General features: G+C 48.9%; 2 protein-coding genes across 3 annotated transcripts; one reads left to right on the forward strand and one right to left on the reverse strand.

The window, feature by feature from the left end:
* Window positions 1-642: 642 nt before the first annotated feature.
* PTCD3 (pentatricopeptide repeat domain 3) lies at window positions 643-31,784 on the reverse strand. 2 transcript variants are annotated; one of them, XM_081100845.1, is made up of 24 exons: window positions 31,639-31,784; window positions 29,435-29,487; window positions 29,289-29,325; window positions 24,246-24,291; window positions 19,720-19,788; window positions 19,164-19,268; window positions 16,435-16,558; window positions 15,669-15,784; window positions 14,565-14,635; window positions 12,815-12,902; window positions 12,138-12,198; window positions 11,796-11,878; window positions 11,009-11,153; window positions 10,073-10,123; window positions 7,632-7,721; window positions 7,338-7,366; window positions 6,162-6,268; window positions 5,206-5,284; window positions 5,021-5,111; window positions 4,063-4,148; window positions 3,472-3,620; window positions 2,179-2,220; window positions 1,589-1,747; window positions 643-1,291 (listed from the first exon to the last, which is right to left on the reverse strand). In XM_081100845.1, exons 1-24 carry the CDS (start codon window positions 31,740-31,742, stop codon window positions 1,201-1,203), a joined length of 2,076 nt encoding a protein of 691 aa, XP_080956971.1. In that variant the 5' UTR covers window positions 31,743-31,784; the 3' UTR covers window positions 643-1,200. The 2 variants fall into 2 exon arrangements, 1 of the variants encoding a protein (XP_080956971.1); XR_013996499.1 differs by lacking the exon at window positions 2,179-2,220.
* A 319-nt stretch (window positions 31,785-32,103) lies between these two features.
* POLR1A (RNA polymerase I subunit A) lies at window positions 32,104-108,826 on the forward strand. The gene is made up of 34 exons (XM_081101027.1): window positions 32,104-32,273; window positions 37,871-38,075; window positions 39,197-39,346; window positions 44,441-44,548; window positions 45,762-45,847; window positions 45,975-46,078; window positions 51,777-51,863; window positions 53,217-53,322; window positions 53,591-53,753; window positions 56,598-56,768; window positions 56,903-57,025; window positions 59,866-60,096; window positions 66,051-66,305; window positions 74,094-74,285; window positions 80,530-80,679; window positions 81,734-81,917; window positions 83,304-83,386; window positions 83,499-83,657; window positions 85,757-85,855; window positions 86,832-86,984; window positions 88,221-88,303; window positions 90,423-90,588; window positions 91,399-91,620; window positions 92,430-92,644; window positions 94,637-94,804; window positions 95,647-95,782; window positions 96,465-96,622; window positions 101,087-101,213; window positions 102,462-102,572; window positions 103,158-103,457; window positions 104,308-104,508; window positions 106,146-106,263; window positions 107,033-107,197; window positions 107,512-108,826. Exons 1-34 carry the CDS (start codon window positions 32,197-32,199, stop codon window positions 107,610-107,612), a joined length of 5,157 nt encoding a protein of 1,718 aa, XP_080957153.1. The 5' UTR covers window positions 32,104-32,196; the 3' UTR covers window positions 107,613-108,826.
* The last annotated feature ends 33,460 nt before the right edge of the window (window positions 108,827-142,286 follow it).

Below are 142,286 nucleotides of genomic sequence, written 5' to 3' on the forward strand. Positions count from 1 at the left end.
GAACCAAGGCTTACATTTCTGAGGACAGGAATGGCTCCTGTCTAGTGAGGATGGTGGAAGGGATCAGACAGGAATACAGTGCAGTGCCCATGAATAGCAGTTCTGGGGGGTAAGCATGAGGTGCTCACCTTCCGGGAGCCAGGTGAGCAAAGCAGCCTGAAGGCGAGAATCCCTTGTGAAGGTAAGCACACTTCTTCAAGCCTCAAGTTCATGTCAGCTTCCACATTTCAAAGTTATGGTAAGACACAGGTGCTAGAAGTAGAGGCAAGCCTAACTTTATTACAGCAACACAATCATGCCAAGACATTTCAATCCGCTTGTCCGGACAAGCCCATTCACTCATTCATTCATCACTTTAGAGAGAAACATCAATGATGAAATGGACGGAGCCCACAACCCAGGCATATGCCCTTGACCAGAATTGAACGTGGGATCCTTCGGTCTGCAGGCCGACGCTCCATTCACCGAGCCAAACTGGCTAGGGCAGGACAAACGCGCTTAGACATTGTGATTACAGCACAGCTTTAGGTGCCCGCAGACAAAACGAGGACGGGAGAGAAGGGGAGATGGAACACTTGTGCCAGCCCCGTCCTGGGGGAGACTGGCAAAGGCTTATATAACAATGATGGAAACACATACACATGGACATTGGTTATTTATTTATTTATAGCCTTCATTTTCCCAGTTGTGCAGCCTAAACTCTTGCCATTGTCGTTTGATCTAAGATGTACAGTTCCCCTCATATAAATATCCCTGAAATTGGGATATTATTAACCTAGTAGCAAAAGTGATGTAACTGTAGGCAGACCTCCTTTAGACACCTCTAAGATAAGGAAATACCAGCATCACAGCATCAGCCGATAGAAGCTCAAGTTCAGAACAGGCAAATGAACCACACCAATGAAGCAGTGTGAGGTCGGCAGGCAGGCCCCACAGGGGTGCAGAGATGCTGCGATCAGGAGCTATGCACCTCACAATGTGGATCCAAAGAACTGAAAATGGTAGCGCTGCTGCTGCTTCTGTTTAAACCATAACCTTGAATGGACGCTTTGGTATCAAATAAGGACTATAACCTTCAAATAGGTTAATGTTGTAGCAACTGTATTTCAAAGTTCACCAAACCTATATTCTGGTTTATTTCATATCCTGGTTAAATGTTGACATCCCATGCTAGGCCACAGCTTCCTGACTGGCCCACTTTTATTTGCCTCCACTGATGTCACTGTCACTGTCGCTGTCACTGCTGCTGTCACTATCGCTGTCACAGGCAGGCAGGTGTCCCAGGGCTTCCCTGTAAGGAAATAAACGAGTTACACTGCAGCTCAGTCTTGGGGCCGGGAATTCTGCTGCTTCACTAAACGGTATTAGCAAAGGAAAAGGGTCCTACAGCCAAATCTACAGGTCCCCCTAATCCTAGTTACAACACTGAAACTATTGTTAAATCGCTTGCTGACACTTTGCAAAGAAAGGAAACCAAGAGGGTAGAGAGCCTTACACACTTGAATGGGCAGATTCAAATTTGACCATTTGAACGGTCGGCTCCATTCCGATAATTTTCCCTCATGGGAACAACACAGTAGCCACTTACTTTTGCTCCTGGCTGAGTGCAAAGTCAGCCATCACTCTCTGGGTGAGGCCCTCACAAACAGGCAAGCTGAAGGCACTTGCCAGCTGCACTATCTCAATGGCCTGGGCAGGGCTGTTGGATGCTTTCGCACTGTCCATAAACTCATTCAGCAGCTCGCTTCTGCAAAGCAAAGGCAGGATGTCAACATTCCTCAACTGAAGCCGAACCACCCCACTCACAGCTGTATGTGCAGAATCTAGCATCTTAGAAAGTACAATCATAAAATCCTCAGCTAGAGCTTTGGAGGCAGAGTTGCATGAAGTCTCATGCTAACAGGCCAAAGAGAAAACGAACAGGCTCGCTGTGCCCTTCCTAGGGGTCTGGTCAGTGTAGCCCCAGTGCTGTGACCACTGATCACCGGCAATAAACCCGCGCCTGCCTGGAGGGTGAGAGCGACCGTCCATTTGCTTGCTTATCAGCAGAGCGCCCAACTGCTGCGGCTGAGGTCCAGCTGAGGTCCAGTGAAGAAATGCCAATCATCCCACGGGAAGAGTTGAGCCCATTTAAGGACGTACCCAGGCAGGCAGGCAGGCCTGTTACCTTCAACTTACCGAGGGATCTTATTATGCTTCCTGAACAGCCCCAGCATTTTCCTGTTGGAGAGGAGAAGGGAAAGGCCATGAAGGCTGAGGGACTGAAGGCAGTCCTGTGATGAGCTGTCCTTCCACCTGCAGGGGAAGCTCTGCAGGCGCACATCTGTGAGCTCCATGGCTCCGGCCCTGTCTGTTCACCATTCAGGTGCTTCCGAGGCCTCCTTCCAAACCTCGTGTACCTGACAAATCTCACAGTCAGTCTGAATGTTGCTGGAGAGAACTGCTGGGGGGTGTCTCGGCAGCTAGAGGACAGGGTGCACTGGCGTGACCTCGTTCCTCTCTTGCCCTCCAGTTAAGAGTCCATGTATTATAAAGTGACGTATGAAGAGCAGGCTCAGATCGAGGCATGTCTCATGTACGTGCTCGCCACCGCACTGCCACACGCAGGACGGAGGAGAAACACGTACACTCAGCTTCCATAACTCAGCTGAGGTCCGTACCCCTGCGCCAATCATCACAGCCTGATTCATAGCAAGTGTCTCAACCTGCCTGAGGGCACAGATTTGCGTGTCAGTGTCTGGCCAACAGCATCGCAGGTCATGTGTGTGATCCGCGGTCCTAAGACCGTGGAGGCAGCAGGCCTTCCCCGGGTTTTCCTGGAGATGGTGAACAGCCATCTGAACTGACAACTGAGTGTTCACATTAAGTTCCTTCCATGTGCTGAAGCAGTGGACACAGTATGCCCCTCACTAACTCTCAGAACTAACATTCACATCCAACCAGGATGACCCCTACATAGGATTCTTCTGCTGACTCCTCCGCAGAAGGTCTCCAAGCACAAACACTGACATTAGTGCGGCACAGAGCGAAGGCGGGCTCTGGTCAAGGCATGTTTAATACATTCGGGTAAACACCACTGTCCTGAAATCCCAGTCCATTTTAAGCTGGGTGGTGGGCGAGCACCCACAAGTCAAATACTTGAATAAACCAAATGCCCAAAACACTTTCAAAAATACAATCCATTCGTCACTTTACTCTACGGAAGTGGACAGAGAAGTGACTTACTTGCCCAGACAGAAAGGTCATAATGGAAAGAAAATTAGCCCCTGTCCTCTCTTTATCACATAGAGTGAGAAGTCTTCTTCCAAAAGTTTGCTTTTCAGTTTTTCTGCAAGTTCCCATAGAAAACCCATTTGACTCCTGATAAATGATACATCATACAGCCACATCGGAGACTCTCCTGACCAGGGTCAATGTCCTCTGAGATGCAAGTGTAGTGCTGCTGGCTGACACGCGTGGGACTGGACTCACCAGGCGTCCTGGGTCCTCCCGGCCCGGAGGAAGAGGACAGCTGTGCAGTTGAGAGCGCTGGCTGGCCACTGCGGGGCCATCTGCCTGGCATCCTGACTTTCGAAAGTAGACTTGATGTCCGCGGCACAGTCAGCGAACGCCTCCTGGAGCTGGAAGGCGGCACAGTCAGAACTGCTAACTGGTTTGATGAGAACTAAGTTCAAGAGACTCCACAGGACCAAGAAGAGTGTCTGAGCAATGAGCAATGCACCCGGCCATTTGAACCCATCACATCCGTAGCACACAAGTAACATGGAAAAAATAAAGCGCTGGCCCTGGGGTAAGCCAGGGCCTTCGTTCTAGACAGACATTCATTTTCATGCCAGCTGCTAACTGCCCGGACAGGAAGAAGCCACTTTCACGTTGCTGGCTCTGGACGACAGGAACAAGAGTGGCTTATAGAAATGGTGTGTAATTCACACCTGGGTGCGGACGGCGGGATGCACCAGAATGTCAGATGGAGCCAGGGAAGGCACCCCTCCAGGCCCTCAGTGTCAGAGGACAGACTGCTAGCACACATCCAATGCTGACATGACACGGGCACACACCTACCTCTGCTGGCTGCGGATCCCTGGCCATCAGCATCAGAATCTCCTCTTTCAGGTCGCTGCGGAAAGCGTGACCATATTCTTTACTATCTTGAAACATAAAAGGAACGCAGTGGGAAGTGATCACCATCATGTACAGCCAGTCCCCTCCAGCGGACCTTTACCTACTGTCAGCTGTCACCCCTACTTTTAGTGGGTAAATTTAAGCTGCTGACATGATCTATTCCAGGTTTATTTCAGGAAAGAAATGCAGAAAACTCGCAGCTGACCTGTGTTAACAATGGATAAAGAGCAGCGAAAGCCAGCTGCTCCTGGCAGTGCTACCACAGCAGGCACACTGCGCCTGAGCTGCACCAGCTCCAAATGGAAGACCCCGTTTCACAGCATTTGAGAACTGCCAGTGACCGTTTATAATCATCAGTGCAGGCTTATGAAGTAGGAGGGCAGGGCTACAGCCTCAATGTCTCAGACATGGAAACCTGAGGCAGATAAAAAACTTACTTTATGATCAGCATCATCTTCAGCCAGTTCATACACAACCCGCTCCCTGCTCCCACAACCCCCTCTCCCCCCCACACAGAGTCAGGGCTGTTTCCTAGAAACTGGAGTATCACTGTGATGAAAAGACAGTAGCAAGGGACAGCCCTTGGGGTTTGAGACCTGCACTTACTTTTAGGGTGCGCTACATAATTAGCATGGATTCTAATCTTCCCTTTGTCGTATCACACAACAGGCACATAAAGCCTTGCCTTTTCCTGTTGCTAGGAACTAATTTAGGCCATTTAAAATATATTTTCACTCATGCAATTTGATATGCAACATAAGCAAGTGATCTTGAAATAAAACAATATGTTCAATTTAGTCCAAAATGGAAGTTTCCATCCCTAACGATGTTAACATGTTTGTTAATCAAAGTGCAGGACAAGGCCATGCGACAGGCCTGGACACACAGCTGAACGGACCTTTCCAAACCTGAGGAACCATGTCCAGCCTGTTGGCCACATCCAGTGCTTGGAGCAGATCCATCAGTGTCTGGGAATGGGGGAAGAAGACCTGGTGAGGAGAAATACACATACATTCAAAAAATATGAATCAGCAAAGATGACAAAAAAGACATAAAATGACGCATGAGAAGAAATCATCTTACAGAAGGTACCAGGTCCTTATACCATTGCAAGGTGACATCAATTTGTTCCATGAGACACAGCAAATTGAAGAACTTGGAACTGCAATGAAGGAGAAAGTATGTTTAGTCTAAAACCCCTAACAAGAGTGGAATGATTAAATTCCAGCATAGTTGTATGAGAATGTGTGACACAGAATTCACAAACAATTGACAAATTACAAAAAACTTCAAGTAACATGGGCCCACGCTAAACCAGGAGGTGCTGACGGTGCTGTCCGGCCTTCCCAATGAGTACCTCTTACCCCCACTGGCCCTTTACGACGGCCTCCTCTCATACTCTGAGGCCCATAGGGAGTAGACAGAATCATATTCACTTTAAAGATTCAGTGTGAAGAGTGGATTTGGGCATACAGAAGACAATCATCACACACCTAGCAACAAGCTAATTCCTTAAGTTCTTGTTTTTATCTGTCTAGAAGAAAATCCATTTAAGAACTCTCATTGTGCCCTGGGTGGATGGCTCAGTTAGTTGGAGCGTTATCCCATACACCAAAAGGCTGTGGGTTCGATTCCCAGTTGGGGCACTACGGCAGACAACTGATCGATGTTTCTTTCAGATCAATGTTTTTCTCCCTCTCTCAAATCAATAAAAATATCCTCGGGTGAGGTTGACGGAAAAAAAAGACTGATGAAATCTTTAGGGACCTTCACTGCTATAAGTTAAAAAATATAGACTAGGAGGGCATACGGGAAAAAGAATGTGTTTAATGTTACAAAGGAACTCAGTGCGGCAAACCAGCTTTACCACTGTTTAAACTTCCCAGTGCTCCACCAACATGTACTGTTGAGAAGGGCTGTGCTGCCTGAAATCAGAGATGTACAGGGAGGGCCACCACCAGCCTTCCACTCGCAGGTTCACCTAAAGGTTGCACGAAGGTGCGCCATCAATGCCAAAGGATGCAGATCAACACACTTACTAATAGAAGTTTCGCCGATGATCGGGTCCAATGAATTTCCGGTTGTCTCCAGTGTTTAAAAGGCCATGTACTTGGTAAGCAAGTTCTAGATCTTTGAGAAAGGAGCACTGAAAATTTGTAGGTAATAAGCATCACTCTTAGAGATTGTTAGCAGCCAAACATCCGATCATTATATATATAAAAAAAGTATAGTTACTTGTGGGAACATTTATGCTGATTCAACATATTACTGGTTGACACCAAATGAGATAAAAGAAATTGGGGGAAGGGGATCCCTAAACCAACCCCCAAGTTCTATAAAATTTAAAGCAAAATGATTTTGACCTAGTAATTATATCTTTAGAAATCAATGCTATGAAAACACTAGGTCCCATGAGTGACAGATGGGGTGCTCAGTCAGCAACAGTGTACAAGCAAAAACCCATGAAATGACTGTAAACCCAGCACAGGAGAGTTAAGTAAACTGGTCCTTCCCTCCTATGAACAAACACAGCACCATGGAAATGTGCCCGTGAGTGCTCTCTGCATACGGAGGAAAACCTGGAAGGACACACTAAACTGTGAAGCAATGCTCCTCAGGGAACAGGACATGCTACTGATTCTGAAGCTGCCTGAACTTTTTCCTGTATCAGCAGGATAAAATGAAAAAATGATTTAATAACAACCAGCATCAACGTAAGATGCTACCACAGGCAAATATGAAATACTCTAAAACCTTATCTGAATGAAGGTATGAAAAAACACAAAAAATAAGAATACAATAAACAAAGGGTAGAGATATAAAGTGATTTAGTACAGATTTTAGAAAAAGAAGAGCCAAAGACGACAACAGGCCTAGCAGGTGTGGCTTAACAGTAGAGCGTTGACCCATGAACCAGGAGGTCATGGTTCGATTCTAGTCAAGGGCACATGTCTGGGTTGTGGGCTCAATCCCCAGTAGGGGGCATACAGGAGGCAGCTGGTCAATGATTCTCGCTTATTATTGATGTTTCTATTCCTTTTTCCCTCCCCATTCCTCTCTGAAATGAATAAAAACATTTTTTTTTAAATAGACATCAAGTCAGGAAGCAAAAGAATCAGGTAGAGGCCTCCCCCACCCACGCCAATCACAGATGAATTTAGGGAATGGATTAAAAGAAAAAGTTAAACAACAGTTAAACAACAAATGGTACTTACAACTTTCATGGCTGACTGAAAAAACATATCTGAAAATCAAAATTCAGAAGAGCCTTGGTTACGCTAGATAAAATATATTTTCAAGTCATTCATAAAAATCGTGGCAACAATACCAGCAATGTATAAGATAAACCCGAAGGAATAAAAACACAAGTGGGGAGGGAGCACACAGCGAAGTGTATACACATTGTGGCTTTCTCTGAACAACCACCCAAACATGACTGAGCTCAATGAAACCCTGTCCCACCAAAAGGCCTCTGATCCCACAGCCAGCAAACAAGCTCTTGGACATACCATCATCCGGGTCCTGTGGCGAGAACTTCTTCCCCACGATTTTGTTCATGATGTCATAGATCACGAGGGAGGAGCCTTTCGGAGGGTTTTCTGCAGAACAAGAAAGCAAATGGGTTTTTATCATGAGTCCACTTCCTGCACCATCAGCCAAGCGCAGGACACTGAGCACCAGGTTGGCCGGGGCACCTGCTGCTACAGGAACAAAAGTGCCCACAGAGTGGAGCGCTCCATCAGGCCTGGGGCAGTCACAGGTCTTTGTCCACGTGCTCGGGACGGAGACATTTCCCTTCTGTCGGTCTCCACTTCAATGAACAGTCACAGCTTAATGTTCACTGAGGTGGGGACAGATGGACACACACACACACCCTCACCAAGAGAACATACTTAGAAAACAAACATGGCTTTTGCGAGTCATCGTTTTGTGTTCCTTTTAGATATAATCAGGCTGACAAGTCCAAGAAAAAGGAAACTACAATGAATGGATGTGGGCAGATCTTTAAAATCACACAACCTGAGTATTAATAGGTCAGAAAATACTACAGGTGCAATATTCCCAAATATATCACACTCTAACCACATTTCCTTCCTTACCTTATTCACATGCAAGTGATCACAGTTTTAATGACAGCACAGATGTATTTTTTAAATTCCCTCAAGCATGTTTCCATTTACTAGCAAGCTAAGTACTTTACACATTAGGTGATAATATATTTTATTATTTCTTCATTATTTTAAGCTTTCTCCTGTGGGTCAATTCCTAGAAACTGTTACTGCAGGCAGCCAATTTACATACATAAGACACACGGGGGGAAAAGAAGACAACCTGACACCCCGCCTTCAACCTACCCCAAGGTCATGGGTGTTGCTTAGGAAGCACCAGCACCACTGACCTTGGTGAGCAACTGGACCAGGGACTGTGTGATGGTACTGAGGAAGGGAGAGGCTCTAGGGTCAGTCCACTACCTGTCACCAAGGTTGAGTGAAATTTTAGAAGATACCTATTTCCAATATAAAGTCAGTTACCCGTTCCCTCCACCCTAAAATATATCAAACTTCTTTATAGGTGAGGATGCAGATTTTGTTAAATTACCCCTCTAGCCCTAGCTGGTTTGGCTCAGTGGATAGAGTGTCAGCCTGGGGACTGAAGGGTCCTAGATTCAATTCCAGTCAAGGGCACAGATCCGGGTTGTGGGCTTGATCCCCAGTAGGGGGTGTGCAGGAGGCAGCCACTCAAAGATTCTCATCATTGATGTTTCCATCTCTCTCTCCCTTCCTCTCTGAAATCTAGAATAAAAATATATTCTAAAAAAATTAGCCCTCCAAAATACAGACAATGAAGTTCTTCTGTTTTTATATATAAAATCCATTGCAGGAGACGACTAGAATGATGATTTCTGAACCCAGGTTCTTTCTCAAGTTGGGGCAAATGAATAAGAACCAACAGACATAGTGCTTCCTATGTGCCCCCAAGCCTGGGAATAGACAATGTGCACAATTCATTTAGTCATTACACCTGATGGTATCACAAAAGGAAGGTATCCAGGGCCTTTAGACAGAGCTGGTAAATGTTGGAGGTGAAATTTCAACTCAGGTATGCCTTGCTCCAAAGTCCATTCAACAGGCCACAGCTCCCAACAGGGACTGGCTGACCTAAAAGTAGGTGGCATGCCCTAACCGGTTTGGCTCAGTGGATAGAGCATCGGCCTGTGGACTGAAGGGTCTCAGGTTCAATTCCAGTCAAGGGTATGTACCTTGGTTACGGGCACACCCCCCCGCTGATCGATGTTTATCGCTATCCCTCTCCCTTCCTCTCTGTAAGAAATCAATAAAATATATTTTAAAAAAATAAAAAAAAGATTGACCTTTGTCAAGGAAGCTATCACCCACCATGACCCACTTTTAGACAGACTTTTAAATAAATAAATATAAAAGTAGGTGGCAAATGGAGCCTCAGGTGTCTCCCACAAAAGACTTCAAAATATGATCAAGGTTACTGTGGGCAGCACAGTCCCACAACTTCCTGCAAGGATGGAAATGATCTGCATCTGTATCACTGGACAAACTAGTCAGCAATCACACGTGGCTACTGAGCACTAATGCTCAGCAACAATGGAATGTTAAATCAGATTTAATTTTAATTAAATAGCCACATGCAGTAGTGGCTATTACACTGGAGAGCAAGAGATACTCCCAACTAAAGTACCTTCTGATCATTTCTAATTGTACACCAGCACTGTGAGCACATTTAATGGCCCCTCCTTTTACATTTCATCACAAAGGATACTACCTTCAAGAATTTTAGTTCAGACTGTAGATTAATGTGTGAATTTTCTGTTCTTAATTCACATGCATGAAGAAAGTCTTCAACAATTAACCACATAAACTTAAGTATGCTGGATCAATTTTCTACATAAATTAATGTAACATAATGTCATACATACCATGTTGATAAAACAGCTGAATAATATAGTGATATGTTGCAAGTGAGGGTTCTCCAATTTCAGGTGCATAGAAAAAAAATAAGAAATACGTCAACCAACCACAGCTATCCAAAATATAGCTTACTGAGGTATAATGAACTAAAAACACATTGATGTTGGTATTTAAATAAAAGATGATACATTTCTATTCCTTTGAACAAAGACATTTCCCAGCAAATCTGATTAAGGAAAAGGTGGAGAGGTATCATAAAGATTGACCACTTTTAAAGAGCCCAGACACCTATTACTAAATGTTATACCTAATGTGCTTGTGTATTATGATCCTTCACTTAAGAACACTAAAGCAGCCCGCTGGTGTGGCTCAGTGGTTGAGCATCGACCTATGAACCAGGAGGTCACAGTTCGATATCTGGTCAGGGCACATGCCCAGGTTGTGAGCTCAATCCCCAGTGGGCATGCAGGAGGCAGCCAATCAATGATTCTCTTCCACCATTGACGTTTCTACCTCTCACTCCCTCTCCCTTCCTCTCTGAAATCAATTAAAAATAAATAAGAAAAAAACAACACTAAAGCACCAATGTGAACGGATTCTCAAAACAACCTTCAATAAATTACAGAAAGTTATACAGCACATTAGCACACAGGTTCAAACACCTACTCGTGCTAGAAAATGTCCTGGGATTTAAAACTCGCTAACTGTAAGCGAACAATTCTCCCCTAAAAAAGTACCTGAAATACTAAAAGAATGCTGTAGTCTGTTATAAGGAACATGGAGACAATACGGGCACTCCCGACATATCAATGCATATTACCTGTGCCAGGTGGATAGGGAAATCCCTACATGTTATGTAAATGGAAAAAAGAAGTTTCCTTTTTGCTTGTGTGAACCTGAAGCTTCTTGTCAGCACTATCTTGGTCACTAGGACGCATCCTCACCTATTCCGATGGCTTTCATTTCACGTAAGGTCTGCAAGGCTGGCAATTTTCCAAATGCATAAAATCTTCGAAGACATTTCAGAATGGTATTAAAAGTCTGTAGATTTGGTTTCACCTTCTGTGCAACCATTTGTTTCAACAGCTCCTAGTTGAATTAAAAGCAAGTATTTTTTTTAAGCCTGGGTAGATAACTTGTCCAATAAAGAAATATTATATACTAAAAAAGAACTTGGCTCTCTGACTATATCGAAAGCAGGTTACTATATCCCTAATTTAAGAATTACCTATCAGTGAGTAGGAACAGTGTCAGTCACCCCACCTCCACCTGATCAAGGTGTCCAACTGTCTTTAGCCCTCTGCCCAGGAAATCTGAGACTCAAGCAAAAAAGTAGACTAAAAATTGGACTGTGCATTTTTCCTTTTGTAAGTGTGTTGTATGGTATAAAACATGTTTCTACTCAACCCAGCAATTTCACTTTTATTAAACTTGATAAAAATTTTTCAGATAATATACGTTATTACTATAATAAAAAACCTATTACGGGAAATAAATGACTAAAGGAACCTGGTCTTCCTGAATTCTAGCTGTATGCGCTGGACAAAGTAACTTCCCTCTCACTGTCAGACACAGGTGACAGGTAGCAGGGTTGCCAGAAGGCGTGAACAAGGAGCCACCCCCCGAGAGTCCAGTGACAACTGCCAAGAAGATGCTCAATGAATGCTGTCTCCATCCCACGTATTTCTAGATATTTCAGGCCTATGTACAGACACAAGGGTTCCTCCTTACCAATATATTATTCCACTTCTCATCAAATTTCTCATTCATCACTGCTGTTGCTTCAATCAATGAATTGAAGGTGTTTACATCGGCTGTAAAAGAAAAAAAAAATTGGGGGTGAAGATTAACCCTAAATCACTCAATTTAAGGCAAACTGATCATGCATGGGTGGCTCCTGGTTCATTATGACGTGTCCACAAAAGTAGAAAACTACTCTTTCCTGGCTCTCTACTCCTGTTTCAAGCATCAATATCACAGGAAAAGATTAAAAATGACATAATGGATCAAGACCCAAAGATTTTACAGATTCTTGAGAGAAGCAAAGGAGAGGAGAATTTGCCAAACACTGACCATGGAGTCTGTTGTTTAATAATTCGGCATACAAGTTTAGTGCCTGCACAGGAGCTCGGTGCTGGAAGAGGGAAAAAAAAATTAAGCTTCATCAAATGCATTCATTCAAGAAATATTTGCAAGTCGACGAGGCTCTAGATCTCATAAAGCTCATGCTAGTGCAGTGGCTCTTGGCAAGGGGCAATCTCTTTCCCAGGTCCCATCCCAGCACGGCCTGCAGATGTTCTGGGTTGTCACTAGTGAGGGCGAGGTGAGGATGTACCCTGGCGTGGAGGCCAGGGAGCAACAAAGCACCCTATGACAATGCACTGGACAGGTCCCACACCTGGTAGTCTGGCCCAGTTGTCTTAGTTCTGAGACTGAGGAACCGATTGAGTGGAAATTAAGATAAAAATATAAACACAGCCTTGGCTGGCATGCTCAGTAGTTAGAGCATCAGACTGCACACGGCAGGGTCATGGGTTCAAGGGCACGTACCCGGGTTGTGGGTTTGTTTCCAGGCCCTAATCTGGGAGGGAGCGTGTGGGAGGCAGCCGATCCATGTGTCTCTCTCACATCAATGTTTCTCTCTCTCTTCCCCTCCCTCCCTTCCTCCTTTCTACTCTATCTGAAAAGCAATGGAAGAAATATCCTCAGGTGATGATGAACAAAAAAAACCCAAATAAAACAAATATTACCTTCACCATTCCTCGAATCATTGTGCAGTAGGAATGTGCATTTTTCTCTGGCATTAAGGCGAAGATTCTCTCAGCATTGTTTTTTGCTCTAGGTATAAGAGAGTGAGTGTGAACCAAGGGAGAAAGGAAAAGCAAACATCTACCACAATCTATCGAGAGTTTACAATGTTCCAGACACTGTGCAAGCACTTTACGCATATAATTTCAAATAATTCTTGCCACCCAGAGAGAGAAATGGTTTTCATCATTTTGAAAATGAGAAAAACTGAGGCTCAAAGACCTTAAGTTGTCCAAGGTTTTGCAGTTAAATGGCAGAACCAGGACTGAAACGGAATGTTTATGAATAAGTAATATATAGTCATGTGTGCATGACATTTTGGTTAGCAACAGACCACATACATGACAGCCATCTTAAGATTATAACGGAGCTGAAAACATCCTAGCACCTAGAGACATCCTAGCATGTGCATTACTCCTGTGTTTGAGGTGGTGCTGGAGTGAACAAGCTACCATGCTCGCTGCTAGTGAGGGCAGCACATGCAATCACAGGAGGGGCTGCACCATTGAGGCTCGTGTGAGAACGTCACCCTATCGCCCACACAAGGATGAAATCATCTAATTGTGTTTCCCACTGTCAAGTGGCACATGACTGTATACTCAAGGTAAAAGGCAACCTGTAAGGGGGCCACAGTGAAGTTTCCCCGTCATCCTTCATTAGATACAATTTCCCCGAGGCAACCACAAACAAGCAGTTTTTCCTGAATCCTTTCAGTCATTTTATTGTACATGTACATGTCATGTTCTACCCACTGTATCGACTCTCTTTTCTTAAAAATATAAAAATAAAGAAGGTACCATATTATACAAACTAAGCTGTACCTCAATTCTCCCTCTTACAATATGTCTTAGAAATCACAAAGAACCAGAAGTTGAGCCAGGATGGCATTCCAAATTCTTTACTATATAAAATTATTAAAATCTACTGAAGAAATTTAATCAGTGATTCTACTTATCACTTCAAAGGAGATTTTAGACATTAATGGTAGCTTTCCTTCTCTAGACATTCACATAAAATACCGTTCTTTTATTTAAACACTTCTTTTTTTTAAAGAATTTTTTATTGATATTTAGAGAGAGGGGAGGGAGGGGAAGAGAGAAGCATCGATGTGAGAGAATCTTGATAGGCTGCCTCTGCAAACCCCCTACCGGGGTTCGAGCCTGCAATCTTGGTATGTGCCCTGCCCAGAAATTGAACCGGCAACCCTTTGATGCACAGGATGAGGTTCCAACCAATTGAGCCACACAGGCCACGGCTATTTAGACACTTCTATTCAGTTAATTTAAACTCTCAAATGTTAGTTAAATGTTATTCACCTTTTGTTTGGAAGTACTAAACTACATTCTGGTATAGGTGTGTTCTTATGCACACAAAAATACCTTCTCTTTCAGAACTGAGGTCTACGTTGTAAGGTACAACCAACAACTGATGAACTACCAAAGGAACCACACGCGGAGCAAGTTACATGAGTTAAGTGGGGGGAAACCGAGTGTGGACATGGTGCTTTTGGTTAGAGGTAAAGATCTTATGAAAATAGATTCACACACACGTGAATGCCACTTGGGACATTTATATTGCCCACTAAGAGGAAACTATATGCTAGAACATTAAAGGACTGTACCTTCTTCAGGGGTGATGGAAACATGCCTCAAAGAAAACTGTAAGATAAAATTCCACTGATGTGCAACATACCTCCAAGTAACTCCAGACTGATGGCCAGCCCTTTTCTTAGATTTCTCGGTATTTTCCTCTGTGGCCTCTTCCTGAAATGAACAATCATCGACAAAAATAAATCAAAAGATGACAACAAAAAGCATTCTCCTCGTTAGGCTACCCAAAATCAGGAAGTCAAAGGAAACCAGAAAACAAAGGAAATACCAATCCAGCAGAAGGTGAGGAAGAAACCCAATAAATGTTTATTAAGAAATGTGAATTTATTAAGCATAAATCAGCCCATTTACAGATGAAAAGTAAAGTTGGCCTTTAACACAAGGGACAGCACCCCATGATTTCCCCGCAGAGGGGGGCCCAGGCCATTGGCGGGCAGAGTAATCGGGGGGCCGGGGGAGGGGTGTTGCGTGATTGCTCCAAAGAGGGATGCCCAGGTCACCAACTGGTGGGCTACGACGGGTGGGCGGGACCTCGGGGCCTACCTCTTTGGGGCGATCCATTCACGGGGCTCCCGGACTGCGAGAGGGTGCAGGCTGGGCCGAGGGACCCCCCAACCCGGAGTGCACAAATTTCGTGCACCCAGCCTATAGTTCTGTACATAAATAATCCACATTTAGTGGATAAAAATCGGAAAAGACACCCCAAAACACTCAGGAGTCCCATCATCCCGAAACACTTAATTTGATTTTTTTCCTTATGCATATGAGAACTTTTTAATAAAAATGGAATATGCATTGTTATCTAGTCTACTTTCCCACTTATGCTCTGTACCCCCAGCAGAGCATGCCCACTCCTGTAGGATTTTTTGAGGGGGCTGTGATCAGGGGGTCTTTCCCTGTCTGCCACACATCACACCGTCACTGTAAGTGATAATATGAGGGTTTGCAAACATTTTTGGTCAAAGCTTTGCCTGCATGTGGTGGGCAAGGTCAAAATATTTTGAAAGCAAGGGTAAAAATAATGGTTTAAATCTCTCCCTTCCTCCACATCACTTTTTATTAAAGCTACTGTACCTCACCACAGTTCAGAACAAATCTCTACTATCCTAACACATAACACAAGAACCACCTTATACTGAGGAGTTACTACCAAAAGAAACTTAAAATTATTGCCAAAAGCCATTACCAACTCTTCTGATTTTTCCTTTTGTTGAAAATTATAATAAGCAGAGGGCTCTTGGTCACCATAGTAACACAGTAAATCCAAGAGACTATTAGTTGTTTCCAAAGATACAGTAGTTCCTGTGGGCAGAAGAGAAAAAGGTAAAGAAATCTTGAAACATCAAAGAACTAAAGCCCATTAGATTAAAAATTTGCACTTTTTCTACAAGCTGTGGCTTTCTTGGCCACATTTTAGTATCATCCTCCACGTTAACAATGGATACACTTCACATCAACTTGAACACCTGGGATTATTCAGACAAGGACATAATTCCTACTAATCATATGGTTTGACTAAAAGATCAAGATACAAGATGAAATTGGACCCTGTACTCACTTGTTTTATGTACTCACATCCCCAGAGAAACTATCTCATGGTTTTTAACTACCATTTTCCAAGGGAACACTCTAAATTGTTGCCACTTGGTTTGGAACCATTCATTTGGATCCAGGCCCTCACTGGATATTTGCCCAGAAATACTAGCATCAATTCTCTACCTATGCTACATCACAAGTGCACAAAACTAACAAAGCTGCAACTCTCGCTCACCTATCATTTTAAAGTGAAGCTAAAGCAGAACTTGAAATATTATTTACTAAACTATTAAAAATATAAACAGTGTCACCAAGCAGCAATGCCCTCAAGTAGCACAGTAACCCCTGCAGCTTTTACTCACAACTACTGGGATCGTACAGCTGTTGCCAGGGGGGCTTTAATTGCACTTAGTCACCTGCTTGCAAGAGCTGATCAAACATGTCCACCGAAGCTTTGACTTTTCTGAGCTTGATTCGCTCCTTTAGAGCAGCTTCACTTACATCTTCAAGCTGAGGCTCAAAGCACTCCGGCATCAAACACTAGGAAAACCAGATACTGAAATTACTACAAACAGGGCCGGCGAAAGGGCAATGGAGCAGGACAACATTTTCATTACCAGCACACCGAAGTAAAATGTCACTGTTCCAGTTCACATTTCATGCACCGAATAGCATTTATCACTTTAACATGAATATCTTTGCGGGAATACAACTTTAAAATCCTTTTCAGCTGTCCACTAGCTGGGGAAGAAATATTTAAAAGCACCTCAACATAAATATCTAATTCATATCCAAAGAATTCTACCTGAACTAAATTTTCCAATAAGCTGAACTTATTACTTTCCCTGCTAAGCCATCCTATCTCCTTTCTTCCCAACCCTTTTAAAAAATATAGGTGTTTCCATTGATTTCAGGAAGGAATTGAGAGGGAAAGAGAGAAAAAAAAACATCAATGATGAGAGAGATCATTGATTGGCTACCCCCTGCACGCCCCCACTACAGGGGATGGAGCCTGCAACCCAGCCACGTGCCCTGACGAAATCGAACCCAGATCTCTCCATGGGACGATGCTTAATCCACTGAGCCACCACAGCCAGGCCTTTCCTCCCAGTCTTGGTTAAGTGTCAAAGTACAGAAACCTTTCACTCTTGATGCTTTCTTTTAAGCTTTTAATATCACCAGGGCATGCTGATTTTTACCACACTCAGTAACTTATCCACCAGATATTGGGGATATAGAAATGAAAGTCATTCTCTACCCTCAAGGTGCTCACAAACTAATCGAGAAAGCAAACACTATGTAATAAAAGCCTAATATGCTAAGTATCCGGTCATCTGTTCAACCAATCAAAGCATATGCTGATGATATGCTAAGGCCGCTCAACTGCTCACTATGACGTGCACCGACCACCAGGGAGCAGTCAACCAGTCTCTATGACATACACTGATCACCAGGGGGCAGATGCTCTGACCAGTAGGTTAGCTTGCTGCTGGGGTCTAGCCAATCGGGACTGAGCGAGACAGGCCAGACATGCCCTGGAGCCCTTCTGCGGCCCCTCCCCAGCTGGCCAACCTCCCACATCCCTCCCTGGTCCCGATTGTGCACCAGTGGGATCCCTCAGCATAGCCTGCGCCCTCTCAAAATCCAGGACCCCTCAGGGGATGTTGGAGAGTTGGTTTTGGCCTGATGGTGGAATGACCAGTCGCTATGATGGGCACTGACCACTAGGGGGCAGATGCTCAATGTAAGAGCTGCCCCCTGGTGGTCAGTGCGCTCTCAGGGTGAGTGCTGCTCAGCCAGAATCCGGGCACGGGCTGGTGAGCACAGCGGCGGTGGCGGGAGCCTCTCCCGCTTCCGTGGCAGCACTAAGGATGTCTGACTGCTGGCTTAGGCCCACTCCCCAGGGCAAGTGGGCCTAAGCCAGCAGTCGAACACCCCCCAAGGGCTCCCGGACTGAGAGAGGGTGCAGGTCGGGCTGAGGGACCCTTCCCACAAGTGCACAAATTTCACGTACTGGGTCTCTAGTAAGGAAATAATTATGACACAGTGTGAATGGTAAACAACATAAGAGATCTCAGGGGTGTGAGAGTGCTGCCCGCCACAGAGGCAAGGGACCACGGAAGGCTTCAAGCAAAAGTGATCGAAGCACAGAAGGGTAACTGTTAGTCAAAAATATAAAGGGGAAAGGGTGAGCCAACAAATGATCAGTTCATAGCTGCCAGCATCTTAGTCCAGGATTTCAGCCTTTTCCCTACACAACCACATTGGCTTCCTAATCTGTCTCTAAGAGTGTGGCTTGAGAAGCAGGAGGGCTCTGTTTGGGTATGCGTGTTTTGAGAAGCAGGGAGACGTCGGAGGGAATGCTTCTGGACATGATGAATCTGAGGTTATAGTTCTACTAAAAAACATAGGAGGGCAGAGGCACATTTTTGCTCACCACTATACTGATAGCACTAAGCACAATGTCTAACATACGGCAGACAGGTACTGCACAAATACTCTTCATGACTATAGAACAAAGAGGTAGTTGGAAATACAACCTGGAGTTCAACGTAGAGGGATCTAGGCCCGATATACAAGAATGCCAAATAAAGTATAAGGCTTGAAGCAAGAAGAGTGTAGACAAAAACAGAATATGACTGAGCATGCAAACTGAAGAAAGATAGCAGTGCTTAAGGAGTGGATGGAAAAGCGACTGAAGGAAACTGAAAACGAACAACCACATAGGTAAAGATCAGAAGCCAAATTGGGAAAATAAAAAGAAGAGCAAATACATATAGGCTAAAAGAAAAGTTAGTATTGCCTGGCTGGTGTGGCTCAGTGGTTGAGCATTGACCCATGAACCAAGAGGGCACACACCCAGATTATAGGCTATTCCCAGTAGGAGGTGTGCAGGAGGCAGCCAATCAATGATTCTTTCTCATCATTGAAGTTTCTCTCTCTCCCTTTCCCTTCCTTTCTGAAATCAATAAAATAATATATATAAAAAGTTAGTATTGTGAGCACAAATAACTACACATTAAAAGACTTTCCCCCCCCCCATATACTGAGGGCATTCAAATGGTTGCTCAAATATTAGCCATAGAGCTTGGTTAAATTTATATTTATATAGTATTATCTAAAAATTGCAATTACCTCTCCTTACCGGTATGTGAGGTTCAGCTATGTCTTTCTGAAAATATTTGGGATGTGAATTAATAATAAACTTTGCTGCATTCTCCCCAGACTTCTTTGCCAATAAAAATGAACGCTATATAAAGAAAAAAACAATTCAGATATAAATTGGTATTTACATGCAATTTAGATTCAAGAGATCAAAGTATTATCCTTGGTAAGACTTATTATTCTCCCCCTTAAAAAGGAATGCATCAATACACAGAATCCCAATTAGAAGTTATATTACACAATACACATCCACCTCTGCTGAGTGTGACATGATTTCATGTCATGTCTTATATACATACTAAGGCACATAAAAACAATGCATTCAACTGAGAGGATTGCTCCAGAGTGAAAGGGCCTAAATATTACCCCGCCCCAACCAGTTAATCTCTAAAATGTTTTTAATGAAGTAGTAAAGGCTTCAAAAAGTTTACCAATTTAGGTTTTTACAACTAAGTTAAATTATACATGCACTCTTGTACCCAAACCAGCAAGATAGAACATGATACTCGAAAAACCACATGGAAGTAAGTACTCACCGATTCCACAGAGGAGGTTGGTATGAGGTAAGGATCATCTTGAAATGCATAAGGGACAGCTGTGGTATCCTGTGGAGAAGAGACAGAAGGCTCTTTAGCTATATTTTTATGAAGAGGACCTGACCTGGTGAGTTTCACTGATGTCCAAAAATAAAATAAATTCAATTGTACATGTAAAACAGTGCAGTAATATGTATGTGATTTGTATTTGTACGTGTGTGTGTGCCTGTATGTGTGTAGAGAAAGAGAGAGAAATGGACTAATGGTCTCTCAGCTCTATAAGACATGGTTCTAGTTACACACAATTAAAGCAAACAATTCTTCAACCCCCCACAACTGCTTCTTAAGATTTGAGTCTGCTTTCAAAAGGGAGTATTGTTGTTTTAAACTCTATGTAAAGATCCTCTAAACCAGTGGTTCTCAACCTTCTGGCCTTTAAATATAGTTCCTCATGTTGTGACCCAACCATAAAATTATTTTCGTTGCTACTTCATAACTGTAATGTTGCTGTTATGAATCATAATGTAAATATCTGCTATGCAGGATGTCTTAGGCAACCCCTGTGAAAGGGTCGTTCGACTGCCAGAGGGGTCGCGACCCACGGGTTGAGAACTGCTGCTTCTAAACTAACTAGTTGGGGCACCGGTTTCCCACATGAGTGTTTCCTTCAAAGCAAGGTCACTACCCAAAGTCCCGCCTCTAAATGGAGGGTCCTACTAGGCCCTCTCGGATGGTGGAACGAGCAGCAGCTCTCCGTGTCCTCTTGTCCAGGGTTCTATACTTCAACTCCAGCGCACCAGGGGCTCGCTTGGAACAGCTGCCAGATTACTTCCTCTCCCCCAAAGCATCCTTCCCCAGGCCTCATGGAATCTTTGTTCCAGAGAAAAACATTCACCCTAGATCCTGAATCTTCTGCTTGTCCCCTTGATGCCTTGTCTTCCTGACATGACTCCTCTGAGGGCTGGGGTGGACGAGCTGGTGAGCTTCCCTGCAGCTCTCAAAGGAAGGCTGCTCATACCAAGGGCCTGGAGGCTTCCTGCTGCCACCTTCAGAACCGTATTCCTTCCCACTCCTCATCTGAGGCCCATTTCCTCTGGCTATGCCACTCTATCACAATGAGGCAGGCACGGAAAGGCGAACCAGAGGGAGCAGTTCCAGGTTTGCTGCCTGGGCCACCCTGAGAGCATGCACACTGCTGCCTGGCATTGGCTCTGATCCTCTCCAGCACCCGTAGTATTAAAATACCTGTCCAGGGCCTCTGGTTTTGGTGACATGTCCAATGTCTTTTTAACTTATTAGACTTATTCTATTTGTCTCCCAATTTTCCTCCCCCAATGATTTCTAAGTTCTTCACGGTCTCTGAGAAACAATTCTAGTCTGGCCCTGTAGCTCAGACTCTTCAAACCAGATTTATCCCCAAATGAACTTCCCTGACACAGTTCCCGCCCTCACTGAATGGTACCTGGTACTGACCACTGCAGTCCAATCCTAAGATCTTCTCCCATTCCTTCCATTCAACTAACTCATCACCAGGCCCAACCAACTTCAGCTCCTAAATATCCACCTGCTCCCCAGTCCCTTATCCCAACCGCCACTGCCTTAGTTCCGGGACTTCCCTGTTCATTCCTTCTATTGTTACTGAGCACCTCCTATGTGCCAGGCATTATTCTACCAGGGGAATGATAAACTCTCACTCCCTTATAAAGCTTACAAGTGTGTGTGTGTGGGGTGCTGGAAACCTCCAGAAAGTAAACAAAATAATAAACTATATAGCACATCTAAAGGAGATAACTGCTATGCAGAAAAATGAAATACAGAAAGGGACAAGAAGTATCAGGAAATGATATATACTATTTTAAATGGGGTGGTCATGGGAGGCCTCACTGAAAAGGTGATATTTAAGCAAAAATTTCAAGAGATTAGGGAGCAGAGGAAGAGTAGATATTGAAGCCCTGATCAGATGCACAGCCACTGAGAAACCGACAAGTAGCCAGGAGGCCAGCATGGTTAGCGCAGTGAGTGAGGAAGACAGGACGGGCAGGCAGAGGTAATGTGTGTGGGAATTACACAGGGCCTGGGAGCCCTCGATGGACTTCAGCTTTTATCGTGGCTCTGGGTTCTTTGCAGACTGCTGTGATCTACCATTTCAGCAGGGTCACCCTGGCTGCTGAACCGAGGACAGTCTGTAGGGTGCTGAGGAAGTGAAGGGGAGGGACAGAGACTGTATTAACTAATCCAGGATATTAAGAGATAATGGTGGCTTAGCTGACCAAGGTGGTCATGGTGGTGGCAAGTGCTGAGAATCTGGGACTGCCATTCTTAGAAAGGCCTGCTTGCAGCTGCTCCTCGGCTGGCAGCTGGGAACCTGGATTTCAGAATGGTTCCCATCATTCCCAGGACTGGTAAGACTGGGTCACTGTGCCCGAACTGTTTGTACAATGTAGTTTGTGCTGAACCTCTGCTTCCCTCTGGGAGTCTGGAATTTGGTATGTGCCAGGCAGAGGTGCCTAAATGACCTGCCTCCCAAAAACTCTGGGCACTGAGTCCCTAAAGAGCTTTCCGGGCAGACATTGCACACGGGCCATCACAACTCTGCTGGAGGAATCAAGCAAACCCTGTGCCGACTCCACAGGGAAAATTGGGGGCTTGCACCCGGCTTCCTCTGGGCTTCACCCAGTGCCCTCCCCTTTGCTGATTTTGCTTTGTGTCCTCTCGCTGTAGTAAAACATGGCAGGAGTGGTCTTGGGGACTCCACTCACATACATTTTGAAGAAACAAAGGATTTACTAAGGTGCAGCCTGAGAGATAGAGGTCAAAAATGTCTCCTAGAACTTTGGTTTGAACAACTGTGAAGATGGAGCTGCCATTAACAGACAGCAAAGAAATGTGTGAGGTGGTTTGGAGGGAAAGGGGTTTGGCTTTGAGAATTTTAAGATCTTAATCATGCATTCAAAGGTCTCCCATCTCTACATTGCTATCTTTTCTAAAATTTGTCTGCCTCACCACTGCTTAAACACCTCAATGGACTTGGCTAAAAATCAGAAGTCACTAGAATAGCATTCATGGTTTTGTCTCTTCTCTCATTTCTGTACCTCACACATCCTTGATTCCCACCATACAAACTCATTCTATGCCTTTGGGCCTCTGCTCATGGTGCTGCCTCTATCAGGAATACCCTTTCCCAGGACTGTATCCTAGCTTCTCACCTTCCAAGCACCAATCCAACCCTCAGGTCTTCTGGAAATCCTTCCCAATCCTGGTCATGGACACTCTGCGGAGTGTTCCTTCAGCTATCCTCTCTGGGAACCAGGCAAAGGCTGTGTCTTAAGTCTACAACCACAGCACAGTGCCTGGTGAGCATAAGGCGTTATAGGAATAAATGACTCTCCCTTGGATTTTAAGGATCCCAAGTTAGACAACTGTACACTCAATTCTACAACTTCTGGGCCATTCTCACTGAAAAGCTAAGAGCACTCTCAGAGGCCCATTTCTGTAGCTTCCATTTCAGGTGCCTATTCATGGGTGAGTGAGTGTTTGAGCATCTCAATGTCTTGCTAGTGCAGAGATGCAGTCTTTAAAACCCTTCTTCAGAACTGGTAGGGAATATCAGTGCACATTTGGCCTAACACCCCGTGAAGTTAAACATCAGCAGCAGAAGAGCAATTCTGGAAATCTGTGATAACGGCCTTAAGGAGGATCAGTAGTCACACAGATATGGTGACAAAAGAAAGGACTTAATTACTTTAGACATTTCCCACAGTTGGAATGAAAAGTGTAGTTTCCAGCTCATGAAAAATACATTCAATCAGAAAGTTCCATTTGTGAGGCGTTTACCAAGGTTTCAGTTTCTCTACCAGACTGCCTGCTCTATTCTTGAATTGTCAACAGAATTCAACAGAGCAATTACTGAAAATCCACTGACATAGTTGTAGTAAGAATAAAATAGCTAGCATTTATGGAGCATTTCCTTTGTATTAGGCACTGCCCTAAACCCTTTCACATATACTAATTCATTTCCCACACCAAAAACTTGAGGTTTGGTGCTATAGTTAATCCTCATTTTATAGATAAGGGAACAGAAGCATCAAGAGATAAAGCAACTTTGTGATAAAGATCACAAGCTAGTTGCTCTGGCTTCAGGACCCACATTCATGATCACGTTTCCAGCATGGCAGGTACTGTTGTTCAGCTGGTACAGCTCACTTGCATTATAGCATCACACCCACCCATTCCCCAGGCACATGCATTTCAACAAGCTCTTCAGAGCATCAGGTTTAACAATCACCGGTACAGCATAAAAATTTGGAGACAAAAAACATGAAACTATTGTCAAGGCTTTAACATCCCAACCAGCCAAGTCAGAAAATTTAAAAGCTATTATATTCCTCTGTGTTACATGAAGAGATTAGATTAGTTTCTAAGAGACTTTCTAGATCTATAACGGTTTACTCGTGAATAACAAGAGGTGTGAACATTAAATATGATATTAGCAGAGTTAGACACAGAAACCTGAAAGTCCTACTTACCCTGTTTACTGTGGATGCAAGAGCCTGCAGAACGGCCACTTTATCCCTAAGAATGAGAACCACAAGTTAACCCTCACCAGGGTTTTCACACTCACAAAAAGAACAAGTGATTCTCCTCTCAGAATGAGCTGGTCAATAACCAAGTTCAGGTCTCACTAAAGCCTGTTCTTACATCTCAAGATCACTACAGTAACAAGAGAAAGCTGTCTAGTTCTTTTGCCTAAAGGTGGTTAGTACTATGCTTTGCCTACCTTCTGTACCTAGCTACCCTAAAACCATCACCCAGGGCTAGGGATTTCCACCCTCATCTCATAAAACTGTATCTATCCTGATCTTATCTCCTCCCCTCCGATGCACATTCACTGTAGCTTTCTGGACTGCTCTTGCCTTCATTATCTAAACTGGTGGCTCTTAAATCAGCTATATATGAGAACAAATCACATGCTGTACTCGAGACCTGAGTCAGAACCTCCAAGTTCCATGGAGAACTGTGAAATGCATTACTACTGAATTCCCAGGTGGTTTGGACGCACCCTTCTAATTTAGAATGAATGTCTCAACTATATAACCTTTATAAGAATGTCAAGCCACTGTCCACTGCACCTATGGGTACAGACCTCTACTCAACTACTGGAAAAGAAGATTTCATCAGAATAACTGACAAGATAATTTGGTTTGAAACATTTTACGACTTCTGTTAGATTTTGTTTCATTTCCAAAGGGAAAAAGAGTAAAATTTAATAAACCAAAAATATTTTTCTAAAAAAACTAAGCAATAATAGAAGTCATTTGAAAATGAAAGTACAGGAAATTTTATATTACATCAAGGCATGTAGATATATAATATCCATTGGGTTTTTTAATACATTTTTAAAAGTCACATTTATGTAATTTCAGCAACAAAAGATATTCTTTCACCTCTGAGCATTCCCTAACAAAACTTGCACATTTCAGTCTTACAACAGTCTCCACAACACACTAAATAAATAACATACTTCATGACATTCGGACTACTCACTAGTTCTCTCTCTTTTTAAAATGTTTTTATTGATTTCAGAGGAGAGGGAGATAGAAACGTCAACAATGAGAGAGAATCATTGATTGGCTGCATCCTGCACGCCCCCTACTAGGGATCAAGCCCAAGAAACCTGGGCATTGAGCCTGAAACCCAGGCATGTGCCCTGACTTGAAATCGAACCGTGACCTCCTGGTTCACAGGTCAACTCTCAATCACTGAGCAACACCTGCTGGGCTAGTTCTCTTTTTTAAAGGGTTATTTTAAACAATCTCAATGAATACATTACCCTTAAAAAATGAGTTAGAACATTACAGGTTATGCTAAAGTATATGGTATCATCTTGTAACCCTTTCCTACTCCACTCTTGAGTTTGTTGTATTTCTAGAACTTTTTACAGGACTTTTACATACACATATCACCATAAAAAACATATATTGTGATTTTGTATATATGCTTTCTAAGTTTGACTGTATTATACATTTTACTACATAGAAATCTAATTTCTTTAAATGTTACACTGTAGCCCAGCCTACGTGGCTCAGTGGTTGAGCATGGACCTATGAATCAGGAGGTCACAGGTTCGATTCTCTGTCAGGGCACAAGCCCGTGTTGCGGGCTCAACCCCAATAGGGGGCGTGTGGGAGGCAGTCAATCAATATCTCTCATCATTGATGTTTCTCTCCCTCCCTCCCTCTCCCAAAAATCAATAAAAACATTATAAATGTTAGATTGTGCAATAACTACTTTTATTATCTACCTAGTTACTGATGGGCACTTGGGTTGGCTCAACTTGGTATTATTCTCAAGTTATAAAGAACTTTCTCATTCATGTCTCTGAAAGTATATTCAAGTGTTCCTCTAGAACAGTGATGGCTCACCTCTGACATGCGAACTCATTTTTTTGGTTGATTTTTCTTTGTTAAATGGCATTTAAATATATAAAATAAGTATCAAAAATGTAAGTCTTTGTTTTACTATGGTTGCAAATATCAAAAAATTTCTATATGTGACACAGCACCAGAGTTAAGTTAGGGTTTTTCAAAATGCTGACATGCCGAGCTCAAAAGGTTCGCCATCACTGCTCTAGAATGTCTAACCTGTAAGGTATACACATTTTAAATTGTGATTGTGGCAATTTCCCTGCCAAGTATTGTCCCAACTATATGTGTTGACTGCCCTATCAACAAACTTGAGCACCCATTTCTCCACATCCTTTCATGAGCCTAGTTACCTATATATTGATCATAACTGGGCTCCCTGCTGGCCCTAAAATAACTATACAACTCAGATTAGCCTGTTCAGAACACTGCTTTTATAATGTCACATTCATTATGAAAACTCACAATGACTCTCTATAATCTGTCAGGGTTTTCTGTGGCACCTGAGTGCTCTGGGAAATCACAGCCTCCAATCACGTTTCACCTCTAAAATAGGGCAACAATAACTTGTAGTCCTTATGGCTTCTTCCAAGTCTAAAAGCACCAATCCCTGAGCCTGGAATTCAGAGGCTCTCTATCAGAGAATCTCTATCAATCACTTTTTTGCAAAGGGACAGACGTAAATATTTGAGGCTTATGAGCTACAAGGACTCTGTTACAACTATTCAGTTCTGCCAGTGTAGCATCCAAAGGGCCACAGAGCATATATTAGCAAATGAGTGAGGTTGTCTTCTAAAAAATTTTTAATTGGCACTGAAATCTGAATTTATGTAATTTTCACATGTAATAAATCTTCTTTGTCTGCTAATCCTCACCTGAGGATATTTTTTTCAATTGATTTTTAGAGTGAAGGGAGGGCGGGCTAAGGGAGGAAAAGAGAAACATGGATTGGTTGCCTCCAGCACGCAATTGGCCCAGAAAGACCCTGCAACCCAGGTATGTGCCCTTGACCGTGAATCGAACTCGAGACCCTTCGGTGCACAGGCTGATTCTCCCATTGAACCGTGTCAGCAGGGGCTAAAATAGTCTTTTTGACTTAACTATAAAAAAATGTAAAAACCATTCTTGGCTCATGAGCTGTAAAAAAATTGGCCTTAGTTTGCTGAACAATGCTCTGTATCAACTCTTATTCCCCTATTCTAACAGAGCATTTCACAGGCCTGCCGGCTTGGCCTCTGCCCACATGACATGATCTTGTTTTCTGTATCTGTGAGTCTCATACTTAAGGATTCATGAGAATTACTCCTAAGAATATGCTTTATAAATAAAATTCCTAGGTGACTCTGATGCTAATAAAAGAATCTTATCCGTTTTAAGACACAGGTAAATTTGTACACTTTTCAATCAAACTCACCTTGGTTATTGCACTACAACCACTCTTGATTTATATCATATCCTGTATTGCCTTTAATCATGTGTATAAGTTATGTACACATGTAATATGAGTATAAAGTATAACTATGCATAGGATTGGAATAGATCATGAGCCATCTGAGCAAACCCTCCAAAAACTTTTTGTATTCCCTGAAGTAGCTTCCTCAGGGATAGAGGCTGGTAAAATGCTTTGAACTTGAATGTTATTCAGGAAAATGACTCATTCATGGATATGTTTATTTCTACTCTTATCTTGGTTCTGATTCTTGTGCCAGGGAAGACAGAAATAAACCTCAATATATTAAAATACTATTAGTAATTAAGTTAAAAGCAGAGTATAGAACAGAACATTTACCAAATCAATTCTATTAAACTAAATACATACACATAATTTATATAAAAAATGTCATACACAGAAATTTAAAATAACAGCTATCATCTACAGAGCTCTGACAATGTGGCAGGCATTAATCGAATGCTTACTTAATTCTTTGAGGTAGGTACTGTCATTACCCACATTTTACTGTAGCACAGATTAAAATAATTTGCCTCTGAGTAGTGTGATTACTGAAAATCTTGTTTCCTTCTGCGTGTTCTATTTATCCCAGACACCTTTTGGCAATAACCATTAATACTTCTGAAATTTAAGAACGTTTTTTGGTTTTTTTTTTGTTAATCCTCACCTGAGGATATTTTTCCATTGATTTTTAGGGAGAGTGGAAGAGGGAGGGAAAGATAGAGAGAAAGAGATGTGAGAGAAACATCAATTGGTTGCCTCCTGCATAAGCCTTGATTAGGGCCAGGCAAGGGAGGAGCCTTTAACCAAGGTACGTGCCCTTGACCAGAATCAAACCCGGGACCCTTCAGTCCACAGGCCAATGCTCTATCCACTGAGCCAAACCAGCTAGGACTTTTAAAATTAACTTTAGTCTTCAGGTCATACTCAGGAAAGATCTGGCTTTTTTTAGGGAGCTTTTAAACACATTCAGTAGTATCATTACTATAAGAATTTTTGTGAAGAAGTTTTAGTTCTTATGTATTCAATAATTCTTGAATAAGCAAGGCAATTTGCTCAAGGATCTATGAGTTAAAAAAGCTAAATTTTGCAATCCACTTCATTCATTTTATTTTAACTTATTAAAGACCATAATGATAATTTTGTCTGCTCTCCCAACCATGAGAATTCTCTTAAAAAATTATTCTAGCCCTAACTGGTTTGGCTCTGTGGATAGAGCGTCGGCCTGCAAACTGAAGGGTCCCAGGTTCGATTCTGGTCAAGGGCATGTACCTTGGTTTCGGGCGCATCCCCAGTGAGCAGTGTGCAGGAGGCAGCCGATCGATGTTTCTCTCTCATTGATGTTTCTAACTCTCTATCCTTCTCCCTTCCTCTCTGTAAAAAAATCCATAAAATATATTTTTTTAAAAAAAGAAAAATTATTCTAAAGAAATTATTCTCATGATTACTGTTATGTAAACATTAACTGGAACTCAGTTCACAAAGTCTTTTAATTCTTAAGTAAATCTCATTCCCCATTCTCTCGCTACTTTCCACCTTCCTGTTTTATTTTCTTCTAAACTTCCAAGTTTTTCCTCCCTCAACTGTTCTCTTCCCAAGAATGCTCTCCATTGCTGTCACTGAATCCTTACTTACCAACGTTTTGCTCATAATAAGCACTCAACCCCTTGATGAATAAGTACTGACTAAACACTCACCAAGTTTTCCTTTTTGGAATGACCACTTCTTCAATCCCTTAATATGAAAAATAAAACAAAGTGAATCAATTTCCCCATACTAGTACTATGAAGAAGTACAAAGTGTTAATATACAAATGGAAATATTTCAATATATTTCTATATACCTGTTATATCAGTTCCCTCAACCTTTGGGAGGGCTGCACTTTCAGAATAAAACCTGCAAAAAAATAAATGTCCTCAAGTTAATAATCATTAATGGAGTTCCCACCTCACCTCCACCTATGTGCACTTTGCACACAAACTTCCCAGTTTTCATGGATCAAAGTGAGATAATTCATGCCAATGTACACTGAGGGGGCATGGCCTCAACACCACATTCAAAACCATTACAAAAAAGATATAAGATATGGGCACAATATGGTCACAATTTTATAGATGAGGTAATCACATTAAATAAAGTCAGGGAAAAAAGGAAAATTTTAATAGCACTTAAACAATTGAACAGCTGATTTGAAATGTAAGGGACTTTCAACTTTGGAAATCCAAAACATTAAAGTTAAGAAGGACAAGATAATGAGCTAATTTTATAGGACAATGTCCTAATAATAATTAAAGTCTATCCACCTAAAGCAATTATGAAGTTATTTTCATAATTTCAATCCACTTCAATCAGGAAAGTACCAAATCAAATATGTCCTAATTTAAACGTGGAACTTTTTTAAAATTCAAAATGTAGAATCATTGACCCATGACAGAGCTTTAAAATTTTATCACACTAAAAAGGTCAATATACCACCCAGATAATGCGCATTGTTTATCTTGTACACTGCCTTCCTAAATGGCATTGGTACCAATCAGAAAATTGTCACGATGTGATTGGAAAATTACTTCCTCTACTGGCATCTGGTCTCAGACATCGTTTTTTTCTTTCGGTTGTTAATCCTCACCAGAGGATTGCTTTCCTGTTTCGAGAGAGAAACGTCTGTGAAAGAGACACAAACTGCATGTGGTTGTGCATGGAATTGCTAGGGGTAGAAATATTAGAAATTAACTATAACTGTAAGAAATATTAACCATGCTCTGTTAACTGTGATTGTTCTTTTCTGATTAGAGAGAGCACATTCTAACCTCGCTGAGAGTCGCACGCCCGAGACATGGGAATGCAGTCCTGCTCCTGCCTATCTTTATGGAAAGATTTACAACCTCGTGGCACACAGTCCCGGAGGCACCTGCTCTCATCTCAGTGACTCCCCAGAGCCGGAGGACTTGTAACCTGTAATGATTACCCCAGGCCCACTTTCTCAGACCTGAAATTCCTACTTCCCCACGTAATCTTGTCCTACCCACATAAGCAGTTAGCTTATGGAGGGGTGCAGAATAGATTTTTGTGGATGACCTGCTGCTCTCCCATTCTGCTGGCATTACTGGAATAAATGCTCACATGATTCAACCCTGTCTCTGCTTCATTGGCTCAAGTGGTGACAGGCATCCCGCACCCCTGGTTGTCCCGTTACAGAACCTGCAACCCAGGTAGGAGCCCTTGACCCTAATCCAGCGGTTCTCAACCTGTGGGTCGCAACCCCTTTGGGGGTCAAATGACCCTTTCTCAGGGGTCGCCTAAGACCATCGAAAAACACATATGTAATTACATATTGTTTTTGTGATTAATCACTATGCTTTAATTATGCTCAATTTGTAACAATGAAATTGGGGGTCACCACAACATGAGGAACTGTACTAAAGGGTCGCGGCGTTAGGAAGGTTGAGAACCACTGCCCTAATCAAACCCCAGACCCTTCTGTGCGTGGGCCGAGGCATCTTTTTAAAACAATACTATTTTTGTTAAGGATCAACTCTTTCAAGTCATGCTTTTTTTTTTTACATTAGGACACACGGAGCACTGTTGTCTTTGACAAGGTGAACATTCTGAGATGTCCTAAAGTACAGCAGGCTGGAGAGTGAGAGAAACAGAAAAAGTAGAGCTCATAAACTACCTTCAATTTGGAAACATCTTAAAGCGTTCTCCCTGTTCCTACTGGTTGCGTGAAAAGGAGACCAAATCATTATTTTTTTAAAATTTGGGATGGGACTGCTAACAGCCATACTAACTAGAATGTTGGCTCCACGACACAAGGATTCTAGTCTGGTCTCCAGTTGTAATTCCTGGGTGGGCCAGCCAACCCGTAAGTGTCTTCCTAATGAACGCGTTGTGATCCTTTCTCCGCAGCACGCGGCTACGAGAGGGCGCACGCGCATTCCACTGCGTCGGGCCTCGTTACACAGCTCCGGGGTGGTGGGGGGGAGAAGGGGACTCACAGGATTAGCTGACACCTGGATCTTCCCGGTGAGTTCCTCAAGCCTCTCTTACCTGCAACTAGGGGCCGGTTCACATGCACCTGTCCACCGAGCCGTCAGCGGCAGGCAAAACCTGCAGCGGACCCTCAGCCAGCGAGCCGAGGCCGCCGCCGCCATCTTCGCTTTCTTCGCATTGCATGTCGGGAAAGCATGCGTTCCACCTTCGGAGAGGGGAGGTGGATCAGAATAGCCCGGCTATTGGCTGAGACGAAAGCAATCGTAAAATAGGGTACAAGTTCATGGTTTGAAACGCTTCGTTACGAAAGTTAAGTGCTCAATACGCCTCAATTGCATCTAAGAGATTTTTCTAAAACAATCATTTTAATTGTCTATATATTCGATTGTTTTCAAACTAAGAGGGCTAGTGAGAGTCATGAAAGTACCTTCCGTCCCCCCCCCACTCCCAGAGCGGAAATGGTCTCGTCCAGGTACATCTCTTCCCAGCGAGCATTTCTCGCGCGCAAGCGCAGTTTAAATCACATGGCGGCAGCGGGTTCGTAGCTGTGTTGGGATTTACTGGGGGTGATTCGAACTTCTCTCTGGGTGTCAGAACTGGAAACTCACCTGGAGGATGTTGGGCTCAAAGAACATGCCCTGGCGGCGGCTGCAGGGCATTTCCTTCGGGATGTATTCGGCCGAAGAGCTCAAGTAAGTAGTTGGTGGGAAGCGTGCGGAGTTTGCCTCTTGAGGTTGGCGCCTTTATAAACTACGATTCCCGAAATGTCTTGCGTCCAGTGTATCTCCTGAGCCCTGGGTTGTCGGGCGCGCGGCCTGCCGGGACCCGTAGTTCCGAGAACGTCCTGGGCTGGCGCGCACTGCTTAGAGTTGGTGGGACTGCGAATGCGTTTGCTCTGAGCCGCATGGTATCCCAAGGCGCAGCGTTACCCTCCGCCAGTCTTCTCGGTACTTAACCAGCGTTTGTGAAGTGACTGTACTGTCTCTGAAGCGGTTAGTTAAGCACATAATTAGTCTCTTGTCTATAAAATGATAATCCTTCATGACTCAGTTCAGGTTCTGTTTCTGGGACAAGTATTCTTCCTTACTTGATCAGTGTATTAATCCACTAATATTTATTGATTTTTCAGTTTTTGCCAGGCAGAGTGCTAGACGTTGGTGACACCTTGGTGAACAAGGCTTCTATGCGAATGTTTCAGGCTCGTAGATGATTCCTCTTTTCTTTAAATCTTGATGTTCCTCGCAGTTCTGTTCTTGTCCTACTGCCTTTCTTCTCCTAAATGTCATCACTTTGGTTTCATGCAAAATGGTCATTATTTTGTGACTGAGAAATAATTCTAGACCTGTCTTTTCCTGGCGTTTAATGCAAAATGGTCATTATTTTGTGACTGAGAAATAATTCTAGACCTGTCTTTTCCTGGCGTCTGGTTTACTTATTGGGCCCTTTCTGTGTGTCACCTACATAACTGTTCTACACCCTCCTTTCATCGCTACTACTACTACTTTAGGTCACACCCTCAATCTCTTGTTTGAAATGTCTTTTCTTTTTTACCTTACACCTGTCCAGTTCATCCTTCACATAGCTGTCAGTTATTCTTTCAAAGTGTAAATATGATCATGCTACTTCAAATGTGATTGAGGCAGGATAGGAAGAAGCTAGGAAAATTCCTTGACAAGCAAAATAAGGGAAATTGAGCAAAATAATTAAACAAAGCCAGACAATTTGAGCAATTTACAGCTAGCTAAGGAATCACCAGGTTTTATCTTCCTTGACCGAGTATACTTAGGAGCAAATGGTTTGCATATTCCAGACCTTCCTGGGGCAGACCCACTAGATCTGGGCCCCTCTTCCATGATGTTTTTTAGAAATGAAACTATCAACAACAAAACCTAACCAGAAAATAACCCTGGCCCCTCTATCGCACATTCTGATGAATCAGCATATTGAAGGACATGCCTGGAAAGCTGATGAGTATTCTATTGAGACTCCCTCCTGAGACCTCCCCTAGGATTTCCACTGGCTAAAGAAAGATCAAAAGCCTCAAGACAGAGGACCCAGCAGGCCCTCTGAGCACGCCTTTCTCCCTTAGGCTTGTATCTCTGCTCTCTCCTAAACTCTTTAGGGTCCCCAGAAAATTTGCAACCAGGGGAGCAGCAGGCAGCGGCTCGTCCCCGAGCTTCTCCCTTGAACCTGTCTCCGAGGCCCCCCCTTTTTCTCTGACTGTCCAGTGAGCTAACAGCAGCCCCACTCACTGATGTCACTGTGACTTTTACTTCTCAGCGAGTTCACACAGCCCATGTGGCTCACTTCTTTCCTAGAGTGTTTTTAAAAAGCCAAAGCAGCGCTGCCTACGCTCTCTCCTGTTGCTGCTTCTCTCCTAAGCCCTTCCTTGTTTCACTGTCATAGATGTACTTTCAAAATCACTTGGACTCAAACCTGCACCAGTCAAGAACCCACACACTGCTGGCTGCCCCAGGCAGACCTTGGTCATGTCACATGATCACGTCACCCTCAAAACCTCCCAGAGGCTGTGCGTTTCCCTCGGATTTGCAGAGGCTACTTTCTTTCTTTCTTTTTCTTTTTTTACAACAGTAATTTACTTTTTAATATATTTTTATTTCAGAGAGGAAAGGAGAGGGAGAGATAGAAACATCAATGATGAGAATCATTGATCGGCTGCCTCCTGCACGCCCCCTACTGGGAAATCAAGCCTGCAACCCGGGCATGTGCCCTTGGCCCGAATCGAACCCGGGACCCTCTGATCCACAGGCCGACGCTCTATCTGCTGAGCTAAACCAGCTAGGGCCAGAGGCTACTCTCTTAGCTTAGCCCACAAGTTTTGCCATGATCAGGTCAGTGCAGAGTTGCACATTCCAAAACCTGCCATCAGGTTTTAACATTTGGCCCTTTCGCCAGACTTATTTTCTCTGCATGCAATGTCCTCCTGTCTGTCTTCCCCCATCCCCGCAGACACCTGGACAGTATCTCTGTCACTCCTAAGGCTCAGCTCAACCTCATTTTCTAAGGTCTTTACCATGTGCTGCAGTTTGTGCTTTTTTATATTTCTGTCTCCCTCCACTAGCCTTGAGCTCCCTGTGTGTCTCATTTTTTTCATCAGCTCTGGTTGGATAAACTGGTGAGTGCCACCTCTGGTAACATTGGGAACAGTTGCTAGCCCAGAAATTCCCATTATATCATCACCAGTCATAGATACAATTTCATCCAAAAGCAAAAGTGTTTAAGTTGCTTGAATTAATAATAACAGTAATTGCAGAGTTTTCAAACAGGAAACTGCATGAGCAAATCGATATCCATTATGAACATTGTAGACTTATGTGTGTCTGGAGTTGAGAAATTTCAATAACTATGCTACCTTTTATTGTGCTGGTTTCTAATAGCTTCCCATCTCATTTGGAGTAGAAGCCAAGTCCTTAAAATGGCCTGGAAGGGCCATTCTGGTCCCTGAACTTGCCTCCATTCCAGCCATCCTGGCTTCCTTGCGGTTCCCATAGCACCATAGACACACATCCACCCCAGGACCTTCCTCCTCCTATAAAGCCCTCTGCCCAGGTGACTGCATGACTTACTCCCTCATCTCCTTCAGGCCTTTGCTCAAGTTTAGTGAAGTGTGGGCTTCCCTGATTACTGGCCCACCCTGTCATCCTCTTTTCTGCCTTACTTTTATCCGCTTTCTGCCATTTAACAGACTATATGCTTATTTATTTTGTTTTTTTGTCTGCCTATCTTTCTCCAATAGAATGTAAGGCCCCTGAGTACAGGGAATCTTGTCTGTTTTCCAGCAAAAGTGTGTCTGGCACTTAGTAAGCTCTAAATAGGTGTTTGTCGAGTACATGCATGTGTGTGTGAGGGAGCTGTCTATTCAGCACTTGGCACGTTCAGTTCTTACTGCCACCATTTGTGGTGGTGTCGCCAGTTACAGGAGAGGAAATTCAGGTTCAGAGAGCAAAGTGACTCTAGGCAGCAGCGAAGGTCATCCTCAAGCCCAAGTGTGTTTGTCTCAAGCTCTGTTCTCTTCAGTGGAATCCTTGCTGGTTGCCCCCCTTCCATCCCATTCTGCCATGGTTAGGTGGCTTTCTCCTTTGCCCCAGCAAGAGAGAGGAACTTTGTTCCAAGCCCTGTATTTTACACACGTTATCTTCTGATCATCGTAACGAAGCTGCCGCATTGAAGAATTTTTAGGTGGGGGAAAAAAAAAGCTAAGTATTTTGTCCAAGGTTGTCTAGTTCAAGGTTGGAGTGGGCTCCAGGTTTGTGGTGAGAGGCCACACACACAACATGGAGTTAGATTAAATTTCTCTTGTAACTAACTTATTTGCAGCAAAGTGATCATGCAGACAAGAGGCACACCAACAGGTCTCCGTGTGGCCTCCCTTGGCGCTCAGTGATACCAGTCATGCAAGCGGGGGTCTCCTGGGTCTGTTCTTAGTTCTTGACGCACCACCATCATTTTATACTCAGCTCAAAAGTCACCACTGAGGCTTCGTGAAAAGGAATGTTTATGTCAGTAGGGGGCCCTCTCTTCCCCATGGGGACCCATTCTCCAGTCGATTAGAGCATAGGACTTGATTCTTCTGCCAGTTAGCATAGGTCTGTGCTGGCCCCACCTGCCCACTCTTGTTCCATCATTGTAGGTTCTAGGCCAGGGAAGTGAAGTGGCATCTTACAGAACATCTTACGGGACCAAAACAGCTTCAAGAAATACTGTAATAAAAAGTAATTAACATGACAGTTGGGTAGCATTTTTTTTTCTCCCTCTTAAATTTGGAAAGATTTTTAAAAAATATATTTTTATTGATTTCAGAGAGGAAGGGAGAGGGAGAGAGAAATAGAAACATCAGTGATGAAAGAATCATTGAATGGCTGCCTCCTGCATGCCCCATGCTGGGGATGGAGCCCACAATCTGGGCATGTGCCATTGGCTGGAATCGAACCTGGGAACCTTCAGGCCAACGCTCTATCCACTGAGCCATGCCGGCTGGGCTTGGGAAGGTTTTTAAGTGCTAAAACTTGGTGCTGGCTAAGACACTACCGTTAGTCCACCTCTTCTGGAATGCAAGGTGCCGGATATATCAAGAGCTTCAAAATGGTTTGCACTCTCAGATTCATGGATCCATTCCACTGAGAAATGATTTTAATTTTTAGGAAATAGAAATTTGAATTATTCTATGTAAAAGTTTTTACATAGATAGGTGTCATAAGCTTACTTATAATATAGAGTTTGGTTAAATGAATTATATTAATTGCCATAGAATGAAAGATTTTGCAGCTCTTCAGAATTACGTTTCCAAAGAATTTTTAGTGATGTAAAAATACTCAATGCTAAATGAAAATAGGCACAACCAAGTGATCCCAGTTATCATCTTTAAAAAAATGTACCCAGAGGATAAAAGTCTGAATGTTCTCTAGGTCAGCGGTCGCCAACCTTTTGGACCTTGCGGACCACCAGTGGCGACCACTGCTCTAGGTTGTGAGATTTGGATGATTTCTTTGTCCATGACTTTGTTTTCTAAAAAAAAAAAAAAAAAAAAGTTAATGTAGTTTTGGTAAAAGTAGTTAGGCATCCTGTGGGAAACCCCTTTAAACCAGACATAACATACTGTGATGAAATCTTTAGTAAAGCAGGCTATATTTCTGCAGATTTGCGTTTAATGTACCTCAATTCACTATTTCTGCATACAGGGATTACTACGTGAGCTTTCGAATCAGTCTGGTCCATTGACTCCCTGTTCCCCATGTCCCCTCACCTCCTCCCTTTCTTGCTGTGTCACTTGGGTTAAATCACCCGACTGCCCAGAGCCTGCTTCCTCCTTAAAAACTGTGTATAGTGATGCCCATCTCCGAGGGTTAAAGTCAGTGCTGCCTGTAAAGCATTTGGCATGTAGCAGTTACTTAACTCTTTGAAACTGTACTCCAAGCATCTCAAACTCAAAGGCTAACACTAGCCAAATAAACGAGGCATGCGGCCCATGGGCCGGGAGTTTGACGTGCTTGGTGTACTCAGTGCAGGACTTGCACTAAGGCTGTTGTTTAGTGATTTTACTGCTCTTACGCATTCAGCATACACTAGTATTTCACTAGTATTTATGGAGTAAGTATTGTGTGCGGTCTCCTTGCTAAGTGCTGTGCTGCAGTCGGGAGCGCAGCCGGCACAGATCCTGTCCTCCGGCTGCCAGCGTGTCTGCGGAAACCCAGTTCTCACTTGATGGCAAAGAGGACACGTCTGAGAAGTTGGGTAACTTGTCTTCCCTTGGTCTTCTTTATTTCCTTAGGAAACTAAGTGTTAAATCCATTACAAACCCTCGGTACCTGGACAGTCTGGGGAACCCGTCGGTCAACGGCCTGTACGATTTAGCTCTGGGCCCTGCGGATTCCAAAGAGGTGTGCTCCACCTGCGTGCAGGACTTCAACAACTGCTCCGGCCACCTGGGCCACATCGAGCTCCCGCTCACCGTGTACAATCCTCTCCTCTTCGACGTACGTTCTGCCCAGGCCTCCCTGCATGTGTGGGTCCCAGGGCTGTTGGAGGGATTTGTGAGGCCACCCTTCTCCCCACAGGAGGGGTCTGAGGAGGTTAGCTCCGGACACTTTGAGCTAAAGTGCTCTTTACCGTGAAATTTTAAACCTTGAGGAGCCAAATCCAGGAATTCAACTTGGCCTCTAGCCCTACCTAAGTGTACCTGTTTGATTCCAGTTTAGAAGAACCACAGCTTGGGTCTGTTCACAGGAGGGGAAGAGAGCATTCATCCATCCCCTGCACTTTTTTTTTTTAATATATATTTTTATTGATTTCAGAGAGGAAGGGAGAGGGAGAGAGAGATAGAAACTTCAATGATGAGAATCATTGATTGGCTGCCTCCTGCACACCCCATGCTGGGGATCAGGCTTGCAACCCGGGCATGTGCCCTTGACTGGACTCGAACCTGGGACTCTTCAGTCTGCAGGCCGACACTCTATCCACTGAGCCAAACCGGCTAGGGCCATCCCCTGCACCTTTCGTTTCAGCGGCTTGACACCCATTAGAAACCTAGGCAGAGCCACCCTGGCACTTGGGGGTCCTTTGGGGTTCTCCAGGCCCTGAGCTCTTAGGTGAGCTTGTAGGCTCTGCTTGGTGGCAGGAGGAGCAAAGCCCCAGAAGACCCAAGTGCGCTAAGAATGGAGCTCATGTCTGGAGTCCTACTGGTGCGTTTCCGCGCTCCATACGGTTAACCTAGCTCCCAGGATTTGCTTTAAACTATACAGATGAGCGTACATGGACATGATTTTTGTCTGTTGATCGTATCAAGGAAAGAGAATTGTTTTAGTTAAATACCAAATATTTGACTAACTGTAGTATTCAGTACTTAGATAAATAAAGGTAGTTCCCTACCTCAGACCCAAAATAAATTTCAAATTTTAATGGTTTAAAATGAAATCATATAGAAAATATGGAGGAATGTTTATCTAGTTCTTAAAGTCACGAAGGCCTTTGTAGTTATACTGGGGAAGTGGAATTCTTACGTGAATAAACTGACTCCATAAAAACAAAAATTGGAAGGATATTGAAAATCACCCTGAACGACTACCAATATCCTGCTGCTTTTTATTCCTTCCTTCAGAAGCTCTACCTGCTGCTCAGGGGCTCCTGTCTGAACTGCCACATGCTGACCTGCCCGCGGGCTGTGATTCACCTCCTCATCTGCCAGCTGCGAGTTCTGGAGGTCGGAGCCCTTCAGGCTGTGTACGAGCTGGAGAGAATTCTGAACAGGGTAGGTGCCTGGCTCTCGCGGAAATCAGGCAAGCCACCAGTGGGAACAAAGGCTGTTTGTTGTCCCTTCTTATATCTGTGACTGGATACCAATCACTAGGTGTGAAAACAGGAAACTGTAGAGTCATTGGAGGAACGTTAATAAAAACAACATAGAAATATATTTACCCAGGAGCTTTTTTTTCTCCTGGACCCAGGATCCAATCACGGTTCATATATTGCTCTGAATGTTACATCTCTTTGGTCACTTTTAATGCAGGCTGTTTTAATATAGAAATTTGTTTTTTATGATACTGACTTTTTTTGAAGGCGTTAACACTTTGTAGGATTTCTCACATCCTGGATTTGTCTGATTATTTCCTCATTTGATTCATGTTTTGGTAAGAATACCACCTACACAGTACAGGACACTTTGTGTTGCATCATTTTAGAGGCACCTGCTGTCACATTGTTCTATTGGTGATGCTTAGTTGGATTACATAGGTAAGGTGGTGAACAGACCTTGTTTTCTTTGTGACTAATGATTGCTTCAGATTTTCTGGTGCTATTATAAATACCTTGTTTAAAATTCATTTTCTGTTTGTGGATCAAAATCTTATTCATTGTTGTATATTGATTTTTGTATGAAACAGCCGGGCAAAAGCATCTCATCAGTTCTGATATTTTATCTGTACATTCTTTTTATCACCTGTGAATAGCAAAGCAATTTTATTTCTTACCGATCCTTACATGTCTTGTTCTTTTTCTTACCTTATTTTGGTGGCTAGGATCTACAGTATTGTGTTGAAGGGGTGGCATGCATCCTCGTCTTTTTTCTTCCCTCAAAGGAAAACCTTTCACCTTTCCTCTTCCCCGTCCCTTCAGACCTTAAGTGGGCAGAGCACACAGGCTTCTACACAGAGGTGTGGCCGGGCGTAGGTTGTCAGGCCAACCAAGGTGAGAAAAACATCAAGGGGAGGGCATCCCTGCATGTGTGTGCAGCCCAACCTGGAATGTCAGAGTTCAAGTAGCATGAGGAGAGTGTTCATTTAGGGTAAAAGCTCAGCATGGGAGGTGGGCATCCAAATCAGGTAAAAGGGTGCCCTGTGGGATGGTCCAGTGTGGTGTATGGGAGCCCAAAGAGCGTGAGGAGGGGGTTCATAGGAGAGTGGCCTGGAGCGGGATGGGAGCCCAAGTTGGGTGAGAGGGGGTCATGCATGGGAGTAGGTGGCGGCAGTGATGGGAGAGTGGTTACATACAGGGAGGTGGAGTGATCAAATTAAGTACATGTAGTAAGGACAATGACGGCCAGATTTCACACTACCAGAGGGGGAAGTTGCAAATATGTGAATGAGAGAAGACCCAGAGTTAATCCTGTAGTGTTGGAATGGAATTAAAAGTATGAGTGTGAAGGGTGCGTGTGCATGTGCACATATATTCCCAGGTCTGTCCCTGGGAGGGTCTTGGAGTGCTGATAGCAGTGGACACACCTAGTGCCTATGTCCTGGCTTCTAAATGCCATTCTTCACTGAAAGGGCTTTTTGGGTAAGTGGCTGATTCTAGGGCTGATGCAGAAAGTGCAAGATGAACCTGGAATATCATGTGCCAGAGAGCAAGTCGGTCCTCAAAGAATGAAGGGGACCTGTCAGAATGACACAGGAGCTATCTTAGCTCACACTGCCCAAATCTAGAACAGTTTTTGAGCATCAAAGTAAATGATGATAGGAACTATTATAACCCAATGTATAAAGTAAGAATCCATGAAATCCATGAGTTCATCCTGATATAAATGAATGAATGAACTGAAAGTATAAGGAACGGGCTACTTACACAGTTTGAAAGTACTCCCCCCACACAAATAATCTTCATTAATTACAAATGGGGGGAAACGGTAACTTTACAGTGAGAACTCTGGCCGTCACCTCCTTATGCAAGTGGTCGAAGTGAACATCACCCCGTGCAGCAAACTGAAATCATGCCCCACCTGATAGTGAGATGTAGTGAGAAGAGCAGAGCGTCCACTGCTTCTGAATCTTCCTGCCAGGGAGGCACAAGCTGAATCTGATCTCAAGGAGCCAGCAGACACCCAGGTTTCACTCACCTTTAGTTCTTCACTGCCGGGAGCCGGCCCATCCTTGCTGTTTCAGGGGACCTGGCATGTATGGCATACTGTTCTAAATATGTTTGCTCACCTTCTTGGCACTATGTGTTTTAACCAAGGTCACCTCTCTGAGAAAGATTGTTTCCCCAGGTAGGGATTTTCCCCTGAAGTTATGGAGGGAATAAAACCCCTTAACTAAGTGTCAGGCAGGTAATTAATCACTTTAACTACAAACAGTCATGCTTAATTAAGCTACATAATCTTTACTCCCTGGAATGGAGATAAGAAACGCCCTAACCTTTGGAATAGAGATTGATAGAATCAACTGGTACAAATACAGATGTAACAAGACAACAGGACACAGAACCTAGACACAGAACCCACACAGAACCTAGACACAGAACCTACACAGAACCTAGAGACAGAAGAACTTCGCTGGAGAGAACATGGCAAAAGATCCTGGACAGAAACTGGCCACACAACCTAGAGACAGAACCTAGCGAGAGAACATGGCAAAAGATCTTGGACAGAACCTGGCTGGAGAACCTACAGAACCTGGCAATAGAACCAGGCAGGAGAACCCAACCATGCTGATCAACTGAACGCTGCCTCTGTGTCATTCCTTCTTCACCGACTCCGTCCACACCTTTGGGGACCCCTGGACCTGCTGGGGTGGGACCCCAGCACTTCACAGTGTTAATGTCTTTAAAGTTAGACTAGGTGCCCGAGGAAGACGCAGGAGACATGACAAGCAAATGCAACAGGTGGCTCTGAATTGGCTGTTTTTGAATATTACTAGAGAATTGGCAAAACTTGAATGGTGTCTGAGGATTAGGTGGTAGTAATTTATTAATGTCAATTTACGGTTTTTTATTATTGTATTGTCATATTAGAGAGCGTCCTTGTTTGTAGAAAATGTTCACTCAAGTATGTGGGCAGCAACTTACTCTCAATGGTTCAAGGAAAAAGGTTGTTCTGTGTACTTGCAATTTCCTGTGAGTGTGAGATTGTGTCAGTATAAAAACAAATTATATTAAAACAAACAAATGGGGAAACATTTCACCAGTAAGTATAATACTGGCTGAACTTTTATAATTTTTTTTTTTTTATCAGATTAAAGAAACTTTTCTATTCCTATTTTGCTAAGATGGCTGAATGCTGAATTTTATCAAATACTTTTTCCTGCACCTACTGAAAGTTTCAGATAATTTTTCTCAAGGTCACATGGTGAAGTACTCAATTCTTTTTTCATATTAAACTAACCTTGGATTCCTGGGATTCCTTGTTCTCGATCATTTGCCTTTTTAATGCGTTGCTAGATTTGAATTCCTAATGTTTTGCTTAGGATTTTGCATCTGTGATCATTGCTTTGTAGCTTTCCTTTCTCAGGTTGTCCTTTTGAGTTTGGTTATATAGATTATGTTGGCCTCGTGAAATAAGGTAGGGAATTTCTTTTCTCTCCTGAAAGAGTTCATGTAAGATTGGCAACCCTGCACCAGCAGGGTGCTGCCAGACGGTCTCTCTTCAGTGGGTGCTCTCACAGCTGGCTAAGTCTAGTCTTCTTTGGCTCTCCAAGTTCAAGAGCAAAAGGACTCGATTACACCAGGGGACCTGGGAGCCACCCTGGCCCAGGAGCCCCACACCCCGAGTAGGAATCAGTATCTTTTGTGACAGCTCCGTGGCCCAGCTTCCAGAGACTCTCAAGGACATGCCTCATTAGCACCAGGGAAGCTCAGAGCTGTGGTGTTTATAATTCATTCATAGTCTTCCCAGTTCAGATACAGTCTGAGCACTAGAGGTCATTTTTGCCATCAGCAATGCTACCTAATGACGCAATCGACATTTCCACTTTTATAAAGTTTCCAGGGAAAAGAATTAAAAAATTAACTCCGAATCAAACTGGTTCAAAAGAGAGAGGAGAAGAGATTTTCTTAAATCTTTATTCAGAGTAGGTTATATTTTCTAGGAACTTGTCCATTTTATCTAAAGTTTCAAAATTATTGGCATAAAATTATTCATGATGCCTACCTTAAGAAAATTTTTTTGTAAGATATACCCACAGAAATGCATTAATCGTACATAAAATCCAACAAATAGTTAAAAGTAAGCACCACCCATACGCTCACCTTCAACGTCAGGCTATTGTCCCTGTTCCCAGAAGCGCCCTCTCTTTCCCCTGTCTGGTGTGCTCATTTTTGACAGTTTGTCATTGTACTTAAAGAATTCTTTGTAGAAATAAGTTGAGGCCTCGGATGCCGCTGCCTTCCTCCAGAGAGGCTTCTGCCATATGCTCGGTGGCCCGGGACCGTCATAGTCTGGGTTCAAAGCTGATGGCTCGCGGGACTGCCCGGTGATTGCAATCCACGAGGTCCTTTTCGAGGGCCAGTTTAGTTCCCGAGGGCACAGCCCCTGAGGTTCCCAGCTTCCTGTGTTTGTGGGGTAGGATATGGGAGGGAAGGTATCCTGTTAGATTCCTGTCGTGGCACTAACTCGGGGCTTTGATTTCTGTCCCATCCATTATTTGAGGCCTCCAAAATGAAAAGTTTAAAATCCCTGAATTGGAAAATGTGCCCCAGGCCAGTGCTGCCATGTCTCATAGCTCCAGAGAGCACCGTGGAAGTCTGTCGTGATCCTCCCAGCTGGACGTAACTGCGCTGAGGGTTGCCCTGGAGCCCTGCGTGCTGCAGCCCCCATCGAGCACCTGGGCCCCGGGCTCCTGGACCTGGACTCCTGTTTTCCCTTCAGTTAGGTCTGGATCCTCCTCACTGTACATATAATAGAAACATTTTATCCTGTCCTGGTTCTTTCCGTTTTAGGTTTGGAATGAATAATGTAGCCCGCCATTATTGGAAGCAGCTATTCTTCTTTGATTTTATCTGAACAGCCTCACTGTTTTGAGAATGCTACACAGCAGCCATGAGGTGTCTGTCTCTGCTCTCAAACCGAACTCCCCTGTGGGGCTGCTCATCGTACAGACTTTGCTTTGATAATACGGGTTTTCTCTTTGTTTTTCAGTTTCTGGAAGAAAATGCTGATGCTACTGCTTTTGAAATCCAGGAAGAATTAGAACAATATACACGTGAAATTGTACAGAACAACCTCCTGGGATCCCAGGGCTCGCATGTGCGTTATCCCTTCTTTCCTCCCGGAACACTCGGTTCTTAGCCCTGTCACTTACGCACACATTCGGTTTCCCATAGTTGACCTGGGTTTGAATCCCAGCTCTGCCCCTTATGACGCCTGTGGCCCTACAAATTGCGTAACTATTCCTGAGCCACTGTGTCCTCATATTTGATGCCTGCCTACAGGACCGAGGAGAAGGTTAGGTGAAATTAGGTAGTGTAGGCACGGCGTCCAGCAAGGTTCTGGCTTGCAGTCTCACTTTGAGAATGAGGTCCATGTTCCTTTCTTCTTTCTCCCTGTAGCACCGTAAACTCCTGTGAGCACTGATCCCACCTCCTCCCTGTTCCCCCATAGCATCTATGTCAGTGTTAATTTGTTCGGTGAATGAGTGATGTCAATAATCAGCCTGCAGGACTAACTTGAAACCTGACTCGCCTCATGCCCAGTTTCACACCAGAGATTCCGATTGAAGTGGTCGGGGGAGGGCCCGAGTGGCTCTCCTTTGCAGCCAGGCTCAGAGCCACTCATGTAGCTTCACTGGATGTACTCTTCTCAGATCCCTGAGGTCCCGCCCAGGAGGGAGCAGGGGGGTGCACCACCTGCCTCCAAAGAGGTTTATTTCTTTTATTTTATTTATTTATTTTTTTAAATATATTTTATTGACCTTTTACAGAGAGGAAGGGAGAGAGATAGAGAGTTAGAAACATCGATGAGAGAGAAACATCAATCAGCTGCCTCCTGCACATCTCCCACTGGGGATATGCCCGCAACCCAGGTACATGCCCTTGACCGGAATCGAACCTGGGACCTTTCAGTCCGCACGCCGACACTCTATCCACTGAGCCAAACCGGTTTCGGCTTCTTTTATTTTTATTTTCAAACATTTTATTTCTTTATTTCAAAGCGGTTTATTTTAAATTAAAGGGAACCCAGCGTCTATGAAGTACTTTGTGCAAGCCCCCCACTGCATTCATCATGTCTCTATCTAGTGACAGCGTAGTGAGGCTGTTTCTTCTCTTATTCACGTATCAGAAATGAGGAACGATAAGGAAAGAAGCCGCTCCGTGATTGGCAGGGCTTGGCTGTGTTAGGGTTCTGTGGAAATTTTTGTTTAAGAAGGTGGCTTCCTCTGGTTTTTCAAAAAAGGTGAACATCACTGGATACATAGTGGGTTCTCTTCAAATGGCACCCTGAGGTTCTTTCTCTTCAACAGGTGAAGAATGTGTGTGAGAGCAAGAGCAAGCTCATCTCTTGCTTCTGGAGGACACACATGACTGCTAAGCGGTGTCCCCACTGCAAGTGAGTCTCGGGGTGCTGGCTGGTCCCTTTCCCTCCAGCGGGAGGTCTCTGGCCGGTTGCTCACAGCTGTCAGTAAATGTCCTGGTGGGTTCCTCCTCTCCTCAGTCACAGCTGTCCTCTTGTTTAGGACCGGGCGGGCAGTTGTCCGAAAGGAGCACAACAGCAAACTGACCGTCACGTATCCAGCCGTGGTGCACAAGAAAGCTGGCCAGACGGACACAGAGCCGCCGGGTAAGCAGCTGGGCCCTGGGCGGCCCTCGGCCTGGGCGGTTCCTCACGCGTGGCCGTCGGTGTGTCCCAGACCTTGGGAACAGCGGTCCACTGTGATGTGTGCTTGGTGAGCCGGTGGCGGAGGGGATCCTGGCCTCTCGCACAGCTGACGGGCTGGGCTGCATTTTGAGGGCTGAACAAGGCAGCTCTTGCTTCAGGTGGTCATTTTCTGAAGGAGGGAGTTAAGAGATATATACTTGGCAAATATTTAGAACCATTTGATTGTCCAAAAAGTGTGGATTTATTTTGAAGTAAAATGTATAATGTAGGTGAATTTTTAAGAAACACGGGGGAGCCCTGACTGGTTTGGCTCAGTGGATAGAGCGTCGGCCTGCAGACTCAAGGGTCCCAGGTTCGATTCCTGTGAAGGGCATGTGTCTTGGTTGCGGGCACATCCCCAGTGGAGAGTGTGCAGGAGGCAGCTCATCGATGTTTCTCTCTCATTGATGTTTCTGGCTCTCTATCCCTCTCCCTTCCTCTGTAAAAAAAAAAAAAAAAATCAATAAAAATATATTAAACAAACAAACAAACACCGGGGAGGTCAGAGACCATTAGTATCTCCTGCGGCGGCTCCTGGCGGCCCATAAATTCCTGGGTAGTGTCTCCTCAGCTCGGTTCCACCCTTGGGGTCCTTGAGGAAAATGCTTAGAGACTGACTTAGTCCTCCTGCTTTCGTATTTTTGTTAGTTGTAGGTTTGTTTTGTATTTTGAAGTGGTGAAGAAGCAGCGGTTCTCAACCTGTGGATTGCGAACAGTGAAAATCCATCCTGCAGATCAGATATTTACCTTACGATTCATAACAGTAGCAAGATTACAGTTATGAAGTAGCAACGAAAATAATTTTATGGTTGGGGATCACCACAACATGAGGAACTGTATTAAATGGTCGCGGCCTTAGGAAGGTTGAGAACCACTGAAGCTATCCCATTGGAAGTGCTGAGCCCTGAGCCTGCTGTGCAGTATGTGCTCTGCAGATGTTCATGGTTCACCTTTATTGTAAGTCAGTGTGCCAGGGTGGGAAGAGCTTGACCTTGCTTGACTCCTCCTCTGCTACTGATTGGGAGTAGGTCTAGCAGTTCAGTAGCCTTGTTAGAGAAGGCCACTTCTGGGAGCTTCTGTTTCCAACTCTCTGTAGTGGCCGTAACAAAACCTCTTGCCCAGAGTTTAGGAAAGTTCATATGTGGAAGTCCACAGCATATGGTGACTAACCTTCATTGCAGAGCTTGAGAATGTGGAAGAGGCAGGCAAGGAAGTCTCTTCCCCGAGATGCATTTGAGGATTCTGGCGAGGCGGGAGTAAATAACGTAGTCTGTCCAGGCTGCTGAAACAACACACTGGGTGCTTATAAACCCAGGCCTTTGTTGCTCACGGTTCTGGAGGCTGGGAAGTCCAAGGTGGGTGCTGGCGAATCCAGTGTCCAGTGAGGGCCCCTTCATTGACAGCCACCTCCCTATAACCTCACGTGGCAGAAAGCGGCAACGGAGCTCTCTGGGTCTTTATAAGGGCACCAGTCCCATTCATGAGCGTTCGTCCTCATGACCTAATCATCCTCAAAGGCTCCTGACACCTTCACCTTGTCGGTTAGGATTTCAACACCTGTAATTTGGGGGACACAAACATTCAGACCATAGCAGTAACAAACTCGCTTATTACTTTTTAAAAAAATATATATTTTATTGATTTTTTACAGAGAGGAAGCGGGGGGATAGAGAGTTAGAAACATCGATGAGAGAGAAACATCGATCAGCTGCCTCCCGCACACCTCCTACCAGGGATGTGCCTACAACCAAGGCACATGCCCTTGACCGGAATCGAACCTGGGACCCTTGAGTCCACAGGCCAGTGCTCTATCCACTGAGCCAAACCGGTTAGGGCTTGCTTAGTACTTTTTAAAAAACCTTTTACTTGAGACTAGTTTTAGACTTGCAGAAGGGTTGCAGAGATAGTCCAGAGAGGTCCCTGTACTCTTTACTCAGTGTGCCCTAATGCAGCGTCCTAGATCGCCATGGTGCACCTGTCAAAGCTAAGACATTAGCATTGGTGCACTGCTGGTAGTGAGCTACAGCCTTCATTTGAATTTTTCCAGTAATGTTCTTTTTATGTCCCAGGATTCAACCCAGGATACCACACTGCATTTTAAAAGCCTGTTTAATTTTGTTTAATGGTTTATAGTTAACCACGGGGTAGATTTTTCTGCACTTCCCTATAAATAGCCCTTAAAATAATTTTTATGGCTGGGAACTGCTGCTCTGTTCCTTAGGGTGCCTTAGAAAATGTTCACAGGTTGAGAACAAAGATGGTCAGAATTCTAGAAGATAACTGTTTCTCTGGAGCAAATATCTGTCTAGCACAGGGGTGGGCAAACTTTTTGACTCGAGGGCCACAGTGGGTTCTTAAACTGGACCGGAGGGCCGGAACAAAAGCATGGATGGAGTGTTTGTGTGAACTAATATAAATTCAAAGTAAACATCATTACATAAAAGGGTACGGTCTTTTTTTTTTTTTAGTTTTATTCATTTCAAACGGGCCGGATCCGGCCCGCGGGCCGTAGTTTGCCCACAGCTGGTCTAGCAGATAAGTAACCTTTCAGTGTCTTTGTCAAATCCATCCTTTGACGTAATCTCTCACTACAACTATGAGAATATGATGATGCCAAACAAAAGTCTGCATTAGAATTGAGTCAGCAGTTGTCTTCCATGGTTCTAGGTTGGGTTTTAGCATTTAACAGACGTTTGCTTTTTGGGCTCTCCGCCTCATGAAACATGCTTGTGGCTGAGCATGGTGCCAGGTGGAGACCTGACCACGTGGCCTCCGCTCTCAGAGGAGGCTACCAGGCACAGGTCAGTGACTCGAGAGAGCAGGCGATGTGGAGTTAGGCTCTGGCCGCATTCCTGATACTGAAGGGAGCCAAGCAGTGACTGTGCCTCAGTTGTTCCCACAAACAAGTCACCCATGAGGAGAGCCATAGCTTGTGAAGTGCTACATACACAGAGTGCACCTCGAGCCCCCCCCAGTGCACCCTAGCATTTTTATTTTATTGTTTTGTTATTCGTGTTTTTTCAATTATTTTTTAAAACCTCACCCAAGGATATGTTTCTAGATTTTAGAGAGGAAGGGAGAAGGGGGGTGGATGGGTTGGGCAGGGGGAAGAGAAACATCAATTGGCTGCTTCCCACACATGCCCTGACCCGGGATTGAACCCACAACCTAGGTAGCTACCCTGAGTGGGAATCAAACCTGCAACCTTTTTGGTGTACAGGATGATGCTCCAACAAACCAAGCCAGCCGGCCAGAGCCACATTAGCATTTTTAAATGAGAATTCTCATAGCCAAGACACTCCACCACTGTGATGGAGTCTTCCCCAAGTTATATAACCGCCCAGCTCCCTTTAGCACTCCCATGGCAGCTCTCAGAGCGGAATGAATCACATGCCAGCGATGTTCCAACTCCCATCCAGGCAGCGTTCATTCTGGCAGGCTGCACAGAGGGGTGCAGCCCACGCGAGGTGGTAGCTTCCTGCAGGTCTCTTCTGCTTCGAATCCTGTGATTGAACAACTGTCGTCTGTTAAAGGGGGAGGGGCGGGAGGGAGGGCACTCCATACCTAGAGAGACTGCAGCTTCAGCTGGTCTTCCTCAGCCCTTCAAGCCTGTTGAGGAAGAAAGAATGCGCAGAGAGTTGTTCCCAGAAGTGCCCACAAAGTTGTTCCTTAGGTTAATAGGGTCCTCTTTTTTCCTTCTGAACATACGCTGCTTTGGTTATTCCTGAAGGTCAGTGCCTTTTTGTTTCATACCCCCACTCTCTTCTGTTACATTAACTGGTTGAAATGTTTTGCTCATATAGGAATCAAAATGTTAAATGTAGACTCCTTCACCCAGCAATTCTGCTTCTATGACTTTGTCCTAAGAATACCCACAGTGCTGCTTAAGTAGTTAAAATTGGAAATGGCTTAAATGCCTATTAATAGAGAATAGTTAACTAAATTATATCCATTATTATTCAAGTTACAGATTTCTCTAATAACTTGTGATAACAGCCCAGCCGGTGTGGTTCAGTGTTTGAGCATCAACCTGTGAACCAGGAGGTCACTGTTCGATTCCCGGTCGGGGCACATGCCTGGGTTTCGGGCTGGATCCTCAGTAGGGGGGCTGGGGGGGGGGGGGTGTAGGAGGCAGCCGGTTGATGATTCTCATTATTGATGTTTTTATATATCTCTCCCTTTCCTGTCTTTGATATCAATTTAAAAAACATTTAAAAAAGAACTAGTGATAACATACTTGTGGATGGTCAAGAAACTAATCGGAGAATTGGAGGTGGAATGAAGCTGGATTTTACAACTATAGAAAAAGGCAAAAGAGTGATGTTTTTAAATATAGATTATCTTAGCATATCTTGAACATGTGCATTCAGGCCAGTGACTGTTTAGTATCTGACACAATGTACTGGGCACTGTGTCGGGTGCTAGGAACAGACAAGATGGGGTTCCTGCCCTGGTGAGTACATAAAAAGGGAAGATGGAGCAATATTTAATTTCCATGAGTGTGTCCTGGAAGAAGTTGATAGTTTTAAACCTAGACGCTCACATTACTTATATCTTTGTTAACTATCTAAGTGCCTGGAGTCTGACCTCCTGAGTGGCAGCCCAGGTCTGACTTTCTGACCCACCCTGGGTATAGCTGATAATATTCCAGAGTGATTTTGCTTGAACTGAGAAACCAAAACCAATCTATTCCTCACATAGGGGAAAAATATTCAGAGCTGTGACTATGCTGTCCTAGACTTTGATATACGTAAGAAGAAATGGAGTATACATGTACCCATAAAAATGTTTATGCCCAGCTGGTGTGGCTTGGTCATTGAGCACGGATCCATGGATCCATCGAGGTCATGGCTCGATTCCTGGTCAGGGCATATGCCCAGGTTGCGGGCTCCATCCCCAGTAGGGGGCGTGCAGGAGGCAGCCAACTGATGAGTCTTTCTCATCATTGATGTTTCTAACTCTTTCCCTCTCCCTTCCTCTCTGAAATCAATAAAAACATATTTTCTTTAAAAAGGAATCGACAACTTTTAAAAAAATGTTCATATCCACTTACCTATAATTCTGTTTCAGTGAATGTGTCTTGTAAAAGCAATGTGCATACAGGTTTTTTTTTTTTAAAAAAAAATCAGAATGTTACTTATAATAGTAAAAAACTGGGATCAACCCACATGTCCAACTATAAGAGTATGGTGAAATCACTTTGGAAAACATCCTCTGAGCAGATTCTCATGCAGCCATTAAAAATGATGGCCAGGAAATATGCTCACAAGAGCCAAGTATACGAGTAAGTCCACGGCTCACATGACAGGGATCTAACACATTGCTTAAACCGAGGCATGGAGAGGGATACATAAAGTGATAATAGTGACATAATGGACTGTGGTGGGATGGTGGGTGGTTTTTTTCTTCTGCTCTATTGATTTTATAAAAGTAGTTACATTGTTTTCGTGACTTTAAAAATTAGATCAAGAGGGAAAATACTCAGAGCTGGGGCTATGCTGTCCTCGAGTTTTTATGATCAAATTGCAGGCTTGGCAGGATGGGGGAAAGAATTGATAAATCCCAGTGCCAAAGGAGTGCCTGATACTGACTTGTGCCTTGATCCCCTCTTCTGCTCCAGGAATTGACGAAGCGCAAATGGGAAAACGAGGGTACCTGACACCCACCGGCGCACGGGAGCACCTCAGCGCCCTTTGGAAGAATGAAGGTGCTGCCCCCGCCTAAAGGATACGCTTTATCTCCTCCCGGCTTTGATTCCCTGGCCTCATTACCCTGCCCTGTTACTCTTGTCTTTTCAGAGTTGTGGCTATTGTAGCTCTCTCCTGAAATCAGTGCATAGGTTTGGGTCAGCCTTCAGGTCATTGTCACTGATGCATTATGGAAAGGAGGAGGCCTTTACCTCCATCTGTGAGGTCTCTGGACATTCCATCTGAGAATCAAAACATGAACTTTAATATGTATTTTTAGTTAGGATTGTTATATCTTAATTCCCTACAGAAAGGAAAATCCTTCCTTCCCTTTTGAGTGTATAACAGAGCCTGTGCAGTATACCCGCGCCCTCCTGTCACCCACCCCCTGAGAGAGTGTCCTGGGACACTGGTGGAACCATTGTGTGAGGATAAGCACTTCACGATGAAGCTGGTGCTGAGCTTTGTCAGGGGCAGGGAAAGAGCACTCAGGGTCCCGTGGTCGTGTACGTGGCAGCCCTGGCGCATGCTGTTCATTCTCCCTGCGTTTCCTTTAAGGTCATTGGACTATTAGCTTTGAATCCACAGAAGAGCCCTCTTGGAGCATCAGTGTGCAGGGTTTTTGTTTTGATTTTTAAGGCTAACTTTTTTATTTCATTTTTTTTCTTTCCATATTTCAAATATGTGTCTGACAAACACCAAAGTAATTGTGTACGTGTGTGTAAGTCTGAGACAAGCAGCCTTTTTTATTTCCCATCCCTCCCCATTTCAACCCTGAGCTAAGCACTGCTGTCCCTGTAGTCACATCTATGTGCAGGCTCTCAACACCCAGAGGCTATTTTTTGCTCAGTTTTATAAAGAAAAATGTGATTTTATTTTACACTAGAGGCCCGGTGCACAGATTTGTGCACATTGATAGGAAATTAATTAGAAGGTGGCCAGCAGGGCAGGATGGGTGAGACTGGCCAGACACGCCCTGGAGCCAACCTCCCACGGTCCCTCCACACCGGCACCAGGGCTCAAAGGGCGTCTGCAGAGTGAGCAGGGTCCCTCTGGCAGGTGAGGTACCTCGGCCTGGCCTGTGGGGATCAGACCAAAACTGGCAGTCCCACATCCCCCGAGGGCTCCCGGAGTGTGAGAGGGCACTCTGCAAAGTTGCTGTTGCACGGCAGCTCCTGCGTTGAGTATCTGCCCCCCTAGTGATCATAGCGCATCATAGTTGCTGGCCGGTCGGCTGGTCGCTTCGGCTTTTATATATAGAGAGATTGTCCTATATTCTGGTGGGTTGTTTTTTAGTTCAATTAGTAAAATATTTTATCCATGTATGTTCCAACATCGACTAAAATGATCTTTTTGGTTCATTTCAAACACAGGATTCTTTCTGAATTTCCTTTTTTCGGGACTGGAAGATGTTGACATGGAGTCTAGATTCAATCCCACTATGTTCTTCCTGGATTTCTTGGTGGTGCCACCCTCAAGGTGATGCCCTTTAATTGACTTTATTCCACCTGGAGAGGGTGCACTGGGTAACTGAATGATGGCCTCGGGAGAGGATGGAGGGGTGGCGGGCACTGAGAAATAGAACAGCTGTTCTGCTTCCAGGCGGCAGGTGGTGGGAGGATTTCCTCCTATTTGTCCTGAATGCGGTGGGGGTGTGAGATGCTTATAGTGGGGATGGGTGAGAGGCTGAAGACCATGACCTTTCCCCCACACTAAACATTCACTGATTCCATGTGTCCCCCTGCAGGTATCGTCCTGTCAATCGCTTGGGGGACCAGATGTATACCAACGGCCAGACGGTGAATTTGCAGGCTGTCATGAAGGACGTGGTTCTGATCCGAAAGCTTCTGGCATTGATGGCCCAAGAACAGGAGCTGCCATGGGAGGTGGCAGCACCTGCCACAGATGAGGTGAGGGCTGTCTTGGAGCTGATGTCATAAATGCCCACGTTGCGTTCTATCTCTCCAGTGGGTGCAGAATTCTGTGGGTGCTGTGGGTGCTGGTTGGGCTCAGTTTGGGAAAGCATAGGTATTGTCAGGGGGAAAGCACGGTCTGAGCATGGGAAGGTCTGAGTTCACCCCAGTGACCTCGGTTGAGTTGCTTTAATTTTGTGGACTCATCTCTACTGTAACGGGTGTGGTCTGTCATGAGATTTTACCCACAGGTTGTGTCTGGGCCACCTACCTTGGCAGCTCTAGAAAGAAGAGTTTGCTTCCCTTGGGCCCTAAGAAAGTTCCTCCTGGGTTACAAGTCCAGATCCCAACTCGCCCAGCGGTCTGGCTCATTAAGATCTCCAGCACTGGGGTCAGGAAGGCAGTGTTATAGATGCTTGGAACTTCCCTGAATAGGACTGTGAGGTTTGGGGCCTCCGCTTCCTGCTCCGTAAGTGGTGGAGCTGAATGCATTTTGTCCATCTCAGCAAACACGTCTCGGGCCCTTCAGTGTGCCAGGTGGTCAGTGGGTGTACGGAGGCTTGCTGGCGTCACTGAGCCCCACCCAGCGCTGAGGTGCTGGCAGTCTGGGTGCCATAGGAAGGGCTTTCTCAGGCCTGAGGAAGCTGGGCTCAGGCTCTCTTCTAGCTGCGGCCACGGGCCTGCTCTGAAGGAGGCCCATCACCCGGTGGCGCCAGCATTTGTCCTGGACGCGCAGTCGGGTACCCAGCCTCTCTCCTTGGGCTTAAGTTTCAGATCTGCGCTGTAGGTGAGCTTTTGTTTGTTGTTGTTGTTGATCCCCACCCGAGGATATGTTTTCCATGGGTTTTTAGAGAGGGTGGAAGGGGGCAGGGGAGAGAAAGAAACATCAATGTGAGAGAGACACATCAGTTGGTTGCCTCCCGCATGCGCCCCAACTGGTGCTGGGGATCGAACTGCAACCCAGGTACGTACCTTTGCCCAGGAGTCAAACCCTCGACCCTTTGGCGTGCAGGCCGCCACTCTAACCGGCCAGGGCAGTGTAGGCGTGCTTTTAAAAATCCCAAGTCTGAGAGAAATGGGCCATCTTCAGGCCCTAGTCCAGTGTGGAGGAGAAAGCAATAGGATAGCCAGGTCCAGTGACCAGGGAGTAGAACTTTATTTTGATGGCCCTTAAAAATAAGGTAGTCTCTTGTCAAAAAAACTCTCAAACAATACCTTAAAAATATGGTAGTCTCTTGTCAAAAAAACCCCACAAACAATCCCTTAAAAATGAGGTAGTTCCTTGTCAAAAACCCCACAAACAATCCCTTAAAAATGAGGTAGTCCCTTGTCAAAAACCCCACAAACAACAACAGAAAAGCTGAGTCTCTGAAGAAGTAAACAGTATCCTCTCTGATTCCTAAGGTCCTTGTAACCTGAAGTCACAGTGCCCTCTTTCCATCTGATTATAGGACACGTTCTGATTTGTTCCCCGACTCGCTTCCCACATTCTGTTCCCATGGCAGTCCTGCCACGAATCGCAAATGCCTGCCATGGGCCAGGCGCCTGCTGGGCTAAGCACTGAGGATCCCAGTGAGACAGCCTCTCATTTCAGAAGTAGTCACGTGGGCCGAGTCAGGTAATGCCAGAGCAGTGAGTTAGGCTGACAGGGCCTCTGTCATCGTACGGGGGACATCTCTCCCTGCTTCGGCCAGAGCAGAAAATACGTCCATGCGTCCCTGTAACTAAAGATGCCCCTCTGTTCTCAGGTTGAGGACAAGCCTACTTCATCGCTAATGGGTTCCGCAGCATTCCCGGTTACTGGCTCTTCACCCTTCCTCTGCCCTCCTCCAACGCACTGACAGGTTTCCTCTGTCATCCGACCCACACTGAGGGACATGGAACCATCTGTCGGCTCCTGTGTCATCCTCAGCCGGATGGGCCAGTGGTGGCTGGACAGTGTCAGTAGGTGGTGCTCTTAGGCAACTTAAGGCCTCAGGGCCTACCTCCTAGCAGGAGGGGAGAAGAGAAGGAGGCAGAGCCAGGGACAGGGAAGGATTGGATAAATATTCCAGTGAAGCTTGGAGATCAGCCAGCCCAGCCCCTCGACATACCGCAATTGGGGCATACCGCAATTGGGGACCCACATCCTAACTAACGATATAAAAAATCATATGGCAAACGTTTTTCCCTTCTAAGAAATTTTCCACCTGCATTTTTGTAAGTGCTTTGGATCAGGTTTTTCCAAGACCGTAAATATAGCTGTAACTCCGTATGAGAATCCGTTACCTGGCAGGATAACAGAGTTTCATAAAAAGAGTACGGATGGGGGAAGGGTTTCTAGGGTTGCCTTAAAAATGAGACATTAAGGGACTTCGGCAACTGCTGCTAGCAGTTTGATGAAACAAGCTACCATGTTAGAGAACCCACATGGCAAATAATCGAAGGTGCAGCCGACTAGGAACTGAGGCTCAGTCTGGCAGCCCTTGAGAGACGGAATTCGGCCGACAACCATGTCAGCTTAGAGTTAGACCCTTCCCCAGCGAACCTTCACATAGAGCCCAGCACTGGCCGACGGCGTCACAGCCTGGGAGACGCTGAAGCACAAAAGCCAGTGAGGCTGCGCCCGGATGCCTGACACACAACTGTGAGATAATAAATGTGTGTGGGCCCAAAAGAAACGAAAGAAGCCTGCTTTAACATTGGTTCATTTTACTCCTGCAGAGAGACTGGCTGGGAAGTACGTAACGGGGCTCATGTTTTGTTGATGTGAACTGGCACTAGAGTAAGCAAGAGAAATAAAGCCGAGCCTGCTTTTTTGAGGGTTTTCCATCATGCTTGTTTTCTTGGTTGTCCTGCCAGGAAAAAGACTCTTCAGATGGGATGGACCGATCCTTTCTGAGTATGCTTCCAGGCCAGTCCCTCACAGACAAACTCTACAACATTTGGATTCGCCTTCAGAGCCACGTCAATATTGTGTTTGATAGCGAGATGGACAAATTAATGACAGAAAAGTACCCTGGCATTAGACAGGTGAGCAGTAAGTTGGATCCCCATTGCTGGCTGAAGGGGTCAAGTAATAAGCATTTGTATTGAACCAAGAAAATAATAAATATACTTGATTTTTAAAAAAATGCCTTCTTTGGACTCCCCTCCGCCCCATATAGATCCTCGAGAAGAAGGAGGGCTTATTCCGAAAGCACATGATGGGAAAGCGAGTCGACTACGCGGCCCGTTCCGTCATCTGCCCAGACATGTACATCAACACCAACGAAATCGGAATTCCCATGGTGTGTGCGGAGGGGCCGTGTTTGCTGCTGTTGGGCGGCAGAGGGGAGTGTGGAGGGGGCTGGAGAGAAGGTGTGTGGCAGGCTGTGTGACTTGGGAGGGTTGGGGGAAGACAGCTTCTCCCTCTTCCTGGTTAAGTCATTTGGAGGGGATGTGAGGCTGTGATGGCATTGCTCTCACTCCTTGCCAGGTCTTCAAACACCATTTCCCTCTAAGGAAGACCCACTCCTGGGCCACAGGGAGCTGACTGCAGGTGTTCCACGTCCCCACCCGCATATCTTCCTTCTGCCTGTCTTGGCCTAGTCTTTACACCCTCCTAGTCAGAGTGGCTGTACAACAGAGATGAGCCAGAGGGAAGGGGATTTCATCCCATGGACTCGCCTGGTGCCAGGAGTCAGGGGTGTGTGCCCGTGGTTGCCAGGGAGAGGGAGGAGAGCGCGCTGCCAGAGAGGAGGCGTGTGTGAGTTGTCCGTCCTCCGACTTCCTCTGGGTAAGCGGTTCACCCCGTCCACCCATTAGTGTTTCCTTAGGGAGCCAGCTTCCGCTTTTCACTTCCCCACCAGTGCAAGCTGTGGTGCTCATTAGCAGCAGCTCTTTAATCGGCTTCCTCCTTAATGGGCCTTGAGGTCAGTAATAATGAAGATGGTTTAATTCCCTCCGTGGAGAGTGTCATTTCTGCATGCACTGCCCTGCTGCTGCTGCTCTCGGGGAGTGCTGGGAATGAGCGGCGCTCTCTGCCTCCTCTCTCTCGGCACACCAGGGCTTCCTCAGCAAGGCCATGACCGTCGAGGGGACGAGAGTTGGGACATTCAGTCCTGTGCCCACCACCTTCTGGGAACTTTAGGTCTTTGCTGGGAATGGCATCATGGAGCCAGTGGTGATGCTCATGAGTCTGAGGCCCCGGGGGGAGAGGCCACACCTGGTTTGTTGCTCATTCTGGGTAGAGGGTAGGGGCTGCCCCTCTTGGCTTTGGCCTCTGGTGCCTAGAGTGTCCCAGCTTTGGGAGAGACTGTTATTGCTGCCTTCTCTTTCCACATTCAGAGCTGCCAGGCCTCGTTCTTGGATGAGCTCATTTGGTAATGGCTGTCCCCTTACGGGGGCTCGGAAGTCACCTTCGGCCACCCCCAACCCGCCCCAGGTCTCAGGGCAGTGGTGGCCCAGGGTTGTTGCTCACTGATGGCTGTGAGGAGCAGAGCCTGTGAAACTGCTCTTGGTTCTTGTGGTACACCCTTCCCCCAGCATCTGTGGAGAGGTGTTACGGGAGCAAAGGAGGTGAAATATGACTCAGTAGTGAACCCCGTAGACTAGAGTGTCCCCCCCTGAAGCTCACATGCCAGTGGTGGAGACACAGATACGCAGGAACGGGACACTCAGGCAGGGTCAGTGCATCAGCGAAAGTGGAACAGGCTGCGGGAAGGGAGCGTAGGAAGGCCGCTCACAAGGTGTTGTTGGGGCCGAGAACAGGACAAAATTCAACAAGGTCCCTTACGTAGGACTCAGACTCTCGGAGGCATTTATGTGCATTTAGAAGCATCGAAGAGTTTAAGATATTCAGTAGCTCGGAAACTCACTGAAGCAGGGAACTTGTTTTCCTTGGAGTGGACGTGTTGCAGTCTTGTGTTCAGTGGGGCGCTGCATCGTCTTGTGTCTCAGGAGGCTGAGGTGGTTTCCGGTGCCACCTTGACTGTGATGGCTGCCGGAGCTGCCGAGTGACGAGATCCTGATGCCGTGTCTGGGCTCAGGGCAAGAGCCTCAGTCAGTTGGTGATGCCTGCTGGGGGGGGGTGGTACTTGAGAGCCAGCACTCGCCACCTCTCAAGTTAGTGTCCCATTCTGTGTTCCCTTTGGGGTCCATGAATTTATTGGCAGAGGAGGAAATGATGATGTTTTAGAATGGGTTAAAAATTCTTAAATGTCCAGCCAGTATGGGTCAGTGGTTAAGTGTCGACCCATAAACCAAAAGATCATCAGTTTGATTCCCAGTCAGGGCACATGCCCAAGTTTCGGGCTCCATTCCCAGTAGGGGGCATGCAGGAGGCAACTGATTAATGTTTCTATCTCTCCCTTTATCTCTCAAATCAATAAAAAAGAAAGAATGGGTCTGTGAAAAATGCTGCAGTGGACATATAGGTACATATATCTTTACGAATAAATATCTCAAATTAAAAAAAAAAATCTTACGTGTAGAAGGCAATACTCAGATCATTCTCTCAGACAGACTTCTGGGACAGGGCCTGAACTCTGTTCCCTTAAGGCAGGAGTGGGGAACAGCCGGCCCCCGCCATGTAAGGCCCGAGAAATCATTTGGTCTGGCCCTGCCAAGGCGATAGGGGTGAGTTAATTAAATGTTTGACCAATTGTAGCGTTTTTAAATTGATTTCAGAGAGGAAGGGAGAGAGAGAGATAGAAACATCAATGATGAGAGAGAATCATGGATTGGCTGCCTCTTGCACATCCCCTACTGGGGATTGAGCCCACAACCCAGGCATGTGCCCTCCAGTGACCTCCTGGTTCGTAGTCTGATGCTCAATCACTGAGCCATACCGGCTGGGCTAGCAGGCTAATTTTTAAGTTAATTTTGTATGGCCTTCGAATGATGTTATAAATATCTAAATGGCCCTTGGCAGGAAAACAGTAACCCCAACCCTGCCTTCAGGCCTCGAATATGGAGACATGGCCTGTGGAAAAGACAGGCCATGTCTTCCCTCCTTAAAGAACCTTTTTTGGGTAAGACCGCACTGCACGTCTTTGAGAAAAAGTCACACAGCTTGTTGTGTCAGACTTTGGGTCCATGTAACCTTTCTTGCCCACCCTGAGTTTTTATATCCATTCATCATTTTCAGGTGTTTGCCACAAAACTGACCTACCCTCAGCCAGTTACCCCCTGGAATGTTCAGGAACTGAGGCAAGCAGTCATCAATGGCCCCAATGTGCACCCAGGAGCCTCCATGGTCATCAATGAGGATGGCAGTCGCACAGCCCTGAGCGCTGTGGACCTAACCCAACGGGAAGCCGTGGCTAAGCAGCTCCTGACACCAGCCACCGGGGCACCGAAACCCCAGGGGACAAAAATTGTGAGTAGTGGGCAGGTTTGATCACTGTAGCTGTGGCTACAGTGAGTGCGGCGGTGGGGGTGCTGGGGCTGCCGTGAGTGCTGGCTGTGGGGTGCTGGGGCTGCCGTGAGTGCTGGCTGTGGGTGTGCTGGGGCTGCCGTGAGTGCTGGCTGTGGGGTTACTGGGGCTGCAGTGAGTGCTGGCTGTGGGGGTGCTGGGGCTGCAGTGAGTGCTGGCTGTGGGGTTGCTGGGGCTGCAGTGAGTGCTGGCTGTGGGGGTGCTGAGGCTGCAGTGAGTGCTGGCTGTGGGGGTGCTGGGGCTGCAGTGAGTGCTGGCTGTGGGGGTGCTGGGGCTGCAGTGAGTGCTGGCTGTGGGGGTGCTGGGGCTGCAGTGAGTGCTGGCTGTGGGGGTGCTGAGGCTGCAGTGAGTGCTGGCTGTGGGGGTGCTGGGGCTGCCGTGAGTGCTGGCTGTGGGGGTGCTGGAACTGCAGTGAGTGCTGGCTGTGGGTGTGCTGGGGCTGCCGTGAGTGCTGGCTGTGGGGTTACTGGGGCTGCAGTGAGTGCTGGCTGTGGGGGTGCTGGGGCTGCCGTGAGTGCTGGCTGTGGGGTGCTGGGGCTGCCGTGACTGCTGGCTGTGGGGTGCTGGGGCTGCAGTGACTGCTGGCTGTGGGGTGCTGGGGCTGCAGTGAGTGCTGGCTGTGGGGGTGCTGGGGCTGCAGTGAGTGCTGGCTGTGGGGGTGCTGGGGCTGCAGTGAGTGCTGGCTGTGGGGCTGCAGGGAGTGCTGGCTGTGGGGGTGCTGGGGCTGCAGGGAGTGCTGGCTGTGGAGACGCTCTGTGAGCAGTTTCTGTCTCCCCGAGATAAAGCTTCTCCCACATGTGGGTGTTCCTTGGGGGCTTCGTGGTGTTGACTCTCAGCTGGAACTGAAGCTCCTGGGTCCCTGACACCAGGATTACAGCTTCGTTTGGCTCTCACACCACGCAGCACAGTGCTGGGCACACATCGGGTTGGAGAAAGCTCTTCAATACTGACTCAGTTGTGGCCTCAGCAGGAGAATTTGCTGTCCTTGACTAGGGCTACCCAGGGGGTGGTGCTCAGATCGTCATCAGTATTCCTGGAGCTTGAGAGAAGTACATGTCCACCCCCCTCTCCCCCCCCCCCCCCCCCCCGCCCCCTCACCTACAGAACTGGAATCGCTGAGAATGGGGCCCAGGTGTTTGTGTTTTCACACGCTCGCTCTCTGGAGGGTTCCTTTGCATGCTAAAGTTTGAGAACTGCCCCAGAGGAAGGAAATATTCTGTCAGTGATAATTGACAGGTTTCATCTGCTGCTTCAATTTTAGGCAGTTGCTGGTGTTGGTCTGTGGTACCTTTTAAGGCAGTGGTTCTCAACCTTGGCTTCACATTAGAATCACCTGGGAATCTTTTCAAAATCCTGCTTTCTGGGCCCCATCCTCCGGAAATTCTGTTTCTTTGTTACTAATGTTGTGGCTCCACCCCATAACAAAGAAACGGAATTTCCAGAGGATGGGGCCCAGAAATCAGGATTTTCAAAAGATTCCCAGGTGATTCTGATGTGCAGCCAAGGTTGAGAACCACTGTTTTAAGGGATCCTGAGCCTTATCTAGGCTCCACTGGTAAGAGTAAAGGACTGACTAGCATTGTCGACTGAGAGCGTGAAATCAGCGGGTGACAACTCTTGTAAATAATAGCCATTCCTGCCGGCAGAGGGTAGCAGATGATTGTGGCAGATGTTGTTAGAGTTATATAGATTCAGTCTGGGTTTGATTTCTCACTGACAGCCCAGAGTCGGGGGGCTGACTAGGTCTTTGGCAGTGGGTCAGTGCATTACTGTTTGCTCAGCCCTGAAAGAACTTTGGAAGAGAAACAGAGGAAAAGGAAGCACCCTTGGCCTTGTTGTGGGACCAGCACGGTTCCCACCATTCTTCAGCAAGGCCTGTGGTCTCGCTTCCTCCCGTTTTCAGCTCTCCTGAGGTAGAGCGGTAACATGCCCCGTGGTTTCCACTTTGGTGGCAGGGGACACGTGCAGAAACAGAACAAGTCCCAACTTTTCTTTCTAGCGCATTCAGATGTGCGTTCGGGCTCACAGGTTATCCTGCTCTCTCTAAGTGCGTGGTGTTTTTCTAGGAGCTGTGAGAGCTGCAAGAGAAGTCCAGGTGTATTTCATTGAATTTACAGTCAAGTCGAGCGTGTGAAACAGCCTCAGAAGGAAGTTTTGAGCGAAAAGTTGAGAGTGGAAAGCAGGGTGGGGTCTGGCGGCACGGAGTGCGGGTCCACTGCTGCTCCGTGCTGCACTTTGCCAGTCACAGGGACAAGGTCCCGCCACCCTGGAGCTAAGTGTGTTGCCCACTGTTGAGTGCTGCGGCAGACACAAGGGAATAGCAGTGGAGATGGTGACTTTATGTGCGTGAGGGACTGGAGGGAGGGTTTGGAGACATCAGGAGACAGGTGAGGGCGACAGGAAGCCCTGTGGAGGGCCGGATCCAGGCTGAGGTTCAGGAGGCTGAGGCATGAGGAACCACATTGGGCCTGATGATGTGGCCCAGGGGCAAAGGCATGAAAGGACTTAGGAAAGAAAAGTGGTGCTTACATCAGAACCTGAGGACTCAGCATGATTATCTTTTTATTGTTGTCGTTAATCCTCACCTGAGGATATTTTTTCCATTGATTTTTAGAGAGAGTGGAAGGGAGGGGAGAGACAGAGAGAGAGAAGCATAGATGTGAGAGAGACACATTCATTGGTTGCCCCCCGAATGTGCCCTAACCAGGGCCGGGGATCCAGCCTGCAACCAAGGGCCATGCCCTTGACTGGAATCAAACCCACGACCGTTCAGTCCAAGGGCCAATGCTGTAACCACTGGGCCAAACCAGATAGGGCAGGATGGTTATCTCTCTTCTCCAAAGTCTCAGTAATGTCACATATAAATAATATTTACACGTTTTATCAAATACGCGTGCACTTACAGTCTATTTGTAAGTTGTAAGGACTTCGGTTAATGGCGTTGTGTATGGATCAGGACCAGGCTAGGGTTGGGGGAAGTGACAGGTCCCGGTGAGGATGAGAGGGTTAAGAGAGAAGGGGAAAGGGTGACTGGGAGACCTATTTCCTGGGAGGTGTGATGTCTCTGCTCCTTCCCGTGGGCCTTGTAAATGGAGGAGGAAGTGGCCAGGAGGGCTGAGTCGTAGTTCTCAGCCCAGCAGTCTGCCAGAAGCTGACTTTGGCTCCGGATCTGCCTCCGAAAGCTCTGACCCGGGCACTGGGCACACTAATTTTCACTGCAGTGTTTATTTAGAGACAAGAGAAAGGAAGGGCCTCAGGTTTGCGTTGGCCCGGGGAACACCCTGTGCTCCAGGGTTTCTGTTTGGATTGGCTGGTGCCTGCCCGTCTGGCCTGCGTGCCTTCCCAGCTGTGGGCTTTGCTTATCCTGGAGGATGTGTTGAAGCTGTGAGACTCGGATCCGAGGCCCAGCCTGGAGGTTTGGGCCTGGGCCACAGGTCCAGCAATTTCTCCCTTGGGAGCCTAAGGAAATATGACCTTGAAAGTCAGCTCAGGCTCCGTGGCATGCCCTGCGCAAATGCTCATGGGGATCTTCAGAACCCAGGTCTCCTTGGAAACATGGACGTGGGGGCAGGAAGGCGGAGTTGGAATTTCTCAGGGAGCAGAAAGACTGACTGCACCAGGTGCTCTTGGGCCTGCCTTTCCGGATGTGAGGGGTTTGCCCCCCGCTTCCTGAGCTGGAGGAAACCTTCAGCCCAGGGGAGGAGGAATGGGGGGAGGGAGGTGGGGAGCATCTCTTCGTAACCTCTAGCCCCTCTTTCTCCAACCTTCTGATGCAGCTGCATAAATGTGGACAACGTAAGAACACACTGGCCTTGTTGTAATTTGTTGTCCCCCAGCTTGTTGTCTGCTGGGATTTAGAGGAAACTTGGGGTGCAGAGAGGTCTCACCCCATCTCCATGATTCCCCTGGCTGCTTAGAGGGCATGCAGATTAGTTGGAGTAGCAGTTGCCTTTATGCATTTGTTTGCTATTTTTATTTTTTAAATATGTTTTTATTGATTTCAGAGAGGAAGGGGGGAGAGAGAGAGAGAGATCAATGATTGGAGAGAATCATTGATCGACTGCCTCCTCCATGCCCCCTACTGGGGGCTGAGCCTGCAACCAGGGCATGTGCCCTGATTGGGAATGGAACCGTGACCTCCTGGTTCATAGGTTCACACAACCACTGAGCAACACTGGCCGGGCTATGTGTTTGGTTTTTAAGGTAGCATTTATATTTATCATTTAGGAAGGCGATGGTTAATGTAACATAAGATAAAGGCAGTAAAAGGCTTGGTGAGCCTAATATTAAAGCCAGCTGTGGTGGGAGGTGTTCTGTCAGGAGGACATGACCAATGACATATCTGTGAGAGGGAAAATGCAGGAATGGTGGTTATCTTTAAGGGGTAAAATTAGTTGTTGTTTTTATTCTCTTCAAATTAGTCTTTCTCTTTCCCTCACAGAGAGCATACCACTTGTGAAATAGTTCTTGCTTTGTTCAAAAATAGTTTATGATCTTTTTAAATAGTCTTGCAGAGGTAAATAAATGCTCATTGTAACATGAGCAATAATCAGATGTATAAAGGTAATGAAAATAATGTAATGATAATCTGTGCCTTACCTTCCCCATGTGCCCCTGCCCCCAAGGAGACCATAGTAACAGGTTGTTGAGGATCCAAGCCCCCTTTTCCCTTGTGTATATATAAACAGGTACAGAGTTGGGGTGGGCTTTAAATTGCCTCATTCTATCACTGTAGACAGCACCTAGACATGTTTTTTATACTGAAATACATTATTGCCATCACTTCGGGACTAGTATAGATTTAACTCAGCCTTCTCATCACTGCATAGTATTTCCTAGTGTACGCCATGCTTCATTCCCCTGTGCCCCTTCAGTGGGCAGCCAGGTTATTTTCAGTATTTGCCACTGTTAAAAAGTGTGCTACATAAACATAATGTTTATATAACCTTTCATTGGCGCTCCTTTTCTTCTGAAAGGCCAAAAGGAAATGAGTTTTAAATGTTCTAGAATCTTTTTTCAAATTGCTTTCCCATGCCCTAACTTGTTTGGCTCAGTGGATAGAGTGTTGGCCTGCGGACAAAAGGGTCCCAGGTTTGATTCCGGTCAAAGGCATATACCTTGGTTGCGGGCACATCCCCAGTGGGGGGTGTGCAGGAGGCAGCTGAATTGATGTTTCTCTCTCATCAATGTTTCTAACTCTCTATCCCTCTCCCTTTCTCTCTGTAAAAAATCAATAAAATATATTTTTTAAAAAAATTGCTTTCCCAAAGCCTATGGCAATTTAAACTTTTAAATAATTTTTGGAGTGTAATGAAATGTGTTCAGAGGGCTTGGAACTGGGAATCGAGAACCCCAGTGGTCCTGGCTCTGCTGTCTGAGATTGGGCGAGGTATTTGTAAAATGTGGAATTTATACATAGAGTAACATACTCACGTGTGAGCGTCGGGGGTGAGGGGATGCTAGAGTTCTGCCAAGTCCTTTCAAACCCGGGGTTCTCAGGATTCTATCCGGATGTGCCGTCTTCAGAAGTACTCATTTCTTTCTTCAGATTAATTCTCTGATGAATTCAGGGCTCCAGAGAGGCCATGCATCTGTGAAGGAGACAGAGATTACTGGACAGGGGCCTGGAGCCTTGTCTGTTGCTGTCCCTCTGAGCCCAGAGCCTGGATGGAGCTATGCTGGACTAGTAGCGATTTCTCAAAGCACCAGAGGGACTAGTAGCTATTTCTCAAAGATGTTTAGAGTTTTGCTCCAGTCTAAAAACTCCCTTTTATTTGGTTGAATAAAGCATGAGACAGATAGAAGCCACACTCAGCCAGGCTGAGGTGAGCTCCGGGGATAGTGGTAATGATGTTGAAGTTGCCGCTGATCACAGTCTGTCCTACACTCTGGCCCAGGTGTGCCGGCACGTGAAGAACGGGGACGTTCTCCTGCTGAACCGACAGCCCACCCTGCACAGACCTTCCATCCAGGCGCACCACGCCCGCATCCTGCCCGAAGAGAAAGTCCTACGGCTCCACTATGCCAACTGCAAGGCCTATAACGCTGACTTTGATGGAGACGAGATGAATGCCCACTTCCCCCAGAGTGAACTGGGCCGGGCCGAGGCCTACGTCCTGGCCTGCACAGATCAGCAGTACCTTGTTCCCAAGGTAGGTCTGACCGTGAGGCTGGTCCGCAGTCACAGCGTGGCTTTTGAGCTGGGCCCTCCAGCTCCTGGGGTCAGGGGACAGCTCAGGGCAGAAGCATGTGGATCACAGGGTCCTGGCTTCCTCCAGGTGGGGTTCCGGCCATCTAGTTGCTTAGAGCCAGGGAAAGGTTTCTGTTTTGCTGCCTTTTAAAAATAGAAATCATAAGATTCATCACCAAAAGTTACATAATAGGCCTTGTCTTCCAGACTTATGTTTATTACCCTTGGCAAGGAGTAGCAGCCCAACTGTGCTGGTCCCCGTGGTTCTCAGATAACTTTGATCCTTTGAATTCTGAGATGCTTGAATTTTAAGAGACAACTCCAAGGGCCCGAATGAGCGCCCCTTCCAGGCCACAGAGGCGTCTCCTCTTTGAGCCCCTTCTTTCTCATTCCGAGGTTGGTTCTCAGAGGCAGACCCATGTGAACACGGCCGTCCAGAGGAACCCCTGGGAATGCCGCTTCCCTCCCCCTGGCCCGGCCAGACGACCCATTCTCATGGCAGAGGCCCGAGTCAGCACGCTCAGGGGAGGAACAGAGTGGAGAAGCCAGTCCGCCCTCACCCCAAAGGCCTGAGGCCTTTAAAGTATAAGCCTTTGCATCACAGTGATTCACAATGACACATCATTCACTTGGACTGTGGTGGAGGATGAAAGAGCTAGCAGTAATAGCAATAGGATTGTGGCTACCGTTTCCAAGCACTTTTTCAGCGCCAGACACTGCAAAGGACTTTGGAGGCTTCTCCTTTTACCATCCTGGCGGAGGGTGGGGTAGGTGCTGGCGATGTCCACCTTCACACAGGAGTGTGTTGCTTGCCCCTGGACACAGCGGAGAAGCAGGAGGAAGGACAGGAGCTTCCAGGTTCTCTGGGGTTTTATTCGTATCCCCTCTATGGGCCCTGCCGGCCTTCTGCAGAGGGATGGAACCTTTGCACTCAGGGACCACTGGAGGCTGCTCAGAGGTGTCCCGCATCAGTTAGTGCCCTCTCCTCTGGAACTTCTCTTTCCCCATCAGTCATCTGCCTCCCTGGGAGTCAGGCCGGTGGCCAGGGGCCGCGCATCCCAGCTTCTTTTCCCAGACACACCACAGTAGCTTCATGACCCAGATATCTGAGTTTAACTTTATTTCCCTCCTCTGCCCACCTTAGCCAGCTGATGACTAGGGAAGGCCTGAAAGTAGGAAGGAGGAGTTAGGGCCCACTCAGGTCACTCAGAAATTAGAAGAAATAGTTTTGCTAATTTTTACTACTAATTAGAAGATATACTTGGAATAATACGATTAATTTGGGAATTGGCTTTTTGCCTGTTCATGTAAAATAATGGTGGCCATAGCTGTGGCAGTGGTGGCAGTAAAAGCTCATCTGTTGAGCACTCCCTGTTCACCAGGCACTGCCCAAGCAATTTGCAAACATCCTCTTACTAAGTCCTCACAGCAGCCTACGGGGCAGGTGCGATTTTCACATGAGGAAGCACAAGTGACTAACTTGCCAGCCAGCAGTGAGGCCAGGACTTGAACCCAAGCACATGTTCAGCCCTGTTGAGCCAGCTCTCTGCTCTAGAGCAGTGTCACATTGCCCCACGGGACACCAGCAGCGAGCAGCAGATGGGTCAGTTTTTGCTGGCAGAGTGGCCTCCGGACATTAGCTGCATGGGGAGTTGGGGCACCCTGAAATTCTCCTACTAGTGAATCTTGGATGTTCTGTCCTTGAGTTTTCTTTGAAAAGGTAGTATAGAGCTTCGTGTTTACATGTGTGCTGCGGAGGGCAGGCCTGTGTAAACCCAGAGTGCCTCATCACTCTGGATTACATGCCTATTGAGTTTAAGGTCGGGAGACAGGCAGAACATAGGTAAGGAAGCTTATATCAATAAATTAATTTCTTTTTTTAATCTTATTTATTTTTCACAGTTAACATACAATACTATATTAACTTCAGGTCTGCAACATAGTGATATACCTTATGACGTGCTTTATATACCTTATGAAGTGCTCACCACAGTGAGTCTAGTATCCACCTGACACCGTATATAGTTATTACGTTACAGACTATATTCCCTGTGCTGTACTTTACATCCCTTTGATTATTTTTTTTGTTTTGTTACTCCTCACCTGAGGATATTTTTGCACTGATTTTTAGAGAGAGTAGAAGGGAGGGAGGGGAGCAGAGAGAGAGAAATACCGATGCAAGAGAGACACATGGATTGGTTGCCTCCCACACATGCCCCAACTGGGGCTGGGGAACAAACCTGCAACGCAGGTGTGTGCCTTTGATCCAGAATCCAACTCGAGAGCCTTCAGTTTGAGGGCTGACATTCTAACGACTAAGCCATGTAGGCCAGGGCCCCTTTGACTGTTTTTATAATTGGCAATTTTACTTCTTCTTTAAAAAAAATATTTTTCTTTATTGATTTCAGAGAGGAAGGGAGAGGGAGAGAGAGATAGAAATATCAGTGATGAGAGAGAATCATTGATCAGCTGCCTCCTGCACATCCCCTACTGGGGATTGAGCCCACAACCTGAACATGTGCCCTTGGCCAATATTGAACCTGGGACCCTTAAGTCTGCAGGCTGATGCTCTATCCATTGAGCCAAACGGGCTAGGGCCAATTTTACTTTTTTTTTTTTAATATATATTTTATTGTCTTTTTACAGACAGGAAGGAGAGGGATAGAGAGCTAGAAACATTGACCAGCTGCCTCCCGGACACCCCCCACTGGGGATGTGCCCGCAACCAAGGTACATGCCCTTGATCGGAATCGAACCTGGGACCCTTCAGTCCCCAGGCGGACGCTCTATCCACTGAGCCAAACCGGTTAGGGCCAATTTTACTTCTTAATCCCTTTCACCTTTTCAGCTGTCCACGCAACCCTCCTCCCATCTGGGGATGATCAGTTTGTTCTCTGTATCTGAATTTTTAAGGAACCTCCATACTGTTTACTATAGTGGCTGCATCAATTTGAATTTGCATCAACAATGTACAATGGTTCCTTTCCTTATCATCCTCGCCAGCACTTGCTGTTTGTTGACTTATTGATGATAGCCGCCCTGTCAGGTATGAAGTGATATCTCATTATGATTTTAATTTGCATTTCTTTGTTGATTAGTCACGTTGAACATTTTCATATACAGTGGGGCCTTGACTTACGAGTGTCCCGACTAACGAGTTTTTTGAGATACCAGCTGTCTCTCGGCAGATTTTTTGCATTGAGTTGATAGAGTAATTTGAGTTAATGAGCTCGGTCTCGGAACGAATTAAACTAGTAAGTCAAGGCCCCACTGTATCTATTGGATATCTGTATGTCCTCTTTGGAGAAGTGTCTATTCAGGTCCTCTACCCATTTTCTAATTGGATTGTTTGGTGTTTTGGTGTTGAATTGTCGATGAGTTCTTATAATTTTGGAAATTAACCTCTTCTCAGATGTATCCTTAACGGATATGTTCTGCCATTCAGTGGGTTGTCTTTTTGTTTTGTCCATGGTTTCCTTTGCTGTGCAAAAACTTTTTAGTTTGATGTAGTCCCATTTGTTTATTTTTGTTTGTTTCCCTTGCCCGAAGAGGCATATCAGAAAAATTATTGTTAAGAAACGTCAGAGTTTACTAACGATGTGTTCTTCTAGGAGATTTATGGTTTCGAGCCTTACATTTAAGTCTTTAATCCGTTTTGAGTTGATTTTTGTATATCGTGTAAGTGGCCTGATTTCATTGTTTTGCATGTATCTGTCCAATTTTTCCAGCACCATTTATTTAATATACTATCTTAACTCCATTGTATATTCTTGCCTACTTTATCATAGATTAATTCGCCATATAGCTGCAGGTTTATTTCTGGACTCTTTATTCTGTTCCATTGATCTATGTTTCTTTTTTTAATGGTAGTATCATGTGGTTTTGATTACTATGGCCTTCTAGTATAGTTTGATATCAGGTAGCATAATACCTCCCACTTTATTTTTCTTTCTCCAGATTGCTATGGCTATTTGGGCTCTTTATTAGTCCATATAAATGTTAAGATTATTTGTTCTAGCTCTGTCAAAAATGCCATTGATATTTTGATAGGGATTGCATTGAATCTATAGATACTTTGATGTTAATTCTATCTGTGAACATGGTATATGCTTCCATTTATTGGTATATTCTTCAGTTTCTTTCTTCAGTGTCTTACAGTTTTCTGAGTGCAAGTCCTTGGTTAAATTTATTCCTAGGTGTTTTATTTTTTTGATGCAATTGTAAATGGGATTGTTTTCTTAGTTTACATTTCTGATAGTTCATTATTGGTGTATAAAAATGCCACCAATTTCTGAATGTTTTTGTATCCTGCTACTTTACTGAATTAACTTACTAATTCTAGTAGTTCCCTGGTGGCATCTTTAGGGTTCTCTATATATAATATCATGTCATCTGCAAATAATGGTAATTTTACTTCTTCCTTTCCAATTTGGATGCTTTTAATTTATTTTTCTTCTCTAATTGCTATGGCTGCTACTTCCAGTACTATGTTGATTAGGAGTGGTGAAAGTGGACATCCTTTCTTGTTCCTAATCTTAAGAAAAACACTTCTTTCTTTTCCCTGTTGAGTATGATGTTAGCTGTGAGTTTGTTACATATGGTCTTTATTATGTTGTAAAATCACTACAGTTTTTACTCACTCTCTTCATCCTTGTGTTTTTGTCATTATTTTTACTAGGTGTTTTGTGTGTGTGTATCTCTGAATTTATTGTTGTAATTATACATGCTCTTCCTATTTTTGTCTTTTAACCTTTGTAATCCTATATAATAAAAGGCTAATATGCAAATCGACCAAATGGCAGAACGACCAGTTGCTATGACACACACTGACCACCAGGGAGCAGATGCTCAATGCAGGAGCTGCCCCCTGGTGGTCAGTGCGCTCCCACAGAGGAAGCGCTGCTCAGCCAGAAGCCCAGCTCACTGCTGGCAAGTGCAGCCACAGTGGCAAGAGTCTTTCCCACCTCCGCAGCAGAACTGAGGATGTCTGACTGATGACTTAGGCCTGCTCCTGAGGGGACCACCCCCAGAGTGCATGAATTTTGTGTGCTGGGCTTCTAGTAGCTTTATAATTGGCTTAATAAATTAGCCAGCATAGTTGGCTTAACAAATAGTGAAAATTTCTAGGGAATGATCTGAGGGTTCACTTCACTCTTAGTCAATATCTTTTGTCTTAGTTAAAGGGTTTTTATTTTGATACATTTCATTTAGTCCTTGGTGTTAATGCCAAGAGGTGGAATCCTCCTTTTCACTAATGGTTATAAAAATGCAACATGTGTTGAAGTATTTTGGTGGCAGTGTCCTTAGAGGACAAGAAGTGGTTTTGTTAAACTAAGAAAGCCATATGTATTTTTTAATGTTTTTGGTATACCTTTCTTTGTCTTCATTTCTCTCTGTTCATGTTTCCATTCCTTTTACATTTCCAGGTATTCTTCCTTAACTAACCAAAATACACATTAAAGTAAATTTATTTTTTTGGTTTGTAAGTATTTAATAGAGTTGTGTACTGTCTGTTTACTTAAAATGAATGGGACTTTATTTCTTTTCAGAAAATAGTTAAACCTTTTATTTATGTTTTTCTTTGTGAATTAACTTTTTTCTTTCTTAAATTTATTGAGGGCCAGTGCTTTGTGGAAATTATTTTTAACAAGGCTTGAGAATAGTTTTCTGACTTCTACTTAGTCAGCTAGAAGATTCAAGTCATAGAAAACCCTAATTCTCTGAGCATCCTGACCAAAGACATTACTTGTAATATCATTTTGCTGTGATATTAAATGGAATAGGATAGCTGACAATTATCTGGGTTTTTTGTTTAGAGACGGTCTTTTTGATCCTAAGCAGGATTTAGGAAATTCAGAATCATAAGTTGACCCTTAGTAAATTGCTTTAATCAGCATTCCTTCCTAGAACTCATGATTATTGCATTGAAAACAATTTAATCATTAAGATAATTTTCTAGTCATGTAGAAATCTGGACAGAGAAAGGAGAAGGCATGGAATGGGTCACATAACCTGTAATTATGTTCTTTAAAGGAAGAAAACAAAAGGAAAAATCTGTATCTGCCTCCAAAGATTGTGGGATGAGTCAAATGTGTAATATTGGTTTGGGTTTTCCCCCAAGCAAAATAAGACCATGTCTTTGGAACAAGCTACAGAGTATATATTTTTCAATCTTCACCTGAGGATATGTTTATTGATGAGAGAGAGAGAGAGAGAGAGAGAGAGAGAGAGAGAGAGAGAAAGAAACAACGATGTGAGAGAGAAACATCCATCAGTTGCCTCCCATATGCGCCCCCAACCAAGGCTCGAACCTGCAACCTTTTGGTATAAGGACAACGGTCCAACCAACTGAGCCATCTGGCCAGGGCCAGAGTGTAATTTTTATTGAAGTTGGAAGGGCTATTTGCTCTATCTGATCTTGCCTTCGATTGACAGCACTTATCCATCCATTTGTAATAATTAACTTTGAATTTACATAGAGCCATTGTCCTGGTACTTAGACTATTTGACAAGTACCCTTTTTAGCTTTTGAATTAGTACTTGTGGTTTAATTCCTGGTGCTTCTCCAAGGCTGCATTTGTGAGTCCTTTAGCCCTGCTTATGAAATATGGCCATAATATTGGGTCATATTTGGCAAATAATCAAATGCTAACAATCTTCAGATTTTTTTTTCAAGTTCCTATAAACATTGAAAAGTTTGCAAAAACTGCTTCTGAAAGAATGTCAGTGAGCACAGCTATTCTTACTTTAGTCTGCCTTATGTTGCCATGGACATAGACCTGCAGAGAGGGTTAGGAGGCCAAGGGTCAGAAACCCTGTGGCAAGTGCCCAAGGAGATGCACGTACCCACCAAACCTGATATGCAAGCCCTTGTTTGGACCTCTGGTGGAAAACAGCCTTTTCACCGCCCACCATGCACACATGCTGCACTGTGAACACTCGCAGGGACGTTCTTTCCTTCAGCAGTCATGTGTGTCAAGGCCCTTCCGTGACCCTCCCAGGAGCCTCTGCCTACCCCCCAGCCCCCTGCACTGCTCACCCCCATCACTCTCAGGCCTCGCTGTAACGCTGCCCCTCAGAGAGACCGCTCCTGACCCTCCCCCTACCGCAGATCTGTATGATGATCCGTTCTGTGATTTTCTTCCATGTCATTTAAAACTCTTTGTGCCGATGTATTTATCCAGACATCTGCTTACTGTCCAGCTCTTCCTCCTCATAGAGGATTGTGCCTGTTTGGTCCACAGAAGTAGATTCAAGTTCTAACCCAGTGATTAGACCGCACAGTAAGCTCTCAATAACTATTTGTTGGATGGATGACCAATTTAGAGGAGAACCAGGCCAGAAATGTGAGAAAAACACTAAAGCATAAAACCAAAATATAAAAACAAGAACATAGCTAGCAGCAGCCAGACCAAATTTGTGCATAAATGCCAAAAATATGCTGGAGTAACTAGAACCAGATGGGATCATGGCGGCAAGGCTTGGGGAAATGGATGGTTTTGACGCAGTTTTGATAGAGAACTGTGGGCAATGCAACGGCGGAAGGAGGCCCTGGCCATGTGCTCTGGGCGGCAGTTTACTCTCAAAACGAGAGGCCTCGGCACCTGCCTCCTAGGCTGTGGGAAAGGACAACATGAGGCCATGAGACAGGGCTGTTGCTAGGAGGCGGCCTCCAGGCAGATGATTAGGAATTAGAATGTGACTTAAAATTTATTCTTGTTCTTCTTCCCATTTCTGTTTTGATTTGTAGGATGGCCAGCCGTTGGCAGGATTGATCCAAGATCACATGATTGCCGGTGCAAATATGACCATCCGAGGTTGCTTTTTCACCCGGGAGCAGTATATGGAACTGGTATACCGAGGACTCACTGACAAAGTGGGACACGTGAAGCTCTTTGCTCCTGCCATCCTGAAGCCTTTCCCACTGTGGACAGGAAAGCAGGTAATTGGGAGAAAACAGCCAGAGTATATATATCAGAAGGTCACCGGCCACTCCTATATAAGGTTTCATTCCCAGAGGAGGCCATGCCAGGGACAGACAAGTAACTAATCAGACAATAGTGTGACTTCCTCTTTGAGGGGCTCTTGGGTCTGGGGGTTTCAACGGAGGAGTAGGCTGCGTGGTTTCCGTCCTTTGCTTCTAACTTAAACGTGATGACCTCAAATGTGATGAGTCCAAATGGTGGCTATGGGCAGTGGTGTTGGTGGTAGTGTTAGTAGTAGTTGTTGGGAGGGGCCGAGTGCTTTGCTGAGTGCTTTAGCTATGTTATCTTAATCCTCACAACCAACTCCCTCTCTCCCTCTTCCTTCCTCTCTGGAATCAATAAAAATATTTAAAAATATATTATGTGCTTGTGCTGTTGGTAATGCCTCACAACCAAGTAAAGATTATCCCAGGAATGTGAGGTTGGTTTAACAACTAAAAACCAGTCAAATCCAAGGTCCACAGACTTAAAGGACTGAAGAGCAGAAAGAGACTTTCAAAATCATCCTGAAATCCTTTGTTTAAACTAAAATTTTTATTTCTCTAGTACATACATATAGGGATACTATTCAGGTTATCTTTTTTGTTGTTAATCCTCATCTGAGGATATTTTTTCCATTGATTTTTTAGACAGTGGAAGGGAGGAAGGGGGAGGGGGAGAGAGAGAGACAAAGAGAAAGAGAGAGAGAAACATTCATGTGAGAGAGACACATCGCCTGGTTGCCTCTCGCACGTGCTAGGGGTGGAACCTGCAACCCAGGAACATGCCCTTGAAAGGGAATCGAATCAGTGACCTTTCAGTGCATGGGCCGGGGCAGGTCGTCTTATTTCTTGAATGAGCTTTAATACTTGGTTTTCTCAAGGATTTTGTCCATTTTAAATAAGTTGTTGAATTTATAGGCATAAAGTTAATCATAATATCCCTTTATCATCCTTTTCTACTGTACAATCTGTAAATGGGCCACCTGTCTCATTCCTGATATTGGTAATTTATGTCTTCTCTCTCTTTTTTCCTGATCAATTTGACTAGGGTTTGTTGGTTTTATTGCTCTCAGAAAAACAGCTTTCATAGACTTTTTCTATTTTTCTGTTTCCTGTTTCATTGATTTCACTTTGAGCTTTATTATTTACTTTCTTCTGTTTTCATTGCGTTTAATTTGCTTTTCTTTTTCTAGTTACTTAAGGTTGAAGCTGACATCATTGATTTGAGACTGTTTTCTTTTCTTTATAAGTACTTTATGTATAAATTTCCCCCCTAATAAGTTCTAGTAATGACATCCTACAAATTCTGGTATGTTGTATTTTCACTTATTTCAAAATATTTCCCTGTGCTGCTCCAGCACGGCCAAGGGTGACCCTGTGTGGGGCCGTGAAGGATTGAGAAAAGACAGACAAGAGAACAAAGCTGGGGCTAAGTGGGACGCTGCCCTCTCTGATGGAGAGAGACAGTGCCACGGCCTGTAAGCCGTCTCTTTATTTTGTAGCCAGATTCCACGAGGCAAAGTAAGGGCATGGTTACAACCTTCTCCTGGGTTTCAATCCTACTCAATTACATGCACCTGAACTCTATCAAGCCCACACCACTCAGCCACGTGGTATCACGTGTTCGGACCATAGGTTCAAGCTTACAACTATAGCTGTTGGCTATAATTGTGCTGGGAGGGCTCTGCCCTCCAAGCTGGAACTTGCACGTGGCCATGAGAGGACTGTGCCCTCTCATGAGTCTGAGGCTTGAACCTGTCCAAACACTGTAGCTGCTCTCCACACTTTCAAATTTTCCTTTTTTAAACACATGAGTTATTTAGAAGTCCATTATTTAGTTTCCAAATATTTAGAGATTTTCCAGATATCTTTGTTACAGATTTCCCATTTAAGTATTTTGCAGCAAAGAATATACCTTGGATGACTTGAATCCCTTTAAATTTATTGAGATTCATTTTGTGGCTTCAGTTATGATCTGTCTTGGTAAATGTTCGGTGTTCCCTTAAAAATAATGTATATTCTGCCCTAACCAGTTTGGCTCAGTGGAAGGAGCATCAGCCTGCTGACTCAAGGGTCCCAGGTTTGATTCTGGCCAAGGGCATGTGCCTTGGTTGCGGACGCGTCCCCAATGGGGAGTATGCAGGAGGCAGCTGATCGATGTTTCTCTCTCATCGATGTTTCTAACTCTCTATCCCTCTCCCTTCCTCTCTGTAAAAAATCAATAAAATACATTTTTAAAAAAATGCATAATCTGCTGTTGTTGGATGGACTGCTCTGTAAATGTCAGTTGGGTTCAGTTGATAGGTAGTCTACTCTCTACTCTCTCCTTGCTGATCACTGTCCTTCATTACCTGATGTCCGTTGTCTTGAAAATCATTGTTTTATATTCTTGTCTGCTTTTGTTGACGTTCTGGTGGGAGAGTAAATCAGGTCACCATTGTTCCATCCTGGCCAGAATGGAAGTTGACTTAACTGAATACCACCGGCAACTCTGCAGTTTGATTAAAATCTATAATATGGATAGTTAGTTCAAGGAGTTGATAAGCTTTTTCTGTAAAACCAGATAGCAAATATTTTAGGCTTTGCTGACCACACAATCTGTTATAGCTACTTAGCTTTCCCATTAGAACATGAAAACAGCCACAGACAGCACATAAATAAGCGAGCATAGGTTTTATCCAGTCTAACTTTATTTTTAAAAAAATATATTTTATTGATTTTTTACAGAGAGGAAGGGAGAGGGATAGAGAGTTAGAAACATCGATCAGCTGCCTCTTGCACACCCCCTACTGGGCATGTGCCCACAACCATGGAACATGCCCCTGACAGGAATCAAACCTGGGACCCTTGAGTCCGCAGGCTGACGCTCTATCCACTGAGCCAAACCGGTTAGGGCAGTCTAACTTTATTTACACAGAGGTGGTGGTCCAGATTTGGCCTGCAGGCTCTAGTTTGCCTACTCCTGATTTAGTTAGTTGGCCATATGTATTTTCCCACTTTATTATTCCTATTTATATGACTTTATTTTATAAGCTATCTCAAGTTACCTTAGAAGTGAATGTATTATAAGTCTTAAGTAATTTAATGTCCAGAATTTATTAGAATTTTATTTAAACATAAGCAGTGTGTTCAAAATAAAACCAAATAGTAGACAAAGGATATAGGGGTGGGCAAAAGTAGGTTAATAATAAATAATACAATAATTAAATAACAATAAAAGAGTAAACTGTTTTGTAGACGCACAACTGTAAACCTACTTTTGCCTACCTTGTTACCTAGCGTCTTAAATATGTTCGTTCCCTTCAATCTGGAAGCCCAGCCTCAGGAAACAAGCTGAAATGTAGAAAGGCTACTTGAAAAGCATTCCGTAACACTCTGGTTTATAGTGGTAGAAACTCAGAAAAGCCTAGATACTTAAGATTGGAGCTAAGTAAATTGTGGAACATCCATTTATTAATATATTGTAGCCCTCACTGGTTTGGCTCAGTGATAGAGCATCAACCTGCAGACCGAAGGGTCCCGAGTTTGATTCTGGTCAAGGGCACATACCTTGATTGCAGGCTCCTCCCCAGCCCGGGCCCTGGTCAGGGCTCGTGCAGGAGGCAACCAATCTATGAGTTTCCTTCGTATCAGTATTGCTCTCTGTCATTCCCTCTGTCTTCCACTTTCTTTTCCACTCTCTCCAAAAATCAATGGAAAAATATCCTCTGGTGAGGATTTAAAAAAAGAGAGAGAGAGAGATTGTATAGTTATTAGAAATAGTGGATTCCCAGGCAGGGCATGTGCCTGGGTTGTGGGCTTGATCCTCAGTAGGGGGCATGCAGAAGGCAGCCAATCGATGTTGCTCTCTCCCCCTGTGCCTTCCTCTCTCTAAAAATCAATTTTAAAAAATATTTATAATTAATTAACAAATAAAAGATGCTGTTGCCAGTTGTCCCCTGCTCCTGGTGCACATGCACGAAAAGGCAGCTGCTCTCCTACCTGCCCCAGCTCCATTGTGTACCGTGAACGAGGCTACTTTGTGGGACCTGGCATGGCAACACTGAGAGCTGCTGATGCCAGCTGACGGCTCCCAGCCCCCCTCAGCCCTCAGGGCCTGTTCCTCCAGCCTGTCTGCCCCCTGCCTGCTACACCTTTGGGAAGGTTTGCTTTGGGAACGTATTAGCATATGGTTATCCACTAGGTTCAGCTGATCTCACTTGGGTTCTCTATGCTTGAGAAATTGGCCTCCTTTTAGCAGCCACTTGCTGAGTGGACGGCCACACTGATGGGCCAGTTGGGGCAGCGGATGGACCCCCTGGCCTTTCAGGGGCCATGACTGATCCTAGTCGCGTACATTTATTTCTGGTGTCAGCTCCGTAACAGCTTATTCTGTGGAAGCCGGCAGGTTGTCGAGTAGTCTCCTAATTACTGAGTACTGCGAGGTGCCCCACCTGGACTTGCACAGGTCGCTTTAATAACCGCTCTGAAGTACTGGTCTGTCTTGTCAGTGTCACGTGGGAGGCTTATTCTCTATGGCAGTGGTCAGCAAACTGCGGCTCGGCAAACCGCGGCTCGAGAGCCACATGCGGCTCTTTGGCTCTTCCACAAAATACCGACTTCTGCACATGGGCCATGAAATTTCAACCGCACTGTACGTGCGCACCCGCACGTGGTATTTTGTGGAAGAGCCACACTCAAGGGGCCAAAGAGCCACATGTGGCTCGCGAGCCGCAGTTTGCCAACCACTGGTCTATGGCATTTTTTTAGCTTCAGGGAATAGACCAGGAATGCATTTGGAACAAGTGATCCTGTTAAAAGTTAAAGCAGAGCATGTCACCCCTGTGATCAGAACCTCCCGCTTCGCTTTCCTTCTCATCACAGGAAAGCCTCAGCCTGAAACGCAGGAGCTGCCCTCTGCGCGGCTCCCTTCCTCTCCACCGCACCGTGCGGGCCTTCTCTGCCCGTCTCCCTTAAAACCCCAAACGCGCCCCGTGCTGCTCTGGGCCCTGCTCTGTTTCCTCCGAAGCATGGGCCCCCCTCAGGAGAGAGGCTCCACTGAAGGCAGAGACCATATTTTATCTACGTTCTTCCCAGCACCTGGCTCATAGGAAGCACTCACGGTTAATTGCTGACTGAGTGGGCCTTATCTGTGCTCTCCAGATGAGCGATGCTAGGGGTGAGGGGGCGTGGCCACTTCCCCGCAGCACACGGCCGCCCGTGGTGGGCGGGCACCGGAACACCCTGTCCCGAAGCTCCCCTGCAGCCTGCTCCTCTCTCGGACCCTCAGTCCTCCTCTGCAAAGCCTGCAGAGGAACAGCTCTCAGTTCTTCATCTTCGCATCCTTTCCTTCCTTTGACCAGGAAGTCAGAGCTTTCTGTGGGAGGACATTTTTTTTTCTCAATTTGTTTACATTCAGTATTATTCTCTGATGTACAGCATAGGTCATCATGAGCTTTACAGAGTAGTCCCCCCAGTATTTCTGGTCCCATACATGGTTATTACGATACTATTTACTGTGTTCCCTATGCTATGCTCTGCCTCCCTGTGACTGTTCTGTAACCACCAATCTGTACTTCTTGATCCCGTCACCTTTCTCACCCAGGCCCCCCACGCTCTCTCCCCTCTGCCAGCTGTCAGTCTGATCTCTGTATGTGTGCTCCTGTTTTGCCAGTTTGTTTCCTTTGTTCTGTGGGAGGACACATCGACTGTGTGTAATAATCGCCGTGGATTTGGATGTGGCCTGGAGACAGGGAAGGATGCTCTTCAGCCTCTGCCTCGTCCTGGCACTGGCGCCCGCGGGCCACCTCCTCCGGGCAGGGGTGGTGTCGTGAGCCCACCACCCATCTCGGCCCTGCTGTCTCTGTTTTCACCACACGCTCGAATCTTCTTTCTGTGACCCCACAGCAGGTTGCTGCTTTTCTCTCCTTCCTCCGGTCTGTTCGGGAGCTGGATGTGTTTCCGGGTCTGGGGGGTTGCTCACTTTAACAGCAGTTATTTTAGGGAAGAAGAGTTCCAGTGAAGTCCTTAGTGGCGTGTGTACGTTTCCGCCCCTAAGCTCCCTCCTAAGTCGCCTGAGTAGAACAGTGAGCGCGGAGGTCCACTGGCCCCACAGAGGAGGAACCGTCGTCGTCCTTGCTTTACCTAGAGGCCGCTGGAGTGGGCTTGCCTGGCTCTTCAGGATGAGCAGGGACAGGAAGCCCTAAAGGGAACTCTCATCTTTCCTTTCTTTCCTTTCCAGGTTGTGTCCACGCTGCTCATAAACATAATCCCCGAGGAGCACAGCCCACTGAACTTATCAGGGAAGGCCAAGATCGGTGGGAAAGCCTGGGTGAAGGAGTCTCCCCGGCCCGTGCCCGGCTTTAACCCCGACTCCATGTGCGAGTCCCAGGTATGGCTGCCCAGCCGCTTCCGTTGGAGATTGCGAGTCCTGGGTTTAAGCAAATGGATTTAAAGCAGGCACAGGAGGAGGCACATGCGCAGAAGGAGGCGTTATGGCTCATAAGAGAGAGTTGTGCCCAAGTTGGTGTCAGCTTTGGTTTTAGGGAGGTTCAGAGTTGATTGCTAGCGTTGGCCTCAGTGTAAAACTGGCAGCCAGCTGGGGAAGCTTCTTCGGCAGGAGGCCTGGGAGCTGACTGCAAAGCCTGCAAATGCAGAGCCTGGGTTTTCCCTGCAGACCCCCGAGTGGCTGAGATCATGAGGCTGCTGTGAGGTTCACTCCTCCCAGCTTTGTACCTTGGGAACAGGCCTCAGGGAGGTGGGCCAGGACAGTCAAACCCGGGCACCGCGCTGCCTCCAGAGCGCGAGACTGGTCTCACGCTAGATTTCCGAGGCCTCTGCGTGTTCTTGGGGGGGAGTATCCCCAAGTCCCCCCCCTCACTGCTTCGTCACCAGGTCCGACACAGTCCATTAGAGCTGAAGCTGCCACTCTTCCTTTATAGATCACATGCTTAAGGCACGCAGCAGCATTTTGCAACCAGAATCCTCCGTTTAGTTAGCTTCTAATTCATTAGCCCCACTTTGTGAGAGTACAAATCCAGGCCTTCAAGGACGTTGGAAAAGTTATGTTGTTCTTACTCCCAGGGCACAGGGGAGGGAGTACCTTGGCCAAGATCGTGGTTATGAAGTTTATACCAGATGTTCTCATTTCCAGTCACAAAGTCTTTGTCAAGGGTCCCTGACCTCGAGTCATTGTGGGTGGAGTGGCGATGGGAGGATATCTGAACACACTGAAATGTGTCTGTGTGTGGTGCGGTCCCGGAGGGACTTACTTTAATGTCTGCATGTGCCCACCTCTTTCCATCAAGGACTTGAGCAGGTTACAGTGGAGGGACGGGTACAGTAAGGACACTAAAGCATGGATTGAAGGGAAGGGGTGGCTCGCTCTGGAGGCGGCCCCTCGTCTTAGCGTCTCAGCTTCGTGGTCGTGGCTGTGCCCTCTGCAGGTGATCATCAGGGAAGGGGAGCTGCTCTGCGGGGTGCTGGACAAAGCACACTACGGGAGCTCTGCGTACGGCCTGGTGCACTGCTGCTACGAGATCTACGGCGGGGAGACCAGTGGCAAGGTTCTCACCTGCCTGGCCCGCCTCTTCACCGCCTACCTGCAGCTCTACAGAGGCTTCACCCTGGGTGAGTGCTGGGCGAGCGGCTCCTGGGGCCCCTACCGGCCAGCACGCCAACCAGGTGTCTCCCGGCTCTGCTAGCAGCCGCCAGCCTCCGGGGCAGCGGCCGGGCTGCCTCAAGGACGTCCGCACTTGCAGCCTTGCATCTCGTCAGTGCTTCCTGCCCTTCCCCCAGAGCCAGTGATCCTTCACCGTCGACATAGTGACCGTCCGTCTCGTTCTCGACCCCATCCTTTACAGTTTTCAGTCCCTCGGTCTGATTTTTCACACTCACACGCACCCCCATTTTCCCAGAATTCCCTGGGCACTCCGTGCTCTGCAAAGGGTGCTTAGCATATGGTCGAAAGAGAGATTGGCCCAAGTGCAAAGAGCATCCTGATGCCGCCAGGCTGAGAGGGAGCGTGGCCCAGGTGGACAGAGCTCTGAGGGAAGGGCAGGCCAGAGATGGTGCCTTCGCTCCAGCCCTCAGAGCCAGAGGGGCAGTGAAGGGACCGTGGTGGCCTGGAGCTGACCCCACGGAAGGACCCACTGTTGTGGTTATGGCTTCCTCACAGAGGGAATATTTCTTCCCCTTCCATGCACACATGTTCTGCAGAGGCCCTCAAGCTTCCAGGACAGTGCATTGGGATTCCAGATATTTTAGCCCAGCTTTTAAGAGTGCAGCCATTGTTTCCTTCCCACTCAGATCTTGGCTGAGGGACTTTTGGCCCCAGTAACACTCACAGAACAGACAGGAAATAATTGATTGAAAAAATGAAGTAGAAAGACATCCTGCCCAAGGTGAGGAATTCCTCATCCCTGTGGAGCCAGAACGACAGGCCTAACTAGTGACCTGGGCTTTCTTCCTGGGCAGAACCTGTGGTGTGGTCCCTGTCACCCAGGCTCGTGTGTGTGTGTGTTTCTGCACACCCATCCTCACAGCTGCATGGGTGGTCGTCTCTGCAACAACTGACTTCCGGGAATCAGAGCCAGGATGTGCTCTCCCTCCCTCTCTTCCTTCCCTAGCCTTGGTTTTTCATCCACAACATCTTCACCCGCAGCCCATTCATGAAACATACATTTATTGAGTTCAGGCAGTAGAGCTGTGCCTAAGAGCACAGGTTTGGACTCGGGCCTGGGTTTGCTTTTTACCTGTGGAACCTTGGGCAGGTAGCTCGAGATGAGCCTTAGTTGTGACATTTGTAAAATGGAGATTGTAATGCTTGGCCCTGCACTTGCTTACGGGATGGGAAGCACTTAGGAGAGCGTAGCAGTCTTGTAAAGACATTAGGTGATTGCTGTTCAGGTGCCTCCTGGGTATGTGACACTGCTCCATGCCCTGACCTCACTGACTTTACGTCCTGCTGAGAAGTCAGGCCCCGTGCCACCCGAGCTTGTCTGTCTCACTTCACAGGCGTGGAAGACATTTTGGTGAAGCCACAGGCGGATGTCAAGAGACACAGGATCATTGACGAGTCTACCCACTGCGGGCCCCGGGTGAGGAGGGCTGGGAGGCCCGGCCTGCTGAGGGGTCAGCTCTCCGGCAGAGTGAAACCCACACCTTCCTCACTTGGCTGCTGCCTCCGACGTGTCCCTTTTCTCATTCCAGGCTGTCAGGTCTGCATTAAACCTGCCAGAAACCGCGCCATGTGATGAGGTCCGAGGGAGATGGCAGGATGCCCATCTGGGCCAAGACCAGAGAGATTTTAACATGATCGATCTGAAGTTCAAGGAGGAAGTGAACCATTACAGTAACGAGATTAACAAGGTTAGTCTGGCAGTGAGCACAGTTATCCCCACCATTTTAAATGCTCATTTTAAAAAAAATTACATTTTGATTTTCACTCGGGGCCCTTTAGAGCAGTTTGGCTATTTAGCAGCTGACTTGGTGGGATGTGAGGTGGGATGTGCAAAAGTCATCGCTTTGAGGAGCCAACGGCTTCATTCCCTCACCCAGTCAGGGTCTGGGACGAAAGGTCTGTGCTGCATGCTGAGCGGGAATGCTCTGCACTTCGTTTGTTTTGTTTACTACTTTATTTTTTCCATCACCATTTATTCCCTCTACGCCCTCTTTCACCTTCACCCTCTCCTCCCCTCCCTGCCTCTGCCCCTGTGCACTTTTTTAAATGTGTGTGTTTGGGGATGATTGCATTAAAAGGGACTGAAGGCAAGGGCAGTTTCCTGTGGTGCTGCAGCCAGTGGAGGAGTAGATTGAGGGACCAACAATACCATTGCTGTGATACGGCCAAAGGTGATCCTGAGTGGGGGGTGAAAGGATTGAGAAAAGACAGACAAGAGAATGAAAGCTGGGTCTCGGTGGGACGCTGCCCCCTGATGATGAGACAGTGCCAGCGCCCACAAGCCGTGTCTTTATTTTATAGCAGATGCCACGAGGCAAAGTAGGGGCGTGATCGAGTTGTTTACAGCGTTCTCCTGAGTTCCAACCTCACTCAACTACATGCACCCGAACTCTATCACAAGGCATGTGGGACCACGTGTTTGGACCATAGGTTCAAGCTTACAACCATAGCTGTTGGCTATAATTGTGCTGGGAGGGCCCTGTCCTCCAGCTGGGACTTGCACGTGGCAATGAGAGGACCCTGCCCTTTCATTGGTCCGAGGCTTGAACCTGGCCAACACACTGTAGCCGCGCCCCACATTGCTGCTTGTATATTGGAGCCAGAGCTGAAGGCCTGGTTTAAACCCTAGCTCTGCCATACCCTTGCTGTGTGAACTCAGGCAGGTGACGTAACCAGTCTGTGCTTTGTTTCCACACCTGGAGGGAGGGATGCTGAGGGGGTTAAGGGCCTGACCTGTGTAGTGCTCTTGGCCTGGCAGAGCCCCGCAAGTCCCTGTCTGCTCCTCACTAAGGCAGTTCCTGTGCAGTTAGGAAAGGAGAGGGAAATCCCTGCACGAGCCAAGACCAGAGTCTGTGTGTCTCCATCTTCTGGTCCCAGAGCTGGGGTTCCAGTCCTGCGGCTGGAAGCGCCCTGCCTGACCCTCACCCTCCCTCTTGGGCCTCGAGGCCCAGCCTGGGAAGGAGAGGAAGAGGCAAGGCCAACACTCAGAGAAGTCAGTGTTTGACTGGCTTTCAGCAGCCCTCAGGCTCCCAGGAGCACAGACCTCTCACCCGTACAGGTTTGTCCCTGAGGGGTTTTGTTCAGAGGAGCCTTCCCAGCACCTCCCCGAGAACCAGGAGCGTGGCTGCCAGCGTTGCCTGGGAATGCTGGAATCGGGGCATTGTCCCAGCGGCTTCTGGGGGTTGCTTCTTGTCCCTCCGGCTCACCTCTTCCCACTCCTGTGTCTCCCCTGTGGTGGACTGGGTCTCCGCAGCTCTACGCAGAGGCTTCCATAGACTCAGAGCCCCTCCCAGTGTCTCCCCAGGCTCCACCCCGGGTGCTGCTCACTTGCAATAGCCCTGGAGCCGAGGCAAGGCTCCCACGTGGTGCTTGGGCAGCACGTTGGCAAATGTGAGTCTGACAGGGACACTGGCCAGCACTGCCAGGCCAAGTCCATGCTCTGCTGGGGGAGTTCGCCAAGGCATAGCCTCAAGACTTTATTTTTAACCAGCTTCTCGTTAGCATCTCAGCTGCCTGTGCTGCCCCTGCTTCTCCTTGTCGGCCGCTGTTGGCCAGTGACAGGCCCCTCGGGCGTCCTGACGGACGGTGTCGAGGGCAGCACACGGGGCGTTGTTAGACTCGCAGAGCTTCTAGCGAGAGGGTTCATGCCGAATGGGACCTCTTATGGCAGGTGGGGTTTGGTGCTTCTCTGAGTGAATAGTGTGAGTGTGTCGCTGCCACACCCTCAGTTTACCTTCTGAGTCTGGGATTTCAGAAGGTGGTCTCACCGGTGCGTTTTAATCCGCAGGCATGCATGCCTTTCGGCCTTCACAGGCAGTTTCCAGAGAACAACTTGCAGATGATGGTGCAGTCCGGAGCCAAAGGTTCAACTGTGAACACCATGCAGGTGTGAGCACTGGGTGGCTGCTTGGCCGAGGGTGCGGTATTCCCAGGAGGTAGTTTCTGATTTGTTTGATTTTAAAAGGATCCATGTTTTATATAAAATGTGGCAAGTTCTGAAAAATATAAAAGCATATAGAAGTCAGTACAGGAACTTGCCACTGTTAGCAATAACGTTATGAACAAATATAGATGTAAGTATCCAGATGCTACGAATAATACAGTAGATACTGTAAATTTACACTAAATTACTGTTACATATATTCACGTTATATGGAAACACTGTGTGTGTGTAATCTTAGCTGAGACCCTGCAGTTTTGCATGATCTGCTTTTTCCCATTTCGTAATATAAGCATTGTTCTAGAGGTTTCTAACCCTTAATTTGAGGCCCATTACCTCCTCAGATGACCTCAGTGCTATGGCACATTCGCACAAATTGTAGCAATTTTTAAAAAAATCTTGATGACCTTGAGAGGGTCTTAAGGACCATCTCATTGTTTGGGGACTCAGAGCAATAGGAATGGGCTTAAAGGCTGAAGGCCATCAGGGAGTCCCTTTGTCTAAAGTGAAAGCCAGACACACTGTTCTCCACACCACCCCCCCAACCCCGAAAGTATGGTCAGTGTTATTCTCTTTTGGCCTTAAAATTTAAGGAGCACTGTAAGTTGTTTTTCCTGCAGGCCTCAGTTTCCCATTAGGACCAGCACTCAGGTCCCTTCCAGGTAGAGCGTGATGATTCTGAAACATGGCTCCTTTTGTCGCCCATTTTACAAAACACCAAGTGTGGAGACTCTCCCATCCGCCAGCAAAAGGGAAACAATTATTTTCTGAAAACACAAGCTGGTTTCCCTGGTTCATTTACAAATCTGGGCTGGCCTTTAAGAACTCAGCTTCCATGCAGCTTTTTCCGAAGCGCAGGCCCTCCTCTCCTGCTAGGACGAAGCATTGCTTAACAGATGTGTCTCGGGTTTCCTGTCCCCAGATCTCGTGCCTCCTGGGCCAGATTGAACTGGAAGGTCGGAGACCCCCACTGATGGCGTCTGGCAAGTCACTGCCCTGCTTCGAGCCTTACGAATTCACCCCCAGGGCTGGCGGCTTCGTCACCGGCAGGTTCCTCACTGGCATCAAGCCTCCCGTATGTATTTTGGGTTTTCCTTTTGGTGTTTCTCCTCATTTCCAGCTCAGTGGTAGAAGGCCTTTGACTTTCCCCAACAACTGTGAGCAAGTGGATATTATTCCAAGCCATTTGGTGCTTGCCCACTGGACCCTGTGGCCCACGAGGACCATAAGGACACAGCCATGCCATGTCCACCATTGTGACACCAGAGCCTAGCACAGTGCCTGGCACAGCGTGGAGCTCAGTGAGTGTTTGCTGATAAATGAGAAGATGAGTAAGACCAATCCCAGGTCCACCGTTTACTGCTGTGCATCCCCCCTTATCCAGTCTTACTGCACTTGAAGGTGACAGGGAAAGGGAGGCCCCACACCCCCACTGGGGTCTCTCCATTGCCAAAGGGACCTCATGGAGATTTATTTCACAAGCCCCCAGCAGAGCTTCCCTGGCTCCTCCTGCCACTGGGAAGCTGATCATCTGTCGCAAATGCCCAGTGTTCCCTTGGACAACAGACTCTCCCCTAGGAGGAGGGTTTTCTCCTCAAACCTGTCAAACAGCTTCTTGAACGTTGGCACCTTTTGTTCTCTGCCGAGTGCATTTCTGCAAGGATGACCCTTGTGGTCAGACAGCTAAGTCCAGGTTGTAAACAGGAGCAACCCTTTTTTCAAGGCTGCCCGCTGCTCCAGGGCTCCTTCCTCGGCTCCAGTGGTCATCCCTGGCCTCTGGCACGGGATGGTGGTGTGCCGACAGAGACCAGAATTTTTAAAGCTGGTTGTGACCCCGTAGTTAGTCATGCAACCGCTATAATAGATAGTGATGGCATTGGTTACGCAAAGAAACAACAGGCTGATACAGAGAGCACACGGATGGGGTAGTTTCATGAAGTTCTAGTTATATCCTTATGTGCATTTGTGTGTGTGTGTACGCTGATTACTGTTGTAAATGTATTTCTTACTGTGGGTTGCAATCAAAGAGTTTGGAAAACACTCTTACCTCTGTTAACACTGTGGGAAGTGGAATTCAGATGTGTGGGCTGCACATGTGCAGGCAGACCCCTGGCCCCTTGAGCAGGTCCTGTCACTTCTCAGCCAAGCTCCCTCTGCTCTCGGGCAGATAAGACAGCAGTCACTGGGCCGTTGGAGCTGTCAAGGGCCCCAGGAGATGAGGCGGGACTGCTGAGGGTGGGCCTGAGCCGTCCTCCCGAAGCACGCCGTCCTCACTGCCGCCTCTGGGACCTGGGTCCCGCTTCTCCCGCAGGAGTTCTTCTTTCACTGCATGGCGGGGCGCGAGGGCCTGGTCGACACCGCTGTGAAAACCAGCCGCTCCGGCTACCTCCAAAGGTAACGCCCCTGCTCTGCACCGCTCGGTGTCGGTTCTTCCACATCTCAGTGACGGTTCACTTGGAATTTCTTTAGATGGAAAAACGTCTTTAAAATGCCCACGGTTATCCTGAGACAGAAAATAGCAGATATTCTTCCCCTTCTAAAGAATTAGGAGCACATAAGCGCAGACAAAGGGCCCCTGCGTTCTGAGGGAAGTTACGAGTACGGGAAAGGTCTCGGGGGTGATGGGCTGGTCCTTCCCCCCAGGAGGGCTCGGCAGTCCAGGACAGCCAAGGGGCTGCCGGGCTCGGGTCCCTGCCTATGCGTCTGTGATTGCGGTTACTGTTGCTCCAGATGCAGGTGCCACTTTGGGGTCCCCAGCCTAGACTTACCTGTTCCCTCATCTCTGGGAGGAAAGAAGACAAGTAGCCACTCTCACGGGCCTGTTGAGCAGGTTGGGGGAATAAAGCTTCAGTCTGGACAAGGCCTGACTCCAGAGGGCCCGGCAGACGGGCTAGTAGGTGCCTGCGTTCCAGCCTCCCTCTCCTGGGATGCAGCCGGGTGGCTGTGCCTTGGGGACTTGGGGTAATGGTTTTTCATGAGCCCAGGGAGCCAGTGGTGGTGGGAAATGGAGAGACAGCATAAATAAGGCCTGGTTTTAAGCACATTCTCAGGGACTTGCTGGCTGCGCACAGGAAGGCAGAGCTCCTTTCCTCTCCCCTCAGAGGCCTGTCCGTCCCTCCCACTCTCCTGTGCTGCTTCTGAGCTCCACATTCCCAAAGTGCAGCCCTTATTTCGGTCCGTTCCCCTGGACGCCCACAGCTGCAGCCTAGGGGGTTGGCTGTCGGAGAGGAGCCCATCTGCAGAGTTGGCTGCTTCAGTACAGTGGGCTGAGCTCCCCTCCAGGGACCATGGATTACATGGCCAGTTCCTCCCACCAGCAGGGGTGACACCCTACTTTCCATCCTTTTAAACCATTCAAGAACACGTGTAGTGTAGAACAGGCTAGAGAAAAAATGATCAACTGCGTCTGGGGTGGGAGGACCTGAGGCCTCTGAATGCAGGGTGGGAGGGAGGAGGGTGTGGGGAGCCACGGGACAGAGGACACAGGCGCCTGCTGCTGGAGGTCCGGGTGGAGGAGGCCGGTGCAGTGCTTCTGGCGATGGGTGAGGAGCCAGGGCAGCTGTGCGGAGCCCAGGCTGGGAGCCCTCGAGGGTGGCAATAGGGAGAAAGAGGCAGATGCGGCAGAGATGTGGGGCAGCTGGCTGAAATGCAGGAGTGAGGGCAGGGCGGCGTCAGACCAGCTGTTTTCAGGCCTCCGTGGCAGCCCAGTGACGGAAAGCCAAGGGGAGAGAAGTGTGGGTGGCGCGAGGTGGCAGCAGCAGGGCGTTCAAGTAGGCACGTTTCAGTGGCCCTTAGATGAGGCCTGACGCTGGGGAGAGACCTGGAGGTGCAGCCTGGAGAGGCCACTGTTGTGCTGAGCCGCAGCCCTGGGGGCGCATATAGCCGTGCAGGGGGGGACCCCTCCGTGTGTTCAGCATGTTCAGTGGGTGCTCAGCGTCAGCCTGGCTGGTGGGCTGGTGCCAAGGAGACAGTGCGATAACACAGCTCTGCCCTTGGAGCCTGGGGAGCAGTGGCTCCTGGGAAACCTCCTCCTAAAGTGTCAGGAGGAGAAACCAGGGCCGAGTGGCCGAGTTAGGTAAGGGGCCATCACCGGGCAGCAGAAGGGGGAGAGGAGGGAGGCAACTGACCGCTGGGAGAAGCGAGGGAGAACGCCTGGTTAGGGGTGTCACATCAGCACCTAGTTCCTAATGTCCTCTGTGCCTCCGAGTGTCTCTGGACTGAGAGCATTGAAGAAGCTTTGGGTGGGGACACGGCCCCACTGCTCTGCCTGCCTGTGGCTCTAAGGGCACTGGCAGCTGGGGCAGAGAGGGAGCCAGGGGCCAGCAGGGCAGCCAACTTCTCGGGCACAGGCTGCAGCCCCAGCTGGGAGACCGTAGCTCAGAGCCTGGGCCGTGGAGGCTGTCTGTCCTGGAGTCTAGCTTGGCTGTGGAGCAGCAGTTCCTTCCCACCTCCCACCGCCTCCCTCCTGCCCTGGGAGGTGAGCTTGGTGGGCCCTGAGCCAGACCTCCCACAGGTGCATCATCAAGCACCTGGAGGGCCTCGTGGTCCAGTACGACCTGACGGTCCGCGACAGCGACGGCAGCGTGGTGCAGTTCCTGTACGGGGAGGACGGCCTGGACATCCCCAAGACGCAGTTCCTGCAGCCCAAGCAGTTCCCCTTCCTTGCCAGCAACTACGAGGTGGGTCAGGCCCCCGGCGGCCGGGGCGTGGGCTCTGGGCTGTGTCACGGGCCTCGCACTCCAGGCTCTGCCGCCCAGTTAGAGTGGCTGCTGAGGCGTAGAGGGAGAAGAGTTTACAAACCACCTCGATGCCGTGCGACACTCGCCATTTCCACATCCGTCGGTGGACGGAGGTGGCAGAAAGGCACGAGCACCCCAGACAGCAGCTGCCGTTGGGGCGTTTGCCATGTGCGGGCCCCCAGCTCAAGCTGTGGACACTGGGTCTCATCCTCGTGTAACCTGGGGAAGGAGGTGCTCCTTCCTCTGCCCATGTCACAGCTGAGGCCACCGGTCAGAGCTTCAGTGCCTGGCTGGAGGGTGGCAGAGCCAGCGTTTGAACCCAGACCCAGACACAAGCCGTACCTCACTGGCCGGGGATGACCGCCACTGTTGACCGGCAGTCACCCCATTTTGCCGGCTGGGAAGCTGGAACTGGTGTGGCCTATCCAGGGTCGCACAGGGATGGCCGAAGGAAGATTGCACGTGGCCGTGCTCCTCCATCCTGGCCCCGGCCCCGAGCTCTGGGCCACACTTCTCCCCTGTGTTTTGAAGGGGCCCCGCGTGTGCCCGTCTCTCTCCTGACTCCTCAGCTCCCGGGACCGCCGGCTCCCAGGTCTGGTTTGCACAGTGAGGCCCAATTAGTAGCAGGTGCTCAGCCTCTGACAGCTGTTGTGACAGCTCCGCAAGGCCCTCTTGGTCCGTGAGGTTGTGTGGCATGGCCTTGGGTCGCCCTCACCTCGTTGGTCTTGTGTGTGTGGTTTGTTTATTTAGGTAATCATGAAGTCGAAGCATCTCCATGAAGTTTTGTCCAGAGCAGATCCCAAAAAAGCTCTCCGCCACTTCAGAGCCATCAAAAAATGGCAGAGCAAGCACCCCGGCCCCCTGCAGAGGACGGGCGCCTTCCTGAGCTATTCCCAGAAAGTCCAGGCAGCCGCGAGAGCCGCCGACCTCCAGGGCACCAGTCAGCCCGGCCGCAGTCCCGGGACCTGCCAGGTGACTTGGGGGGCTGTGTCTCCAGGCCAGGGGCTGAGGGAAGGAGGGTGTTTCCCTAATGGGAGGTGTAATCATGAAATCTGGCTTCATTCACTGTCGGTAAACACATGGCAGTCAAACAGGGATGTAAAGAGGCGCTGCAGAGGTGTGGGCAGGGTTCCAGGGAACTGACCAGGACTGTTCACTTCCGTTCCACACCACCCCGGGCCGGAAGGTGCAGGGAGGGGGCTGTGGGCAGAGGCCGCTCGACAGGAGCCCTCAGTGGAGGGAGGTGGCCCACTTGGGGCTTCTCTGAGAGGGTGGGAGGGAGACGCCAGGGTTCACTCTCACCCCTTCCCCTCTGCTGGGGAGGCCTCCTGGCCAAGCACAGCCAGGAGCCGAGAGGCAGGGGCGTGCTTTGAAGTGGCGGCTGAGGGACAGTGTGGGCGCAGGGTCTGTGAAAGCGGACGATCACCTGGCTCATGGCGACTGCATCCTGGCTGGCCTCGGACTGTCCTGCCTCTGCCGCCTGTCCTGGCATTATTAGTAACAGTGCCCTGTTTATTCTAAAAGAATCCCAGTGTGGACATTCACTCCCTGTCGTCGGTGGGCCAGGATGAAGAGCTCATAGAATCGGGTGGAGCAGTGAGCCCTGGACGGATTCAGTTTCCCTGTTTTAAGTGTAGAGCTGGGCTCTCACTGCAGTCAGGGTTCTGTCTCTCCCCACTCGCCTCTGAGGCCAGTGCCTTTGATTCTCCTTATCCCCCCGTGTCCCAGGAGAAGTGGCCGTGCTGGTGCCCCCTGTGTGGCTGAGCCGCCCTTCCTTTCAGGTGCTGAGGATGTGGGGCGAGTTGGATGAGCAGAGCCGAAGGAAATACCAGAAGAAGGCAGCCCCATGTCCTGACCCCACCCTGTCCGTCTGGCGCCCTGACATCTACTTTGCCTCGGTGTCAGAAACATTTGAAACAAAGATGGACGACTACAGTCGCGAGTGGGCGTCTCAGGCAGAGAAGAGTTTTGAGAAATCAGAGCTTTCTCTTGACAGGTAACGACATGGATGCGTGGCTCGGTGCGTGCAGAGGGAAACCTGGTGTAGGCCCTTCTCTACCTCAGGAGAGGGAGCAGCGTCCCGGGTGCAGACCCCAGCAGCGGGGAGGGCAGTGAACCAGAAGGGCAGCCTGCAAGCCCTGAGGCTCTGGATAGGAGACCGAGCAGGTGTGGGCATCCCCATCGGCCGAGAGGAGAAGAGAGCTCTGCCGGGACAGCCCTCAGAAGTGGCCTCTCTCCAGTTTGGTGTGATGGGTGTGGCCAGTTGGGAATCAGGGAGCCTAATTGCCATTCGGTGGCTTCCAACTCTGAGAGCAAATCGTTCTGCCTTATGACACCGTGCCTTAGCCGTCTGTGAGGGTTGGATCTGATTATCCCACTGGTCCTTCGAGCTTTGGGCCTTGAAGCCTTAAGGAAGAAGGGACACATGTTTTACTCTGGGCCCATTCACACACACAAAAGGGGGAAAAAACCCTGTGGTGTAGGTGGGTGGGAAGCCAGACAGGAACCAGCATCGAGCCACAGCGGGTTAAAACACCAAAAGTGCCCCAGGAATGGCTGGTGGGGCTGGTCTTGGGGGGCTGTCAGTGGTCCTGGCCTGCGGAGCTGGACGACCGAGAGCACCTGCTGTGTCCAGGCTGCTCATCCTGCCCCTGCTGAAACCCCCTGGTGCCTGGAGAGGTTGACAGGGTGCAGGGACTGCAGCGGGGAGATGGGACTCAGTAGAGGCAGGGAGCAAAGACAGATGCTGGAGGGAGGGAGGGCCGGGGCTCTCTTTACCCCTTAAAGTGGTTTCTCCAGCCAGGCCCCCGAGATTCCCAGGTCGAATAAGTCCTACAGGTTATCACAGCTACCAGCACGGCTGGTCCTACAAGCGAAAGTCCTGGCTCCCCCACCCCTCCTGCTGCTCCCCTGCAGCTCAGGGTGCTGCCCCTTATTCTCGGAAGAACTGTGGTGGTCCTCCCTCCAGCTGCACTCCATCAGGAACCGGGGAGAGGTTAGCCCTGGGGAGCATCACGTGGGTTTGGAGGGCCGAGACGGGCCAGCGATCCTGCCTCGGTTCTGTCCTTGTTCTTGATTTGCTGTCGGAGTTGGCAGCCACTGAATGGCAGTGGGTTCCCTTACTCTCAGCCACACCCGTCACACCAAACTGAAGAGAGGTCACTTCTGAGAGCCTCTGTCCCGGCAGGGGCCTGTAAGCAAGCAGCAGGCTCGGTGCAGCTCCAACGTCCTGGAGGTATCTGAAGGCTGTCTGACAGGAATACCGATGTGCGCTCACACCTCACTGGTTTGAGGTACTTGGGAGAGAAGACACATTGGGTTAATGCAAAGTCTGACTTTTAAAAAGAACTTGCATAGGAACGCACTTGGTTGCTTTTTTCTGCACTTGCACACCTGTCCATTTTGTCTCCATTTGATGAGCCCTTGTTCCATGTGTGGGGGGACAGTATTCCCTGCTGTTCTAAAAGGAAGAATAGCTAGTAACTGCAAAATTGTATAGGACCCACACTTCTGACGTGCAGCCGTTTGCACTAATTAATAAAATACAGCCCCACAGCCCCGCCCCCTTACCCCACAGTTGCTTTGTGGACCTCGTCCTGGTTTGTACAGCAGGAGGTTTAACGTCTCCACACTCACAACCAGTGGGGCAAAGGGTTCACAGAGGAAACCCTGTGACTGGGGAGCTCAGACATTCTCACCGCTCGGGGGCTGGTAACCGGTGCAGAGTGGACACATGGCATCCTCAGAGCCTGAACAGTCCAAGGTGGACGTGCAGAGCTTCACCACCCCGCTGGGATCCCTGTGGCTAATGAAGACATTCCAGGGTCGCCAGCAGGAATTTAAGGATGAGAGGATGATTTGTTAGGAAATAGCAGCCCAGAAGCAGGGAGAGGGACTAGTTCCATGCACCCTGGTTTTGGATGATATGGACACCCAACCGACAGGTGGGTGGTGTCCGCTCCTAACCCCCGTCCTGCCCCACTTCCAGGTTGCGGACCCTGCTGCAGCTGAAGTGGCAGCGCTCGCTGTGCGACCCGGGAGAGGCGGTGGGCCTGCTGGCCGCCCAGAGCATCGGGGAGCCCTCCACACAGATGACGCTGAACACCTTCCACTTTGCTGGCAGAGGGGAGATGAACGTCACCCTGGGCATTCCGAGGTGGGATACGGGTGTGTGCGATGTGGGATCTGTCCTAGCCCACTCCCGGGGAAGAACGCATTTCATTAGAGTGTGTGTGCATGACCAAAAGTCAGAGCCCATCAAAGTGGGGATCAGGGTTGGAGTCTGGGGGACTCGGCTCTTCTGTGTAGTTTCTTTGGCTGGCCTCTTAGAATCCCCATATATCCTCTGCCAGCTCCTGTATCAGAGTTACCTGGATGCTTATCAATTTCTCACTCCTGGGGGCGGGACTCACAAGCCCCTGCAGGGCCACATGGTTACCCATCTGTGGGGCACCATCCACGTAGAACGTGACCCACAGCAGCCCTGGCCCTGCAGGTAACTGTATGCAACCTGCAGGATGATGGCCAGTGGGCGAGAGGAAAGAGTGGGGGTCAGACCCACCTGCATCCATAGCTGGCCCTGCCACTGTCTGAGACGGGTTCCTTAGCTTTTTCAATCTCAGGATCCTCACCTGCGGGGCCCACCTTCCCACACAGTCAGGCTGGGCAGGTTGACAGCTCAGGGGCAAGGCCTGAGCAGGGTGCTGGCACCCAGTAGAAGGGGCGTAGACTCTAGTTACCTTTCATTCATTCAGTAAGCTCTTAGTAAGCACCTGCTGTATGCAAGAAACAGGTGATAGGAAATGAGAATATGACCCAGTCCTGTCCTTGAGGAGCCGTACTCCAGTGGAGGAAACAGACAGGAGAGTCACTTGCTGTCACACGGGCCAGAGCATATTTCCCTGCAAGATCTCAGGATCTGCCCCACACCCCAAAGGGCTCTGACAAGAAAGGGGACCTGGGTGCCTCTTACGATCAGGTGTCCTTGTTCTGTGACAGGTTGAGGGAGATTCTCATGGTGGCCAGCGCCAACATCAAGACACCCATGATGAGCGTGCCCGTGCTCAACACCAAAAAAGCCCTGAAGAGAGTGAAAAGCCTGAAAAGGCAGCTCACCAGGGTGTGCCTGGGGGAGGTAATGATCTCTCAGACCTGCTGTAAACTGGCAGGGCCTGCTGCCGCCTGGGCGACCTGCTGCTGCCTGGGGGGACCTGCTGCTGCCTGGGGGGGCCTGCTGCTGCCTGGGGGACCTGCTGCCGCCTGGGCGACCTGCTGACTCGGGGACCTGCTGCCTGGGCGACCTGCTGCAGACTGGGGGGACCTGCTGCCTCCTGGGCAACCTGCTGCCTGGGCGACCTGCTGCCGCCTGGGCGACCTGCTGCAGACTGGGGGGACCTGCTGCCTCCTGGGCAACCTGCTGCCTGGGGGACCTGCTGCCGCCTGGGCGAGGCGTTTTCCCCACAGCCTCCTGTCAGGACTGTTCAGACCCTGGGCTCAGACTCTCACCAATGAGAGCGGAGCTTTCTCTGCCAGGTGCTGAGCAGGGGAGGGGCTGAGCAGGAAGCTTTAGAAATAATCTTGCAGCATTCTCGTGTGCCTTACAAATAAAGCAACGTCCTGGGTTAGCATACCAGCCCTGCTGGAGCCCACACCCGCAGCCGGGGCTGTTCTCCTGGGGCAACCTGTAGGCTGGTGAATTTCTTTGGGGTTTTGGCCAGTGGTCCCAGCCTGTCCCCCAAGCCCTCGGGTTTCTCATAACCCACCTGTAATGCCCTGGTACCTGAGCAGTTGGGTTCTCCCTGTGTATCTGGTTCTAGGTGCTGCAGAAAGTCGATGTCCAGGAATCCTTCTGGATGGGAGAGAAGCAGAACAAGTTCCGGGTGTACGAGCTGCGGTTTCAGTTCCTGCCCCATGCGTATTACGAGCAGGAGAAGTGCCTGAGACCTGCGGACATTCTGCACTTCATGGAGACGAGGTCAGGATGCGGGCCACTTTGTTGCTTGACTTTGTGGTGGGTCTTGAGCCCTCCTGGCTTCAGGACTCCTGGAGGTTGGGGCTCATTTGCCCAAATTAGTTCTTCATTGAAAGTGCTTAGGGAGCATGGGCCCTGCAGCCTAATCTGGAAACCTCATCTCCACTCTGGCTTATACGTGTGACTGTACTGACCACACACCACTTCCTGAACCCCGTTCTTGCTGGTTGGTGAGCCTTCTCGGGGTTGTAGGCTTTCAGGCATGGAAGAAGGTGACCGCAGAGAGAACGGCCGCCACAGCGGGCCGGCGCTGGGTGTTCGTTTCTGACATGATGTGATTCCAGGCAGATAATGTAGTTCCTGGCACTTTCGTCTCCTGGGGATGAGCAGTACACCTGTGGCCTGCTGCTCGTAAGTGCCAGTTCGGTAACTGGGTTACCTCCAGCTTCTTACAGAGACGTTTGGGTTGCCTTCTGGTAGGGAGAATGAACATCCTTTTTCTCTCAAGTTCAAGTCACTGTTGGACATTTGAAAAGCACAGGCCACAGTGCTGAGTACACAGGAATGGGAGTGGGCACATCGGGTGGGACCAGCCAGCCAGAGTCAACAAAGCCCTTTTGATTTGCCAGCTGACCCCTGATCGAGGCGTGCACGCTCGTGGCTGCAGGGCCTTGCAGGTCACAGGCCGGTGGGGAAGGTGGGGAAGTTCCCGGCAGACGAGTGCACAGAACCTGCCTCCAGGGGGAGGGAGTGTGAGCCAGGGAAGCCCGATCTGATTTATAGAAGAAAGTCCCCGCCCCATTTTTCTTCTGTCTGGTGGTTTGGTTACTTGCTTTTATCTTTATAAATAAGTTTCCTAATTTTTAAACATTAGCAACCAACTCATATCTTTTTAAAAGCCTGGTACGGCCCAAATAGATCCCATCTCTTGGTGGGGTTTGGCCACAGACCACAGACCATCTGCCTCTAACTTAGACCGCGTGGCAGTCTCTAAGCTGCTCAGAGAGAGAACCCATGGCGGATAGAGTAGCAGCGGAAAGTCCATGAGTTCTCTTGTCCCACAAACCTTGCCTGGGTGACACCCACTCAGAGGCTGGTCATGAGGCAGTGTGGCCAGGAGAGAGCAGCTGTCCTACCTCTGAAGCTGTGAGCTGGCTTCGGGCTGGTCCCTATGCAGGTGGCATTTAGGATAGTGGGTATTGTGGCAGATGGGGAGCTCGGACGTGAACTCAGCCCTTTGGATCCTGTCCCGGTGCACATGAGCCCGGGGTGAGGCTGTCACTGGCTGGGCCTCAGGAACACCTCCATCGCTGTCCACCTGGGTAGGAGGTTTGTTCTCTCAGGCGGCCCCTGCTCTCCTGGTGCTGGCATGTCCCAGGAGACTCGTCTGTGCTCAGCCTGCCAGCTCATTAATTACTCGGGAGGAGAGGCCTCCCGGGCTGCTTGTGTGGGCTGGCCACACTGCCCTTTTCTAGGAAATGGAGCTAGGACCATGTGGCCATTGAGCATTGAGCATCCCCGGGGAGTGGGATGTTCGGCCCCATTTCTAGTTGTCAGAGGCCCGTTAGCAGGTGGGTCTGCAGGAGGCTTGCACCAGGCTGTGTGGAGAGTTCCCTTCACTTGCCTCATCTTGGGGAGTTGAAAGTCCATCACCTTTTTTTTTTTAAATTTCAGAGAGGGAAAGAGAGAGAGATACATCAATGATGAGAGAGAATCATTGATTGGCTGCCTCCTGCACACCCCCTGCTGGGGATCGAGCCCACAACCTGGGCACGTGCCCTGACTGACTGGTGAATCGAACCAGTGACCTCTTGGTTCATGGGTTGATCCTCAACCACTGAGCCACACCAGCCAGCTCATTCTTTTTTATGTAGATACTCAGTAGTAGTCAAATTGCTGGATCATTTTTGAGGAACCTCCATATTATTTCCCATAGTAGCCGCACCAGTTTACATTCCCACCAGCAGTGTAGGAGGGTTCATGAGACTATTGTAACACAGATGGGAAACAACACATCTAGATCACAGTGACACATACTGTACTGGCAGGTAGCTCTGAACAAGTACATAAATTATCTGGGGGGTGGCATGGGTGGGGTGGAGAAGTGGAAAGAGCCTTGAACTAGGGTCGGTGTGTAAGATCTGGCCTCAGGTCCTAGCTATGAAAGGACCAGGCGGGCCATCTGCAGTTCGCGCTTCTGTGAGAACGACTTTGAAAACAACAGGTGGTGGAGCTATTGGCAGGCACTTTGGGAAACAGCCAAGGGTGTGTTCTCTGTTTATAATCATTTATGTGGAATGGGAGCTTTCTCTGCAGCCTCCCCTGCTGCTCCCTCTCGGTTGCCATGTCCTGACAATCAGCCAAGCCTTCCCGGGGCTGTCACTGGGGCCTTCGTTCCCTTGCTCTCGGAGTGGCACATGGTTTGCGCCTCCAGGAGAACTCGCACACTGGCAGCGTGTCTGCCACTTTCCGGTCATGTGTTTAGTCTCGTTTTTCACCTTCCCGTGTGTTCTGCGCCAGTCCTGTTCACCAAGAGCGGCAGGTGAGGTGGAAAGGATTCCTAACCAGGGAGATTAGAGGAGGCCTCTTGGAATAACATCTGCACTTAGACCCAACCTTGGGGTGGGGTGGGGTGGGGTGAGGTGGGGGGGATGCAGCTCCATGTTAGATAAGGGGCTGGGGAGGTCGCTAGCAGAGCTAATGGCTTGAGCCTGCGCTCATAGCATGCCCAGAGGTGGGTGGGAGCAGATGTGTCATTGGGGTTGAGGACAGTTGTGGGGGGACTTGGGATGCTAAAGGGAAGCGCCTCAGGTGTGTGATGTTGCCCCAAAGTCACCGCCTGGTAAGTCAAAGCAGCAGCCCCTGTGGCCGGCCCAGTGCTCCACACCTGGTCCTCTCTCCGTCCCTGCATCTGCACAGCGGGCGGCAGGGGCTGGGAGTGGTCCCTCTGTGCCAGGGAGGTCAGGCCCTCTCCAGGCGCAGGGGGAACAGGATCTGGAACCAGAGCCTGTCCTTTTAGAGACTTTGCTTCCCAGTTGGAGCCTCTTCCTAAAGGTAAGCCTGGCCGCCCCCATCGGGCCTCCGCTCGGTCCCCAGTGCCGAGTGACCCAGCTCTGCCCAGGTTCGTAGGCGGGAGCCCTTTCCTGCCCTTGGTAAACCCGCATGCAACTAAGTTTTAAAGAAAGTGAGGAGGGAGAGCGGCAGTGATGTTGTTTATAATCCCCCAATAGTAAGCACGTGACCCGCCTGCTCCTCACATTAAGACTCTAAACTCCTGGCTTTCATCCTGGCTGTGCCCCGGGGCACAGTAAAGGCTCAGAACACTGGCTGGCTGCCTGGACACCGGAGGCACCGGATACTTCACATAATTAAGAGCAGTCCAGCCCTACCCGGTTTGGCTCAGTGGATAGAGCACTGGCCCGCGGACTTGAAGGGTCGCAGGTTCGATTCTGGTCAAGGGCACATACTTTGGTTGCAGGCTCGAAGGTCCCAGCGTGCGTGTGGGAGGCAACCGATGGATGTATCTCTCTCACATCTGTTTTTCTCTGTCTCTCCCCTTCCCTTCCATTCTCTCTAAAAATCAGTGGAAAAATATCCTCGGGTGAGGGTTGACCAAACCAACAAAAGAGCAGTCCGTTTGGTATGGTTGCAGCCTGATGAAGCAGGTAGAGAGTAATAAACACAGCAGCAGGGGGCGGGGTGGGATGGGATGAGTCCCTAAGGGAACGAAAAATATCTCAGGAGGAGAGAGGGGGGCAGGAAAGGCCTCCTAGGCTGTGCTTGAATTGCTTCTTTTAGATTGGTTTGGTTCTAACCTGATGACAGGATTTATTGCCACAAAGTAAGTTATCGTTGCCTTTGAAATTCCACTGAGCCTGTCCACAGCTCTTTTCATCAAGTTGCTGGGCTTCCACACCAAGGAGACAGGAGTTACCAGGCCTGAGCTGTCGCACTTTCTGGAGATGCAGGGGCGGGCAGGCAGGGGGAGGCCCTAGTCCTGGCTGGACCCCTCTCCTACCGTAGATTCAGTCGTTTGCTAGATGACAGCCACAGCTGCACCAGCTGTCGTTTACTGAGCATCACGCTGCCAGGCCCTGTGGCAGTTGTCAGACATAGTGTGATTGCTAAGCCTTAAAACAAGTTGCATGAAACATATTGATAGCCACTTTTCACAGACGAGGGAGTTAGAGACTGGCGTGCTCAAGCCACACTGCCTAGGATGGGCAGAGCACGTGTTCAGTGCAGGCCTGGCGGGCCGGGCAGCCGTGTTCTTTCTGGCGTGCCGTGTGCCATTCAGAAACTGCAGGAGGGAAAAGTGAGCTGAGGGGGAGGCCAGGTCTCGGAATAGCCCCAGCCAGTATCGGCCCATGTGGGTGGGAGATCCCCGGACAGAACTTCCTACCCCTGCAGCAGGGGGGGTGGAGGTGCTGTTCCTGAACGGCCTGCATGGCCTTCTTCCCGCTTTAGATTCTTTAAAATCCTGATGGAGTCCATCAGAAAGAAGAACAACAAAGCGTCAGCCTTCAGAAGCGTGAACACACGAAGAGCTACCCAGCGGGATCTGGACAACGCGGGGGAGTCGGGGAGGCCTCCGGTGAGTGAGTCCCTCAGGGGTCCTTGGGGACTGGCCCAGGGAGGGTCTTCTCTCCTGGGACAGGTCCATGACTGTTCTCAGCGCTCCTCAGCCCCTCCCTGTTGCTGGCCCATCTCTCCACTTACCTTAGCATTTATCTGCTGTGCTGAGAGCTGAAAAGCAACATTGACTTTTCAGGTCTGGTGGCCGCGCAGGGGAGCAGCGTGGTCTGGGGGCCACACAGGGGAGCAGCGTGGTCTGGGGGCCTTGCAGGGGAGCAGCGTGGTCTGGTGGGCCCTGGTTAGGGCCCCAGGTCATTCATTTGTCTGCTCCCAAGGATTCCACTCCCATCCCTCCCCCCAAATTGATTTTTTTATCCTGAGGATAGACTCAAAATAATGGTACTTGCTGGGCTTTTGGAAGTTCTTTTTGGGTTTCATTGTTCTCTGCCTTCGACTTACCTAGGCCCAGTGAACTGAGGCCAACGGGTACTGGCAGGGACCAGAGGCATTTTGAAGCAGGGCAGTTGGACTTCAGTGGCCAAAAAGGAAGGAGCCAGGGAAGAGCCTTTGGACCTGAGGAAGTGCGGGGGCAGGTCCCTGGGTGTCCTCTGAGCCGGGGTTTGTTGCGCTGTACTTAGGTGGGGTGCAGCAAACACCGACACTGCCCTTGCCTGCTCGGTGACCTGGTGGACGCTGTGCCACCTCCTCTCTCTGGGCCCGTCTCCTCATCCCTAAACTGAGGGACTGGCCTCGGCCAGAGAGCATTCTGGGTCTCCTGCCATGGACGGCTACCAGTTGGCTAACTCTGGCAGAGATGGGCATGGACTGTCTTTGAAAGGCTGCCCAGTCCTTATCATTAAATCACTCAGGAGACTGAGAAACTAGGAGCCAAGGTCAGAAAGAGAACGGTGTAAATACTTGGTTTCTAAAATGCTCAATATCCCACCTGACAGCCCTTACTCTTCATCTCCACCTGCAACAAAAATATCTGGAACAGGATTTTGCACCATCTTGTTTTAGTGACTTACAGAGTCTGGGCCCTTTAAAAAATTGTTTTAAATGCAAGATTTTGCAGGTGGTCCATGTAAAAACGGAGGCCGAAGAGGAGCTGTGGAATCAGGGCTACACAGCGTAGACGCTGGGTGGACGCCTGGGGTTGGGTGGGAGGGTAGGGGGGAGGTAGGTGCATCGGTCGGTGGGTGGACAGGTGGACTCCCCGGGCAGTAGGTACTAGAGCGCATCTTGTTCCTCCTCGGCCTCACCGCAGGGAGAGCAGGAAGGCGAGGAGGGAGAGGAGGAGCACATTGTGGACGCCGAAGCGGAGGAGGGGGACGCCGATGCTTCTGATGTCAAACGCCGGGAGAAGCAAGAGGAGGAGGTGAGGGGTTCCGGCTGGGGTGAGGGGCTGTGGTCACGCCCCCCTCTTCCGTCAGACCCAAGGGGTCATTCCTGACACATGAGGCTGCTCTTTTGTCTCTGCTGGGACCTGTCAGGAACCTTGGAGCCAGACCCGCCTGCCCTCACTCCTCTGCTAAGAAGACGGTGTTCTCGGGGCAGGCACCGGGCGGTGCCCCCCAGGGCGGCCCTGTGGGTCTGGCTGTCCTGGACCTGAAGCAGTGTCTAGGACCCAGCGGCCTTTGGCAAGGAGGCGAAGTCAGGCTGCCTCCCGTTTCTAAAATGAAAATATAATACCTCCGTCCTCTCCCCCAGACCAGTCCTCTGCTGTCATGATGGCTTAAGGACAAAGGGCAGGGTTGGGGGGCTGAGGGGATTCACAAGGTGAGGGTGAGGAGGGGCATGGGCACTGGGGGGCTGGCATTCCCAGGGGACGGGCCAGCGGGGCAAGGTGGATGGCGGCCCAGGCCACAGGGCAGGTGGGGCCCGGGTGGGCCGGTCAGATAAGCCTCTGCGAACAGCCAGAGCGATGGGGGCCCAGCCACAGCCTGCGCTCCCTCCCTGCCAGGTCGACTATGAGAGCGAGGACGAGGAGGAGGGGGAGCAGAGTGACGACGAGGATGTGCCAGAGGAAGGAAACGTCAGTGGGGAAGGCGCCCCCACAGCCCAGGAGCAGGATGAAGAGGGGGGCTCAGGCCCCGAGGAGAACTTGGCCCCCGCCCCACCCTCGAGGCAGCCCCGGAAGCCCAGCAGCAGCCAGGAGTCCCAGGAAGCGGAGGCCGTGGAGCGCCGGGTGCAGGCCGTCCGGGAGTCCCACCCGTTCATAGAGGACTACCAGTACGACGCCGAGGAGAGCCTGTGGTGCCAGGTCAGTGGTCAGTGCCGCGGGGCGGGGGCGGGCGGGGCCTGCTGCTCAGCGCCCTCCTGCACTGGCCGGGCGGCTGTTTGGGGCCGTGAGAGTTGGTGTCTCTCTTTAATCCCAGGGCCCTTAAACTCACCTGTGGTGACAGCTGTGGACCCTCTGCCCCAGATCACGGCCTCACAAATGTGACTTTCCAATCCCTAGGGGGCCACTGCTCTGACTTTCAGGAGGAGTGTATGTGGGCCTGACCTGCCAGGCCCTGTCGGTGCTTTCACACGTCGCCTCGTTCAGCCCTCGGTTCGGCAGGTCGTCAGCACACGTGGAAGCTGGCGGGGCAGCAGGGCACTTATTTCTGCCGCCTGCCGCCCGCTGCCCCTGGTCTCCGACGTGGGGACATGGCTCCCTTGCAGGCTGGTGGTGTGGAGGCCCAGACAGTCCACACACAGCTCTCCTGTGCCCTGATCCGGCCAGTGGTTCCCCTGTGGCAGTGCAGGCAGGAGTCACTGACCAGGATCACACAGATCCCTGTGTTGCTTTGTGGCCACTGAAAGGGTAGCGAGAGCGATGTTGGGCGACATGAGTTTCACCGTTCTCACCGATACCAGTGACACATCGCTCCGCTGTTTCCACCGTGGCCTAGGGGACTGGAGCTGCTGCTGTGTATGCTCGGCTTAGCCACAGGTTCACGGTGCAGACTCACTGACCCAGCTCGCCCAGCAGGGCCACCTGTCCCCGGCCAAGGCGCTTACTAAGAGGGCTTTGGAGGGGTACCGCGGGGAACCCGGTTGTCGCAGCCTCTGTCCCGTGCGGGGCTCGGGCGGCCATCTCCCTGGGCTGAGCTCTCCTCCTCTGGCAGGTGACGGTGAAGCTCCCGCTGATGAAGATTAACTTTGACATGAGCTCCCTGGTGGTGTCCTTGGCCCACAGTGCTGTCATCTATGCGACCAAGGGCATCACGAGGTGCCTCCTGAATGAAACCACCAACAGCCAGAACGAGAAGGAGCTCGTCTTAAACACAGAAGGAATCAACCTTCCAGAGCTGTTCAAGTACGCCGAGGTACGGCCCAGGCCCTCTGCTGGCCGCCGAGGTACGGCCCAGGCCCTCTGCTGGCCGCCGAGGTACGGCCCAGGCCCTCTGCTGGCCGCCGAGGTACGGCCCAGGCCCTCTGCTGGCCGCCGAGGTACGGCCCAGGCTCTCTGCTGGCCGCCGAGGTACGGCCCAGGCCCTCTGCTGGCCGCCGAGGTACGGCCCAGGCCCTCTGCTGGGCGTCGAGGTACGGCCCAGGCCCTCTGCTGGCCGCCAAGGTACGGCCCAGGCCCTCTGCTGGTGCACGGCCAGCGTTGCCTTTGCCTCAGGCACTCGGGGCTAGGTCCAGCCACTCTGCTCTGGTGCTTGCTGAGCCGCTGGTGCTTCTAGCCCAGGGTCCCCAAACCAAGTTGGCATGGCCTGGCCCCCTGTGTGTGATCTACCATGCGCATGAGCCCAGTTACTGCTCACAATACAGAACCTGCTTAACTGTAACCCCGAGTTTCTCAGACTAGTCCTTCCTATTTAATAAAAGGGTAACATGCAAATTGTCCTCAGGGGTGGGAGTTCAACCGACCAGGAGTTGGATGTGTGCTGACCACCAGGGGGCGGCAGCTGGCAGCCACTAGGGACCCTATCCATGCATGAATTTTGTGCACTGGGCCTCTAGTTTGAGTATAAATGCTTTTCCTTGATATTAAAACCTTTCCAGAGTACAGTTGTAAGAAAGAGTTTGCTGAGTTGCTGGCCTGGGAGCTGCTCACTTTATCTGGTGAAGCAGGCCCTGGGCATAGAGGTGGTCCAGGGCCAGCCCCCAGGCCCGGCCAGCAGAGGCCCATGTACCTGTCCCACCTGCTCTGCCAGCAGGTCTATCCTTTCGTCTGAGCTCTCCTGGCCCCTCCCACCTCCTGGAGTCCCCCACGGCCCCTGAGATTCTCTCAGCCCCTGTGCACAGAGTACTGGGAGCTGGGACCCCTCTCACCCGGGTCCTCTGGTCCCCAGCAAGCTGCAGAGCTCTCCCGCCTCGCAGACTTCCCCCACAGCAGCTGCCCATAGAGGCCCCTTCTGCCCCGGACCCTCTCACCATGTCCTCCTCCGGGAGACAGAGCAGGAGGGTTCGCGCCTGCTGAGAGGCAGCCAGGGCGAGCTCCGTGTCATCCTCGCGAGTTTGTTTAAACAAGGCCAGACGAGCCCCCAGGTCTTCCGAGGTCTTCTGTGGGGGTGACTGCCATCTCATGGAACCCCATCAGGCCCCAGGGCGGCCGAACTGGACCCTGACGAGGCCCAGGTTACACCCTGCAGCTGACTCTCCCTGCCCAGGTGCCTGGACAGGTGTCTGTACTTCTGCTAGGGAACTTTCCTCACCCATTGAGGGGTGTCTCGATCCTAGGAGACAGGTCTTTCTGTTAAATAAACAAAAGCAAAACAAAAAAATACCTTGACTCTAAAGCGGGCGCCCAGTCCCTTGCTCTGGCAGCGAGGAGCAGGCCTGGGCCCAGCCAGCGTCCTGTCGGCAGCTCTGCCCACACTGTTTCCTCTCCATGACCCTGGCGGCCACTTTGTCATCAGTTGTGCTCGACTGCCACACAAGGAGAGAGCAGCCTGGGTGTCGCCTGTGGAGGGAGCAGCGGCCGGGCCCTCCCAGTCAGTCCCTCCTCCCTCCCCAGGTCCTGGACTTGCGCCGCCTCTATTCCAACGACATCCACGCAATGGCCAACACGTACGGCATCGAGGCCGCCCTGCGCGTGATCGAGAAGGAGATCAAGGACGTGTTTGCTGTGTACGGTAAGAGACTGGACAGCCATGGGGAGATCGGGGTGTCGTCCAGCAGCGCCGGGGAACTGACGTGAGGTACAGTGAGCGTGTAGCTGTCGGAGGCCCTGAGAGTGACCAAGGGAAGGGGCGACGTGTGTTTCAGTCTCGTGTGGCGAGTCCCACCATCGAGGGCCACCACTGTGTCTTGCCCACCGGCCTCTGAAAGCTCCTGCCTGGTAACTGTTAGGTCCGCACAGCAGGAGCCAGGCCAGGAGACGTTTAAGAAACTGTATTACATCCTCTGATCGCGGCTGAGACCCGGTGTCGGCGTCAGCACCAAGGGAGTGTTTGTTCTCCTCGAGAGGGGCTGGGTCGGGGTCGCACCAGCAGCTGGGGGAGCTGCCTGAACAACGGGGCACCTTGGAAGATAGCAGGATGTCTGGTGGGCACAACTCGGTCAGGCAGAGGCGAGCGCGAGCCGGCTGCGGAGGGAATCTCGTCTTCTGCAGGTGCAGGCCGTTTGCTTTAAGCTATGGGGGAAAACCTTATAACAGTTTATTTCAGAAAGCAAACCAGGGGCAGCACATCCGAACAATAACTTGGCCTGTCCAGCCGTCAGGGTTTCAGTTCTCGAGTGAAAGCAGTGCTGTCAGTTCTCACGCCCCGTCTGGAGCCTGTTTCCTGTGTGGCTGGCGGCGGCGGAGCAGGGAGGCGGTGTAGCGAGGGAGAAGGGAGGGACACCTGTCGGGAGCCACTGCCCCAGTGCGGCTGCCTTCCTGATGTTGCTGCCCGTTGACAGGCATTGCGGTCGATCCCCGCCATCTCTCCCTGGTCGCCGACTACATGTGCTTCGAGGGTGTTTACAAGCCGCTGAACCGCTTTGGGATCCAGTCAAACTCGTCCCCTCTGCAGCAGATGACGTTTGAAACCAGCTTCCAGTTCCTGAAGCAGGCCACCATGCTGGGTCAGTGTGGGCAGGACCCGGCCCTCCTGAATCTGCTTCGGGCAAATGGGCTGTTCCTTGGGCATCTTTCCCCACGCCTTCCCCTTCCCCTTCCCCTTCCCCTTGCACGCAAGCAAGATCTCATGGAGGAAGTGGTTGGGAGGGGTGGGCAGCAGGCAGGGAAGCGCCTCTGTGTTTTGAAGGGAAAAGGGCCTTCTCTCAAGTGCAGGGCAGTGAGCCTCTGGGACCCTGGGCTGCTCCAAGGTGCCCCATCCACCCCCTCACACCACCCCCAGCTTCTCCCTCAGCCACCTAACACGTGCTCTGTCTCCCAGGATCCCACGACGAGCTGAGGTCTCCTTCCGCCTGCCTCGTGGTTGGGAAAGTCGTCAAGGGCGGGACTGGCCTGTTTGAGCTCAAGCAGCCCCTGCGATAGCCGCCACAGCCGGCTGCCTGGCCTGGAGTGGCCCTGAGGACCCAGGAGGGCCGGCCTGGCCTGCCCTTCGGTGAGAACCAGGAGACCAGAACCCGGCGGTCCAGTGACAGTGCAGAGCACAGCAGTGACGCTGGGTTCCGAAGAGCAGCTTCCCCAGGAAAGTGGCAACGTTGATCATCCTTGCCCCTCTCCATCTCAGGACATACACAAGGTTCAGCAGGGCCTCGGGGATGGCCCCCTGTGCCACAGGAGACGTAGAGGTGCGAGCCCTGGCCCCTCCAGGTAGAAAGGTGAGGACCGTTGCCCTGAGCAGCCAGTGACTGCAGGCGGGATCCTGGGCTCCAGAGCAAGGACAGAGCCCCCTGCCCACGCCCGCCCTGCTGCACCGGCTTGTGGACAGAGCCCGCCGCCCACACTCACCCCTTCGGACAGAGCCCGCTGCCCACACTTATCCCTTCGGACAGAGCCCGCCACCCACGCCCGCCCCTGCTGCACCAGCTTGTGGACAGAGCCCGCCGCCCACGCCCGCCCTGCTGCATCAGCTTGTGGACAGAGCCCGCCGCCCACGTCCACCCCTTCGGACAGAGCCCGCCGCCCACACCCGCCCTGCTGCACCACCTTGTGGACAGAGCCCGCCGCCCACACTCACCCCTTCGGACAGAGCCTGCCGCCCACACTCACCCCTTCGGACAGAGCCCGCCGCCCACGCCCACCCCTGCTGCACCGTCCCTGCGGACAGAGTTCCCCAGACTCCACCCAGGCTCTTTCCCTGGGCCAAGCACAGGGTGGCACAGACCTCCACCCACCCGACTTCTGGGCCTGGGCCCTGCTGGCCTGTGGCCACATGTCCTTCTAGGCCAGATTAGCTCTGAGTCTGGGCTGGTCTCTCCAGGGCCCCAGCAGCTCACCCTACACAAAACCCAGTCGCCAGCCAGGCTGCACTGTTGGAACCAGCTGCTTGGCTGTCTTTCTCTGGCTCTGCTCTGAGGCCACGCCCCTCTGTGCAGACCCTGCTCCGTCTGGCCTCCCGTGGTCTCTGGCACCACAGCCAGGGGCCCTGACATGAACCAAAAAGTCAGAGGACTGTGCGAAGGCTCAGTGAAACCAGGGGCTGTTTCTATTTCTGTCTAAGGTTATTCCAGCTCAGGCTGAGTAATAAACATCACTGGAACTAGCTATTAGGAGAGAGAAAATTTAAAGCTTGGGTTTTTCTTATTCTTTCCTTGGTTTGTGGTTTCTGCATTTGTGATGTGAGAGCTCAGGACTGGGCTTTCTTAGCACAGTCGCTTCTCGGCTCCTCTTCCTGTTCTTGGCAGAGGACCTGGGGGAGAGCTCAGCCCCCACAGCCAGCCCTGTGACCCCAGCCTGCCCCTTCCGCTGCAGCCTGTCCCTTCTGAAGCCAGCTTCTGGCCCCAAGGCCAGGAGAGCGGAAGCCAGGGGGGAGGAGCTGTGCGTCCGGGTGGGGAGAGTGACCACACTGCTTCCTCTAGACATGTGACGGTCACAGCTGGCCGCCTCTGCCGCACTGGGGGAACCCCCCCTGGAGCAGGGCTTGCCAGCTGGGGCACAGGAAGAAGGGTCCCGTGAGCCCTGCACCACAGGCGAAGCTGTGCGTCTCGGAAGAAGGAGCCACGCCTACTTACTTCCCCTCATCCCAGATTGTGGGAGCCAGTCCTCTATGGTCTGAGGCACATGCTGCATGGCCCCAGGGCCGGCATGAGCACAGAAGAAAGCTCAGCGCCAGGGGCCCTGAGGATGCAGAGGTGAGGGAGCAAGCCCAGAACACAGCCAGGCCGTGGCCCCTGTCCTTCCTGCCCACTCCTTCCAGGTGTTTCCTGTGCATCTGAGTCTCTCTCCTAGAATATCCTTACTCCTGGTCCGGGAGCAGACACCCAGAGCCTTCCCGTGGTGGCCTTGCCCCCTCAGTTGAGCAGCCTCGTGGGCGCCTCCCTCCTGTTTAAGTCAGCATGCTCCCTGGAAATGCTCTTCTCTGAGGGCACATTGGATTTTTTTGAAACAGATACATAGGCCCAAGCCAGAACGGATGAAGGGGATGGGTCCATAACTGTTCTCTAATCCCAGCGGCCTGGAGAGTGATTGGGGGGGCTCACAGGCCTCGCCACAGCTGTGAGCTCCCGGGACCCTGAGGTGGGCCGCAGCCAGCGCTGTCAGAGGTCCTCCTCTCAAGCTCCAGGTGGCAGCGCCCTCCCTACTTGCTTGCTTGTAATGTGTGTGTGTGTGTGTGTGTGTGTGTGTGTGTGTGTGTGTGTTCAGGCTGACGTTCTGGGTTCTCATCAAGCACTACCGGCTTTTTTACACGTCCCCTGTGAGTCTGAGACATTTCCTGTCCGAATCGGAAGGAAACCAGGCACATTGGGAGTACCTGTCCCTGCCCCATCTGGAGCTGGAGCTGGAGCTCTCCTCTCTCCTGTCCCCTGCCCCCAGGTGGAAGCCGAATGAATACAGGGCGGGCAAACTGGTTTACAGTTGTCAGTGCACCAAACACAGTTTACTCTTGTACTATTTATTAATTACGGTATTTTCCATACAAACCATTGTGGGCCTGCTTTGCCCGCCTGTATGTGTAGGCTCCTCCCGGCCTCCCTGCTCCTTCCAGCCATTCCTCAGATGAACCACTTTCGGTGAAAGTGCCGGCTCCTGTGTGTGTGCCCATCGCTGGCTGTGTGGGTGTGTGTGTTTTGGGGGGGAAGAGGGAGGGTTTTTTTTTTTTAACTTTCGTTAAATAACAAAATTTACCATCTTAACCATTTTTAAGTGTGCAGTTCAGTGGCATTAGGTAGTTACATTGTTTTGTACCCACCACCACCACAGAACTCATCTTGCAAAACTGAAACTGCCCATTCCACAGTACTCGCCATTCCCCTCTCCCTCCGGCCCCTGGCAGCCGCCATTCTACTTGTTTGTGAATTTGACTATTACTCATCAATGGAATCATATTGCATTTCTCCTTTTGCGATTGGCTTATTTTGCTTAAGGTGACACTTCATCCATGTCCCATGTGTCAGAATTTTTCTTTTGAAGGCTGAATAATGTCCCATTGTGTGTATAGATCATTTTTTATTTAACCGTTTGCTTCCACCTTTTAGCTGTTTTGAATGCTGCTGCTGCTAGGAACATGGTGCACAAATATCTCTTAAGTCCCTGCTTCCGATTCCTTGGAGTTTCAACCCAGAGTGGAGTTGCTGGGGCACACGGCGGTTCTGTTTCTAATGTTTTGAGGAGCTGCCGTGTTATTTTCCGCAGCCGCTGTACCACGCTACATCCCCCCAACAGCACACAAGCACAGCGTTTCTGATTTCTTCACCCCCTCGCCAGTACCTGTTTCCTGCTTCTATAAATAAATATATGTGTAGATTATAGCTAGTGGCCGTTCTAGTAGCTGTGAGCTAATAGGGTCTAGAGTTGGGTGGTTTTCAGCAGATGTTGGGGCCCTTAGTGGTCTGCACCTCCACAGAGTGAGGAACGACTCAGGAATTGCCTCTGCTGTTCGCCCATCTTAAATTTGGAGTCTACAATTGGATTGGGCTGTGAGGGCCTAGAAAGTGCTCTTGGATTAGGAAAGGCTGGTTAGGTGACATGCTGTCCATCAGTGGCCTCTGTTCAGACTGCTGGATGGGGGCCCGGGCTGCAGGGTGGGAGGCACCGCACCTGAGCTTGGTCCGGCAGCTCTCCCAGCCCTGGGGGACCTTTATCTCCTGCCTCGTTTACATGGGGCCCTTCCTTCAGGCCCAGCCACCAAAACAGGTAACTGTTGGAAATTTCAAAATTCCTCCAGTCCCCCTTTGTACCCAAGTCCACTGAGAACAGAGGTTCTTAACTCAGCACTGGAGCCACCTTGGGAGCTTATATTTAAAAAAACAACAAACTGATTCCCGGGCTCCTCTCCCAGGGAATCTGACATAAAGGTCCGGTGTGGCCTGCACCAGGGGAGCCCAGGAACCTTGTGTGCAGCAGGTGGAGGGCCCACGGCTTGGAGGGAGCCCTACCTGGTGCCTGTCACCCGCCATCGCCTCCCTGAGGTGTGATGAGCTGAGGAGTGAGTCATTGGCACCTGGTTTCCCCATTAAGACCTTAGGCTCTGACCCGCCCTCCATAAGGAGTGTGCGCGAGTTAGAGCTCTCAGGGCGCATGGTGCACACGTGCCAGGAGACTCTCCTGTGGGCTCTGCAGAGAGGGGTGAGCTGCTTCAGGCTGGAGGAGGAGGCGCAGCTGCTCCCTGCCAGGCAGGGGGCTGCTTGCTCAACCTGAGCTCCTGCCAGCTGGGCCCCTGCCGGGCAGGAGGGGGCCATGTGACCAGAGTGCTTCTTAGAAGCCTTGATTATTTAATGAAGATTACACCTCACGTTCCCTGAGCAGCACCTGTCCTTTCAGGAGTGGGATCAGGGCGCTCAGTTCAGCCCCGAATTCCCTCCCACTCTGGTCAGTCACAGGCCCAGGGAGCAGCCGGACGGCACAGGGAACAGGGCTGAGCGCCTCTGCACATCTTGGCTGCTCAGGTGACTGCCCGTGAGCAAGTCTAGAAGACGGATTTGGGCTCAGAGGTCTGGAAGGCGTGTTCCAACCCAAATACTCTGACCGTTCTCCTGCTACCCTTCCCTCCCCCATCCTGCACCCACCCAGCCTGGATGCCCACTGACAGGCACCCAGGGGTGCAGGAGCTACTGCATAGGGTCTGCCCTCGGAGCTCGGAATCCAGTGCCCCAAACAGACAAGCCCACAGGAAATCAGCCTCACATTGGCCAGGCCCAAGGCTGAACTGCCAGGCTTCACATAGCTGGCACACCCTGCTGCAGCCCACCACTTGGGTAGGACCACGGCTCACTCAGCTGGCAGCAGCAGGGCTTTGGGACAGGGCCAGAGGGACGGAAATCGAGAAAGAATCAGGCCCAGTCTGGCATCACTACTCTCCTCGTGCGCACACTCGCCCCACTGCTCCACCTTCCCCCTGAACAGAGAGGCCGCTCTGGTTCACCCAACACGCTGCTGGCTCTAGGTCTTTGCAAGTGGCGGTCAGCCTTGCTCAGGAGGTTGGTGGCCCTGCAGGATGCTGCCTCCTGGGCCGGCTGCCTGGTGCTGTCATCTCGGGCCAAGCCAGCCCTGCAGCTGGGGCTCACTGTGATGGTTCCAGACACCACGGAGCTCAGCTGGACCACAGCAAACACGCCTTCCCCGACCGTGATTCTCGCCTGGACACATGGACCTGAAGTTCCCCCACCTTCAATAAGTCAGACTGTGGTGGAGCAGCTGCATGTGTTTCAGGCAAGAAACAGCTCTGAAATCAGGCACCCAACTGACACCGTGACCCCGAGAAAGTCACTGGGCCTCTCTGCCTGTCTCCTTGTCTGTAAAATGGTAATTAAAATTAAATGTGTTCCGCCCTGGCTGGTGTGGCTCAACAGTTGAGCATCATCTCATGCACCGAGAGGTCGCCAGTTTCATTCCTGGTCAGGGCACATGCCCGGGTTGTGGCTCGAGCCCCAGTAGGGGGTGTGCAGGAGGCAGCCCGTCCATGTTTCTCCCTCCCCCTTTCTCTCTAAAAAAATCGATTAAAACATTTTCTTAAAAAAGAAAAATGTGTTCAGAAAATGATATGTGGTTGCAAGTGTTTATGTACAAAGTGGTTCTGTATCTACACTGGGAGCATATGACAGTGTCTGGAGACACCTTTGGTTGTCCCAGCTGGAGGGGGGAGGGGTACTCCTGTCATCTAGTGGGTGGAGGCCAGGTTCCTGCTGCACAGCCTGCAGCGCACAGGACAGCCCTGCGGTGAGGAAGTGTCGGTGCAGAAGCTGAGAGGCCCCCCACAGGCACCTGCGTGGGGGCTAACACAGTTTCCTTACAAATGGAGTCGCTTAAACTTTGGCCACGCTGATCGCTAAACAATGGCATCTCACTGTCACTTTCATTTGCAATTTCCTATCAGTTAACCTGAGCCTCTTTTCTCGAGCTTATTGGTCATTCTGATGTGCACTTCGGAGAAGTGTCTCTGTATCCTTTGCCCATTTTTCTATTGGTTTGTTTCTATTGACCTTGGCCGTCAAGTTTAAATAACTCTTATTTACGGACCAGTAACTTAGCTGTGGGCCATGCAGGGCTGTGCTCACCCCTGGACTCCAGTTAGGGCTGCAGAAGCACCTCTAGGGTACACAGATTGATTGGAAAAGCAGACTCCCCGTTGAGCGGGACTAACCCACGGGGCCGAAGGGAGCACCGTAGGAGCCGGCAGCTACCGGGAGTCGGGAGCGAAACACAGAGCCCTGGGCTCCTGCGTGGCCTCCGCTCATCGGTGACAAGTGCTGATGCCCAGGCTCGCCTGGAGCTCACCAAGGTCAAGTCCCTTAGCACGTGAATCCAGATCCCCTCACAGCAGGGCAGGCTGCAGTGGCGCCCCTCCCTTCACAGTACCTTGCCCACAGACACAATCAGCAGTGGAGGCTCGAGGACCTGAGGCCAAGGCTGCTGGTTCCGGAGTCTGGCTCCCAGTCTCCGCACTGAGCCACCTCTCCGCCCAGCCAGACCCCAAGGCAGGGGTCCATATCAGAGGCTGCCTGCATGGAGTCTGGCAGGTAGATACGAGGGCGCCAAATCCTCCCCAGGCCAGGCCGTCGGAGGCAGGGCCTGACACAGGCTGAGCAGCACAGGGAGTGGGGCCTGACGGGCTGCGTGACCAGAGGAATCTCAGGAGCTGGGGCCAGCCGTGGCTGTGGAGGCGACTGGTAACGTTGCCAAGGGCTTCTGTGCTAGTGTCTCATGTAGCCCACAGCCCTACTGTGTGCATCCTCTTGGCTGAAGAAATGGATCTAGAGGCGGAGGAAGCAATGCCCTGGGGTTAAATCAAACCCCATGAAGACGCCCGGGCCCGCGTCCCTCGTGGAGCCGCGCCTCTGCATGACGGGCTCCTGGCATTTTCATCGGGTTCTCATGACACAAGTCTTTTTAAAAAATATATTTGTATTGATTTCAGAGAAGAAGGGAGAGGGAAAGAGAGAGAGAAACATCAATGATGAGAGAGAATCATCAATCGGCTGCCTCCTGCACACACCCTACTGGGGATCGAGCCTGCAACCCGGGCATTTGCCCTGACCGGGGATCAAACCGTGACGTGGTTCACAGGTCGATGTTCAACCACTGAGCCATGCCGGCTGGGCCACGGGTGACAAGTCCTAGTTTCCATTGGTCAGATTGGTTAGCGATCTTTGAAAAAAGGAAGGGGAGCCCTGAGGAAAGAGACCCAGGTCAGTTAGGGAGGGCAGGGGAGGCCCACGGAGTCTAGTGGCTGAGTCTATGGCAGTGGTTCTCAACCTGTGGGTCGAGACCCCTTTGGCGGTCGAACGACCCTTTCACAGGGGTCGCCTAAGACCATCCTGCATATCAGATATTTACATGACGATTCATAACAGTAGCAACATTACAGTTATGAAGTAGCAACGAAAATAATTTTATGGTTGGGTCACAACATGAGGAACTGTATTTAAAGGGCCAGAAGGTTGAGAACCACTGGAAGGGAAGGTGAATTCCAGGCTTCAACATTGGTCCCAGGTCGGGAGGGGGCACAGTCCCAGGGCGGGAGGGGGCACAGTCCCAGGGCGGGAGGGGGCACAGTCCCAGGGCGGGAGGGGGCACAGTCCCAGGGCGGGAGGGGGCACGAAGACGCTGGAGCAAAGGGGAAATTCAACAACGTGGCATCTAGGGGCCAGAGGTGGCTGCTCCCGGTGCCTTTGAAGGCCTGGCTGGGCGAGGGCCTGGGGCCAGGCTTCCCACTGGGTCCGGTGCCTCCCCCACAGACCAACTGTTCACCCAGCGTCCTGCTGCCTGGGGACCACCAGACCAGAAGTGGGGGATGAGGGGTTGGTGGGAGGGCTTTGTGTCCTGCCTCTCCCAGGGCCTGGCAGGCTTCCCTGGCGCCTTGCCGGCAACATGGTATTTCCCCTCCACGGGTGGCTGACTCACTCGACTCCTCCGCACCTAGTCACACCACAGGCCTGGCCCCTGGCAGCCAATGGCTCTCCGGTCAGCCCAGCCTGGACTTGTGCTCTAATAATAAACGTGGGACAAAGAAGCAAGAAAGAAAGAAGAAAGAAGGGAAGTGGAAAGGAAGGATGGAGGGAACGCCTGTCTGTGGTCTTCAAAATGAGCATCTTTTTCTCCTCCATTTTCTAGAGCAGAGTTTCTCAAAGTGGGGTCCCCCAGACCAGCAGCACCCGCAGCACCCAGGGACTTGTAGAAACATGAATTCTCAGTCCCCACCCCAGACTTTCTGAATCAGAAACTCTGTGGTGGGCCCTGGCCAGGCAGTTTACTTGGTTAGAACATTGTCCTGATACACCAAGGTTTCGGGTCAACCCTTGGTCAGGGCACATACAAGAATCAACCAATAAATACATAAATAAGTGGAACAGCACATCTCTCCCTCCCTCCCTCCCTCCTTCTCTTCCCCTTTCTCTCTAAAATCAATCAATAAAAAAATTAAAATAATAAAAAATGAAACTCTGGGTGGCCCGTGCTCTGTGTCTTACTCAAGCCCTCTGGGGGAGCCTCACTTCCGATCTAGTCTGAGAACCACTGTCCTAGAGACTTCCTTGGAAGTGTGCTTACCTGTTGCCCTCTTTTGTAGAAGCTATTTCAGCCCTTCGACCTTGCTACTCTGACCTTGTGGAAACAGCCCCAGAGGCCCCTCAGCCTTCCCAGCCAGGCCGGCGGCGCCCTGAGGGTGGCCTGGGGGGAGGGGGTGGTGGGTCTGCAGAGGGGGCTGCAGGAGTGTCACCAGCATCTCGGTGTCCCTAACGTTCATCCTTCATTTGAGCCTCTGACAATGTGTGAGGTAGGTGGGCGGATCCCAGTGCTGCAGTTTATCAGTTTTATCGATGAAGAAAAGGACGACTCAGAAGGGTTAGCAATATGCTCCCTCAAGGATGTCCTAACTTCTTGGGAGGCAAGATCTGTGCCTGTGAAATAGCTAAACACGGCAGAGAGCCTTTCTGGGCCTGGGTGGGGTGTGGGGCTCCTACAGTGCCCCCTCTCCCAACAGCAGGTGGGGGGAGAGGCTAACAAGGACATCCTGGTGGGGGGGGGGGGGTGCCTGGAAGGGACGGGCATCCTCGATGGCAGCAATTTTTAACTGATGTGCGGTGAGAACTTTTAAAACACACCACACCTGACTGTTTAGTCAGGGACAGTGACCTCTTTTCTGCCAGGGGTCCTCAAACTGCGGCCCGTGGGCCACATGCAAATACAAATATTGTATTTGTTCCCATTTTGTTTTTTTACTTCAAAATAAGGTATTGAAAGGGCAAGGGCTATGCCCTCCATCTTGCCCCGTATCCTCCATGTTGGGGCAGCAGCCATGTGCTCAGGAAAGTACCTTCTTCCCAGAAGCCCAGGCCTCTGCTGGCCACAGCCGGAATTTTTTTAAATTAACAAATGACAATCAGGGGACGTGCGCGCCATGGAGATGACCACATACCCGACTTGCACCTAGCCAATCGGCAGGGCCCACAGTCATCTCCCCTCCCCTCACTCCACCCCCCTATTAAAACCCCATTTTTTTCCACGGGCGGGCTCTCTGCCACTGGGCTTACTGTTGTATCGTTGCATCGGTGAGTGTGGTCGGGGAGCTGAACTAGTTCGAATAAAAGACTCTCTGCTTTTGCATCGGACTCACTGGCTCCCTGGTGGGCTCTTGGGGATCTTGAAATCTGGGCATAACAGTATGTGCAGTGTGCATAGGAATTTGTTCATAGTTTTTTTTAAAACTATAGTCCGGCCCTCCAACGGTCTGAGGGACAGTGAACTGGCCCCCTGTTTAAAAAGTTTGAGGACCCCTGTGCTAGACTGTCGAATAAAATAATGACATCAGCCAACACAACAATAGCTATCCGGTATAAATATATCAAAATTATACCTTTTTTGGGGGGTCAGATCTGCAAAATGTCTATTTTTTGGTGTGCCACAGAATTTAGTAATTTGTTTATGTGTGCCATGAGCTGAAAAAGGTTGAAAATTGATGCTCTGCGGTGCTGGTGTGCACCATTTCCCTCTGGATCCCAACAAAGCCCGCCAGCACCTCTGGCCCTTATAAAGTCCTTCATGTTAAAAATCCCTCTGGGTCCAGCAGTCAGTGAGGTTCCGTGGTTAAGTGTTGACCCAGGAACCAGGAGGTCATGGTTTGATTCTCAGTCAGGGCTCGATCCCCAGTAGGGGGCATGCAAGAGACAGACAATCAATGATTCTCTCTCATCACTGATGTTTCTATCTCTCTCTCCCTCTCCTTTCCTCTCTAAAAATCAATGGAAAAAAACCACATAATTAAGAATTCAAAGCAGGGACTAAAAAAAATATTTGCATACTCATGGTCATAGCAGCATTAGTCACAATAGCAAAAAGGTGGAAACAATACATGCTACAACATGGGTGTGCAGTGAAGACACTATGCTAAGTGAGATATGCCAGGCACAGAAGGACAAATACTGTATGATTCTACTTATATGAGGTTCCTGGGATAGTCAGACTCATAGGGACAGGAAGTAGAATAGTGGTAGCCAGGAGTTGGGAGGAGGGCAATGGGGAGCTAGTGTTTTATGAGGACAGAGTTTTGCAAGATGAAAAAGTTCTGGAGATGGATGATGTGATGGTTGCACAACAAGGTGAATGTACTTATTGCCACTGAACAGTGCACTTAAGAATGGTTAAAATGCTAAGTGTTATGTTATATATATTTTACCATAATAAAAATTGCAATCCATAATGATTTACTCATCCCCAAATCCTCTGGATCTCAGGGCCATTTCCAGGGAAACAGCAGCATATAGACTATTCTGCAAACACCCCACACAGCCACACAACCTTAATGGCCCCACTATGGGGGGTGGGGGGGAGAGAAAGCCCTGGACATGAGGTTTCATTTCGGTTTCCACTTTCTGAACCTCTGACCTTCTACAACATCTTCAGTCTCTTGTTTCATAAAATGGACTAAGAATATCTTGGGGTCTGTGAAGGCCAGGTGGGAAGTGATCTGACAGCTTCCAGCATAGAATAGGTGTTCAAACAATGGTAGTATTTATGGTGTTTCCTCATCCTGGAATGTTCTTCCCGTTCTCTACAGGGTAAATTCCTGTTCATTCTTCAAAGCCCAACGCTCCAATCCTACCACAGGGACCCTGTGGTAGTCCGCAGCATCATGCATCAATACCAGCTTCCCCTTCATTCCTGATGTCAGGCCCGGCCATTCAACTTCAAGGCTTGTAAGAGCCAGTTGGTGCCTTGCCATTTCTTTGCCCCTGGACAGATCACCAGCACTACTCTAGGAGGCAGCTGCTCTGGCTGCCTGCCTCCAGGGACCAAAGCCCCAGCAACTCACAGGGAACGTGTAGCATGAATAAGAAACAACCCTTTGTAATTTAAGCCTCTGAAATTTGGGGGTTGCTTGTTCCTCCGTGTAACCCAGCTCTGGGCTACTCGACGTGTGATTTTCCTTTCCACAGCCTTGGCATTCCCTGAGCACCTGTTGGAGAGGCACATTCTCAGGCCCAACCCCTGATCTACTGAACCACGTTCTTTATTGTCTCACCAGGTGATATGGACAGTGCTGAGCTGGTTTCTCTTCCATAAAGGTGCGCAGTGGCCACTATTTCCTCCCTACCTTCCTGAGGTTTCTAGAGAAGACTATGCGACTTGCCTACTCAAAAGCCATTCTCCTGCCCTAACTGGTTTGGCTCAGTGGATAGAGCGTCGGCCTGCAGACTGAAGGATCCCAGGTTTGAATCCGGTCAAGGGCATGTACCTTAGTTGCGGGCACATCCCCAGTTGCGGCGTGTGCAGGAGGCAGCTGGTCGATGTTTCTAACTCTCTATCCCTCTCCCTTCCTCTCTGTAAAAAACTCAATAAAATATATTTTTTTTAAAAGCCATTCTCCCCTTCTTCCTTACTGAGAATTCAGTCTGGGGGTTGGGGGTGGTGACAATGTGCTCAGGTTAAAATATCCAGTTTCCCAGACTCCCTTGCAGTTAGGGGCAGTAGCATGACTCACTTATTTCTCTCCTAGAGGAAGACCCTGAGTGGGGCCTCAGGAAAGGTTTGTCAGAGGCGATAGGACCCAGTAGCAGGTGCATCTGGCACTGGGTCTTGCCCTGCCCTTTCTTCCTGCCTGTAATTGAGACATGATGGTGGATTGCTGCAAAGTGGCCCCAAGGAGTCATGCCTGTCTGTATCCAGGCCCTCAAAAGTCACCATCCACACTGAAACTGGGCCGGCCTGTGCCTACCCTTGACCAATAGAATGTGGGTGCAGTGAGGTTTGGGGACTTGTGCTCTGCTTGGGATCTGGAGTCTGCTCAGGCTAAGAAGTTGATCTCCTTACGAAAGGTCATATCCCTGTCAAAGAGAGGGTCATCCATCATCCAGGCCAGAAACTAGGAAGTCACCTCACCTTCTCCTCTTTATTTGCAGCCAATTAATGACCAGGTGCATCGCCTCACCTGGCCCAAATCCACCCCAGAACTGGTCCCTGGGGCAGCCACCTACCGATCTTCACCTCCCCACCCTGCCTGCCCCGCATTAAACCTGCAGGTAGCTGCCAGATTGATCTTTCTGAATGCAGATCTGATGACCATTTGCCAATAGTTTAGGTTAAGTCCCAAGGCCCTGGCATGGCCTACACATCCGTATGTGATATGGTGGCTGCCTTGCTCCCTGCTCACTCCCCTCTCTAAATAACATGGGTCCTGGACATAGCATGCTGCTCCCTGTATCTGATGCAGCTATGTCTGTTAATACTTCATGCCGTTGCCCCAGGAATGACAAACCTCATCTTTCTGAGTGTCTTAGCTCAGGCTGCTACCACAGAAACATAAAACTAGGTGATTTGCCCAGCTGGCGTGGCACAGTGGTTGAGCAGCGACCTGTGAGCCAGGAGGTCACTGTTCGATTCCAGGTCAGAATGCATGCCCAGATTTCAGGCTCGATCCCCAGTAGGGGGCATCCAGGAGGCAGCCTATTGATGATTCTCTCTCATCATTGATGTTTCTGTCTCTCTCTCCCTCTCCCTTCCTCTCTGAAATCAATTAAAACACACACACACACACACACCAAAACAAAACAAAAAACTAGGTGACTTCAACAACAGGAATTTATTTCTCACAGTTCTAGAGGCTCAAAGTCCAAGTTCAAGGTTCTGGCTGGGTAGGTTCATTCTGAGGTTTCTTTTCTTGGCTTGTAGGCAGTCGCTATCTCACTATGTGTTCACATGATGTATACACACAGGGAGAGAGAGAATGAGCTCTTCTTATAAGGACACTAACCCTATTGAACCAGGGCCCCACCTTTCTGTCTGAATTTAACTATAATTGCTTCCTTAGAGCCCCATCTCTAAATACAGCCCCACTGGGGGTTAGGGCTTCAACATAGGAATATTGGGGGAGGACACAAACATTTAGTTCATAACGTTCAATTATGAGTGGCTCCCTAGGGATCTGTGTTGAGAATTCTGAGTTCCTTCCCAGGCTTCCTGATTAAGAGAGCTGTGCTTAGAAAAGAGAGAGTGTGATGGCTCATGTACAAAGTATTTTCTTTCCCTGTTTTATTTGCTCATCTTTTCTACCCTCTCTCAGCCCCAGTGCAACACCTGACACATACTTGGCCCTCAACATATTTTTTATAATGAACCCACACGTGAGTAGTGGTCTCAGTGCACATTCACATCCATGATTTCATGTAAGCTCCACAGCAGCCCTTGAGCTAGGGCCTAATGACCAAAGACGGTTGGAAATCTCATCTCTCACCCTGTGCTGGTGCCTGGACTAGGGTCTGGCTGGATCACAGGTGGCTCTTGCTGTCCCTGTCCCCTGGAGTAGCTAAGGCCTTTGCACTTCCTGCTGCCCCTCACCCCTGGGCTCCCGCTCACTCCAAGGCATTCACCCGCACCCTCTGGCTGCCGTCACTTTGAATGAGAAGCAAATAGGTCTGTGGCCTTGGTAGAGCCACGGAGAGATTGATTTGCCTTCTGATGGGAGACAGGGGGCCGAGGAAAATTGAGAGCAGGTGAGGGTGAATGTGATGGGGAGAGGGGTACTATGTTTAAAGGGGAAACATACTCAAATCTCAAGTCCACTTGTTAGGACACAGCTCATGTGGCTTGAGGGTGTGTCTGTGGGGGCCTGCTCCTTCCTGTTCCCGTGCTTAGCCACACTGCCTCAACCAGCAGCTGGATCTGCCTCAGTCAGTCTGGCCACGTGCCAAGTGGCTAAGCCTTCTGCGAACTGCTGCACATGGACGTTCTACCCGGCTGGGGCCTGATAGGGCCTGCTGTGGCCTCTGTCCACTGGGCACTGATTCTCAGCCAGTGCCAAGCCTGGGCAATGAGATGTGCTCCTGCCCGTGAGGAGCTGGTGGCCTGTGTTAGCAGCAGGACCATCCCATCCTGTGTGTTGGGAAGGCCGGGGGCAAGGACCCTGTCTGCTGGGTGGATCAAAGAGAAGCCTTCCAGATGGGAAGGGCAGGTGAGCAGGCTCAGGGCTGTGTGGGTTTGGTGAGGCCAAGACATCTCCCTGTTGGCCTGCAGAGGAGGGTGGGAGCAGAGGGCAGGGGGAGGAGACCGGACGAGGGAGGGGGGCAGTTGGGGTTACACTGCATAGCAAAGAGACAGCTGCTCTGTGGGGCTTGCAGCTTTGAAAACAGAGTGAGGACTTCCTGTGGCTGTTTTTTTCAGGTTTTGTCTCCTTACCCACGGGCACTGTCTTACATAGTTACCGTGGGAGAGAAGGGAGCAGAGCCCTGCTCTGATCAGGGTCTGAGGGGACCCAGGGCCTGGCCTCCAGCAGGTTTCCCAAACCTGGATAAAGCCTGTGATCACTTCCCAGGCCCCTCACAGGTCTTCCCAGGAGGCTCACCAGAGGGCATCGGCCTTTCCATTTCCTCAGCATCTTCCTAGAAGTCCTACTATCCAGCCAAGAAGGCCTTCTTTCTTGTTTAATCATCACCTGAGGATACGTTTTTATTGATTTGAGAGAGAGAGAGAGAGAGAGAGAGAGAGAGAGAGAGAGAGAGAGAGAGGAAGGCAGAGAGAGAGAAAGAAAAAAAGATCGATGTGAAACAAACATTACTTGGTTGCCTCCCATACCCGCCCTGACTGGGGATTGAACCTGCAACCTTTTGGTGTACAGGACGACACTCCAACCAACTGAGCCACCTAGCTGGGGCTAAAACTCTACTTTTATCCGGCCCCCCCCAACCAAACTTTTATGATTTTTATGTCATTTTATTTTGCATATCACTTAATTAATTGTTGTAGTTATAATTATCTTTACTACTTTCATCTTTTAACCTTCATATTAGCTTTATAACTGGCTAGTTTGCTACCTTTGCTATAAATTTACCTTTACTGGTAAGATTTTTACATTCTATATTTACTTGTTACTAATTAGTGCCCATTCTTTTCAGCTTACAGAAGTCCCTTTAACATTTCTTGCAAGGCAAGTTTAATCATGGTGATCTACTCTAGTTTTTTTTATCTTGGAAATGATCTCTTTTTATTCTGAATGATAATCTTACCGGTTAGATTTCAACCTGAATAAAACTAAGTTGCAAGTTGCAAAAAACTTGGTGGCAAGTTTTCTCTTGCAGCACTTTGAGAATATCAAACCACTCCCTCTGGCCTATAAACTTTCTGCTGAAAAATCTGCATACAAAGGGGTTCCCTTGTATGCAACAAGTTGTTTTTCTTTTGCTGCTTTAAAGATTCACTCTTGCTGAAACTGGTTTGGCTCAGTGGATAGAGCATTGGCCTTCGGACTGAAAGGTCCCAGGTTTGATTCTGGTCAAGGGCGTGTACCAGTGAGGGATGTGCAGGAGGCAGCTGATTGATGTTTCTAACTCTATCTCTCTCCCTTCCTCTCTGTAAAAAAAAATCAATAAAATATATTTTAAAAAAAGATTTACTCTTTATATTTGTCCTTTGACATTTTAATTATAATGTGTCTTGGTGTGGATCTCTTTGGGTTCATCTTATTTGAAACCTCTAGGTTTCTTGGATCTGGATGTCTGTTTCCTTCCTCAGGTTAGGAAAGATTTCTGCCATTCTTCTTCAAATAAGTTTCTGTCCATTTTTCTCTTTCCTTTCCTCTTGGGACCCTTATAATGTGAATATTGTTCTGTTTGATGTTGTCTTATACTTAAACTATCTTATTTTTTTTTCTTTTTGCTCTTCTGTGTGGGTGATGGCCACTGATCTGTATTCCAGATCACCAGTTTTTTCTTCTGCTTCATCTAGTCTGCTGTTGAATCCCTCTAATGTATTTTTGTTTTTTCAATACAGTTTTTGTATTCTTCAGCTCTTTGACTTCTGCTTGGAACTTTCTTTTATTTTTCTATCTCTTTGTTGAAGTACTCACTGTGTTCATTTATTTTTCTCCTGAGTTTAGTGAGCATCTTTTTCCCCCTAAGAAACATTTTTTAATATATTTTATTGATTTTAGAGAGGAAGGGAGGGGCCTCCTGCACGTCCCCTACTGGAGATCGAGCCCACAACCCAGGCATGTGCTGTTGGTGGGAATCGAACCTGGGGCCCTTCAGTCCTCAGGCCAACACTCTATCCATTGAGCCAAACCAGCTGGGGCTAGTGAGCATCTTTATGACCTTTCCTTTGAACTTTTTCATCAGGTAAATTATTTATCTGTGTTTCGTTAAGGTTTTTCTCTGGGGTTTGTCTTGTTTTTTTATTTGGAACATATTCCTCTGTTTCTTCACTTTGCTTGACTCTCTGTGTTTGTTTCTATGTATTAGGCAAAACAGCAGTTCCTCCAAATCTTGAAGAAACGATCACAGGAAGACTGTGGATATGTTTCAGTCTGTTGTCTGTGCAGTGCCCTGGGAGCAGTAGCCTGCCAAGAACTGTCTTTCTGATTGTTTCAGTCCTGTGGGACCTAGAAACACAAGACTCCCTCCTCCCAACCACCAGCACCAGACATTCAAGGGGAGTTCCCTGTGTGGGCTGCACAAAACTTCTGGGTTTGGTGGGGTGAGGCCACGGTGGAGCACTGGGTAGGAAGAGGCTGCCAACCTGGTTTGGCAGGGTGGGGCCACAGCAGAGCTCAGGGTGAGGCAAGTGATGCGACCAAGGTTGAGAGAGATGGCCAAAAATGGCACTTGCCAGTGCTGAGCTTTGCTGTTTTGTAATCTAACAAAATATAATGGCTGACTCAGGGCTTGTCTTCCTAAAGTGCCTGTGTCAATAGACACCCATCCTGTCAAGGTTATTTATTATCTATAGACTTGGGCTTGCAGCCCTGAACTTGAATGAAACTTTTCCAGCCAGAGCTGAGTTAAAGAATATGTGGCTCATAGTTTCCAGTTTCTGAAAAACTGCTGAACTCCTACCTACAGGCCTTTGGTACAAGATATAATTAAACATATTTATCATTTCAGCCCAGTCGTTTGAGTTTTTGCAGCTAAATGCATTCCTAACTAGCACGGAGAACTCCCTAAAGGATTTCAGGAACCCACTTCCTTATAGACACATCTTCCCTTCCAGGGTTCTCTATCACAGCTGCTCATGTCCACAGTCTGGAAGACATCACTACCCCTTCCATCACTGCCCAAATCTATCACCCTTTCCAAATCTATCACCTACTTTCCAAATATATATTGCATCCCTCCAGGCCTTCAGCATCCTATTGTCTGTGTCCATGGGTTATGCATATATGCATACAAGGTCCTTGTTTGATTACCTCCCACTCACCCACCTCCCCCGCCTTCCCTCTGAGATTTCACACTGTTCCATGCTTGCATGTCTCTGGATCCACTCTGTTCATTTTATTTTGTTACTTAGATTCCACATGAATGCAATCATGTGATTCTTGTCTTTTTCTGACTGACTTATTTCACTTAGCATGTTACTCTCCAGGTCCCTCTATGCCAGCGGTTCTCAACCTGTGGGTCACGACCCCTTTGGGGTCTAACGACCCTTTCACAGGAGTCGCCTAAGACCATCAGAAAACACATATATAATTACATGTTGTTTTTGTGATGAATCACTATGCTTAAATTATGTTCAATTTGTAACAATGAAAATACATCCTGCATAGCAGATATTTACATTACGATTCATAACAGTAGCAAAATTACAGTTATGAAGTAGCAACAAAAATAATTTTATAGTTGGGTCACCACAACATGAGGAACTGTATTAAAGGGTCGCCACATTAGGAAGGTTGAGAACCACTGCTCTATGCTGTCTCAAAGGGTAAGAGATTCTTCTTTTTTACTGCTGCATCGTATCTCATGGTATAAATGACCTCTTCTCCTGGTTAGTTCCTACGCATTCTTTAGGTGTTAGCATAAAAGTCTCTCTTATGGGAAGGCCTTCTGGAGCTCTCCAAACTAAATGAAGACCCCACTAGTGCCTTGTGAGACTTACTATACTTTTAATTCAAACACAAATCAGAACGTGTAATTAGATATTTATTTGTGGCATTTCTTTAATGCTGGTCTCCCCACTCTGTGGGAGGCTCCATCAGAGCAAGTGCCCATGTCTGTTTCATTCCCCATTGTATCTCCAGTACTGTGAATAGCCAGCCGCTGGCACTTGGGTGGCTCTCAATGAACACTGATGGGCTGACTGACCAAGAAATGGGGGAAAATGTCGGTAGAGTCTACCACAATTTTCTGCCCCATTCATCTTCAGAAGCAAGAAGCTGAAGAATACTCTTAGTAGTAGGTTTAATTATTATATTAGTAAAGATACAAGTGAAGTTGCAGTAACAAAGATACCTTGAAATACAGTGAATACAATGGCTTAAACAAGACGGAAGTTTATGTCTCTCCCAAGAAACTGGTGAGAAGGCCCTAGCTGGTTTGGCTTAGTGGGTAGAGCCTTGGCCTGCAGGCAGAAGGGTCTCTGGTTTGATTCCGGTCAAGGGCATGTACTTCAGTTGCAAGCTTGACATTCCTTGATTCTCATCTGCAGTACATCATTAGTCAGTCTGATGACTACAAATAAAATGAGATTAGTTTGGCATGATTTATCCTTAGTAAATTATAGTTCATCCCATGACGAGTATTTTTTTTCTTAAAAATATTCCAATTTAAATTATTTTCATTTCCATACTGTTCGTGATCACAATCTAATGGTTAACTAATTATTCTGGAATTCTTTCAGGGATAAAAATAACCTTATAAGTCTATGGTTTTCTTAAGGCATGCATAATCAACTGCCAAAAATTAATCGCATGGTATTCATTGCTACAGTGTTGTAGAGGCCTTTGTCATGTGGTCAAGGCAAGTGCAAACTCTGGATTGAATGATCAGAAGTATGAAGAATGCTCAACGCTGTGTGTGTGAGTGTGTAACCAAAAATGGTTGAAACCGGCCGAAGTTTAACCTCAGAAGCAGCAGAAGACTTGGGCTTCCGATGTGGGCGAACGAAGGCACCAGGTTTCCTGGCATTCATTCGTGAAGTCAGGTCGGGACTCCCTGTCCGAAGATGCAATTGTGCCATGAAGAAAAGCCTTTCCTGATGCCACGTAAAATTCCAGAGAAGTAAGATCAGCCCAGTGTCCAGGAATCCTCAAGACGCCCACTTAACCTTGGACCCAAGCATTCAGATGAGAAAACCAGGGGCCCCAGGTTTGTCTGTGAAGTGGGAGGCCACTGGCACCACTGTGTGATGAAACCAGATAACCCAGAGGCCTGAGGAGCGATGACCTCACTGGAAACCGAAGGGTCTCCCCTCAGCTGCTCTGGGGTGGAGGTGGCCACACTTACGCACAGGGAGGCACACAGGGGCATACCCAAGTGGGCAAGCACAGGCACCATCACTGGGGTATGAACTCAGCGAGCCTTCCCTCAGCTCTTCCTCCTTGATCTCTGAGTGCTTCTCTTCTGAATGGTAGGGGTTCAATGCGAGAAGACACCTCTGGCTCAGTGGGCAGGGGAGCCCTTCCTGGGAAGTGGGATTTGAACTGCATTTTAAAGACTAGATAGAAAGGGGGAGAGGGTTGTGGGGGAGAGGATTGGCAGGTCCGTGAGGAGTCTGACTTGTCAGGAGAGGGACGTGCCTGGAATGGAGGGGAGACCAGAACGTTGAGCTGGGGACTGACGGCAGAGGCCTTAAAGGTCAGGCTGCAGCAGGCAGACACTTCCTCAGGGGGCCGGGGAGTACTTTTGATCTGGAATTTGACCTGCAAGGGTCTGTGTTAAGCCAAGACTAATGTGACAGCAAGCTGGGGCACAGACTGAACAAGAGAGACCAGGGCAGGGAGGTCTGTCATAGGCCATTGTCATGGTCAAGTCCACGGGGAGATACGCAGGAGCCACCTGGAAAAGGAAAGGGAAAGACAGAGTTTCTGGCGACCAATCCATTGAATTTGGGAGCGAAAGACACAGGGAAGTCGGCAACTTAAAAGCAGTCTCTGTTCACAGCCTGTAGGACGCTCACTTTTAGGCAGCTGTGTTTTGAGAAAGAGAGAAGCTTTTGCTGAATTGGCAGCATATTTCCAACTCTTTCACGTGGGCTACAATCCTCCAGGACGATGGAGAGTTTCTTACAAGAGAAGTCACCTCTGCAACCCCCCTCCCTCCCCTTCCTCCCCCTTCCCCACCCCCGCACGGCAACTGTACTGTTTTTCACTTCTAGCAGAATTCTCAGTTCTGCATATCTTACCTGGGATGTTTATCTCAAAGAGTTTCTAGCTCCTTCATCCCCTTGCAAAAGGAACCAGAGTGGGAGGTGAGGCCAGGGGACGTAGCTGTCCTTCCCCTCAACCTTCCTGTATTCTCAGAGTGCCCCCAGGAGAGAGACGGCCATGAAAGTCACAGGCCTGTTTTTGGAGAGAATTACATGAATGGACTATTCACAAAGCTGTGGGTAAGATGGAAGGAGGCCAGCAGGACTGTGCAGCACCTCTGGGTAGTGGCTGCGGAGAGCCGTCACCGTGGGGAGCCTGAGGGACAGGAGAGGAGGTGGTCACAGGAATCCGGACAGGCTGTCGCTGAAGGAGGGTGGCTGGGAGGGTGCTGTGGCCTTCCGTGTGGGAACCAGCCACCCCGCTGCCAGCCCATCGCCACAGGCAAGGAGCTAGAACAGTGAATGCCCTGCCGGCTCTCGCTCCTGCTCTCCCTTTTCTTGCTGGTACCCACTGGGGGCTGGACTCAGCCAGAACCCAGATGCCGAGGAAGCTCAGTCAAGACAGTGTACACAGGTCAGCCCCAGGGACAGAGCAAGGGGAGAAGCTGGAAGAGCCCCTCTGGAGGCCAAGTGGGATGTTCCGCGTGCTCACATTGACATACACACCACAGTAACATGCCCAGCCCGCGTGGCTCACTGGTTGAGCATCAACCTATGAACCGGGAGGTCACGGTTCGATTCCTGGTACTGTGTTGAGGGCTCGGTCCCCTATAGGGGGCGAGTGGGAAGCAGCCGATCAATGATTCTCTCTCATCATTGATGTTTCTATCTCTCCCTTTCCCTTCTTCTCTGAAATCAATAAACATTAAAACAAACAAACAAACAAACAAAACAAAAACAAACCCAAGTAACACAGCAGAAGCTGCCCTTCATGTACTGAGCACTGACGGTGGACCCAGCAGCCCGGGCTGTGGTAACTGGGGAAGATGAAGCTGGTCGGCAGGGGAAGGAACGGGCACCCCAGGATACGAGGCGCCGGGAGGAACGGGCACCCCAGGACATGCGGAGACAGAGCAGGAAGAGAGAAACCGCAAATCCCTTTTCGGGTTCCTGGTTTCAGTTCTCGGAAAGGCCTCGTGCCTTTTTCATGAAGGTCCCTCGATTCCATACCACAAACTTCCCTCTAACGTAAGGCGGCTTGAGGAAGTTCCTATTTCTTACAACCAAAAAACTTTGGATTTACTTCGTTTGAAACAAAAGAACCTTGAATGCACTGCACTCCACTGAATCCGCATGACAACCGGGAAAGGTCAGCATCCTCTCCCCTCTTAAAGATGAGGATGTTCGAGGTCCAGGCAGAGCAGGGGAACGCCGTTCAGGGTGCGGGAACCCACCTGGGGCTGCCTGACTCCAGCACCCGGAATTTTCTAGAACTCCACAAGCTGCAAGGCTGGCCAAGAGCAATTTCCCAAACCAGAACTGAGCTCAGCCCTTAACCTGGGCACCCCTGCGGGGACATTCAGGCCTGGCCACCCAGCCCCACATGTCTGAGCGCAAGGAAGGGGCCAGCCTGGAACCTGCAGAGCTGCAGGGGAGTGCTTTTCAAGTCCTACAAAAGGAGTGTATTTGTAAATGCTGTCACTACTCAGCTAAATACCACAAACATGGAAACACCTCTGCACCCCCAAAGAGCCAGTACCCCCAACCCCAGAGGGAGACCCGGTGTTGGAGAAGGTGGACCTGCTCATCTCTAGCCCCAGGAGCCCAGGTGGGGCTATCAGCCACCTCCCCCCGCCCCCCATTTCATCCCAGTCTTCGGCCCACACCCGGTCAGCTTCCCCACCTCAGAGCAGGAAGGTAAGGTGAGGTAATGTCTCCGCTAACCTCTAACTCACAGTGGCAGGAGATGAAAGAATCTCAGAAATGCTGTGTTTAATTTAAAGCAGACCCAGCCTGCCTCACCCAGGCCGCAATTTCACTCAGAATAACCGCTTTGTTTTTCTTGGCTATTCCGGGAACTGACCGGCCACCCCCTGTTAAATCCCAAAAGGAATGCTAGGGAGGCCCCGGACAGGGCCTTACACCCACTACAATTCCACCATTGGCTGTCTCCTCCTCCTGCTTCAGGCCGATTGGGCCTCTGTGGGGTCACTCGGGGCCTCCCTGGGCTCCCCCATCCCGTACCTAAGTTGGTGCCCAAAGTTCTGGGGTAAAAGGTTGCATGTAGATACTAATAGCACATGATCCATCACGCGTCCACCATGATCTGTTCATGAGTGCTCTCTGCAAGCCCCACTGAACACTTCCTGTCTACCTCGGCCAGTCCTTAGCTAGTGGTTCTCAACCTTCTGGCCCTTTAAATACAGTTCCTCATGCTGTGAACCAACCATAAAATTATTTTCGTTGCGACTTCATAACTGCAATGTTACTACTGTTATGAATCGTCATGTAAATATCCGATATGCAGGATGGTCTTAGGCGACCCCTGTGAAAGGGTCATTCAACCCCCAAAGGGGTCGCGACCCACAGGTTGAGAACCACTGCACCATCCCAACAAGGTGTGTAGACATCTTTTATTGCTCTCCTTTTACAGGTGGTGACACTGAGGCCAAGGGAGGTTATGGAACTTGCCCTTGGTCACCTGGCTATCATCGGAGCCCCCAGCTCTGCGTCCAAAGCCCAGGCTGCTCTCAGCTGCCCGCCCAGCCCAGCCCCTCCCTCCAGAAGCCTGAGCAGACTCAGGTGCCCTCATTGGCCATATTGGTGTCTGTGAAAAGAGTGCTCTGGGGACATCTGGGTGACTGTCGCGGGGAGAGGACGCCGTAGGCACAAGCCCTTCCTTCTAGTTTTTGACACCCCCACTTTGGATTGGGTTGGGTTGGGAGCTTCCAGCCCCCGTGGGTTTTGCTGCTTGCTGGGGGCTTGTGACGATCAAGTCTGCTCAGAGCTCCCGGGAGCAGCAGCACCTGTGAAGTCGGCTGGAGCCAGAGGCAGGTTCCCAGGCGCTGGTGTGGCCCTGGGAGCCCAGGCAAGTCCCTGCCCCTTTCTGGCCTCAGCTTCTCTACAAAATGGTAAATGAGGATGGAGATGGGGTGGGCACAGGGATTAAATTCCCCAGGCCTCTGCCCTGACCGGTTTGGCTCAGTGGATAGAGCATCAGCCTGCGGACTCAAGGGTCCCGGGTTCGATTCCGGTCAGGGGCATGTACCTTGGTTGCGGGCACATCCCCAGTAGGGAGTGTGCAGGAGGCAGTTGATCGATGTTTCTCTCTATCCCTCTCCCTTCCTCTCTGTAAAAATCAATAAAATATATATATTTTTTTAAAAAAGATGGTTTTCATTTTATAAATTCCCCGGGCCTCTTCTGGGCCTGATGTGCTGGGATTTTACTCTGTATCAGGAGACAGGAGAGGGAGGTGGTGGGACGAGGGACACTAGGGAACAGTTCCAGGACTTGGGAGAAGAGAAAGAATGGGTGGGGCCTACAAGCAGAACAGGGACTGGGGGGTCCACATGCATTTATTTGAGTCCAGTTCCAGAGACATTTCCTAGAGCCTGGCCTTCCTCCCTGTGGGAGGGCACAGTGGTGGCTCTCAGGGCTGCCCAACCAGAGAACAGATTTCCTTCCTTCCTCCCTTCCTTCTTTCCTTCCTTCCTTTCCTCCTTCCTTCCTCCCTTCCTCCCTCTCTCCCTTCCTCCCTCCCTCCTTCCTTACCTCCCTCCCTCCCTCCTTGCCTTCCTTCCTTCCTTCCTTCCTTTCTTCCTTCCTTCCTTCCTAATCACCTGAGGACATGCTTTTATTGATTTAAGAGAGAGGAAGGGAGAGGGAGAGGGAGGGAGGGAGGGAGAGAGAGAGAAAAACATTGATGTGAGGTAAGCACGGATCGCTTGCCTCCTGTACGCACCCTGACCAGGATTGAACCCAAAACCTGGGTATGCGTCCTGACTGGGAATCGAACTCGTGACTTTTTAGTGTACAGGACGATGCTCCAACCAACTGAGCCACCGCCCAGGGCAGATGTTCTTTTCAACTTCAAAAGGGGAACTGCATGCTGGGAACTGACTACCTGGGTTGCCTCTTTCTGCCTGGTGTCCCCTCCACTCTCAGGGCAGCTAAGTAATGAGCTCTCTGGCCTCAGAATGGGGCTGCCTTTGAGTTCCAGGAAGGGGGTGCACTGAGGCAGGTGAGACCTCTAGGTGCCCAGGCTGGGGCAGCAAGAGGAAAGCTGTCGCTGCTGTGGGGCGGGGAGCCGGAGGGGGCTGATAGGGCTTCTCAGGGCTCGGAGGACAATGGACTTAGTGTCTGAGGCCTGGGCTGTTGCTTTTCCTCTCTGCTCCCAAGAGCGGTTTCCATGGCACCCAGATCCTGACTGGCCACTAGTGTCAATGGGGGCATTGTGTGGGAGTCCTTGAGTCCCAACCTCGCCCCTGGGGGTGGGGAACCATCTCCCCTGGCTCTGCAAATGCCCCTGGGCACAGAGCTCTAGGATGGTCTCCAGGGACCTCTCAGGAGCCGCCCCCGTCCCCCCCACCCCCCCGCCTGCCACTCTATCCTGGAAGGACAGAGATGTTGGGGGCTCTCCTGGTGGGCCCGTATGAGGTCCCCACCTATATTGTGCAGGATTTGCTCCTCTGGGGAGGGGAGCAGACAGGTGACACATACCCTTTTTGTGCATTTTACCCAAACCTAAGTCAATATATCAACATTCCCCTCTACTATAGGAATGATATGTTTTGGGGCCAAGTCTGGGAAAATAGGAGGCATTTTACATGTTACCAAGCCATGAGGGCATGCCACTGCCTTTTTATTTTTATTTTAAAATATTTTTTATTGATTTCAGAGAGGAAGAGAGAGGGAGAAAGAGATGGAAACATCAATAATGAGAGAGTCATTGATCAGCTGCCACCTGCATGTCCTCTACTGGGGGTCAAGCCTACAATCTGGGCATATACCCTGACCAGGAATCAATCTGTGACTTCCTGGCTCATAGGTAAATGCTACACCACTGGGCTTACTTTTTTTTTTTTAAACCAAAGAAGCACTGTAGCTAGTTAACCTACTTAACCTTTAACACAAGGCAGCTAATGGCAAATGCTATCGTCAAGGGGGAAAGATGCTTTGGCGGTGACCTGGGGGTTCCAGGAAGGCTTTATAGATGAGCTGGAATCTGGGCTGGGCCTCAGAGGGCAGGGTCAGTATGAGCAATGGCACAGAGGTGGGAATGTCTAGTGAACTGTGGGTGTGAGTGTGCAGAGGTGGGAACGTCTAGTGAACTGTGGGTGTGAGTGAGCAGAGGTGGGAATGTCTAGTGTACTGTGGGTGTGAGTGTGCAGAGGTGGGAACATCTAGTGAACTGTGGGTGTGAGTGCGCAGAGGTGGGAACGTCTAGTGAACTGTAGGTGTGAGTGCGCAGAGGTGGGAATGTCTAGTGAACTGTGGGTGTGAGTGTGCAGAGGTGGGAACGTCTAGTGAACTGTGGGTGTGAGTGTGCAGAGGTGGGAATGTCTAGTGAACTGTGAGTGTGAGTGAGCAGAGGTGGGAATGTCTAGTGAACTGTGGGTGTGAGTGTGCAGAGGTGGGAACGTCTAGTGAACTGTGGGTGTGAGTGAGCAGAGATGGGAATGACTAGTGAACTGTGGGTGTGAGTGTGCAGAGGTGGGAATGACTAGTGAACTGTGGGTGTGAGTGCGCAGAGGTGGGAATGACTAGTGAACTGTGGGTGTGAGTGTGTAGAGGTGGGAATGACTAGTGAACTGTGGGTGTGAGTGCGCAGAGGTGGTAATGACTAGTGAACTGTGGGTGTGAGTGCGCAGAGGTGGGAATGTCTAGTGAACTGTGGGTGTGAATGCGTAGAGGTGGGAACGTCTAGCGAACTGTGGCACCTGTGATGGGAGTTGAGTTGTGAGAGATCACAGTGGCCTGGATTAGACATATAGATCCAGGCTTGGTTGGGTGGGGGGAGACCCCTGAAGGTGTGGGGGGCACTATTTAATTAAAATGGGGCCTCAGAAGCCCTCTCTGCTAAAGCGCTCCATCCAGCAGCACGGCTCTCACACACTGCCATCAGATGGCTAATTGTGAAGGCCGTTGTTTGCCCTATTTTCCCAGTAAAATGTGAACCCCATAGGACCCTGTGCCCTGCTGTATCTCCCCCCTCCCCCAGCACTGGAGAATGCTGCTGGGTGGAGTGTGGAGGGTGAATTGGGGAGGGGAGCTCAGATAAGGGGTGGTGGAAGTGGGGCCGTGGAGGCAAATGGAGGGTGGTGGGAAAGACACAGGGGTGGAGTGGCCTTGGAAAAGGCCCATTTTACAGATGAAGAAACTAAGGCTCAGATAGGTCCTATAGATCCGGCTTTGCCTTTGTGCAAAGCCTGTCCTTTTCTTTCGGAGACTGAGTGCCAGGTAAGCAATTCTCTAGGGCAGTGATGGCGAACCTTTTGAGCTCGGCGTGTCAGCATTTTGAAAAACCCTAACTTAACTCTGGTGCTGTGTCACATATAGAAATTTTTTGATATTTGCAACCATAGTGAAACACAGACGTATATTTTTGATATTTATCTTATATATTTAAATGTCAATTAACAAAGAAAAATCAACCAAAAAAATGAGTTTGTGTGTCACCTCTGACACGCGTGTCATAGGTTCGCCATCACTGCTCTAGGGGGATGAAAGTGCAGAAGCCTGGGGTGGGGGTGGGGGTGAGGGAGGGGAAGAGCTTCTCCCCTCCCCCCAAGAAAGTACAGGCCTCAGCCAGGTCGGAAGGGAAGGACCGTTCACAGCACACATGATGCGGAGGTGTCATCCCTCCTTTCTTCCCCGGGGCAGGTTGGTCCCCTGGGAAAGGCTGAGATGGAGATGAGTGAGCAGGCAGTTCGTTGTGGTGTGCCCAGCGGCAGTGGGGGTGAAGGGAAAAGCAGGAGTGGGTAGCAGGAGAAATTGGGCAGCCATGCAGTCTCAAGGAAGCCCTCCGCCAACCCCACGAGCACGAGACTCTGAAGCTGGCCGGCCTCTGAGAGCTGCGCCGAGTGGGGACAAGAAGGCTGGCAGCCAGGGCGGTAGGCTCTGCAGTCCTGGAGGAGAGTCTAGGCGGCACCACGCAGTTCAGGTGGGACCGATGTCTCCACCAGATGCAACTTCCCTCTGAGTCATGGAGGCCACGCTCCTGAAAGGGAGCCTGGGGCTGACCCGTTCATTGTTCTGAGCCAGGCCAAGGCCACTGGCCGGGAGTCCTAAGCGAGCCATGGAGATTCTCAAAGCTAGACTCTCTTTCTTTCTTTTGAAATATATTTTATTGATTTTTCACAGAGAGGAAGGGAGAGGGATAGAGAGTTAGAAACATCGATGAGAGAGAAACATCGATCAGCTGCCTCCTGCACACTCCCTACTGGTTATGTGCCTGCAACCAAGGTACATGCCCTGGACTGGAATCGAACCTGGGACCCTTGAGTCCGCAGGCCGACGCTCTATCCACTGAGCCAAACCGGTTTAGGGCAAAGCTAGACTTTCTTATTTTAAATGAGCATGTGTAACTTCTGTACGGAGGACAAAGACATTTAAATTGTAAAGAATTATGGTTTTTATTTGTCCATTTACACGTCTGTGTGTCGTGCGGAAGAAGGAGAGTTGTGATAACTGCAGGGTGTGGAAAAGGGTGTGGGAGAGGCGGTAAGAGACATGCCAGGCCGTGTGCAATCTGTCCTTGCGAAATCTATCACCCAAAGGCCTGTTTTCACTTTCAGCAACTGGGTAACGCTCACAGATGCAACGTTGAGCGAAGATGCTAGACACAGAGTACAGCCCGTATGATTCCATTTACATGAAGTTCGAAGACAGGCAGACTAACCCACAGCGGCAGAAATCAGACAGGTGGTTGCTTTAGCGGGAAGATTTTCCCTGGGAGGAAGCAGGGAGGGCTCCAGGTAGAAATTTTCTTCGTATTCTTCAGGGTGGTGCTGACCTGCGGGTGTATTTATGTAAAAAGGCTTTAGGTCATACTCTTAACACATGTGCTCTTTTTATACATGCTACACTTTTTTTTAAGGAGGGAAAAAAGAGCTGTTTTCTCCTGAAGTTACTTGCATTTCTGTGGGAATCTCAGCCAATAAAGGCATTTCCTCTCATGACAGAATTTTGCATTTTTCTGGAGGGCCAAGGGAGCTTTGAAAACACCTGTGAGGCTGTGGGTTTCCCTTTTTGTCCGCTCTCTCAGCACTGCCTCTGATTCTCCTGGTCTCCGGCCACTAATACCTCGACTCGTGTGCGAGAGGCTGTTTTTAGAGACTATTCAAGGAGAACTTCCTCTGGACTCAGCAGGACTCCTATCTGCCGCCTGCAGAATGGGGTCCTGGCCAAGCACAGGGCTCCTTGAGGGGGGGCTGCGCCTGTGGAGGCCTGCGCAGCCCCTCCCCTCTGCTTCCTTTAAGAGACTCTGTTCCGACGACACATCAAACACATAAATACAACCCACACTATTGTATATATATATATATATATATATATATATATATATATATACTCACATATGTGTCTTTATATTTTTGTTATAAAATACTTAAAATATTTAAATATAAAATATTTAAAAAATATATTTTTATCGATTTCAGAGAGCAAGGGAGAGGGAGAGATAAATAGAAACATCAATGATGAGAGAGAATCATCGATTGGCTGCCTCTGGCACGCCCCCCCTCCTGGGGATGGAGTCTGCAACCTGGGCATGTGCCCTGACTGGGAATTGAACCATGACCTCCTGGTTCATAGATCAATGCTCAACCCACTGACCCACACCAACTGGGCTGTAAAATATTTTTAAATGGTTTTAATAATTTTGCTTTTTAAAACAATAGTATATGAGTGACACACTATTTCTTGACAATCCCATACACTTCTTTAAAAAATTGCTTTAATTTTTTATTGATTTTTTTGAGAGAGAAAGAGAGAAACATCGATTTGTTGTTCCACTTATGTATGCATTCACTGATTGCCTCTTGGATGTACCCTGACAGGGATCAACTTGAAATCTTGGCCTATCGGGACAACGCTCTAACCACCTGAGCCCCTGGACAGGGCCTCCATGCACTTTTCAAGAATTCTTGCAAAGGCGGAAATGTTACTTTCAATTCATTTTTCAAATGCAATGAAATTTTTATAAATACTGAATATATTAAATTAATAAAGTTGACATAATTAAACATTTATTCATTTTGATTGTGCAATTTTTCTGTGTACATTTTGGAATAAATTAACTATTCCCTGAAACTCAGACTTTTCCTGTGAGCATAGTGGCCAGTTGAGAAGGTAGGTTTGCCTGAACAGAGTCACCTTTTGGGTCAGGTGGGTGGACCTGGCCAGGGTGGTGTGGATGGACAGCAGAGCCCACCGTGGGATGTGCAGGACAGGGTGTGGGTTGTGGGCAGTGAGCATGGGAGGGTCTTAGAGAACAGGGGGCCATTTCCCAAAAGCTGGTGAGTGTCATCTTTTCTGGCCTGTGATGATGGGGAGAAAGTCAAGTTCGGCAGACACTTGGTGTTCTATTGAATCGGACCAAAATGTGAGTCTGAGGAGCCATTGTAAAAAGTCCTCTTATGTGGTAGATCTTTATGAACTGATGTGAAGCAATTTCCAAGGCAGAGTCAAGGGAAAGAGGCAAATCTTTACCACATAATGAGTAGTGGCACCCTGCACCGTGTGTGTGTGTGTGTGTGTGTGTGTGCGCACACACACACACAAGCACAGACAAAATCTGGAAGCATATGCCAAGGACTAGAAACACTGATTATATCTGGAAAGCAGTTATAGGAGGAAACTTTCGCCTTTTGAGTCACCCATGTCTGTAATGTTGGAATTTTTACAATGAGCATGCATGTCCAGCCCTTGATTTATGGGATTGGTAAGTCCTGAAAATTATTAGTCCATTCAAAATGTTTACCTGAGCACTGGCCAGTGTGTTCAGTGGTTAGGTCATCGGCCATAGGACCAAAGGGTTCCCAGTTTTGATTCCCAGGTGTGTGCAGGAGGCAACCAGTCAATGTGTCTCTCTCACATCGATGTCTCTCTCACATCAATGTCTCTCTCTCTCTCTCTCTCTCTCTCTCTCTCTCTCTCTCTCTCTCTCTTCTCCTCCCTTCTACTCTCTCAAATATCAGTGGGGAAAAAATATCTCAGGTGAGGATTAACAACAAACAAAACCCACAAAACCAAACCAAACCATATAAACATATATTAATAATTATTCAAGAAACAATCAGCCACCTGGCAAAGACTACTGAAGCTGCAGGTGGCTTTGGCCTATGACCATTAAATATGTTTCTTCTTTTTCTCTGTTTTAGAAAAACTTGTTTCAAAAATGTTTGTCATGGGTGACAGTTCAGTCTCTATCTTTTTAAAAATTTTGATAAGGTGAAATTTGAGAGGTGAAGCTAGAGACCATTTCTTTAAGGGCTGATACATTTTTAAAATTTACTTATTAATTTGAGAGAGTGGGAGAAACATCGATGTGAGAGAGCCACATCAACTGGCTGCCTCCTGCATGAGCCCTGACCGGGCGCAGGGAGCAAACCCGAAACCCAGGTACATGCCCTTGGTCAGGAATAGAACCCGAGACACTTCGGTGCACAGGCCGACACTCTAACCGCTGAGCACCACCAGCAATGGCCGACAATTTTTGATGATAAAGCTGGCTACCTGTTCATCCATGCCCAGAAGTACATGTCACAAAGTGTCATCTAGACCACCTGCAGGACCCAGCCTCCTGGGGCCCAGGGCTGGATGAGAGCACAATTTGTATCATGCTGTGAATTTGCTCCATCACCAGGCACTCTTTCTGAACTAGTAGTCAGGGAGAGACCCCCAAAAAGGGAGGCATGCAGGTTATTCTAAAACAAGCTCTGCATATTTTATTTACTTTTAAAAAATAAGTTTTTATTGATTTTAAAGAGAGAGGAAGGGAGAGGGAGACAGAGAGAGAAGTGTGCTGGGCTGCATATCTGGTGCTTTGGCCAGACGGGTCATGCTGTGTGTGCTGTCTGTTCCTAAAACACATAGATAGGAAGGTACTGACATCAGGCCAGGCCTTGAGATATGGTCTCATGGCCCCTTCCCAGCACGCAGGCCTTCTTTCTCAGGAGGCCCGGAAGTCTCATTCCAAATTTGGGAGACAAAGGAGGGGAGAAAGTATAAATAGAGTTTCCTCCATATTGGGGGGCCCAGAATTCGAAAGACACATTTTCTCTGGGCCTCCACAAAATTTAATAATAAAATGTAACTCTTGCAGTCTGTACTGCAGTTCAGCCTTTGCTTCGGCAGGGTGCTGTAACTGTAGTCAGCTGGCCAGCTTAATAAAGGCTCTTAAATTTAAATTCTGAGTCGGTGGTCTATCTTGCTGAGCCAACCCATAACAGAAGCATCAATGAGAGAGAGAAACATTGGTTGGTTGCCTCCTGGACAGGCTCTGACTGGGGATGGAACCCGCAACTTAGGTATGTGCCCTGACCAAGAATGAGCTGGAGACCTTTTGGTGCATAGGACAACGCTCAACCCACCAAGCCACACCAGCCCGGGAAAGCTCTGTATATTGTAAAGAGGAATTAATTTCTTGAGCAAATTTTTCTAACATGTCTAGGAATTACTCCTAAGTCAATTAATCAGGAAAAGTCGTACAAATAAAAATTTCAAAGGAGAGACTCAGGCTGTGGGTCCAAGCTTTCAGTGTTTGATTTGCTTATTCATTTACTCAGCATTGGCTGCCCCTAGAGCAGTGGTTCTCAACCTGTGGGTCACGACCCCTCTGAGGTCGAATGACCCTTTCACAGGGGTCACCTAAGACCATTGGAAAACACATATATAATTACATATTGTTTTTGTGATGAATCACTATGCTTTAATTATGTTCAATTTGTAACAATGGAAATACATCCTGCATATCAGATATTTACATTACGATTCTTAACAGTAGCAAAATTACAGTTATGAAGTAGCAACGAAAATAAATTTATGGTTGGGGGGGTCACCACAACATGAGGAGCCTTAGGAAGGTTGAGAACCACTGCCCTAGAGGAAGGGCTGATGGGCAAGAGGAGGGGACTTGTAAAGACAAGCTACAGTCCAGCACCGTATTCCCCAAACTCTGGGCACCATCTTTATGTGCTTTGCCATCGCTGAGAATCACACATACTATTATTTACTTAATATTTTTCTTTAGAGCAACTTATCTGTTTCCCCTCAATAAATGTGTTTCTAAGGGAGTCTATGTACCTATTATGGACGGAACGTTTGTGTCACTCCACAGTGCACATGTTGAAACCTAACCCCCAATGTGATGGTATTATGATGTGGAGCCTTTGGGCGGTGATGAGCTCATGAGGGTGTTATCCCCACATGGATTAGTGCCCTCACAGGGGGAGCCCTGGCGAGCTTTCCTGCTCTCTTTCAATGAGAAGTTGGCCATCTGTGCCCTGGAAGAGGCCCCCACCAGAACTGGGCCATGCTGGCACCCCGACTTCAGTTTCCAGATTTGTGAGAAATACATTTTTGTTGTTGATATGCCACCCATGTTACGGTGTTTTATTATAGCAGCCTGAACGGACTAAGCTAGTCTCACTGTGAAATTATAGATGGAATGTGATAGTCATGTGTTTTTCGAACACACATTCAAATAAATGCTAAATAATTCCAGTGTTTAACGTGCTTCTCTGCATATCACCGCATGGCATCTCGTGTATCAGCCATGGCGGGAGCCTCCCTCAGGGAGACGGTGACTTTGAAGAAGAGATTCAACGTACATAACCTGTGTTCACGATCAAGCCTGACTTAGGGGAGCGAGGCCAGGGGTGTCCCACAGGCCCCAGGGTCGGAACGGCCCTGCATTCGGCATTTAATGCTCTGAGTGCATTGTCTTGACGTTTGTAATAATTTTCTCCTTGAGTTTGTATTTTGTAAGTGAAGAGCAATGGGACAACGAAGCCTGTGCTGGTGGCATGGAGCCTCCGTTCACACACCCTCCTGTCTTTTGCCACCTCCTCAGGGCATGGTCTCCGCACTCACTCCCCTCACCCACCATGTCCCAGGCTCTCCCAGCTCCCACTCCCTGCCCCTGCCCAACAACCACTGCTGTTCGCTGCCCTGGCAGAGGGGCCCAGGCACGTGGACCATGCTGTGTCTTAGGATAGGCTAGGGCAGTGGTGGGCAAACTGCGGCTCGCGAGCCTCATGCGGCTCTTTGGCCCCTTGAGCGTGGCTCTTCCTAAGCCTTAGGAGTACCCTAATTAAGTTAATAACAATGTACCTATATAGTTTAAGTTTAAAATATGTGGCTCTCAAAAGAAATTTCAATCGTTGTACTGTTGATATTTGGCTCTGTTGACTAATGAGTTTGCCGACCACTGGGCTAGGGCATGACAGGAGCCCCATCTCTGTCCTGGGCCAGGGCTAATGCCGGGGTCCAGCCCCAGCGGGTCTAGGGGTCCCCAAAGGTGTGGACGGAGTCGGCGAAGAAGGAATGACACGGAGGCAGCGTTCAGTTGATCAGCAGCCTAGCCAGGATCTCTAGCCAAGTTCTGGTCAGGATCTCCAGCGAAGTTCTGGTTAGGATCTCCAGCCAGGTTCTGTGTCCATGGTCTCTTGCTAGGTTCTCCAGCCAGGTTCTCCAGGTTCTCCAGCCAGGTTCTGTAGCCATGTTCCCTCGCTAGGTTCTCCAGCCAGGTTCTGTCCAGGTTCTCCAGCCAGGTTCAGTCACCAGGTTCTAGTCAGGTTCTCTTGCCAATTTCTGTAGTCAGGTTCAGTCCAGGATCTTTTGTCATGTTCTCTTGCTAGGTTCTGTCTCTAGGTTCTGAGGCCAGTTTCTGTCCAGGATCTTTTGCCATGTTCTCTCCAGCGAAGTTCTTCTATCCCTAGAGAACGTTCTGTGTAGGTTCTATGCCTAGGTTCTGTCTCTCTCTCTGTCTCCTGCTGTCTTGTTACATCTGTATTTATACCAGTTGATTCAATCCTATCAATCTCTATTACAAAGGTTAGGGCGTTTCTTATCTCCATTCCAGGGAGTAAAGAT

The sequence above is a fragment of the Myotis nattereri genome, assembly GCF_964212035.1.
Source record: "Myotis nattereri genome assembly, chromosome: 10".
Lineage (NCBI taxonomy): Eukaryota > Metazoa > Chordata > Mammalia > Chiroptera > Vespertilionidae > Myotis > Myotis nattereri.

What these genes read in the sequence shown, in the direction of transcription:
- PTCD3 (XM_081100845.1), bottom strand. Translation starts at nt 31,742, where the DNA reads ATGGCGGCGGCGGCCTCGGCTCGCTGGCTGAGGGTCCGCTGCAGGTTT. An exon ending in GGGATCCGCAGCCAGCAGAG is followed by an intron (nt 3,621 to 4,062) that starts GTAGGTGTGTGC and finishes GCCGCCTTCCAG; the next exon opens with CTCCAGGAGGCGTTCGCTGA. An exon ending in GCACTCAGCCAGGAGCAAAA is followed by an intron (nt 1,292 to 1,588) that starts GTAAGTGGCTAC and finishes ATTTCCTTACAG; the next exon opens with GGAAGCCCTGGGACACCTGC.
- POLR1A (XM_081101027.1), top strand. Translation starts at nt 32,197, where the DNA reads ATGTTGGGCTCAAAGAACATGCCCTGGCGGCGGCTGCAGGGCATTTCC. An exon ending in CCAGGGTGTGCCTGGGGGAG is followed by an intron (nt 95,783 to 96,464) that starts GTAATGATCTCT and finishes ATCTGGTTCTAG; the next exon opens with GTGCTGCAGAAAGTCGATGT. An exon ending in AGCTGTTCAAGTACGCCGAG is followed by an intron (nt 104,509 to 106,145) that starts GTACGGCCCAGG and finishes CTCCCTCCCCAG; the next exon opens with GTCCTGGACTTGCGCCGCCT.